The sequence below is a fragment of the Lepisma saccharinum genome, chromosome 28 (assembly GCF_977018435.1).
Source record: "Lepisma saccharinum chromosome 28, izLepSacc3.1, whole genome shotgun sequence".
Classification (NCBI taxonomy): domain Eukaryota; kingdom Metazoa; phylum Arthropoda; class Insecta; order Zygentoma; family Lepismatidae; genus Lepisma; species Lepisma saccharinum.
Genome location: NC_139256.1, coordinates 17,451,381 through 17,595,559, shown reverse-complemented (window position 1 = coordinate 17,595,559; position 144,179 = coordinate 17,451,381). Strand labels below are relative to the sequence as shown.

The window sequence follows — 144,179 nt, the reverse complement described above, 5'->3', positions numbered from 1 at the left end:
ATCCTTGCTTTTTGTAACCGACATCTTATTTCACTGTTTTATTGCCTCTTGAAAAAGATGTATCGTATGTACAATGCGTCGAAACATCGAGCATATAAAAGAATATCAGCCATTGAAAATACAATAGTTATTAAAATTAATAAAGAAAGTAATCGTACATTATTGTTGTTGTTTGAAGAAGGGTCACAATCAAGTTTCTTGCAATTGACAATGACCATCGGCGGCGCCAGAGAAGGGAAAGAAAAAACCTGAGAATTTTTATTGGAGAAGGGTCTCCATTTTGTACCCACGATGCCAGTTCCTTCCTAGTTTTCCCTGACGTAATTCCACACTTTCAGCCGAAAGGGTTTCAAATTACAGACAACTTGAGCTGGTCTGAAACACGTGAATGATTAAGTAAGCGACTTGCCTTAGTCCTTTATCAAGAGAGGAGAATGTCACAAGTTGAGTTCCTCCCCTTTCCTAGGATGATCTAATTCGAAGACGTATCCACACCTTTTTGCACGACGAACTTCCTGCCGTGTAATCTGAAATTTGATTTGGAGAATCTTGGAGAGAGACCAATCTACGAAGTGCGACTGAAACTAATTTCAAGGTTTCTCGTCAACTCCTCCTTTTGCGTTTGTCTTGCGGCGTCACTGCAGCCAGAAGTTGTCACCGAGCACATACACCTTACCTCCCGAGTGCAGTTTTCTACATATTTACAGCGCTATACTTTCGTCAGTGTATCAGGACTTCTTGAAATGTCCTTAACTTCAACAAATACAAGATTCGACATTTTCCAATCATTTTTCGTATTTAATTAAATTTCAAAAGACTTAATTCTGAATCGTGATTTGAGATGATTTTCGAATCATTAACGTTCCTTTTGCGGTATGACTATGGGCACAAACTTGGCACGGCCAAACCAATTCTGCCCTCGCAGATGTGTCCAATTATAATATTCACTATTAAAAATAATATTTGAATGGTCAGGGGGGAAAACTACGTAAGTTAATTTTCTTTCGTAAGTGTCATTTCCTGCCATGTTGATGTTGTGCTGAACTAATGCTTTCTTTCGTTTCATGAAATGTTATGATTTTTGTAGCTTTTTATTTACAAGTTGAGTAACGTTTTTCAAGCGTTTGACGAACATCGACTTACCTGTTTTCCCCCCGACCCTTCATTTAAAAACAACATGCGGATAGGAATAAATGTACATCACAGCACTTTGGTATAGTCATTTCTCTGAAGAATCTATTCTTTTAGAGAGGTTGATTGAAATGCAATATGGCACGAGACTTCAGTTTAGTCACTTCCACTGAACACCCTTGCATGTAGCAGTCCGGTTGTTCATGCAACCCAACCAACAACATTTTCTCAGCTGTGTACCTAAACCTAAGGTAATTTTCGCTTAGTGTTGTCTGGTGAACTTGGATTCTCAAGGGAGAGATTGGTCAAGTGATAACATGAGTTAATCCACCAACAGCCACGCCAAACATCCGTTGCGTATTGTGAATCTCAAGGTTAAAAATCTACTCTGAATGTCATATATAGGTTTCCTTTTATAACGGTGGTATAAAACAAATTTGACATCACAACTAATTGAGTGTCTACCGTACTATGCCCTTCCTATCCACGCCGTTCAATTACAATCTTTTCCCATTTGGAAAAGAAGGGTCGAATCTATTTATAATAGGATATCAACATTATGGAAACACACACCTGGATGTTTGTCTTCTACTTTCATATTTGCTTCCCCCGCTTGTAATAACGGACACAAATTTGTTCCTCAATTATTTATAAATTAAATGGGTTGATCCTCGCAACTTGCAAGCGATATGATTATGGAAGTTTTTTTTTTAATTCGGACGTCATTGTGAAATTTCAGGAAGGTTTGTGATGAAGATGGTCACATATACACTTGCCAGAAAGTTAGACAACAGTTTTGAAAAGAAAAATACAGAAGTCGTGGTGTGTCATAACCTGAAAGTATATCAAAATGAAGGGTGGTTAATGATGTGTCTCCTAATTGAAATTGTAACATTAATGTCAAAATGAATTGTCACAGACACAAGCAGCCATAAAATACTATGATTGATCGACAGATATTTTTCTTCCCTTTTCTGATATTTACGGCTGCCGGTAACAATGAGGGTGAATGATGATTATTAAATTTGATAACAAGACAATCACAAACAAACATGGAGAGGACACACTCTGCTCACCTCTTTCACACATACACAGAGGATGATATTGGCTGTGGGGTCTCGGCACCAGAGTCTCGTTTACCTGCAAGAATGCAGAAGAGCGAAGTTGACATTTGAGTGCTCTCCCTGCACCTGATAAAAGTAGCACCAATCCTCTTATTTGCTTACTATTCGAGCAATTAATGACCAGCAAACACATGTTAGCAACACTGTACTATTATAAAACGGTATGCACACAGTATAGATCGGTCCTGAAATGTGAATATATAAGACAACCTCATCTCAAGTAGTTATGTTTGCTATGTGAATATATCAAGTCATGTTTTCCTCTTGAAGAATGGGCAAAGTGCGAATGCAGGAGATGTGGACTTCACGTTGTTGGTGACAGGTTGGTTTGAAGTGACTCGTGACATGGCACCTTTCTGCTGGTCATCATGAGAACGGAGTTATGGTAGACAACATCCGGCTGCTCTTATGAGAGAACTTGACTCTGATGTTATTCTGTTAAGGAGTAGGTGAAGCTGACTGACGCCTGTCAAGAATGTCTTCTGTGAAAGATTACTCACCTTCTGAAAAACCACTATGATATTAAAAATTCTCAAAAATTACATTTGTTTAGAATTCCTTGTGGAGCATTCAAGTAAATATTCGTGTGGTTTGCGTTTGCTGCTTCCTCTATATCTCTGATGGGAAACAGACTTACGGGTTCACGAAACTATCACAAATACCTAAGCAACAATGATATCAAACCACACGAGCTATTCACTTGAATGCTCTGGAAGAAATTGTAAACCTTTTCAGAATTTGTAATATCAGACAGGTTTCTCGAAATGAGAAGGATTTTCGAAAATGACCTTGCTGCATGTCCAGCGCAGTGATAATGTGTAGTAAAGGTTTGAATATTCTGTATTTGGGTTTAGGAATATTAATTCTAATTCTCAATCTGAAATCCTAAATTGCAAACACTGTGTTAGTTAGACAGTTTATGTTCACTAAACTTCGCATTTCTTATGTCCTTGTCAACAATTATCGACGATTCTAATGTCAGTTACAACTGATTTAATAACTGAACTACTGTCAACAAAAATGCATCAATTAGCCTGTAATTTCAATGTAAATTGTATTTTGTCATTAGGTTTGATTACATTTAATTATTATTGATTTAGTTGGTGTTTTAAGTCCACTTTATGCACAGTAAGGCTGGACCTACAGTTTAAAGTGGGATGCGAACCACTATGGTCTCCACCGGATATCGAACCCCGGGCTCCTTGATTTCAAGACGGCGACTCTACCAATTTGATTACACTTGAGAAAGACGGATATGACTACATTAAAATGTAAGCGTTTTAGTTAGTCACACACTGATTACATATTTGGTTTAGTAGTAATACGCGTACTTGATAACCGTCGCTGCGCTTAAACTTGCAGAACAATTATCAATGCAAATAAAATTGCGTAATTAACGATAACCGTTATAATTAAAATAAATACAATACAGGCGCAGAAAATCTCACTACTTCCATCACCATTTTAGTACTTATTATTTCTCGTTGCTATGGTTACAGCAATTTGATTTCTTGTATTTTATACAGCGTGATAAGATGATTATAACAATATATATATAAAACAAACATGCATAAGTTAAAACAACATCAATAACATAAATAATATTAACTTTGAACATGACAATTTGAGAATAGGACAGTCTCAATCTCTCCCCTTCTCCTGGTAAAACAAAATGAAGATAACATTTTTTTTATATATATATAATATATAATATTTGGGTCCTGCTTTTAATATACACTCGTCAGGATAATGAAAGAGTTCACTTGACATAATGAACCAATTCACAAATTTACAATACTCTTTTTACTAAAGTTCTGAAAATGTCATCTTAGTTTTCGAAATTACAGCTACTTATGCATCACTTCATGACAATTACATTAGTTTAAGCAATTCTTCCTTTTTTTCATCAGAACAATTAAATTTCTTGATATTTGACAAGTTCTGCCTTGTTGTTATCTTCTTTCCGTCCATAGACATCAAAATTGTATAATTGTTTTTCACAGCATCAACTACATAGGGTCCAAGCCATAATTCCATAAACTTATGAATTTTCTTGTTAATTGCACTACTATGTTCATGATTTTTCACTAAAACAATATCACCTGGGACTATCTTCAATTTATTTGCATCACACTCAATAGGTTTGGACTTATATCTTTCCTTAATACGTGCTTTGGCGATAAAACACTTGTGTTTCCAGGGCACAAACTTTAAATCATCTGGCCAGTTAATTTGATTGAGAATTAAATCTTTTAATTCGTGATGAAGGAAAAGTTCACTAGGTGTGAAACCTGTTATTTCCGAAACTGAATTATTTAGAAGTCCTGTTACATGATTCAAATATTTTACCGTCCTGATAATTTTGCGAAGTATATAATCGTAACAATCGTATTAACTCTTTGTTGTACCTTTCCACAGGATTTGCGAAAGGCGAATAAACTGACGTGGTGATATGTTTTATGTTACAGTCATCCATATATAACTTCCACTCTTGTGATCTAAATTGGGAATCGTTATCTGATAATATTACCTTACATGCTGGATAGTGGTAAAAATACTGGAGCTTGAATTTATTAATTATTTCACGTGACGTTGCCTTCCTTAACGGATAAGCCATTAGAAATTTGGACATCGTGTCAACTATTGTTAATATGTAACTATATCCTTGTGATTTGGGTAACGGTCCAACAAGATCTATTGATAACATATCATGTGGAGTAGTAGAATATACATGCAATTCATCCTTACTAATTTTTGTGTGAGCTTGTTTAGTATTTGCGCATGTTAGACAGTCGTTCAAATACTGCTTGATACTAACTTTCATTTTAGGCCAATAATATAAACTTCTGAACTTATTAAATAGTTTATAGTATCCAAAATGACCTTGTAAGTCATGTAATTTATGAAGAATTTTGGGTACAACAATAATAGGTACTACAAGTTTCCACTTGTCTTCTTTCAAATGTTTCAGGAATAATATATTATCTTGAATCGAATATTGCCTTTTTATATTCTGTGACAAATTCCCATTTTGTAACTTTTGTAGAATGGCGCTGCAATAAGAATCCGAATTTTGACTTTCTTGCCAAAATGTTACACTATCTTCGTCAAGAAAATCAAGACTTATGTTATTTACATATAGTTCCGATAGAGTTGGAAAACCTGTACTTAAATCAGGATATCTGCTTAAAGCATCTGCAGCTTCATTAGATTTTCCCGGCACGTGATATACATTATAATCAAACATTTGTAATTTCAACTCCAACGATTTAATCCTGGATTCAAAGTTTTAGTAGATTCTAGCCAAGACAAAGATTGGTGATCGATAAACAATTTCACTTTAGTTCCAGCTATGTAAATGCAGAATTTTTCAAAAGCAAATAATATCGCTAAGCATTCAATCTCGTGAGTATTGTATGATAATTCATTGCCTTTAAGAGATCTGCTAACGTATTGAATTATACGTGGTCCTTCTTCAGAATTTTCAGTTGAGTCTTGCCATAGAACAGCTCCTATGCCTTTCTTCGAACCGTCTGTGTTGACATTGAAAGGCTTCGTGAAATCTGGTTGATACAAAGCCTTTGGAGATATCAGTAACTTGCGGAGGTTTTCAAAAACTGAAGCATGAACATCATTCCATTGCCATTTTGATTACTTTTTCAACAGATCATACAAAGGCTGTGCCACTTCAGCAAATCCTTCAATAAACTTTCGCCTCCAATTAGCCAATCCTAAGAACCTTCTCAAGGAGCGTTTGTTTGTTGGAATTGGAACATTAATAATTGCTGAATTCTTTGCAGGATCAACCATAATTTTATCACCGGACACTATGTGTCCAAGGAAGCAGATTTCCTTGTAAGCAAACTTACATTTGGAAAATTTAATAGACATATTGACACCCTTTATCTTTTGTAAAACTAGTTCTACATGTTGCATATGTTGAGACCAATCTTTGCTGAAAATTAGAATATCATCCAAATAACAAACAACAAAATTTCTGCAATTGGTGGAGAATATTTTATTCATCCTGTCCTGGAACACTGAGACTGCTGATCGAATTCCAAACGGAAGATAGCGGAAAAGCTATTGTCTGCCTCTATAAGAAAAAGCTGTGTAAGGATATGAATCTTCAGTCAACGGTATTTGAAAATAACTGCATGATAAATCAATTGAAGAAAAGTAAACACATCCTAGGAACCTCTGTAACATTTCGTTAATTGCTTCTACCCTCACTTGTGGAGAGATAACATGTTAATTAAGTTTCCTAAAATCGATCACAGGTCTCCAAAGACCTCCTTGCTTTGGCACTATATGTAGAGGGTTAAGATATGGTGAATAATCCTGGTAAATAATTCCCCATTTCTCCCACTTTGAAAGCTCTTCTTCTAAAGGTTGTCTCCTTGATATTGGTATGGGATAAGGTGTGCTTGTAATAGGTGTTACGGTATCTAATTGAATCTTGTAAGGTTCAACAGTTGCTTTTCTAGGTTTATCTGAAAATTGTACGTGATAATACGACAGAAGTTTGAATAAATCAGCTTTTTGCAAATTGTCTAAATTAGCATTTCTAAAAACAGACTCATAAATGGACTTCTTAGCTGGCATATATTCTACATCATCATTCAAAGTTGACGCATCACGTAACAATCTACATGGATAACTTTCATTATCATTTAATATAACTTCGGAACAAAAGTTAGACTTTGTACAATATTTCGAATCTTCTGTAGAAGAACATTGCCGAGTTAAAACAGAGGAAATTTCCTTTCCTTTATCATTTAGCAAACTTACATTCCCTTCTTTAAAATCAATTACAGCTTTATATTTCCTCAAAAATGGAACTCCTAAAATGACATCGGCATTCAACTCTTTAAGAACAAAAAATTCCATAGAAAAGTATTCCTGCTTTATCTGCAGATTAATAATTTTACTGCCAACAACTTTACACTTCTTGGATCCAGCGAAACCGGTGAGTTTTACATCTTCCACGTTATCCAGTTTAATGTTGCCAATCAAAGACGATAGTTTACACCAAACGTCAAAATTTAGAACATTTGCTTGACTTCCAGAATCTATAATACAAACTACAGGTATTTGACAAATAATTCCATGAATAACTGGAACTTCAGTTAATGGAACCGGAATATCATAATCACTAACAGTCCATTCAGGTTCTTCTTCAAACCATTCCAATAAAAAAATCACTTGTAGTGGTTCCGATATTAAGTCTTTATCATCACGTACATTCATAATTTCCTGTGTTTGAAATGAATTTCGTTTGTTCAAATTTGGCCTCTCTGAAAGAAAGCAGAGTGAACGAGGCACTTCCATCCGCTCCTTTAATTTAAATTTGTTGTTGATTGGTAAGATGTTCCAATACCAGATTGTCGTGTAAAGGTCCTTGATACATTTCCAGAAGGAGAATTTGATATTCCAGAAGTTGTAGATGCATCTTGTGGTTGTAATGAAGTCACATTAACAGGTTGACTGTAAGTAGGAGCGAGAGCAGGCTCACTTGAATACTGCGCTTGCCTATTGTAGAAAATTTTTCCATTCTGACTACTGTTAGGTAACTGAGAAGTTATAGCATCCTGATTACAATTCCTATTTGTAATGTCACCGGAAATACCAGAGTATGCATTATTTCTTTGGAATCTAAAATTATTTCTGTTATTATATGTAAATCCTGAATAGCCACGATTATTTCTACGTCCTCTAAAACTACCATTGCTACCTCTAAACTGTCCATATCTTGAATTAGCATTGCCAAATTCATTACTAAAAGGTACTTGAACATCCATCGACGAAGTCTGAGTAGAAGATGAGCAAGTGTTTTTGGTGTGTTTAACATTAATTTGCTTGACATTAAACTTTGATTTCATACTGTCAGGATTCTTGTTGGGTTTAACCTTACTACTATTATCGGTTACTTCCGGTAGGAAAATAAGTCCTCTTCTACTAGTTCGGACAACATCTAATTTCCTTAACATAGTTGTTAACTGGTCCATAGAACGTATCTCATGACAAGTTATGTTATTAGCTATATTATTTGGTAACTGGCTAATAACTAATTGAATAACATCCAATTCGTTTGGGTTCTCAACTAAATTGCAATAATTTGAATATGTTTTCAACGCAAAGCTTTCTAAATCACCATGTACTGTAGGATCATACTTCCTGTTCCTTAATACTGATAACTGAGACTGCATTATTTCCGGACTTGCAAATTGCTTCATGAATTCTCTTTGAAAATGATCATATGAAGAAAACATACGTTTGTGAGTTCTATACCAGTACGCAGCTCTGTTGGTGAAACACTGCTGAATACTCTGTAGCATTTTGTTAATTGGAATGCCCATAAGATCAAGCATTAAGATGTTCTAGATATTCTCGAGCCGATTGGTCTTCTATTTTCCCAGAAAATTTGGGTAAATGAGACAGTTCATTTATCTTTACATATCTGTTTCCTCTATCCCAAACAGTAATTACAGGTAAAGACGTTGGAGAAATACAACGATCAAACTGACTTTGTGGATTATCACAGTAATTGTTATTTGTATTTGACTCATTAACACCAATTTCAGCATTTGGACAACTTGTGCCAGTCATTAAATTTGCATTACGTCTTTCACCTTGAAACCATGGTCTGCAAGCTTCATTCTGCAAGGAAGAAATATGACGAAACCCACATGTTTCACCAGGGACATTACTATGATGAACGACAGGGAGGTTAGGTTCTTGCGAGTATGTAACTATTTTCACCATCAGCAGAACAACATTGTTGAACATTGGAATGTTTATCAATATTTGTAACGGTAGAATTCAATCTAGAAATTGTCTGCATATTGTTAATCGCATAATTACTTGTATCCTTAAACTGTACAGTATTAGGTGACATATTATTTCGATAATGTTCCTCATTGCAGGTTGGAATAAATCTTTTGTTTCGCTTCCAGCGAACACGATTTCGAACATGCGGTTCATCGAACGTTGTTTTCACATGGGTTGTTAAAGATTCATCAGATGAATAAGTAGATGAATTAGTCACCCCCGAGTCAACTGCATTTCTAGCCCTTTCACTTGATGTCTTAGTTTGAGAACTATTTTGTGCAAGGGGAGGTTTCAAATTTCCTTTTGTGTTGCGTTGAGAATTTGCATAATTAGTTTGCAAAACATCAATACGAGATTCTATATGTTGAAACCTGTTATTACAATCAATAAGATACGTTCCAAAATGTACATTTTCCTTACCAGCAACTTCCAACGATGATAATCTATTATTAATATCAGTTATTTTGGATGAACATACTGTAATAGATTTATCGTATTCACTAAGCAAATCTTTATTTATTAAAATTTGTTGTCCTTGAACGTCTTGTTCTGTTCGGATTTGAGAAATATTGCTATTTAAAATACTTCCCAAATGTTCATTTTTCTTGACACATTCAGAAGCTACTGAATCAAGTTGTATTTTAACATCGGAAGTCAAGTTGTCTAATCTTTGATTAACAGTATTAATTTCTTGATGAACCAATTCAAATTTTGAAGTTAGGTTACTATAAATATCCAATTCCAATTGTTCAAACTGAGACTTAATATTCTCTTTAAGCTCTGCAAATTCTTGATTACATTGCTGTAACTGTAATTTCATATCTTGGTTAGCAAGATCCATTCGTGTTTTTAGTTCTTCATTAGACTGTTCTAACTGTGATTTCATAGAATTTTCTAACTGAGATTTCATTTCAGCATTAGACTGTTCTAACTGTGTCTTCATAGAATTTTCTGAGATTTCATTTCAGCAGTAGACTGTTCTAACTGTGACTTCATAGAATTTTCTAACTGAGATTTCATTTCAGCATTAGACTGTTCTAGTTTCGTCTTGAGGTCTTCATTAGAAGTGACCATAAGCAATTGAATACTCTTAACAGTACTTAACAAATCACCAAAATTCGGGTTAAGAGTTTCTAGATAAGCTGGCAAACTAAAAGGATCATAATCTGGTTTGCAACCTTTACAATAATAATTTTCTAGTGTAGTCGAATAAATTGTCCAGTGAGTGACTGTAAGTTTGAGACAAGATATATATATGATGCCATGACGAACACTGTGTACACTGAACATACCTCAAATCATTGTCAGGATCATTACAACAAGATAATTTATCAGGTTTTGTAGAGCAAACATCATGTTCTGTAGTATTCGCATTACTGGCTACTACTACGGGATTCCCAGCATCAAAGTAAGTAGTCATTGTATTAGCCTGAATGTTTGTTTCTTTACGCGACGATTTAGATTTACTTTGTTTTAACTTATCAACCATTGTGATCTTTACACATATGACGATTCACGTAAGAAGTTACGTTATACAAGCACACTGAAGATTGTGACGTAAGTCTTACTTCAGCATATGACAAAAATTCTGTTCCATTACAACAGACATTCTTACCACTGTCAGAAGATTGCACACTTTTTGAACAATCCTGGCTTCTGGGTCGCCACTCTTGATAACCGTCGCTGCGCTTAAACTTGCAGAACAATTATCAATGCAAATAAAATTGCGTAATTAACGATAACCGTTATAATTAAAATAAATACAATACAGGCGCAGAAAATCTCACTACTTCCATCACCATTTTAGTACTTATTATTTCTCGTTGCTATGGTTACAGCAATTTGATTTCTTGTATTTTAAACAGCGTGATAAGATGATTATAACAATATATATATAAAACAAACATGCATAAGTTAAAACAACATCAATAACATAAATAATATTAACTTTGAACATGACAATTTGAGAATAGGACAGTCTCATACTGCAAAGATTCAAGTTATATGTAAATTATTTGATTACTAGGCATGATCGCTTGATTTCAAGGAACAAAATATGCCCTTTCTTGTAGTTTAATTTAGGACATATCCACGTTACTCTTGCGACCATCAGATATAGTTTTTCAGTTATATCAGAAAATTGAATACTACAAAACTTGAATAAATTCTGTATATTCGTCTGATTATTGAACGTATTGAATCTTAATAGTATTCTAGTAGTAAATTTCATGATGGGAACAAGAGTAACGTGGACATGCCCTTTTGGGCATATTCCTAATAGTTTAGAAATTATTAACAACACAACACAGCCTGTAAAGTGCCATTTACTTATGTTCAATAGCATATGTAGGTCTTCAAACATGACGAGAAAGCATCTTGAAGGGTTGAAAATGTCAAAGCACTATGTTCTGTTTGTTGAGGAGAACGGAAAACTTGTCTATCTGAACTTATTGAATTACCACGATGTCCTAATGGTTCTCTAGCTGATGGCAAAGTCCACATAAGCGAATCAATATTCCAGAAACATGATCCCGATGTTCCATTCGTGTTTCCGCACCGCATCTCGGGAAGGTCTTCAGCCGCTCTCGGATTCCCTTAGTCGCCGAGGACAACTGCCGGACAGCCTTAATCGATTAATGGTCCTCCTCCGTCCTCCCTTTAGGAGCCATTTCCTTGAACTCTCGCACAATTTATCACACGCCATTAGCGCTCTGGAATGCGTGCTAAGAGACCGGCAAGGCTGGACAAGGTATTTGCATTCGACGGTCTTGGGCTAGTAATTGAACTCGAGATTGTCTCACGGCTGCATGACTTGAATAAACTTTCTCGAACAAGTTGGAATATATTTTACGTTCATATTCGTATTTCTGTATTTGTTATTTTACTTTCCTACCTGTTGGGTTAATTGCGTCAATAAGGATGAATGATGAGACTGATGAAAACTTCGATAGGAGAAATACCATGATACATCCTGGCTTTGTGCATTACTTGTGAGTTGTGTCCATGACCGTTACCAGGATTTTTTAAAGATAACTGATCATGTTGTTTCATAAATAGCAGCATCAATATAATAGGATAATCAATAATAATTAATAATACATTTATTAATAGTAGGATCTATGTCCTGTCCAATGCACAGTGCCATGAGAGCACATAGTGGGGTTGTGACTGTAAGGTCCTACACATTCTCGATCTCGACTGTCAAACGGCCTTTACCCCCAGAGTGGTGACGAAACTAGTTTGTCTTAACAACGCTCCGTCTAATATAGTGGCTGCAAAAGCGTGCTTGGTGGAATAGCCCCGTTGTTTTCGTGATTTCTGCACTCCTCAAATATATCTTTAATAAGAAGAGTATGTATTACCTTTTACAGTCATTATGCATAGTAATCTGTTCAGTGGCGGTGATTGGGTTCCAAAACTAGGGGGGCAAGAACAATTTACATGCATAAAGTACATAAAGTTTAGCATAGTGCGGGGGCAAAAGTGGCAAAAAGTGAGGGACAACTGCCCCCTCACGCCCTCCCACTAATCACCCCACTGAATCTGTTCCTAATTAAGTATCATTATTAGGGCTCGGATTTTTAGGTGCTAAAAATCAGAAAAATATTTATTTTTTATGTGCTCAAAATATGGAAAATATTTACACTTTATGTACTTAAACATGGAAAATATGCATTTTTATGTGCTAAAAATGTTGAAAATTTCTGCTTAAAACAGCTCTACTCACCAGATGAAATTAGCATGTTTTGCTGAAAAATGGTGAATTACAATACACCACAACTGTCATCTTCAAATTGTCCATTACAAAGGACTGACGATTGTCTCGAAACAGTGCCTTATACTGCGAAAATGTTCGTTCTACATCACATGAAGTCAACCTCGCATACTTAAGGCATGATATTTCACTCACACTTAAATATCCAATATTGTCTTCCTGTTCACCGTCCAATACATTCGAAATGTTACACATCATTTTAAAGCCGGAATTTTTTGCCATGACATCTTGGAGTTTTCTGCGAAGCAATTGTGCCTTTGGTCCATTAAGTTTCTTGAGCTTGCTCTCCACTTCACGAACTTCTTTAACTGCTTCTGACAAAGGAATGTCCGTTGCTTCTAGTTTCTTGATCGTATTACATAGGAAACTCAAATTTGCAGAAATATAAGCCAGGTCATTTCTTAATGTAGAGTCACTCAACATACCTTGAAGAATTTCAATTGAAGAAGCATCATCTTTATTCAGTCCATTAACAACAGATGAAAATTCTTCAAAATTTTCTGCATAGTATGCAACAGCATTAAGCCATGTTCCCCACCGCGTAACTACAGGTGTGGGTGGCAACGGTGTTTGGGGATTTTCCTTTTTGAAGATTTCAATTCTTGTTGGCGATTTCACAAACACCTTTTTTCCATTCGAAACCAATTTATCTACATTAGGATATACATTTCTGATTTCTTCACATACCCTATGCAATCCATGAACAATGCACGTAACATGAGTCATTTTAGGATAACTGACTGCAAGACCTTCTGCTGCTTTCTTCATATATGCTGCAGCATCTGTGAGCAAAAGTAAAACATTGTCGAACTTCACCCCCACTTGGCCACAATATCTGCATGGCTTCATTGAACAATCTAGCAATTGTAACATGATTTGTGGCACACAGTTCTTGGCACGTTAAAAGAAAAGATTTACTTGAAATTGTTTCATCATTTTTCAATAACCCAACAACTACATTTCCCACTTTCCTACCACTTGAGTCCGTACTTTCATCTATGCTGACCCAGATTTTTTCATTCTCACAGATATCACGAATTTTCTGCATCGTATCTTCGTAACACTTTGGGAGGTAACATTTTCTTAAAGTAGACTCATCTGGGGTGTCGATGTTTGTGTATTTGCCTAAAAAATTTCGCAGCTGAGGATGATTCACCTTATAAAGCGGTATGTCAGCAGAAACAAAAGCCATACACAAATCCGCACAATAACGAGAAAACTTGGATGGTTCTTGGGACGAACTTGGGATGGGGTCACCAATAAGGGATTGTTTGCTTTTCACACGCGCAGCTGCAGCAATATGTTTACTGCCATTCACATGTTGGGTTACCTGAGATCGCTGTTCTGCTGTTATGGCTTTTCCACAGGGCTGACAAAAGAGTAGCTTCCCATCAGAGGTAAATGTGGTCTTGAATTCTGCAACATATTGCTGCAAACGATAGCTTGGTGCAGATTTCACTTTCGGCATTTTCAAACACGCACACACTTACAGAAAGCTCGCACCTTTCGAACGAAACACACTAGTGCTTCTCCCACGCAATACCACGCCAAGCAAATACTGTGGAACAATCTGTCCACTACTGAACGTTGAGCTTACGTTTTACCTCTCAGTATGGACAATTCGTTACATCCAGACTGGATACTGTTGCCAGGTCTTGCAGAAATTTTTCCCTCTCTAAGATCAGAAAATAAATACAGCGACTATAAAAAAAAACCTTTTGATTTTTTTCTGGGAAATCTTAAAAAGATAAGAAAATTTAAGTAGATACGAAATTTTATGTGAAATTTTGGGGACAAAACATTCATTTTATGCATTTATGAGCGAATATTAAGAAATATGTATTTACATAAAAAAAATTGGAAAATATATTTTTTTATGTGAAATACAATTTGATATATAGGCTCCAGTTACTATGATCGGAATTTGTAACTCACTTACGAGGTCATATCTACTCGCAGAAAAAATATTTATTTACCTAAAAATCCGAGCCCTAATCATTATTATATGACAACTATCGATTTCTTTACAAATGTTTCAATTCATCTTTTATAGGTTTAAAGTTGAATTGGGCGAAATAGCCCTGTTGTACCCTAGTATTTCTTGATAATAAGTTTAGTATACTGTCGGTTTCACAATAGTTCGATGTAATGCCCGTGATTGTTATATAGCCTAAAAACTTAATCTACGAACAAATTTACATATGGGAAATATTTGTTTACCAAATGTAACTATTATAGTATCAAGAAGGGGGGAAGATCGTCCTTGGCAGGGATGAAAATGTACGTTTGTTGCCAAGGATATGTGGGGGACATACTCCGTTAAATCACACTCAGTGATATACATGAACTGCTGTTCAGTATGATTCAAAGTCGTTTATTTTTACGGGGCTGGACGCCGTATAATGTGACGGGTGCAAAATAGCCTAAGTGCTAACGCACCCAAAATTACAAATTCAATCAATCGCCTCGTATATACCAATAGGCTAACCGCGACTGGAAAATGAGTGGAGGATGAAGGAAGTGAGGGAAGGTGTCCGATTCCTTATGGAATAAAAATATTCTAACATATCAGGGACAAAATATGGGATAGTAACTTTAATTTAATTTCCATTAAAGAAATAAATAGACAATTATGAATCAAATGGTCCAAATCTCATGGCATTGTGAATAAAGCTTGTGTTGATTGACCATTAAACGCCAATTCCTAAACACACATTCAGAACATATTTGTTCATATTCTTGCGTATGGCTCACAAATAGAAAACGCACAAATTATCACACGCATACTATTTCCTACGTACTCTAACCTTGGAAGTTGCTCCCGATAACAACTTCCCTGATCCACTCCACGTACGATTCTGTCCTGGTGTATACGCCGGGAAGGTTCCCGTCGCATAATACCGATCCGAAAGAGAGGACGCCGACGAGGACGTACTGGGGGCCCAAGGGGAGCATGAGGGGCCCCCCGCTGTCCCCGCTGCAAGAGTCGCGACCTGGTTCGGCGGCGCAGATGTAGGTATCCAGGATGGAAATGTTATGCTTCGTATATTCCTTCTGACAGGCGGAACGCTCCACTAATGGAATACTCACTTCTTGGAGCTGGGGGACAACACGTCGCACTCCTGAAAGAAAACAAAATTATATATATATATATACATACAGGTTTCCACCATAGCACACCCAAAAAAATTCAGAGAGTGCAGAATAACAACATTTCTTGATAACATTTTCATCGTTGAGGCCTTGTTTTTACGCTAGAAGCACTCGAGAAAAAAATGTATTTTTATCCTACATGTATGCAACAACGTGGGACATACTCATGGTTGCCAGTGGCATTTCTTTCTCTTTTTTTTGGAAAAAACTAAAATTCAGTACGCTACAATTAGACTATGAATCAATCAAGAAATATTAACTTCTGGGCAGGTACTGCGTCAGAAAAAAATGTTTGTGGGATGTCAAGAGAAGCTGGAGCATTTTAGAGAAGCAGATTCATTTAATGTACCACTAAATGCATATTTGGATAAAAAATTATGTATCTAGTATTTATTGATTCCTGGGGGGGGGCGATAGTAGTCGATTGGTACATCAGCCTCCTTTTCCCAATCTTATATCCGCTGAAGGCACAGTGCACATGCACCGTGGTTCTAATGCCAGTTTAAACGATAGGTTCAGTACGGATTAGCCTATCTGTGCATAAAGTGAACTCATAACAGCAATTCAAACAATTCATTTTTTTCCGATCTGGTGCAGTCACTGTCTCTCAGCTTATCTCTGGGCAAAGGTTATGAAGACTCTCATAAGCAGCCTAAAAATATGGGGTGTGTTAAATTTTTAAATTGAAGAGAAAGGTTAAGCTCGGCCATTTCATCCTTTCACCTTCTCCTGGCGTGATCGTGTATAAACAGTGTTTATTACGTTATCCAGACAGAAATAATAACCGTCAGCGACAACTGCGAGTCTGTTCCACGGGTTTGTATAAATAGAGGATAAAAGTTTCGTACCTAAAGCGCTTGTTTATTCTAAACGAAGCATCAGCATTGTCACTGAGAAAAGTTGCACGCCTGGATGTCGTTTATCTGCTGTGAAAGTTTGTAAGTGTTCTGCAGCTACACCCTTCATAAATGAAGAAGGAAACTCATCAGATGTGTTATTAAAACAATTTTTATTTACAAAGTGGGGCCTCTGATGTTTAGTAGTAAGAGCCTAGAACCTTCCAGCTCGAATAAAAGTTCCCTTTTATTCAATCAAAATGTATAACATAATCATATATAGTTTTAAATAGATATGATTAAAGTTATAATTTTTATTTCCAAAAGATTCGTATTTTTCTTGTTTAACGTATCTTTCCAATGTAATACAGCAAAAAACTTATAAAAATATTTCTTGGTAGCCATAAATGCAATAGAAAACAACGAAATGCGATAGAATATTCCTAGTTTAAGGAAATTGATTACTTTTGATGTAGCATCTTAGTCATTATTGTAGTATTTCCTGCCAATCCGTTGATATTTTCTCCTTTTTGTATGGTATGTAAAAGTAAATATACTCGTATAATTAAACTTTGATTGGCAGTTCACTGCGAACATAAAAACAGACAATATTACTTTAGTATATTTGATTTAGTAAATTTATCTAAGATGTTTGAATATAATTTATTAAATATTTACCATCACTACCCCATCCAGCAACAATGACTCTTTTTCCAGGCTCAAGGTTGACCTTGTGATTGTTGTCAGGCAGGCAAACTGGTCCGATCATATCTGAAAATTAAGTAAATGAATAAAGCTTCTGTATACATAGTTTAAATTTCAAGATATTAACTTTCTCTCCATTTTGAAATATTACTAATTATACAGTGTATTAATCAGAAAGTGGTGTTTAAAAGGTGTAGAATTATCTACAAATTTGGAGTTGTCTAAAAATCACCAGTCTGAAGAAAAGGGAAGTAGTTCTGTGTTACACGTCGGTAGGAAAGCTTCAAGTCTTCCTTAATATTATAATATGAATAACTTGCACAAATATGTAATTCTACGGCTGCAGACAACAAAAGAGAACTGTTATGTGCGTCGCCCACCATGACTCCTCGAAACACATTCCATGTGTTTTTCGGAGAAGGTCCGCACCTAACTCCCGTCTATTGTGATCATAGCATTTGCCTTTTGTTTACCTCTATACAAGGAAGACAGTTGGAATGACAAGAGAGCGCATTCGCTTCCACGCCGCGAACAAAAAAAATCGAACTTCTCGCATGGAAATTCCACAAGCCGCTTCCATGTGTTTCGGAGCGACACACTGTCATAATGATGTGGCAACCAATTGCTCAAATTTCCCGCGCATGAGAAACTCCAAAATGTGATTGGTAGAAAAGGAGGCACATGGTTTCTAACGTCGGTGATTGGTAGTAAACGCATACGTCACTCTTGAAATGAGTAACTAACTAATAAGAATTGAGAAATACACTTAGTTAAGAAGGTGCTATTAATTTTATTATGTAGCTGAATACCTTTGTCTCTTAAAATTAGCTTACTTTGGGTTAGAATTAGGAAATACATAACAAAAAAGCAGAGAACACTTGGAAATCAATCAAGCCTTTACGTCTCTTCCACAGAGCCAATTTATCAGTCGGCAATCCTGTTTATTTTTCTGTTGGTTTTCTATCGCTTCAAGTTAATGAATGAGGATAAGTGATGACTAGATAAAATTGACGAAGGGACTGACGCCAAAGGAACGCTCATGTCCGTGCCGAAACTCGAACCAGAAACCTTCGATGATGAGATCGAGACTCGAGAACACTAAGGTAAGCATGGGCGTCCGGAAGGGGGGGCAAGGGGGGGCCGTGGACCCCCTGGAAAACGAAAGTCAACCAAAAATTACTTATTTCACACATATAATTTAATTTCAGCCTCAATAATGTATGTTAACTATTGCACGAACATGATAAATTCAAATTTAAGCAATGTTTTTTGAGGGATGAACACTATTATTGGGGAAAATATGTCATGTTGGCCCCCCCTGGAAAAAAAATACCTTCCTTGCCCCTCCCTGGAAAAAATCCTGCGGACGTCCATGAAGGTAAGTGTACACATATGTACGCTGTGTGAGTGAGTGAGAGAGAAAGAGAGAGATGGGGGGGAGAGAGTTAAAACATGAAATGGGATGATTTAAAGTTAAATTATAAAAATCAACATATTCTAAATCTGCCGGTAGACATATAAGCCCTGGAGTATTCAAAGTTTTCTCTCAGGTTGACATTACCAGATTCTGCAAAAGTTCGCTCTTTTCTAGCGCAAGTTATCATATTCTGAACACAACAGTGCTCCAAGCGAATTTTCTAATTAGCTTTCATACGCAGAAACAAAAAAATGCACAACACCGTTGGTTTTGCAGCCCCTTTCATGAGCTAACAGTAGACCAGAATATACCAACTAATTTACAACTTCTACGGGGAAAAGAGGAAACAGAGAAGGCCGCGCAGTTCCACAAACGCAAGCACAACCAAATTCATTTCGTATTCTTCGCCGGAAATTATATGTGCATAACAGAAGCAGAGAAAAAAATCTAATTTTTCAACATTGTGCTTCTCCATACGTAGGATTTAATTTCACTTCACGAAATCCATTCCTCCTTTATGCTTTGCACGCTGAAGGCCTTTGTGCAGCCGTGAGCCGAGGTTCAAAGCTTCGTTACAAGGGTTGATTGCCAGCCATTATCTGCAAGCAACTACCTACACTCGCTGTTGACAACAACTAACTCATCAAGTGGGATTGTTGCAGCAAGCTGTAAGTGCCGTCCTCTGTGAACACTCATTACATCCTCTTGTCCTAGGTTACTAATTACATTAATCGTAGAGTCATTACACATATTGTATATGTGTGTGTGTATGTATGTATATATATATAAATAAACACGTACAGAACACACGCTCAAATAAATGTGAACCTCACTTCCACGTAGTAGCCCACACCCTGTACTGCATTTTGAAGACTAGCGAGGCTATGGTGTCTAGACCCATGGCCAGTATAATCCTCTATGGGACTTGTGTGATGTCCATTTTTTGTTTGTGGGTGTCCTTGCATCTATCACCATTCATCCTCATCTTCGCGATTAGCCAAAAGTGGCAGAAAAGCGAAGTGAAATAAACTAAAGCAATCAATCAAACGGGCCAACTTTCACAATGTTAGGGGACACCAATATTAAGCTCGTTTCGATAGTACGGGCCCTCGAAAAATAGCATTTTCTACCCATGTATGTATGCAACCACGCAGCACATATTCAAATGTTGCCACTAGCATTTATTTTTTTGTGTGTGTTGTAAAACACATTATAATCAATAGTGTGGTAAGAAAACATTATCATACCAACACAGACGCCGGTAAGGTGAAGTCTCGAGGTTGAAATCGTGCATGTATTCCCACCAGCGATACATATAGACATATTTTATGTTTTTACATAAAAGAAAGGCTTCTTAAGTCTTGTCCAGAGGTATTCACACTCCAAAGTGCGATCCTTTTTTGATTAGTCACGCGGTCAGTCCGTAGCATTATATCTTTTTTATATAGTTTTGGTCACAGATAATATAAATGCCAGTGGTAACCTTGAGTCTGTCCCTTATTTTTGCATACATTTAGGAGATGAAATATGGGCAAAATGAAAAACAGGCGCCCTGATCTTTCTGGAGGTGGCTACAATCAAAGTAAACCAATTGAAAAAAGGTTTATTTCGGTTACCTGTAAATGTTACTGGTTTCTGCAGATGAATTATCCCAATGTCGTTCACAATTTGGGGATTCCTTTCGTACAAATGATGCGGAGTCACTTCGACAACCCCAACATCCACGGGACTAGCTCCATCGTCGTCGCGGAACAGGTTGGACTCTCCCAGGCGAACGAAAACTCTGTAACAGAAGTAACGTAATTATTATAGTGCATAACAAAAGTTTATAATGGAATGGTTTATGACTCAAATTATGAAAAAGCACTATTAGTGTGGTGGCCAAGCAAGTTGGGTGCTCGACTCACCTTCCCACTGTCGCAGATTCAGTGTTCTAGTCCAAATCATCGTTCGTCCTAATCATCAATTAGTCAAAAGTGGCAGAAAGCAACATTAGATAACATATACAGGGTGGCTCAATAAGTCACTTAACACCCCCAGTACAAGGCCACTGCGGCATGGAACGTGAAAATGGCGATGACCAATCGTTATCAGGCCAATGAAGAACCACATTGACGTCACCCGCATGATTGGCAGCCATCTTGATGTCCGCCATCTTGAATTCAACTTCAGAAATTTAAATGGGAAGGGGGTCGTGCGACATATCAAAATGGGCTAGAATTTCACCAGGAAAACTAAAAGTTAGGTGAAAACAAATGTCACAGTTGTTTTCCTGGTGAAATTCTAGCCCATTTTGATATGTCGCACGACCCCCTTCCCATTTAAATTTCTGAAGTTGAATTCAAGATGGCGGACATCAAGATGGCTGCCGACCATGCGGGTGACGTCAGTGTGGTTCTCCTTGGCCAGGCAACGATTGGTCATCGCCATTTTCACGTTCCATGCCGCAGTGGCCTTGTACTGGGGGTGTTAAGTGACTTATTGAGCCATAACTTTGTGGTATTGTTAACTCTGCAACAATTAAAGTTAGGTGAAAACAAATGTCACAGTTGTTTTCCTGGTGAAATTCTAGCCCATTTTGATATGTCGCACGACCCCTTCCCATTTAAATTTCTGAAGTTGAATTCAAGATGGCGGACATCAAGATGGTTGCCGACCATGCGGATGACGTCAATGTGGTTCTTCCTTGGCCTGATAACGATTGGTCATCGCCATTTTCACGTTCCATGCCGCAGTGGCCTTGTACTGGGGGTGTTAAGTGACTTATTGAGCCATAACTTTGTGGTATTGTTAACTCTGCAACAATTAAAGTTAGGTGAAAACAAATGTCACAGTTGTTTTCCTGGTGAAATTCTAGCCCATTTTGATATGTCGCACGACCCCCTTCTTCTCATTTAAATTTCTGAAGTTGAATTCAAGATGGCGGACATCAAGATGGCTGCCGACCATGCGGGTGACGTCAATGTGGTTCTTCCTTGGCCTGATAACGATTGGTCATCGCCATTTTCACGTTCCATGCCGCAGTGGCCTTGTACTGGGGGTGTTAAGTGACTTATTGAGCCATAACTTTGTGGTATTGTTAACTCTGCAACAATTAAAGTTAGGTGAAAACAAATGTCACAGTTGTTTTCCTGGTGAAATTCTAGCCCATTTTGATATGTCGTACGACCCCCTTCCCATTTAAATTTCTGAAGTTGAATTCAAGATGGCGGACATCAAGATGGCTGCCGACCATGCGGGTGACGTCAATGTGGTTCTTCATTGGCCTGATAACGATTGGTCATCGCCATTTTCACGTTCCATGCCGCAGTGGCCTTGTACTGGGGGTGTTAAGTGACTTATTGAGCCATAACTTTGTGGTATTGTTAACTCTGCAACAATTAAAGTTAGGTGAAAACAAATGTCACAGTTGATTTTCTGGTGAAATTCTAGCCCATTTTGATATGTCGCACGACCCCCTTCCCATTTAAATTTCTGAAGTTAAATTCAAGATGGCGGACATCAAGATGGCTGCCGACCATGCGGGTGACGTCAATGTGGTTCTTCCTTGGCCTGATAACGATTGGTCATCGCCATTTTCACGTTCCATGCCGCAGTGGCGTTGTACTGGGGGTGTTAAGTGACTTATTGAGCCACCCTGTATATAAGTAGAAAAGAAAAAGCGAATTCGTTGTAAACTTTACAGACTATTCCTACACTGGAAAAAGTTGGCCTTAGATCGTCACTTTCCGCTGCCGTTCAACAACCATGGCCTTTTTTGAGTATTAACTCCAATTGCATAGTTATCCAAATTAATGTAATATTAAATATTCAATATTTTAAAAGCATGTTTATGGTGCACGCAATGTTTTTATGCATTATAAAATATTCAAATTTAAATCAATAACGGTTGCGTCCCGTATTTCTAAATTAACAGACATGCTCTTCAATTTTAACGATAGAATATTGAAAACTTTACTGTAACTTGTGTCAGTGTACAATGTTCTCGTGCACATTGGGCTCTTGAGATAATTTATGTAAAATTTATAAGTGCAAGCATGGGCTCCCTAAGATTTTCACATTATTAAAATGTATTAATTTAGGTTACTTTTGTTAACCTCTTTGAACTGAGGACCAAAGTAACAAAGTAATTTTTAGATGTCGCTTATTTACAAAGATAGTCCTGGATGGAAAACTTTTAGATTCTGTCCCCCTCTCCAAGTTAAGCCCAAACTTCGATTCTGCCTCCTCAAAGTTAGGCCCCAACTTACGCCCATGAGTGCAAGTTCTTAATTGTTACAAAATTCTTCTTAATTAACCCCTCTTACGTTTCCTTGTTATGAACAATAAAGTAACGAATTCCATTATTTCCCATCTGTCGTAGGAAACGGATATTTCGGTCATGTATTATATTAGGTTCATTTTTTAATGCCTCGAAGTCTATTCATCTCCTGTGAACAAGAAACTGTCAGAAAAGGACTAAAGTAAGTTATTTTCACTTTTACAGTCTTTAACATTATAATCAAAAAGTATGTCTGGGAATTACCCAAAACACTACTTACATAGGCCGAATATTCTTCTGGTCGTCCATCAAACAATGAGCTGCGGTAATAATGTGCTTCCTCGTAATGAGAGCCCCACCGCACAGGAAATGAACTAATGCAGGATTTCTCGGATCTGAAAAGTTATCAAAAATTAGACAACTCCAGGAAACGCAATTAATACGCCATGGAAAATAGCTTCTTAGCTATTTTGCTTGTTTGTCAATTCAGTTGAAATCAACAATTTCAATGTAATCCATAGGTACTTTCTGCCCCCCCTTCAAATTATCTTAAGTTGGCGTCTCTGACGTACTCCCTTACATATTACATGTAAAATTTCTGTTATGGATAATTACTTAAAATACATATATTTATACTTCTACATGAAGGCAAGAAACGTTGAAATATGCCACCTTAATATCTCACAGTACTTGTAAAAAAACCTTCCACAAACTTACTCCTTCACAACTGTTCACGGAAATATAAACCTGTGGAAAACTGCAATTACTAAAATAGTAACGACATACTTTCGAGTTTAGAACAGAAGCTGCGTATCTTGTTTTAATTTGTTTTATTTTACTTCACTTTTCTGCCACTTTCACGAAGATAGCTTCGTATGTGGGAGTCATTGAGGACATGATAGAACATGTCAATCGACAGGCAATGACTAATAGTTCTCAGGATGTACACTGGCGCTCCTGTCGATCCCACTAGCAGCGCCGCTCGTGCCAGTTCTCTCAATTAATTCACAAGTCTTTATTTACGATTCTCAGAAGACATTACAAAAACGTTTAAATTCTATTTTCTTACTCATAATCTGTTTTTATTAATTACCTTTCTTTATTTAAGTTGCATGGCCACATTAGTAACTGAATTAATCTATGGGATGTGAGGCCTAAATTATGTGCAACCCTAAATTATGCAATTTACCATCAGATTAATTGTTACCAGAAGTAAATTGAAATGCATCAATAAATTTAATTAAACTACAGAACTTGGAAAGTATTGTGGGGATTTAAAAATGAGGTAAAACCACACATTGCTTCATTGCTTACGAAATCATACTATATTTCCCAAATCCGCCTTACCATGATCTTTTCTCAACAATCGGCCCGATCCTGTGGCCGAGTGGTTACCACATCGTGCTGCGACGCCAAGGGTCCCGGGTTCGAATCCCGGTCGGGTATGGTTGTTTGTGAATGTCCATTTTCATACATTTCATCACTCATCTCCATCTTCGCAAATTAGCCAAGAGGCACAAAACGCGAAGTAAAATAAACTAAATCAATGTCTCAATTTCTCAACAATCGATATGAAATTGACCTACTCATACCTTAGAAACACTACAAAGACGAAATTTAGTGCATTGGAAGACAGATTAAATATCACATAGGTGTTTGTTTACATCAAAAGGTAAGGATTACTCAGAAACTTGGGACCTCCCCGATGGCGTAGCGGTAAAATAGTCGCCTTGTCATCAACGGATCTCGGTGAAATCACAAAGTGGTTTTTTACACTTTAAACTGTAAGTCCAATCCCGATTAGCCTTTCTGTGAATAAAGTGAACTTAAAGCCAAAAGCTCAACTCAGATCAACTGCTCAGAAACGTATCACATCAATTTCGCTATGGTCATATTTAAGGCTGTCAACAACCAATTTCCCCGATGTGTTCCACGCTGCGTGTGTACGTAGAAGAACCAACAAGTTCAGAACGGCACAATGCAATGGAAGAAGCTTATCAGAAAAAGTGCATTGTAATGGTTGCAGAGAGTGGTATATGTGTTACTGATCATTCAAGGCAAATAGATGACCGCTGAGAACGAATGCCCAAGATCGGTTTTAATTTTCGGGTAGGCACTACAGCCGTTCTATTCATTCCTGAACTGAAGCGAAGTATGAATATCCCTTTTAATTTCAGTTTGCCTATGCCCTCTTAGCCTTACTGCGCATAAAGTAGACTTAAAACACCAACTCAAACCAAACCAAGCCTATGCCCTCTGTGCTGTGCTTAACCGAGCCGCAGAGATTTATCCACACATTTCCGACACGCCCTAACCCCCCTCAAATATTCTCAACAGCCCTAAAATTCTTCACAAAGGTCCAATTCGTGGCCATTTTGGCTCTAAATTTACAATGACACCCCCAGCACTTCTAATGAACTTACAACCCCGCATGGAAAATTCTGGATTAACCGACCGTTCATGGTTTAATTGTTTACCAGCCCAATACTTGCCTTGATATGCAATTATGGACATCCACGGATATGCTCCCAGCAAGCTGTTAGTGCCTCCATGAATACGATTCAGCAAACGACCAAATCCACAATCCTCTGAGAATGGATTTATCTCTGCGTTGGTCGACAGCTGAACCGGCTTATCTTCGCCTGGAGTGACGGTTAGGTTCGGTTTAAGGTTCCCGCTTCCTCCCTCTGAACCAATCAGAGGTTTCGTGTCCGCATCCGAAGCACTAGATGAGGATGATGATCCATTGTTCGAAGGACGCCCAAAGGTTGGCAACCGTGGGCAACACACTTTGGGAGAGTTGTTCTCGAAGCCACACGCAGACTTCCTCAAGAATTCCACGGAAGATGGCGTTCTGGTTTTCAAGAGATCGAGGAGAGGAGAGCAAGAATAGATTATGATGCAACGGCCAGGAAGGTCAGATGGCGACCGGCAGTCGTCCACGTTCACTCTTTCCCTGACTTTGCCCGGAAACAATATGTCTGAAATATTCAAGCAAAAATTAACTCATCTTAGTACAGTATGTAATATTGTTATTCGTACACATAGAATTTCCGAGGAAAAAAATGTCATATATCTACTAGTAAATATAATCATTTTCATATGTAACTGGAAATTAATGTAAATGAAGGTTTCACCAACAAATGTCAATAAAAATATATGTTCAAAGTGTATAAACAGAGCATATAATTTATGTGAAAAGAGAAAACCACGCTGTTTCATGCAACATTGTTATTCGTACAGGCAAGAGTTTCAATCTTCCTCGCATACAGTGCCACCGCTATTCGGGCGATTTCGTGCAGTTTGCAACTTCGTAACAAGTTTGAACATGCAGGCGCGCTCCCCGTCAAGTGGAATGCTGTCGTAGGTATTATTGTAGGCCTATCGTCTATCTATCAGCGTGTTCGAAATGGGCAAGGTGAAGGAACGTAGTTCCGATCTGAAGGATGTTGTTATAAATTTGGCCCTTAGAGGTTATTCGTTAAGAAAAATTGGACAAACAGTCAATAAATCACACTCCACAGTTCAATACATAGTAAACAAATTTATAGAGGAAGGTTCAGCACAGAATGTGCCGAGAAAACCAAAAGAGAGACGGTTGAATAAACGTGGTGAACACTTTATTTTAAAAAGAGTGCGAGAAAACCCCCGACTAAGTGTTCCACAGTTACGACCGTTAGTAGAAAATGTTACTGGCAAGATGATGTCCGATCAAACTGTCCGATGTGCTTTGTGGAAGCATGGATATAATGGCAGAATACCACGAAAGAGGCCGCATGTAAATAAGGTGAATCGCAGGAATAGACTTTCATTCGCAATAGAGCACATCCACAAGGACCAGTAATTTTGGGATAGTGTCATATGGTCAAACGAGTCCAAGATTAATATATACGGGTCAGATAGGATAAATAGGGTCTGGAGAAAATGAAATAAAGACAATGATCACATTAACACAGTTCCAACAGTTAAACCAATGACAATAATAAAGCATTAATAAAGCAAAATAAAGCAAAAATAAAGCAAATAAAATAAAGCAAAAATAAAACATTATTGATTTGGGGCAGTATGTCGTCCAAAGGTGTTGGTACCATCCAGTTTATTGATGGTATCATGGAAGCATATGTCTATTTGGACATATTGAAGAACAATGTAAAGCAGAGTGCCCAAAAAATGGACATGCCGCCTATCAACAGATTCCAACAAGACAATGACAGTAAGCATAAGACGCGAGTTAACATGAATTGGCTAATATGGAATGTGCCCAAACTACTACAACACCAACTCAAAGTCAAGACTTAAATCCCATTGAGCATTTTATGGGCAACTTTGAAGAGGCGAGTCCATACAGCAGGCGTCAAGTCCAAACAAGAGTTGAAAACTGTTGTGCAAGCCGAGTGGAATAAAATAAGCTCTGAAACATGTCGGAAACTGGTTAATTCTATGAAGAACAGGTGTCAAGCAGTAATTAAAGCCAAAGGATACGCATCAAAGTATTAGAACTGTCAGTCAATTTGAACTGAATACACTTTTTTTCTTTTATATTATTAAGTGTACGAATAGAAAAGTTGTATAAAAAATGGCATGTTTCTCTTTCAGTTTCATTTACTTTATTATTGTCATTGGTTACACAGAATTTGGGTAAGATTTTATGTTCGTAATGATATTAGTTATTGAATTGTAAAGAAACAATTTCAAAAGAGTGTATTTCCTTTCAGATATTAAAGCATTTTCTTGGAAAATCCCTGTGTACGAATAAGAATGTTACATACTGAATATACGAGTACATTATACGTACATACTTAAAGTAATCTATATAATTTTCGCCTAGAAGAGTAATGTGTGGCTATGCGTAGATAGTCTACATATACGTGTATATAATGTAGACTGTAATTGATTAACTGATTTTTCTTACTTCGTATTTCTGCCACTTTTGGCTAATCGCAAAGATGGAGATGAATGGTGATATGATGAGATGGATGAAGGATAATCAGAAACCATATGGACGACACAACACAAGCGCTACAGAGGATTATGCTGGCCGCTGGTCCAGGCATCAGAGCCTCGTTAGTCTGCAAAATGGGGTAAATGATAATACGATGAAACTGATAAAGGGACACTCATAAAAAACACCCATGCCCAGGCCGAGACTCGAACCCGGGACTGTTACCACATCGTGTTCATTACTGGATTTGTTCGGACAAGGTATGTTCTCCCGTCTACATATGCCCATATACGTACATGATAGCATTAACATTTGTTGGAAAGATCTATTTCCCCGTGGCCTATCCAACGCTGTATGAATATTGTTATGTACATAAGCGCCCACTTTTAAGGGGCAGGACATTTTGATCCATCCAAAAGTACCTGAAGGAATACAGAGTACCAGATTGTGCTATCCATGGGCAAAGAACCGGCGGAAAAGCAACCACATCATCCGTATATGCAGCTGAATGACGGAAGCAGCGTCTCTCACTGGACAACGCGAGCTGCAAGAATAGATAGGCAAAACTTGTGTTCAATTTACCTTAACAAAAAACGATCCATATCCGACTTTCCGCCGTTCTACCTAGTCTTGAGCACGAGCAAACTTTACAAATGGAAGATTTTCCTCCTTTTGCAATGTGTCCAAATTTTGATAAATATTCAGGAAAATCCCAGCCCGTCAGGTCAATAACACAGCTTTGGTTTCTCTCTTCTCAGAAAACTCAAACAATCGCTGCCGGCCAAAAAAATTAGGAAAACACCAGGGTCATCTTCAAGGTTAACAAGAAACAATGCGTTCAAAAATACACATGTCACCTGTTCATTCCGAAAAGAAACAAAGCTTGGAGATAAATTGTGCTCGTCCATTGAAAAACTCCTGGAAGTTCGGGGAGAAGGTAAACGTGGACAGGAAAGAGAGAAGGGGAATATTATTTTTTAATGAGACGTTCTGGAAGTCCTGAGGTGGAGCTTAACGTCTGTTAATTGTGTGGTCCCATGGGGAGTCCCGTTGACATTTCCACGCGCTGACATTCAAAATAGAGAAGCAGTGGGGGAGGGAGGCTGTGTTAGCACATTAACCCTCAGGGGGTTCGTGGACGTTAAAGGAGAAAGGCTACTCCTCAAGCATAATGTGGAAATTGCATAAGCTCGATTTCCAAAGATGTTGCAAGCAGTGGCGAACCGAGGCCAAAGGGTTTGGGTCGCCATAAATTTCATGCCTGGGTTGACACTAGGAGCGTTGGCTTCTGTTTCAGTAGTCAATGTGTTATATTAACCATGCCTCTTCTTTCGAGAACAATCAGATAATAGTATCACCTACACCAACACCCCTGGCCTGTGGCCTGTACTATCCAAAACACCAGAAAGTGCGTCAACGCTTAAAAATATGCGAGTACAGCTTGACCAAGATAAGAATGTCCCTGTGGTGCTGTAGTCGCACAAGAGAAGAGGAAACGAGAGGAGAAAAACAATTGACCGTGCTCTTTAGTTCGCGAGTTTGCCGGGGGCATTCTTATCTAAATAACCTAAGTTGTACATTCCTGGTGGCGTAGCGAAAATGTCGACCTTTTGTGATCAATGGGTCCCGGGTTCGATACCGGATGGAAGCACATTGCGCAGTGCACTTTAAACTGTAGGTGCACTCCCGTTTCACCTATATGTGATTAAAGTGGACGGGTCATTCTATATCAGGAAAAAAGACATTTGCCACCACATCGTCCGATTTCAACCAAATTTGTAGCATTCGTACTCTCGGCATGCATGTAAAATTTCTTGCTAGTTAACATTTTGAAACTTTCAGGTTTTTATAAAGCGACTTAGACATTTTATTAATTATATCGGCTTCTAAATGGTAAAGGGAACATTCAATTGGATCAGCGTACATTATCCAGGGACAAAAATATAAACTTTCGATTAGCATAGCAGTAATGGATGATTGTTTTCTCTCCAGGAAGAAAGTCGCGAAATGTCACAGTGTTTATTTCTAAGGTTTTTTGGATTAAAAAGCTTTTCAAAAAATCCTCAAACTTTTTGTTCTAGAAGACAATGGTAGTGTCAGGAAATGAGCAATGATTGTTCGTTCACTGGTAAGGGTTGGAGGAAACATTTCAATAGGTCCAGGGAACAGGCTAGCACAATTAACACCGTTTCCGTCAAATGTTGCGAGCTGAGAAAGAAGTTAAATGTAGAAGAGAGCAGTATAATTAATTTACTTTCCCCATTCAAAAGATGAAATTAATTTTCCGTGAGTTTTGAACCGTATCACCCCTACTTGGGTTCTTTCCGAGGGAAATTCATAGAAGAGGGAGCTGTTTATGTTCGGGCACGACACCGTACACATTTGTTGCCAGAATGAGAACGCACGCACCTTTGAAATAACGCTCCAGAAGCTTGGGCGTCGGAAGAGAGGGGGGATCGAACAGGTCTGTCGACCCCCTGGAAATTGGCACCGTTCATTTTAAGTTACAACAATGCAGAAAGCTTGCTACTTTATAGTTAATAACGGAAATATACTGTAATTCAGTTAGTTCGTATTCGAACAGAATAACCTAAGTAAAGACGGTGTTAGATCGAAGAATTGAGCGCACGTACAGTCACGGACACTGCCGGCTTGTAATGAATACACTGACTTTCAATGGAATCGTTACAAGCCGGCACTGTCCGTGACTGTACAATACAGTAACCAGGTTAAGTTTTCATATCTTATCATTTGAACCAAATAATAAATGGTTCCACATTTTTTTTTAAAAAAATCCAAACATTATGTGGGAGGTTACACAACATAAACCCTATTGAGATAATAAATAATAATAATAATAATAAACTTTATGAGGACTTCCCAAAAGCTTTTCCTGGAACTAGCTGTGTAAAGTTAATATAACAAAATACAGAATAACTATGCCTCTCAGTACACGAACTGCATTAAATTTTTTAAAAATGAAGAAAGATCAGCAGAGCATCCATTCATCGAACTCGGCAGAACACGGCAGTTCAAAAGTTTGGCAGAAACCGGATCCAGTGTGACAATGAGGTAAGGCGCTTAAATATGTCGAACTTATAATCTACAGTAATACAACTTTGGAAAATACACTTGAAGAGCGTAGATGTATTTCAATATCATACCAAGGTTTCGAACGAGACCCAGAATCTCGTCCTCGGTCTCGTGTCGTCGAAGGATTGGGACTTGACTGAGTTTGAGAAAGGCAACAAGGTTAATACAGGCATGGTCGTGTGAGCCAGAGTTCGTGACCCGACTCTAAAAATCCTTTCTGAATTCCTCCCACACGTGATATGCGAACCAAGAGGGCGCTGCCGTCAGCTTTCCTTGGACCTTACGAAACTTCGAAACTGCGATAAGGAAACTTCGACACTGACGGTTTCCCCCATCCGCAGGTACGAAACATATTTGCGGAGGAGGAGGGAGTCTATCGCTGGAAGGGGTCGACGAAACCTTTCAGACGATTACGACAGTCGACGTGATCTTGATGAGAAACATGAAAACATTCCAGACACGGGTTCCCACAGGGGTATAGCTGATCGGCTGTTATCTGTTTCTGCTTTTGTTGCAAAGTTACATGTAAGATCGAAGTTTTGTACCATTTTGTACTGACTCTCTCATCGCCTTGGTGATCGAGAGCGTCGAGTGGTCGACTCACGATCTCGTCACAAAAGTTTCCAGGTTCGAGTCCTGGCTTGGGCATGAGTGTCCATCCTTATCATCTCGATTAATCTAACGAGGCACACAAGGGATATAAAAATTTAAAAAAGAACAATACAAATAGGATGTAGCTAACAGGCTACGACGAACACCCAAGTACAGTAGTCCCTCGATAATTCGATGTTCCGTATAATTCAAGGTCAAAAAAAATCTGCAACGTGCTGGAGCAGAAGACACTTGACCATTTAGTGTAAGTTCAATATTATTTCACTATTTTCTTAACATCATTGTATTACTGTACTGAACAGTGCACACAATAATACTGTATAAGAACCCCAGATTTTCACAAACTGCAGTATATAAAACAAATCAATCAATCCATCACATATGGTAGGTTTCTTTCACATCCCCTATCATGGCATGTTGCAATGCGCAGGGGCAGTACGTTCAATTGTACTGTATTTACACGTAACTGGTATTCTCTTCTGGGCAAATCCTTCTACACAATCTACCTCAGAGTTTTCGGAAGTTCATACCATCCTTCCTACGCAGTCTTTCTTCGTAGGACGGCGACAAGAAACATGCAAAGAAGGAAGGCACGAATCAGCCAAACCTATAATTAGGAAAGGTTAAGTCTTTTTATTTTCTGAAAGGTTATGGTGGGGAAACCCGCACTGGAATTCCAGAAGTGACGAAGGTATTCCTTGCAGACTACCGGCGGGAAAATGGATAAGGAAATGTCCTGCAGAGTTTGTACATCCGACATTAAGTTTCAGATGAAATAAGCATAAAATAATAGTAACTACTGTTAAGAAGGGAATCAGAATTACCATTGTTTAGAAATCGTTTCTTACTGTGAGATGTCTACATGCTACAAATAAACTAGATTATAGCCTCAAATGTAAAATTGAAAAATAATATAATATTGAGAAAATACAGACAACCTTTTTATTTGAAAATAAACATGGGAAGTTAAGACACAAAATTTTGAAATTCTACATATTAATTACTCTGTACAAGATTGACTTAAAATAATGGAAATTTAAAATGAACGAAATAACACATATAAAAACAGCAAATTAAACATTAATTTCAGGTACTCGCATATGTAGTGCTTCTTTCAAAATTCCTGTGTTTGAGAATATAATGTAAATTGTGAAATTAGCAGCCATAAACATTCACTAACACTGAATATAACGAACATAGAAGTACAATCCTTCTTGTATATCCGAATTAACATTTTTGGTATTATAATTTAATATCTTATTTTTTAGGGGGAGGGCCAGTGGCTCTAACCCTTTACCACTGGCGTACGCAGGATTTATTTTCGGGAGATGGCTGGAATTGTAAAAGTGGATGGTACTTAGCTGCTTTCCAAGGGAGACTGAATACACAATAAGTTATTTCGTATATTAAAAATTTTCACTCTCTAGCATGGCAATTGGGAGTCATTTAAGCGTTTGCCTTTTTACATGACGGGTTTTACCACTGTGGTTATTCCCGAGTTCTTCACTGTTTTATTTGCAAATGTTGGATTTCTCAAAATATCAGTGAAAGGATGTAGCCCAATCAGCCCCACTCTGCGTACGCCAGTGACCTTCACGTGAGTTTATTTCCAAATTGGAATAAACGAATGGTAGTAGACCAGTGTGCAATATGTATCATACTCAGGGACGGCGCCAGGGGTGGGCACGGGTGGGCAAGCGCCCACCCAAAAAGTCCTGTGCCCACCCGATTGCCAACCCAATCAAATTCAATAAGTACATATACTTGGAGATAGCTATATGAATGATTCGATAAATAAGTGTATTCTGGTGTTCATAACATGTATATTTTACTTGTGAATATTATCTATGCTAGATTTATTCACATATTATCAACCCATAAAAAGCCAATTTTGTCATTAGAAAGTGAAAGTAAATACTAGAGCTATTGAAACAAAAACTGTGATCAAATGAATACTTCCATGATTAAAAGCAGTTAGTAGGCTTAGGAGGTTCAAAATTATGTAGGGTATGATCAAGATTAGATCAGAATTTAGGTCGAACTTGAGGACTGCAGCTCCGAGCCTCCACATACGTATATAAATCCCGGTCTGGGTATGGTTAAAATAATCTCCAAATAAACAAATAAAATCATCATCTTAGCGTTACTTCCACCGGCAACACAATACATTCTTTTGACTTTTTAGTTATTATTATTAGAATAATTTAATCAAGAAGACTTAGATGGGCAGGCCATGTGACACGAATGGCAGAGGAAAAACAATAGTTTACAGGATTCTTGTTGGGAAACCTGATGGTAAGAGACCAGTAGGAAGTCCAAGACGAGGATGGAGGGATAACGTTGAGATGGACCTAAAAGAAATCGGCAAGAATCGAAAAGATTGGATTGATCTTGTCCCGAATAGGGACAGATGGAAGGCTTCTGTTGCTGAAGCCATAAACCTTCGGGTTTAATTATGCTAGAGAGTATATTATAGTTTTAATTAGCTCTGCATTAAAATTCCAGAAGTGTCCCTTTTTTATTTCATTACAATTTTTATATACTTCAGTGAATAAATTTTAATAAACCAGTTATGTATGGAAAAAGCTACAGAATTATTCAATTGCTAATGAGTGGCTTATCCTATTTAGAAATCCTCGTTCCATACATAAATTTTGCCACATGAATCAGCCGAAAATGTCAACAGAATCTGTAGATGCAGCTGAAGTATCCAGAAGACTATTTTATTAGTTTGTTTTTAAATCCACTTTTATGCTCAGATAAGCTAATCGGGACTAAACCTACAGTTTAACGTGGAAACAGTGTGCATTGTGCTTCCACCAGAGGAGGGTAGAGTCGTACACAGGACGTCTTCATTATAATGCGACAGCGTTATGCCTTTGGGGAAAAATATACAGAAAGAACTCGCACCAAACGTGGCATTTTATCACCACAGAAGATGCGTCCATTTCAGGAGGGTGATTGCCTGAGACAAATATTTGAGACTTTCGGAAAACAACATCATTGTTCACGGAATTAGCTGCCTTGATCTACTAATGAAACGCTGTGCAATTGAAACTACCATCTCAACTTTCTAAGAGGTATGAACTAATGCAACTCCATTTTTGGAAGAGTAAGTTGTGGTTGATTTGTTATATTTAACCTTTAAACAGCCGAGCCGGTTTTCGAAAGTAACCCCTCTATCGCCGCGGCCTTTGCGCGTGATTTTTAAATTTTTACACTTATTTCAGAAAAACGTTATATCTCGGAGACTATTTGAGCAATCTACTTCGGATAACTTTTGTTTGAAAACAAAAACATCGGAGCACGCGACCGTGTACAATTTAGAAAGCTTAATTGAGAAAAACGGGGTTGGGAGGGGCCAAGTCCCCAAATTTCAATGAAAAACAATCTGGCGTTCGCCCCCTCTTCTCCCGTTATTTTGGAAAAAGGGTGCAAACTTTTGCATTGTTTTCAAAGATTAGACCTTTTGCAACAAAGTGAAACTTGTTTCAAGTTCTAGTTCTCATACAAGCTGAAATATGACGCAATATGTACAATTTGCATTTTGGCTAAAAATAGCTAATTTGCATATTAGAGGAAGGGGGAGGGGGTGGGTTCTCTTCCACATGACATTTGAATGTCTTGTCTCAACATCTGTCAGAGTTTACAACCTCACATACAAGTATGAAGGTCCTAAAAGCACGTGAATGGTGTAATCGGCACCATGGGTCATATGTGACCCATTGGCTGTTTAAATGTTAAAGTCATTTTTCTGCTAATTTTGATAATGACGACGATAAGATTCAATGGTGATTAGATTAAAGTTACGAAGGGGCGAAAACAAACACAAGCTGACACTCAAAATACAAACCCAAATAAATTATTACTTTGACAGTGATTCCAAGCACCAGGGACTCGTTGCCTGAAAGAATCAAGTTTCCAGGGTGTGCTGCACAGGATAGAGGTTGACATTCTAGTGTTTTCGAAATGGTCACGCCATGTAACCCAAGTCATTATGAAAAATAGTTGAATTATTACTGGCACGGTGATCAACTTCGATGAATTCCTTGTGTCCTAAATCATTTTGTTACCTCAAAAAATATGTTCATGTAATCAACCATACGTGTATTGCTTCTCCCGCATTAGTAACATAACAGTTCAGAAAATGAAGCAACTTAGCTAATACTCTCTTCAATTCTGGACAGATTTTTCGATCTTACCTGTTTGTGAGTGATATTCTGTCAAAATGGCCTTTCATTAGCCTAGGAATACTTCATGGACAATGAACAAAGAATTTGATTTCCTTGTGTGTTTTAAATCATTCGTAATAAGACGTTCATTTTAATTCAAACATTCAGTGGCGGCGATTAGGAGGACTGGGAAATGGGGGATGCAGTTCCCTCGCCAAATGTTGCCACTTTTTGCCCCCGCACTATGGCCTTTTTATGCTAAGCCTTTTCTACCAAGAAAAAGTATATTGTCCTTGCCCCTCAAATGTTGGCACCCAATCGCCGCTACTACAAACATTCAGATAGATTTCTCAGTTGTACAAACCTTGTAAGCTAAGAAAAGTGACCCCCAAGGAGTAAGAAAACTCTATCAGTCAAAAACTTATACGATGAAAATACTATGCGCAGGAACATGCATTTAAATTACGAGAGACTTCACGATTGTCTACCATCGCCCTTTCTATCATTTTCGCCGAATACAAAATCAAGTATGTGCCTTGTATTTGCAACACAAGCTTAAACCTAATTCACATTTATTTCACTGTATTAACATGCATGAAAGAATGTGATTAGAATGTATGGCTGGGGTATGGCTGCGCATGTCTAAACACTTCCTTGAAATAATTGTGTCCATCAGAGACAAAGCGAAAGGAAATGGAACAAGATGCGAGAAGATTAGAAAAGAATAAAGAGGAAAACAAGAAAAGGAAAGGAAAAAGAAGTAAGAGGAAAATCGGGAGTGTAAGAGAGAGGGGGGATGCATACGTCTTACATACACGTATATACTATATATGGTCTTACATTTATACTGCCCACCCTAATCTATCAATAAGGACATTCTGCCCACCCTGTCGAAAAATTCTGGCGCCGCCCCTGATGATACTGCAGAACTGATTAGCATTCAAAAATATGTCAAGTTTCAAATCCATGATTGTTCTTAACAAGTTATTCGTCTTCGTCTCATCTTGGCGGTTTGAATGTCAGTCCTTTCAGACGCACATGAGTTATGCTTGGTTATCCGCAACAATGGACAGTGAAGGTATGAACCGGGATTTTTTCATGTTGACGTCAATCTAACGATGGGGCCAACTCAGCAATTTGACAGATGACTGACGAATCTAAGTTTGTGTTTGAGTATATAATTCAAATGGCGGAACCATTTTTCCTGTTCCTTGTTGGTTCTTGAGACATTACAAGGGATTTTAACAATGCAGAGCTTGTGTGATTTTTCCTCGTTTCATATGAATGTCACTGAATAGAAAATTCAGACATCAGTATCCTTCTAGAACCTTTTATTAAATACAAACTGGAAAGATTTGTTGGATGCGGTGGGCAAAACAATGGTAATTATTGACTATAATATAAATATTTGCAGGACACTAAATCTATAATAGAGTAATAAATTCCTCAGGGGACAGCTTCCTCGTGGTTTTCTGTTTCTGTAATGCAAATTATAAAAAATGAGGTTCTCAAAGTGTAGGACACTTACAATTTATTGTTGCAGTTTTCTCCCGGGCTCTGGACAAAAGACACTCTGTGACAATGAAAATTTAATGAGTTGTCTAACCAACATGACACTTTATTTAATGCGAAAATTTAAATAACTTTAAAAAGTGTCAATTTTAAATTAGCACCAAATTTAGATACGAAAAAATAAAACTAAAACTTCACGGCCCTACTTACTGCTTCTGATTCAAAGGGCAAATTATTATAATTTTAAGTTATACAAAACGTTCACACAAGAGTTACTTTCAATCACAGTGGAGTATTATTATTTTGTGAACATATCACTGACTGGGAGGGACAAAAAATAAAGCACTCTGGGTAATAAAGCATGACGTAATCATCTTATCGGCTTGTTGCTCCCAGCAGTTTTTGAACCTGTACGTTCGTCACGCTCTGCTAGTCAGCGTGTGTAATTTGCGTGAGAATTTGTTGCTAGGGACGAGAACCGGTGCGATTAGAACCTCCCACACGACGCTTCCCTCTGTTTGTGGGAGATAATAAAGTTTTCCTTCCCTTTGAGCGTATTGTGTGGACAGGGGATCGCGTTTCGACGCTTGGATAATGCATGTTGGCCACTTGCATTTAAACTAGTGCACATCCTAAAGCTAATGCTCTTCGTGTGTCGTTTACAGTGCGGTGCAGAAATTGAGGGGAGAGTAGAAGTGGAAATTGATCTATTTGTACTTTTCTAATTGTATTTGCTTTGATTTATCGCAACGATGAGGATGAATGATTACATTGCCTTTATCACTTTAGTTTTTCTAGAGGGAGGGAATATAGCTCCATCAGCCCCACTGCGTACGACAGTGCCTAGACTCGAACCTAGAGCCTTCGTCGCGAAATCACGAGTAAAACATTCAACAAGATCTTTCAGTGAGGCGGCTTGTTAATCTACAGCAGTGCTCCAAGTGAGGGGGAGGATAATTTGCATATTGATAATAGGCATCCCTCCACCTATTTCATTGTCTCCATGTTGATCCGTACAAGCATCCCCCGACCCAGTGGCGGCGATTGGGTTCAAAAACCGGGAGGAAGGTGCCAAAACTGGGGGGAGGGGCACAGACAGTAAATAAGGTTTAGCATAGTGCGGGGGCAAAGTGGTGAAAAGTGGGAGGCAACTGGTCCCCTCGTCCCCTCCTAATCGCCGCCACTGCCCGACCTATCCCCAAACTCGACAAAGTATCCCACCCAGGTAGGAATTTCCACTTCGAGCACTGATGATCCATAGAATATCGAAATGGAAGAAAATGTATGAGTATCGCATAACAAGTGAGTTGAAGTTGACTAATAACTAGGGAGACAAATTTATGGTAAATAAAAACTGAGGAGAGCGGTAAAAAAAAAAGTTAGTTCAGCGGTATATACCAGCGGTGGAAAAAAAAATTAGCACACACTTTTTCATCATGAGAGGAAACAACATACAAAAGAGCTATAAATTGATAAACTACTTCATTTTTATATACTGTACACATACACAAGTACTTAGCTGTCCAACCAAAAAGAAAACATCAACACAAAATCGCTTCATTTCTAAATTGCATATCTCAAGTGATTTATTCATTGTATGTATTTAAAGGATATCCTTGCTGTCCAACAAATAAAATAATCACTACTGCACATACACAAACACATGATGAAAATCACATGATGATAAACAAAATTGATTCATGACTGAACACAAATGCCACCATTGTTTCTCTTGATGTGCGGGAACAGACTAATCTTATCGCTGCTACAGCTAGCAAGTTCAATGAAACTGGAAGTTGAGTAGACATTCGGGGGAAGAAAGGAATGCAGCTTGACAGGGAGCGAAGTTTTCGAACTGAGATTATGTGCATGGGAAATCCCAATTTGCAGCGTCTTCCTGATGTGATCGAAGATAAAACGTTCTTCAGCTGCAAGTGGTAGGAAACTTTAGGCAAACGTTTCGTTACAAATCGACAGTTTGCGCACACAACCTCGATTGCCGGTTTTTGCGTGTTTTCTACTTAATTTGATGATATTTCACGGTTATTTCGCGAGAAAGCGTCCATTTCGTGGAAAAGCACACATTTCGCATTACTTCGCGAATAAAATGCATGCATATTTCATCATTGGGGGCGTAGTTACGTGCAGAATGTTCAAAATTGCATCTTTTTTTACATTTCGCGATTTCGCGAATCGCGAAAATTCAATGTCCCTACTAATAACTCTACACGCTTTGTATTAAACGTAGAATTTGGCTTCATGCAATTTTGATGTCAGCAGTCAAGCATGAACATGACGAGAAAGCTTCCGAAAAGACAGTATTCAAAATTGGACCTTGACACTCAGACATCGTTTGGTTTCTAATTATTTATACTAGAGTTTGGACTACAATTACAAATTAACCAGTAGACCTACAGGCCGCAGTTTCCACGGTTCAAAGGACATGTCTGTAGATACAGCACGTGCGGTATTGCCATCTTCAGCACACATATTTACTCCGTTGAATGAAAGTCTGCATAAAATCAATTTCGCAATGTGAATTAACTTAGTTGCAGCATGCATAAAAATAAATGCACGCAAATCGTGCTTGTTTTCTGGCGGTACACCGTAGCTACCGGCACCTTTTTATAGCGCAGGGTGCGAAATCACTGCAGATTGGTGGGGGGAAGGAGCAGACACTCATACACACACACAATTGTATTATTAAATAATTAAATCAATTATTAAATAATCAAATTATATTATAATTCATAGATTGATTGAGTTGGAGTTTTAAGTCCACTTTGTGCACAGAAAGACTAATCGGGACTGGACCTACAGTTTAAATTGGGATCCGTACCACTATATGCCTCCACCGGGTATTGAAAATTATATTATAAAATACACAATATATCGACTGTCCATTTACAATTAAATTCTAAATTGAAGATTTGAGTTTACTACTATGAACATGAACAATGATTTGCGTGGCAAAGGAGGGTGGGGCAAAAATTAAGAGACATTAAGAAGATAATAGTTTCTTACACAACATTCACATCTAAATGCTATTACGTGTTTTATTAATACATTTATATACTTTGGGATAGCTGACGAAAGGTGATGAGAAATGGAGAAGAAATAACAAGGACGAATTTCCGAGTTCTGGGGATTGCTGGGTTCAGTGTCCTTAGAGGCTCTTTGTTGTCCGTTCTTTGTGTATGTTTTCGAAATTATTCCAGTGAAGTATAACAGACTCCCGAACTACAAGTTGTTTATGTTTGTTATTAGAACAAAAACTCTCCCCCCCGGAAAAGTTTGGTGGGGGGATTCCCTCCTGTCCCCCGGGATTTCGAACACTGAATGAGAATAAAAAACATTTTATTTTAATGAAATAAATGCACACGTGGGCGTTGTGTAACCACATGGATACACGACCACTTATGAACATATTCTCCATGCCCTTGATGTTATTTGTATTTGTTTATTTCAAGTCGCGTTCTTCCACTTTTGGCTAATTGTGACGATGAAGATGCATGGTGGAAAGATGAAAGTGATGGAGGGATGACAAACACATGGACAGAACAGAGAACACAATAACCTCCTCACGCTTGGTTATAGCTACTTTGTATTGGTATGACAGGTTGGTAAGCAAGCTATTATTCCGTGCGACTGGTGATTTTAAATTCAGTACGGGGAGGCCCTTTTTTCCGGCTTGTTGTGAACTTACACACTACTATTTCCAGGGTATAGTAGGGCTACTGACCCATATCACACGTTTCTGGCATCCAGAGAAACAGGTAGCAAGTTGTCATTTATCAACACTGAATCAGCGTACTCTCTTCCAGACACCATCTGGATTCTCACTTGCACCTGCCTGGTACGGAAAACAAGTGAAATTAATGCATCAAAAACACGTTTGCCAGTGCAGCGATTTTCACCCCTGGAATATTACAAGGCAGTAACGAAAGAAGGAAATAACCAAGAGAAAGCACAGTTCAGGGTTAAGTGAATTACGCAAATTCTTACCTTGCCCTGCGGCCTCGGAAGGAATTCCGTAGAAAACAGCAATCGCACTGAACCACACAACAAATGAAGTCCTTGAATGTCTCAGGATCATCTTGATCGATAACACCTTAACCTGTCCTGCCTCATTGGCGAAATATTGCTTATATTCCGTCAGCTGGTCCTGTGTTTTCGTTCTTGGCCACGGCATGTCTCTAGCGGCGGACTCAACTTTGCCTTCGGCAAGGTTACGATGGTTTTGAATGAAACTCGTGTGCGAGTGATCTCTATGGGCGAGTTCCTCAACGAATCACCTTCAGGCAAGAGTGAAATCGTATGTACAAACAGAAAGCGCAGGAAATGAGAATTGAAGTGGCGCTGGTACATCGATAAAAAGAAGTGAGATGTAAGATGTCAACACAGTGGCGAAGCGTGACATTTTTACATAGTCATCGCAAGACTTGCCAAACGTCAGGGTCAATCTTTCAACCCGGGAAGGGGAAGGGGGAGGGAGCATTCCTACATTGATAATGATGATAACAGTGTTCGTACATGACGTGTGAAGTAGAAATGGCTAAATCCATTCTTTAAAAAAAAAATGGAAAAATTGTTAAACTTCTCTCTCCGGAATACGGATTGCTTCCGAAATCCGGGTAGTAGAATTTTTGAATCGAGATTTTTAGATTTTCCGGAATCCTGATATTTTTGGCCATCCCTGGTGTGAAAGTAAGATATGTTAGGGAAAAGGTTCTGTTTGAGTAAGTATGTCTATCACCTCGAGAACAAAAATCTTGATCAATCTTGTCATTTGTAAGCATAGTAAACACAAAACATCAGGAAGTACTTTCTTGTTTTGTAAACCAAGAACATTTTCTCCCCAAAAAATCTATATTTGAACCGCAGGATCCAAAAAAATTAAAGAAGAAATACTATGAAGAAAATAGAATGGATCCAGAACTGCTTTTTTCAGTTCTTTCTAGCACTAACCGTGGGGAAATTTATGCTTTTTCTTACTTATATATTTTTTCTATGCACCATTACTTTCATCATGTATTCTGTGTAAGTTGCGTTGGGATGCTCTTCAATACGTTTTTTTCTCTTAAAAAACAAGAGCGTTGCATTCTGAGAAGTTTCATCTTGATGTCACAGAAACCCTGCTGTGTTTGTAAACAAGGAGGCTGAAAAAAAGGTATCTCATGACCAGACCTTCAAAAGCGGGGGAAAAGCGGTCGAAGGACCTTGGATTCGCAGACCTGCTGCGATGAGCTGGCCTGCCTGACACCATTGCACTCAACGGAAACGCAGCGGGACGGTTGGGCACGGGGGGAGGGGGTGTACAACTGGGCTCTCCTTTCGATGCGCTAAACTTAGCGAATCTCTTGCGTATTTCTAGCTGTTTAATGGTGTTACTTGACTAATTTCGCTCAAATTTGCGAATATTCTGATTTATTTTTCTTCTTCCCTAAAATATTTAAAAAGCAATATTTTTATTATTTTGCTTTGTCATCGCCGCATCTCCCTATGACACACTTGGTAAGGTCGGCCGCAGGATTTTCTCTCAAAGGGCAGAGTAAAATTTTATATCTTGCCCTTCAGTCATAGGAACTTTTATTATTATTATTACTTTACAAATCAAAAAATTCAAATTGAATTGAAAATACCTTGAAAACATCAATCACAGTTCTATGATTTTTTGTACTGAGTCATCCCATGCCAAATCAACACAGATATGTGCAATTTTCAACCTGACCATCTCCGATTTTCATGAAATTTGGGGAGTTGAAACTATGCATGGAACTTAGTAACTATGAAAATTTTTAGTCTCGTGAGTCTTGTAATTGTTAAATTATTCAAGGTCAAAGTTCGCATCAATTGCTCTTTTTGAGCCCGCTTAGCTGTACTAAATGTGCTGTAACTCCGTCCCTATTTCGCCTAGGAAGCTCAAATAAAGCTTATTGTACAGGGAATTCAACAAGCTTTCCAGTGATATATAACAAGCCTACCTTTGGATAAAAATATAATTTTGTCACGTGCGAATAACATGGGTACCTGGGGGAAACCCTGGGGGGGTAAAGGCGGTCAGGGGCGTGATGCTGATCACATCGCCCCCACTCACGACCGCATCAAGAAAGTGTGGGGTGTTACCCCCACACCCCCTATACGCCTTCATGGCGTGGTGCTATGCACAGGGGAGCACTTTTCCTTTTTTTTACCTAAGCCTTTGACCTTGAATATCTCAAAACATGTCATCACCAAAAATCATGAAAAAAAATATATTTGGTCCCTCATGCCACACTCTAAAACATAAAAAAAATATGATTCTGGGACTGCAATGGGATCAGAAGATACAAAATAATATGTGTAACTATGTGACTGATAAAAACCTCATTATATGAACTATGACGAATCAAATTTCCCTTAACACCCCCGTGCAAAATGTAAAGGAGTTATCCTGGGTATAATTGGTCATGAAAGAAATAGGTTAGGCACTAGTCGTGTGTGTCAAGCGCAGGTCCGGCATATTGTTGACCGCCATATTGAATTCAATGAAAAAATTCAAAGGAAAGGGGTGATGTGATACATCAAATCAGGCTAGAATTTCACGAGAAATGAAGTGACGAAGATTTTTCCAACGAATCTTTAGCCAGCAAAAAGTTATACGCATATCTTTGACTTACGATATATGTGCATTATAATGTTGTCAATGTTCCTGTGAGCACAGTCGTTGACGTCTCTCACACTCACATAAAACATCTGGCAATGTAGCAGGTGCAACATCATCGCAAGCAGCAACTATGCCTTCTCTCAGATGGTCTATATCACGGACCTTTAGTGCATGAACCATTCTCTTCAAATGTTTCTGAAGGTAAATGTCCTCCTAAGATCTGGGGAATGTGCAGGCCTTTTAATAGATCCCCGTCTACCCATCAATCTACCTAGAAATTTACAGTGAAGAAATTGCCACAATGTCCACATAGTTTGGTCACACTCTGCCCTGTTTCAACACACTGGAAAAGTGCCATATTCCGTAAGCAAAGATGAAAAACCTGTTCACTTAACAAATCCAAGAAGCCCTCACCATTTAAGGTTCCGTTATTGGATATGGACCAACCATTCCCGTTTTCCATACACTACACCACATCATTAGCTTACCAGCAACAACCATTCGGCTGGGATCTGTCTACTGTAACTTATCAAATCACAGGTATTGCATATTCTTTTTATTAACTTCACCGTGAACATAAAAATTAGCCTCGTCACTGAAGATTTTTTTCATTCCAAAGGAAGTGAGATACTTTTCCCAATATTCTTCACTATTCAACTATTTGGTGAATGTCGCTGATTAACCCTTAACAGGAAGTATGATTTTTTATTACATAATTGGAAGTATGTGTCTGACAGACACGGAACGCCGAAACTTTTGTTTCCTTGCAAAGTATTACATAGATTTATTCTTATAATCTAATATTATAAAATTTATTTCAAAATACATACACAACGCAAGTGCTACGTAAGAAAAAATAACTATTATTGGAAAAACTTTTCTTTTTTATGAAAATGCAACTTTGTTTGTCTCCTTCCGTGTTTCTCTTGTTTCAGAGTCGTCAAATCAGAGGCAGAGTAACAAAATTTAGAAACGCTTCACTGACATAGCTGATCTAAATACGGGTCTACCCATAGAATCAGTAGAAAATAGGAAAACCATATCCTCATGTCCAGACTTACAAATTGATTTAAGCATAAAAAGAGCTAAAAGTGCCTTTATTTCACACTTATGAGTTGGTCTGTAATTGCTCTTTTGATGCTCTTTGACTTTAATTCTTGTTTTCTCTAATTTTACATTTGTCCACAACAGAATATGATCAATAATGTCGTCATCAAAAATTAGAGACCAAATATCTTCCATTTGAGGATTTTCACCTAAATTTCTAACAATCTTTGTCAAGCTTCGAATTCCTCGTATTATATTTTGACGAGGAACACGTCTGGTCTTTGTTGGTTCTTTAGATTCCCAAGAATATCCTTTCTTACCTTGAAAGAAAGCTGGAACGTCATTCTCTTTATTTGACCTGCAACTTACAGACGAAATACTAGCTTTGAAATTACGACAATCTTCATCATCAGTGGAAGAACCATATGTCACAAGAATGAACATGGAGTCCACATCGGAATCATCATCAGAAAATAGATCTTCCATCTCCTCTTCTAGCCCGTCTTCTTCTTCCATTTCTTCCCACATTTTTGAAACCTTGGTGCAAAAATTGGGTTCACCCACTTTCGCTACATCGCTTATTTCCTTTTCCTAGATGTAGAAGGTCCTTCCTCCATTATAACTAAGTTCTAATCATCAACATCAATAATACTTGTGTGCAATAAAACTCCACTACTGGAAGTATGTGTCCAAGGGACACGCAAAAAAATTTACGTTATTGGAAGTATGTGCCTCTCAGACACGGTAGGTTACAAAAAAGCTCTTATCAGCTAACATACAAGCGCGACCGACAACAATGAATCACACCACCAAACTAAGAAAAAAAAATTATGAAGGTATTGAGGAGCTCGCTTCACAGAAACATACAGGGATGCCAGCACAACGAGAAAAAAAACCATGCGTGTCTGTCAGACACATACTTCCAGTAAAGGGTTAAAATCATATGCAATGGTGCGTACCTAGTACTTCTTTCTCTCCCGAGATGTCAGCGTGATCTCGATAAGTTCCTAACACGTTAGGAGCATTTGATGCTTTGTTTTTAACACCTCGAAAAGGAGAAAATGGTTACAAGCATGCAGTAATAACTTTTTGCTGGTTAAATATATGTTGGAAAAATCTTATGAAAAAATCTTCGTCACTTCATTTCTCGTGAAATTCTAGCCTGATTTGATATATCACATCACACCCTTTCCTTTGAATTTTTTCGTTGAATTCAATATGGCGGTCAATAATATGCCGGATCTGCGCTTGACACACACGACTAGGGATCTCCCTGTGCCTAACCTATTTCTTTCATGACCAATTATACCCAGGGTAACTCCTTTACATATTGTAGGGAGGTGTTAAGGGAAATTTGACTCGTCATAGTTCATGTAATGAGGCTTTTATCAGTCACATAGTTACACATATTATTTTGTATCTTCTGATCCCATTGCAGTCCTAGAATCATATTTTGATATGTTTTAGAGTATGGCATGAGGGCCCAAATACATATTTTTTTCATGATTTTTGGTGACATGTTTTGAGATATTCAAGGTCAAAGGCCAAGGTCACGTGATGAAATTATATTTTTATCCAAAGGTAGCTTGTTATATATCACTGGAAAGCTTGTTGAATTCCCTGTACAATAAGCTTTATTTGATCTTTCTAGGCGAAATAGGGCCGGAGTTACAGCACATTTAGTACAGCTAAGCGGGCTCAAAAAGAGCAATTTATGCGAACTTTGACCTTGAATAATTTAACAATTACAAGACAAGCGAGACTCAAAATTTCCGTAGTTACTAAGTTCCATGCATAGTTTCAACTCCCCAAATTTCATGAAAATCGGTGATGGTCAGGTTGGGGACTGTGTTGATTTCGCATGGAATGACTACTTTCTCACAATGCACAGACTTCATGGTACGTACCTCTGATCCATGTTTTTACATGCCGAAGAGTACTGTCGAAGAGTACTGTAATAAAATAAAGTAGTAGTAATTCAATACGACGGCGTGTGAATCAAGGTCAGATCCCGACTTTGGAAAATGCTTTCTCGACTTTTTGTATTCTCAAATAGCAGAGAAATTCCAGCGGATCTTAGGTTAATTCTTGATATTCTCTGCACTATAGGTGTCTGAAATTTCTTGAAATTAACAGTTCTTATTCCAGAAGTGCAAAAACAGACACTTGAAGGGGAAAGAGTGGGTACAATTTGAGATTTTCACAGCATCGGGAAACGGATAATTTTGTCAGTCCGGAACGTCAGAATTATTAATATTTCCTTCCCAACCCCATCCTGAAAAAAATGCTTCTGTCCCGCTATCGGATTAAAAATTATAGATACTCGAGTTTGGACTCCAATTAAAAATTGACCAGTAAACCTACAAAAAAACGAGTTACATAAAAATTTAGCTTATTCAATTCAGGGTTAATCTATGATAACCAAATTATTTTTTCGAGTATGCCTTATATTTTTTAAAGTCGTGAGAACAAAAAAGGGCCGGTTTTTTTAGTTTTGCAAACGATCGCTCTTTTTGAAATTCTATAAATCAAAAACGGGTTTTCCGATCGTGATGAAATTTTAGTATGGTGAAGGCAAAATGGTTTTAAACATAAATCTTAATTTTCAGATTTAAAAAATAATGTAAAATAAAAACCACATCAATTTTGCGGAACAACTTTTTCTTAGTAATGGGTAATCCTACAAATACAAAATTGGTCTTGTTTTGAAGCTCTTTGCATCTGTTTTTAAAATCCATTATCACTGTTAATTCACATTGAGAAACCGATTTTATACAGATTTTTATTCAGGGGAGTAAAGATGAGCGCGGAATGTTGCAACACAGCAAGCACCGACTCACAGTGCAAGCCCCGCAATTTCCACGATTTAACGGATATCGCTGAGAGCCGTGTTGCTACGTTCAGCTTTACTCCGCTGAATAAAAATCTGTATAAAATCTAGGTTCCTGCAGTCTTGTATCAATCCTTGCTTTCGTTTTGAAGCCAGTGGGCGGAGCTTAAGTTCGTCTGCGTAAGATGGCTGCATCTACAACAGACAGAAGAACATCGCATCGGCTACTGCAAGCATATTCGCGGATCCCACTCAGTTCAGCATAGGAGGAACAATTTTTGCTTCTGATTGGTCGACTTGGCGGAAGTGACCTAACACTTGTCTTCTGCTGGTATTTTGAAAGGAACACACGTATTCTGCAGCCACACGATGTATTTGTTGAAAATGTAGCCTAATGAGAATTGTAAAATGTACACTATTTTCTAAAAATTTAATGAAAGTGCGTATTTTTATTCTGATGGTACGTTCATCGGAAGGTAACTGTAGCTAGTAGAAAATAAAATCCATTCATTTAAATCGTAAAATGTATCTTTAAATATTCCAACTTAGTGAAGCTTTGTAAGCAAAATAATTCTTGTACTTCCTTTGGTTTGCGTTTCATTTTTCTATCTGCTAGAAAGCAACATAAATATACTTGGAATATTTTATCAATGAGTAGTACTGTAAATTACTGGAATAATGCCTGCTTCTGGCAAATTTGAATATTTTGCAATTCCCATGCCAAGACACCTGCAATGTAAATGAAATCAATTGATTACAAGTTTCAATGTAAATCGTGAGATGGTACATTTTTAAAAATCAGCGACTTCAAAATATTTATAGGAACCTTGTATAAAAATGTTCCTAAAATTTAATGAAGTTTATTTAGTGAATTCTTATTCAGAATTTGTACACAATGGATAAAAACTATCAAATGCAAATGTGAGCATAGCTCATAAGTTGTATGTTTCATTTGTAGGAGAAATCTTACACATGCATCTGACTGCTTATATTTCTCCTTGAAAGTGATAGCTATATGTAAAACAACAAATTCAAAATGAATAAAAAATGAGCATGTCAAAGATGCTAGTAAATTAAAAATCTTTTCTTGGTAATATATGAGAAAGATCAGCCTGTTAGACATATGACCTGAACGCTAATAAATAAATAAATAAATACGAAAATTCAGCGTGAATGTTTTCAAAATTTCACTTTCCATTTTGTTTTTTTCACTACTTTGTATTAATTAAAAACTTCCATCAGCCGTAAGAGCTCTCGAGTGTCTTTTTCAAACGTTGATTTTATGCTCAGACAGGCAAATCGGCACTGAAATTGCTGTTCCTTTTTGGATCTTTAAGTCCACTTTATGCACAGTAAGGCTAATCAGATCGGGACTGGACCTACAGTTTAAAGTGGAATCCGAACCACTATGTGCCTCCACCGGGTATCGAAATCAGGACCCCTTTAGGTGGCGATGCTACCACTGCACCATCAGGGAGGCCCTGTACTTAGCAGGAATCTTACCTGAGACCATTTGATTACTACACGTATCTATTGATTTATTTGATTTGGTGTTTTAATTCCACTTTATGCACAGTAAGGCTAATCGGGTCTGGACCTACAGTTTAAAGTGGGATCCGAACCACTTGTGCCTCCACCGGGTATCGAACCTGGGACCCCTTGATTATAAGGCGACGACGCTAAAACTGCGCCATCGGGGTGGCCACACATATCTATTATTTGTCCTAAGTATGACATAGCATAATATTTTTGCAAACACAAACATTATTTATTTCATGTCATCAGTTGTTTGAAGATGTAAACAAAAATAATTATGGTTTCCAACATAGCCTGCCAAAATATCAAGTAATGAAATCCCTATCCACTGAGATATTATTGTTCATTATCCAAATCAGAATATCAATAATAATTAATCATGATAGGGCTTGTACACTTCATAGAAGACAAAATTTAAAGAAGAAAATGTGTTTTAAAACAAACATATGTGGAAGAATTTTTGTATTACAGCCATTCCGGGTAAAGAGGGAATTATACCAAAAAAAATTAATAATCAAAAATATGTTCTATTTGCATGCACTGAGTAGATAAAACTTGTCATTTAAGCATTCTGCTGAGATATTTTGAAAAATAATATGATTGATATGTTTTATTGTTACAAGAAATTGCTGCTGTTAGTTGGCAATACATGGCCAGTTTCATTCACTAAAGTTGGCAGCTCCCTTGACATTCAGTTCAACTGTTAACTCCATTCTCAGGAAGTTTACTGCTGAGTTTATGTTTTGAGAGTCTACACACTGAATTTCAGAGACCAAGGTGAGTAAATTTATGAATTAATTGTAAAACAGTAATCAGATGTACATGGTGTTACATCTGTGACAAAAAAGAAGATACTTTTTAAAAATACAGAATTGAACTAAATTTGTTTTTGTCAAAAGTAGATAATGTTGACATTCTAGTAAAATACTTGCACCCTACCATCTTAAAGATATTATCTGAGTTTAAATAAGAATAAAATAGATGTCACGGATGTTACATTTCTATCACCACTGATACTTCATTTAATTTACTTTTAGGTTTGGGTTGTCTAACTTTATGAACTATAGTCCATGTTACATAACCTATTACTGGTATAATTCAGAGAGATTTAAAATATATTATTGATGTGTAGAACTTGATTATATTAAGTCATAGAGTAAAATGAAATTATTTTTCGTCGTTCCATCTAGAATTTATTTTTTATGTTATAATGAAATGTCCTTAAAATCAGTGGTAGGTAAACAGAAACATAAAATAACCTATAATTTGCTCCAAGCTTATGTTTTCTCTTGTTGCAGATAATGCCACCTGTAAAGTCTGCTCCTACAATGGCAAAAATGAGAGCTAAAATGAAATCTGAAAATCCAGAGAAATGGGCTGCATATTTGGAAAAGGATAGAGAAAGAAATAGGTTAAAAAGGCAAGAAGAAAAGGAAAAGTGTGCAAAAGACAAAAACCTTTTAAATTTGAGGAGAGAAAAGACTAGGTTGAGGGTACAGGAGTGGAGGAGGAAAAAAGCAGAAGCGATGAAGCCCAATATGTGGTTGTAAGTGATGATGTAAGTCACTCTAGACATTCAGCTTGGACTTTCATTAAGACAATAGTATCTCATTTTCAGAGTAGATACCCTGATGCCCCTTTACGTAATCTGATGATATTTTCAGATAATTGTTCTTCCCAATTTAAGAGCAAGTATACAGCTTTCAATATGTGCCACTTGCCTGATGATCTCAGTGTGGAAACTGTAGAGTGGAACTATTTTGCAGCTGGCTATGGTAAAGGAGCAGTTGATGCCATTGGCGGGCAAGTTAAACGAATGGTCTGGACAGCAGTAAAATCTCGACATTGTACTGTTCAAAATGCTGAAGAATTCTTCAAAGTCGCTGAAGCTCAATGTAAGTCAACTGAGGTTCTTTTTGTAACCAAGAAAGAGACAGAAGAAACTTCAGTATTTTTGAACAAACGATGGGAGTACGTGCGAACGGCACCAGGAATACGAGAAATACATCACATCAAGAAAATTGATGATGTACATGTAGCTGTTGGATTGACTTCAAAATCTGTCAAACAGAAAGTACAAGTTGCCTTTCCAGAAATAGTGCCACACAGTATGAACAGTAAATTGCGATGGCGTGATGTGTATTCATCTGATTCTGGCAGTGGATCTGAATCATATTCTGATGATGATGATGCATCTGTTGAAAACAACATAAATGAACTTGGACATACCTCGAAAACAGAAGAATTAGACCTATCTAAACTCAATGTGAATATTGTACCTGGAGTATACATTGAAGTCTGCATCACTGGTCATGGAAAGACTCAGGTTAGCCATAACTATGTTGCAATGTGTCAGACAAGTGTTTTGCGAAACAGTGGTGATTTACGTGTGATCTTCTTGAAGCAGTATGGAAAAACTGGCAATTTATTCGTATCTAATGAAGAGGATGAAAAAGAAATAAACATTAAGCAGGTGGTCCACATTCTACCTAATCCAACTATAACGGAAATTGGAAGTAGAGTTATCTATGATTTCAAAAACAAAATCTGCTTGTAGGAGTTTTATTTTTAAGAAAAGTCTTTAAAATCCTATTTATGTTATAATAATTACAAATTGGATAATGACCACACAGACTTTTCTTCAATCCATGGTTTCTTCCAAATAAAATTATTTGCTCTGATTTCTAATTAAGAGACCTAATTATGTATCAGTGCATAATTGTGTTAATTATACCATGTAATCTTATTAATTTAAGAAAGGTAGAACAGTACAAATCTACTGTTTGTCATGCATCATGTCAGATGTAACATCCGTGACAAATTCCATGTAACATCTGTGACATGAATAAAGCAATTATAAAATAAATTCCTTTTTGTTTTTGTGAATTAATAGATCAGAACTAGAACCTGTAAAGCATGCAGATCAACACAATGAGTATAAAATGAAATTTGTCTCAGGCAGTAACCTGAATTTTTAAATTTTAGTTCACAGCCTGTAATGTGAGTTCACAAATTCTGTGACATCCGTGACTGAACATTTTTTTCAGTTTCCGGAATAGTATTACATTTTACTCAACATAGTTTCTTCTGTAGGGAGGTCATCACCATTTACTCTGTTTCATGTTAAAAAAGTTTACAAAATACATTTAAATTTTAATGTTAAGAGCTTTAAATTAGTAAAACTGTAACGTCCGTGACAACTGGAATGGCTCATTAATACTTTGTAGGCTAATTACTTGTAGAGCGTTTTTAAGCAAACTAATTTGTTCATATATGGACAAGCACATTGAACAGTGCTCTTAGAATGAATAATTTTTGTTACACCTTTGCTTCATGTGCAATGACGATCATGTCAGGCATCTTCCTCCAAATATGTAATGATGATACGTTAACATCTCAGCATCATGTGCTACCGAGTAGTAGTGGAAAGAAAAGTCTTATGGAAGTAAACGCAACCTTTTGAATCGATTCACTTTTATGTAGCTATAGTTCGTTACAGGGTTCCCTCATTACACAATCTTTCAACACTGCATCTCTTCTTGTGTTTAAACTTAGAGACTCCCTATCAGCACCATTTGCAGAATGACATCAAATATCTATACAAAATTGTCAATGGCAAAAATTCCTTGCAACACACACCTTCAGGAATTCCACTTTCGAGTGCCTATGCACATAGGACGTATCACAAATATATTTTACACAGAAAAACCTACACTAGGTATACCTTTCAGTCTTCCATCACATGACATGCTTGTAAATAATCAAGTAGTGTTACTTATTTTTTGATAATTTGTCAATCATTTTTGTGATATTCTTAATTTTGCTCTTTAAATTGTTGACAATTTCAGTGTAAAATGGCTATCCATGCTGTATCGAAAATTTTCTCAGTAAATAAATAAATATGTATTAAATAGCATTTCCCGCATAATTGTAAACAAATTTAACATTTGAACTAGATTAAAACAGGGTCTCCACAATGGCACAGTGGTTGCATCGTTGCCTTGTAATCAAAGGATCCCTGGTTTGATACCTGATGGAGGCACATAGTGGTTCGGATCCCACTTTAAACTGTAGGTCCAGTACAAATTAGCCGTACTGTGCATAAATGGACTTAAAACACAAAATCATAGATTAAAACAGAACAGTCATATTTCAACAACTTGAATATTATCTCTGCCTCTTTAGGTTGAATATTGTTATGTGAGGACTCAGTCTGCTTTTCCTTTAAAAGTAGACCATGTCCCGGTATAAAAGTACAGTTCAATTTTTCTTTATATATTTATGCATATGTAAAATTGCAAGTTCAGAAGTGGCAGAGGTTACAGACAGAACTTGATATATATATAAGCTCACTTTATGTATTAAATCAGGGTGGCTACTCTCCGTGAATTCCGGGAATTATGCATGAATTCTGCTTGAATTTTTCACCGCAGACGTGAAAAATTGTAATTTGTATTAATCCAAATCCCATTCAATTTATACTAATTTATAAATGCCCTGAGGCAAGTTTCACCATTTATCTTTATCGAGGAAGGGGGGAAAAATATGCATGACAAATAGAACAGAATTCTCTCAATCCATTTACTTTGTTAGTGTCCTTTGCAGAATGACCTATGTGACAGACGAAAGATTATTGCAAGATATCTTTAAGTTTATTAGGTAATTCGAGTTTGAAATTCTCATACAACTAACAATTTCTGATAGGTTACTATATCTTGTAACATTTGTGACTTGTGTTTGTAGATGTATTTCAAGTCTGAATATGTGAAATAGCAAATGTAAATTATTTTAAATGTATATAAACCATTTAATTGAATTAGACTTTTTGGATAAGTTTGAATCACACGGACTCTTTGTATTGTTAATATATTTGTGTGGATGGTGAGAGGCGGTAATACGTAACGTTGAAATAGAGAAAACATCTTCTTGTATACCCCTGAATTTTATGAAAGTTCGTCTTGAAAACTGGCAATTAGAATTGAATTTTATCATGTTCCTAGAGTAGCCACCCTGTAAATGTATCCATGTTATAGCTTGTTAATTATTTATTTTTATTACTTGTTCAACATACCAGTGACCATTACCTTGCATACAAAGATTTGAGAATGGTTTCTCCAAAGTGTCTGACATGCCACTGTTGATTTCTATTCTGCAACTGCAACTACATAATTTCAGAATGTCCACAAGTACTGGAGGTTTATTACCTTCGCATTTCATAAATTTTTGTTTGTGAATAAAAAACTGATCTGGAGTCTTCTACAGAATCTATTTGGTGAACAAATAATACCATGGAAAGAAGCATGCTAAAGGTAACAAATGTTAATATTCAAATATCCTGCTTCATCGATTTGAACTTAGAAATGATTCTTATCTTGGATAAAAATAATTGATTTTAATGTGATACTTTAAGTGGTTCTGCTGTCTTCACTTTATTTTATTTTTTACACTTGTTCATTAACTGAAAAACTCCCACCTAAAGTTTAAAAGAGATAACAAAAGATAACAAACTCTACAGACCAATAAACTTCGTTATACATTCTTCATATATTTACATATGACTTAATTTAGCCTCTTCATGAAGCTAATGACTCATGATCTCACCACCAATCGTTCCAGTCAAGTGGTCAGGAGTGGCATGTTGAATTGTTTCTACATGTAACCACTGACTTTAGTGTTTGCATGTGCCTATGTTTCAGAGACTGGTTCTGTCTCACTCTTACATGGGACAAGATGGAAGCAAATACAGTACACTACCCAGAAAACGGGAGCAGAACCAGTTTCTGAAACATTGGTACATATGGAAACTAAAGAGAGACTTCACACTAAAATGATGTTTCACTTGGAACGAATAGCAACAATTCACACTGATCCACTGCACAAGCTACCATTGAATTGTCTCATCCTCAATTGACACATGTTGCTTCAGTGTAAAAAATATCCCTAAAAAAACAAGCAATGTAAAGTCCCAACCAACTTTCACTTGGTTGTTTTTATGGTGTTAATATGTGATGTACAACCTTTTTGAAATAAATTCCCCATGCCCGTCCGTAGCTTCCATCACAAGGAACAATGCCTTGCCATCCTGAATGCCCTTTTCCACAGGGCAGTAACCTAAAAGCCAATAGTGCCCATCTCAAAGCACATCATCTCCCAGTCGTGATTATTCTTGCCCGCAAGGTTGACACACACAGAAAGTTGGTATCTATATTAATTTTCTACATCTCCTGCAAACCAGAAGAAACATGCATGCCTTGTCCAGGTTTGAAAGTCAGCATCCCTGGTTTCACAGTGCAGAATAGAAGAAACAGCATGCCAAATACAATTTGCTGGTATTACAAACCTATGTATTGTTTAATTGCTTGCTCTTTTAATGCACTGATTTCTAGTGCTGCTTGTAGACATACCTTCATGACCAGTGCTTTAAGTGGTTTCAGACAATAGCCAGAATGTCAACCACAAATGAATCAACATGAGTACTACTACTAATGATGACAATAATAATGGTGATTTGTATTGTTATTATTATTGCATACAAAGTAAATATAAACACAAACTATCACATCTGTTATTTCAGAAAATTTAAGTTGTCATTTGGATTATAAAAGACAGCACTTGCTATTTATAATATTTTTTCCAAAATTTCCACACTGCTTACTGACGAGAGACAAATTTAGTACAAGAACTTTATCCATCTATTGTTTGCAAAATATAATGTAACAATAGACAGACTTTTGTAGTGTAGTAAATAAAAAAAATGGATGACCGGCAGGAACTGAGTTCTGGCACAAAAGTGATTTACCAGAACAGAGTTCCAGTTCACTTTAAGCCCTGTTCATGACACGGCATTGTAAAGGACGTTCTAGATTTGTATGCATCCATCATTGGTTTCAAATTTGAAGCATTATGCTTAAGTAAGAAAAACACATGTTTCTGTAACTCAATACAAAAGAGGAGCATTTGCACTACTTTCATTTACAACCTAACAAGACTGTTGCATGGGTGTATTTAATCCAGGATCACTTGTGTCTATAATTGTTACAAGTGCTCAAAGTGGCGGGTAACATGGAAAAATTTCCATAAGGCATCCCTCAGTTTGGATTATTTGCACAGGCATCTTTCCACCTACTGCATTGTTTCCATGTTGGTTCATACAAGCACCCTCCTATCCCCAAGCATTCCACCAGCCCAGCTATTAATTTCCACTTCAAGCACTGATGATAGGGAGACTCAGGAGGACCACTAGTGGCAAGATATTTTCTATCTTATTTTCCATCAATCTTTGTTTCTATGATTACAATTATTATGAATGGGAATGAACGGCAATTTATAGTAGATTCGATTGCTGAATATATTAGGTGATCACATTTCAAAAGTGTCACTGAAATTCCCAGGTTTGAGTCCCAACCTGTTCATAGATGTTCTTCGTGGGTGTGTCTTCGTCAATTTCATCCAATAATCACTTATCCTCATCATCATTAGCCAAAATGACACAAGAAAAGAAATTAAATAATAATACAACAATAATTTGAAGGTAACAAAGGGTGTTCCGTATAGGATGCCGAATTTGAATCGAGTGCTATTGTTTTGTTTTGAGGTTGGCTGACCAGTTCTTACCAATGTTGGTATCTGTTGTTATGCAGATTAATGTAGCCTCAATTGTTTTGACTCGTTTGTTGTGGTTACGATATGGAACTTCATGAAAAATTCCCGCAACAAGTGATCTCTTTGCACGGTGACGAGGAATGGCCGGCAAGGTCATGTGATCTTACACCCTGTGATTTCTTCTTATGAGGGTTTGTGAAATCACAGGTGTACGCCAACAAACCACAAACCCTTTTGGAACTGAAGGTGGAAATCATACGGGTAATTGGAGGCATCTGGATGTGGATGTACATTTTATGCATAAGTTCAGGTTGCACTTATTTTTGGTTGTTTTTTTATTTTTGTTAGTAGTGTGAATTGGAATAGGGGTATGGGTAAAAAGGTAAAGTGCTCCCCTGTGCATAGCACCATGCCATGAAGGCGTATAGGGGGTAACGCCTCACACTTTCTTGATCTGGTCGTGAGTGGGGGTGATGTGATCAGCATCATGCCCCTGACCACCTTACCCCCCAGGGTTTCCCCCAGGTACCCATGTTATTCGATGCTGGGTGGGCGCCGAGGCTGCTTCCATCGTTAGAAAAGTTCCCGGATTTGAACCGGCCGGAGATCGAACCCGGGACCTTTAGCATGGTAGTCAGATGCGTTACCGACTGAGCCACCGTGGCCACAGTCTACAGTAATAGGGGTATGGGGAATTAATTATTTTATTGGGTTATATTTATCAACGTGCGAACGTAAGACATTTCAAGGTGACAAAAATTAGCATTTTAAGTTAGATATACACTTATACTAAAATTCTAAGACACATAGACACAATCACCAAAGCAGCTGAAATGTTAAGATTTTATCCACCCTTGACAAATAACCATCCTAATTAACACACCAAAAGAACATGAGACAGAACCCTTTAACTGGTTTATTAGACTTCGCATACATGACCCCCTGTAGTTTATCTTTATTTCTTGATTTGGTTTCACTTTGTTTATTTTACGTCACTTTTATCTGCAACTTTGGCTAATCACGAAGGTGGAGATAAAGCGATCATCACAAACACATATGGATGACACACAAACAAACTCCTGGAAACACATACCTGTTATCACATATTCTGAAGTGTAATTGTTTGGTTTGCAATAGCAAATTTCTTCACTCGACAAATGCATACCAAATGAAATTAAAAAGATGATAATGAATATATAATAAAAAATATAATACTACATCTCCTCATTTTAAGAGATAACAAATTTTGTCAAGGAGACCAGGAGAGACTCCCAGCTGTTCCGGGAGCAAGCCTATTCATCTCATGACACATTATCATTGTTTTCACACTCAATGTGTTAAACACCAAACCATTACACCAGGATATCATACACTAACCCTGGGTATATGGAGTGTTCACCACTGCTGTTTAAAGTTTATTGAAAATCAAAGTTCTTGTCTTTGTTAATTTAAAAATATTGACTGGATTTAATGAGATCTGTCAAATGTAGTTCTTTTATATATATATTTGGAAATAGATTAGTTTTTCCAATGGTAACACTTATAATAATCTTTTAACTAGCTAAAAATAAATTGTATGACTGCTTTTTTATTTGCACAATTTATGACATTGTTTGTAAACAAAATACCATTCTTGTTCTAATGTTAGTTTGGTATGATATATTTAACCATAATATTCCAAATTAATAGCATGCCTAATTTAGAAATTGAAACCAGACTTGAATACCTGAATATCACACTGTTAAAACAGATAACGAATAGAACTGGTATGTGTGTAATAAATATATCCTTTGCGGCAGTTTATCTGGCAATGGCTATGGTAACATGAATGGAATGCTGTTTAAACCTTCATCCTATTTTATACTTTGTACTTTATATTTCCTACCACGTAGGTAGCTATGCATGGTGAGCAGTCAAATCACAGCCTCGCTACCAAACTTCCCTTGCTCAAGATCTAGCCTGCAGATGGAAGTTACTTTGTATTCCTTAATCTATTTCATGTGATCACCATTTCATCTTCATCACCACTATTAGCCAAAAGCGACAGAAAACCATTATCAAGTGAGAAAAATAAAACTACAATGCATTTATGTTCCCTATCTGTATTGTGACTGTGACCAATAAATGTTAAATACTGAAATACGCAACGAACCCACATTAAGAAACAATCGTGTCTTATATTTGTTGAGAATTGTAAGGAAGAATTCCTGGCTTCACAGACCACAGTGGCAGAAACAACTCTCCTAATGGGATTTGGTAGTGCACCATTAAACTTAAAACTCTTATTTTGCACCATTTCATGGTGTTTCACATTGTAGACATGCACACAACATGAATAGGCATTGTCTATGCATAATAATATAACAACATTTTTTAGTGGTTTTCATTTTTCCTGCAATGTTTCGTCTGGTTTCCCAGAACATTTTCAAGCTTACATAAAAATTAAACAAACACACACACATGGCTAGCCATTCTACACTTCTACGTAGTGTGCTACACTGTGTATCAGAAGAACTTTCCATGTACAATGTTTTCACATCAAAACACAACAGTGATGTTTATTTTTTTTTTACTTAGAATTAAATTTTTTAGTGTTTTTTATTTTTCCTGCAATGTTTCGTCTGGTTTCCCAGAACATTTTCAAGCTTACATCAAAATTAGATAAACAACACACACACATGGCTAGCCATTGCACTTCTACATAGTGTGCTACACTGTGTATCAGAAGAACTTACCATGTACAATTTTTTCACATCAAAACCAACATTGATGTTTATTTTTTTTACTTAGAATTAAATAACAAAGCTCCCCACACGCATGCATGAACTGAAGCTAAAACCACGGTACTAATCTGATATTCCCCGGACAGATTTCATCATTTTTACACAAGAAACTACTTACAATAATAAGTTCCTGTAGCATTGTCTAACATGTGGAAGGTGTTTTGTGTGATGTAACGGATTTCTTCAAATTTAAAAGTTTTGGGTCTCATTTGGGGGCAGGTGACTCCGGCCAATGTGCCCGACCCTGTGGCCGAGTAGTTAGCAAATTGCGCTGCGACGCCAAGGGTCCCGGGTTCGAATCCCGGTCGGGCTTGGTTGTTTGTGAATGTCCATTCATCAATTTCATCACTCATCCCCATCTTCGCAAATTAGCCAAGAGGCACAAAACGCGGAGTATAATAAACTAAATCAATCAATCAGACTCCGGCCAATGTCTAACATGCCTTTAACAGGGACTCTAGATAAAGCCGGGGAGCCGGAGCGGAGGCGGGGCTGCGGTAGGTCAACTACCCCAGGGGCGGAGCTCAGAATCGGTGAGAAATTTGGACTCAAAAATTTCAAACAAAAATATTTTTTTAGTTTAAATTTCCCACCGATTCCGGGACGAAAAATTTTAATACACCTTAAAGAATGTTCTGCGAAGCAGATAGGTAAGTACAAATGTCAAAAATTGACAAAACGAAGAAGTTATAGGTGTCCGGGGAATATCAGATTTTACCAAAACTGCCTATCAGTTAAACAGGCATATACTGAACAAATTAGCAAATTTCTTTTTCCAAACTTGAAGCTTACTTCTGCACACATTTCCAATATTCTAAATGAAGTGACCAGGTTTCTAAACTCCACATGTGCATAATCTACCTAACCTGGCCTGTTATATGCATACGTGCACTCTCTAGTTGTTAGCATGTATCAAGCTTACATCAGTTTGGGTCACAAGTACTTCTACTTCTGCACACCATGGGTTTGGAAAAATTACCACAAGGTGTTCCGACATTCACTGCTACTGCTAATATGTCACTTGACGTAGGTACGAACGTGTACTTAACACATTCCCAAATGCTTTTGTTGTTAGGTTTGACAGGTCAGGTTTAGAGTTATTAGCATTAAAAATACTTCTGTAAATACTTCCAATACCTGATAATCATAATGTGATTTGTGGTATTCAGCACTTTCCACTGTCCCATATGTTATTCTCAGAAACTGGTGAAAATAGTTCCACATGCTATCCTCACACCCTGGTGACAGTAGCCTCATATACTATTCTCACCACCTGGTGAAAATAGTCGCGACCTATCTAAATGCATTTTCCACCCTTCTATACAAATTGTTAAAATGATTACACAGTCAAAACTTGGACGCATTTTAGTGTAAAAATAGCAAGAAAGAAATATTTAAAGGATAAAATTAAAGTTATCAAGAATACTGCTTCGTACTTAACGTGTTTTTATTTTCTGCACATTACACCATTACAATATTTCTCTGCTGTATGAAACTAAAATTTTCCAAACAATCGACAAACACCTTTCGTCATTATTGTAAACTATTATGTTAAAAATACATACAGATATCCTTCTTGCTTTGATTTGCTCTTAACTCAACTAGCACTATAGTTTGTTATATCTCCTGTTTACAGTACGAAAGTGGCTTTTTTTGTACACACTACACACAATTTCCACCGTTGTTACATTAATATATAAATTTTTAATGCACACACGCATGTTTGTTGGTTATCCATTCAATTGTTTTTGTGTTGGTGTGACGTCACATCCGCAAAATCAGCCAATCGGAGAGGAGAATCAAATCGCCTATGCTGAACTGAGTGGGATTGGCATATATGCCTACTGCAAGCGCACACGGCTGGAAGGAGCATGGAAGCAGGCTCCAACTCAGGGACGTTGTTAGGGGGAGCACGCGGGGGCACTGGCCCCGGCAAACGTCCACGTGGCCCCAGGAAACAGTTCTGTATTTGCTGGAAATTTTACAAATATTGCAAAATAATTCTTCAGTAAATTTTGCTTGCAGTTTGAAACACTTCATTTTTCAGTAGCACGAACCCAAGAAAGGCATTTCTTTCTTATTTCCCTGTTTCTTGCTTGTTGAACATCCCTGTTTCTTGCTTGTTGAACACAAACAGATGTATTGGGAGGGTATGCAGTTAATGGTTTTGTTGTCCGCCCCGGTCAGGGAAGTCTGAGACGTATTAAAAATGCACTTTTCCTCCCTGCTGCACACCAGATCCAGGATCCCCCCAAAACCCGCACTTTCTCTTCATCTGGCCCTGCACTGGCACAATGGGCGCCGAAAGGAAGACACAAACAGGAAGATTGTGTTACGGGTGGCTAGAACTTTCTGCGTTAATTATTGTATGGTTCAGAAAAGATATCCCCATGCGTTTATACTCATGAAGATGAAAATGGGATCAAAACGACTGGGAATGTGTGTCCACCAGGGCTCGAAACCAGTACCAGTTGCAAATACCGCACATACCCAGGCGTAGCATGTTCTAACCCATGGGTGGTCAACTGATATTTAATATTCTGACACCATAGAGTTAAGGGCATGTGATACAGTTTCCACGGGACTCCTCCCAAGCTCTTTCGTCCGTGGCAGTGTGCCAACTTAGCTATCTTGTAACCAGATCTGGCTCTTTCGTGCACTCGTTCGGCTGTGAACTGGGATGCCCAACCCCGTGCCCCACTATGATGCCATCACTGGTTCCGGCCTACATAGACCAACGTTTGTCATAATTATACATTTTGCACGTGACGTGATATTGTTATATTGGCTGCGTCGCCCCACTCCCTCTTATCTCCCCAGCTACTTCTTTGTAGCTCCCTGTTTGACGTGAAATTGACATAATATTGTTATCAGGGAATTCTTTACTTTTGATTTCACATGACCGGTGGATTATTGAGATGTGCGATGCTGCCAGATCTAGATGTTTTTGACGTCAATTTAGAGATAATGATCATAGCATTGCCCCCACCGCTTTGACAACTAACATTATCCTAGGAGGCACTTTATCCAGCCTTCATAAATCTAGCTCCTTGAAGTCAGTCTTAACTCCATTTAAGGTGAAATTTAGTTCTTTTATGAGCATCAGGTTTGGCAACACTGAAAGGAGGTAAGGAGAAAAACATTGATCTTATGGGAGTATCATTTCATTCGTTCTCCTGGGAATATGAAACTTCCGATGGAATAGGAAAATATATCAACGGGAAAAGGCAGTTTGAAGATGAATTTCACCAGGGGAAAAGTCAAAACTTCTATTTGATTAGTCGTAATTTGATGTTGAAGTTGATTCCCCATAAGGAATACATGGGATTCCGAAAATTCTTATTCATCATATTTTTCAAACATTGTGTCTAGCGTTATAATCAACATGAAAAGACGCTTCCACTTGCAACATGGAGAGAAATTCATACTCTTGGATACACCCAGGTTTTTTTTTTAGTAGCAGTGCCCATTCGGGCAATATTGAAATAAATGCACAATTGGTGCGTAACTGTATATCCTCCCCTTAAAAGAAATATAAAGTATCATACATACATACTTGAAATATGAACGGGGTGGGTTGGTGGGTGGGCTCCCGCTACCATCTTTTCTAAGAGAGTTGATCACCCAAGATTCCTTGACAACACCGACCATTGCACCATCAGGGACGGATGAAGAATAGATGGCCGGCCAGTGGCGTATGCTGACAATTCTGTAGTGTCAGAATTACAAAAAAAGGTGGGGCAGCTTCCTCCTTCATGTTATGGGATTTTTGAAGTGAAGTGACATTGTGTCCAATTATTCTCTTCCTTTTAAAAAATGAAATCAGCCACTGATATTGTCACTTTTAAATTTATTTTCTTGGATTCTTCACACACACTTTCATTGTTAAATCAACTGTTAGAACAAGGCCACTGTTACTCGGTGTCTTGACAGGCAGCCATAAAAATTGAAAGTGCTAAGTTGGTGCAAACTAGGATAGACACGTGGTTAAAAACAGGATCTCTAAAATGGCCACGCGAAGACAAAAATGGCTTTTCTTTTCTGCTCCAAGACAACACTTTGACTTCTAGTACTTGTCTGGAGGGCATCTTTCAATCTCAGGTTTTTGCATTATCATGACATTGAATAGGATGCCAATAGGTTAAAAAGTATGTATGGAAGTATCCCTTTAAGATATGGATTTGTGTATACTGGAGAAGAAAGTGTCATTTGTAAGCAGACACTCTCTCCCATCATGCCATGAAATAGTGCCTCCTTATGAGCCATTTTGCAGCTAAGCAAAGGGATTTAATGGATTTTTTTTCATATAAAATTGTCAGTTTTCTGCAAGCAAGGGGTAAAATAGCTTCATTTTTTAGGGGTTTAATATGAAGGTGTTTGATGTGTCTTACAAGTAAGCTTAAAAATATCCAAAGCAGACGAAGTCTACAAAAGTAGAGTATCTCACTTGTCTGGTTATTTCTACTTAGCACAACTTGCATACGCAAGAGTGCATTTTCTTCTCCAGCATACATAAAATAAAACGCTTGCAACAAAAAATATTACCATAAGGTTCCTGCAATACCTCATTTTAGAATGGCTCATATCACACCAACATGTCATAAGTTGCAGTCTTCTCCCAAATAATTGTGTTAGCTGTTGTACACAATTGTATAGTTACTTCTTATTTTGTCAACAAAAGAATGTAATCTAAGTAACAATTAATTACTAGCATTTGGCATGTTATAATCATTCAATTTTAAATATGAACATGCCTGTGGTATAGGGAAAATAGGAATTTTAGTTTGCTGGTATGTACGCCAGTCTAGAAGTTTGAGAACCCCTGAACTAGAACTATGTAATTATAGATAAATTCTATTTTGATCAAGTTTTTTTCTAGTTTGAAATGTGTTACTTCTATTGCCACACTGTTACATAAATAAGCAATATCTGAAGGTGAACAGTTATTTATTGCTGCTTCAAAACTCATAAATAAGTTACACATATAAAATGCTCATATTTTTGCTGCAATGGAGTGATCTGTTCCATATGTTAGAAGTCCCCCCCCTACCAACTCCTGCCTATTTTTGTTTTATTCTCTCTGGAGGCCCCCGCTAATGAAGTAATCTAACGTGAATCTTTTGTGTGCAAAAAATTTAGCTCCAAATTTCCATTTGTTCCCTCTACAAGTTCTTTTCCTCAGATATTGCAATTTAAATTTTAAGAAAAATTGAGATTTTTCTTTATTGGTGGAATGGTTTTATGACACAAGGAGATGCACATTTTCTCTTCGCAGGAAAAGTTGAAGAATCAAGATGCACAAATCAGAAATAGTAATTGGTTAAGGAGAGCACAGGAAGCACTGCATTTTCAAAATAGGAGGTTATTTTAACTTCTTCCTAATGGATTTTTTCACTTGCTTGACCTTATATTTGTCAAGCAAATCAGTATTGAATAGATGCATCTAAGAAAAGTATTTCTGTGTGTTGGTGAGTGAAAATGTAAGATGTACAGAAAACTGTGGGGGAATGCATGCCACTCTCGACCTCTTGCAGCAAAGGTGTCAGCATGAGGATGTATCAGATGGAATGTCTGTTAGTACATGTACAAGTGATGTACTTGCTCAAGTTTTACAAAATTAAAGGTCAAATAGAGCACAGATTACATACAATTAAAAAAAAATCACCCTTCTCCTCACCGACAAAATTCCTGGATGTCCCACTGACCTCTCAACTCACTTTCCAAAATCGTCTAGAAAAGCGTCTCTAAATAACAATCTCCATTGAAGTGTTCAGTTTTCTACACATTTGTTGCTTTTCTGGAGGACATCTTTAAAATGTTAAACATACACAAAAGTTAAACTAATATACAGAATGTGGCAAAAAAAATGGGTATTTTTGTTTTCGCTAGGAGAGTTTCTGTAATGGTGTTGGCAACACTTATTGATTGTCATTTGCATATACGCCATTTACAGACATGGATCGCTGGAGTGTAGCTCAACATGCTGTAGCTCTGATGGTTTTATAGAAAATGGTGACATTGTTGCCTCTGCGAAACAAGAATATCGATGTTATTTTAATCTAAGCAGACATGATCTTATTCCATCAGCTACTGAAATCAGGATGTGGGCGAAGAACTTTGAATCTATGGGAAGTACATTGAAGCAGAAGCAGACAGTTTTCAGATGTTGGAACGTACCATGTACGATTTCTGTTGCAGATTGTCAGAGTGTCAATGACAAAATGGTGGTCACCTGTAGTATGAAAGTCTCAAAAAATATCAACCTGACTGCATATTTCGCAAATGGCAATGTTTAACCACTTGCCTGATTAACCCAAGTTAACTCGGAATTTGATTTTGATTTACATATTATTTACCCAAGTTATATAGTTAAAATCGTACAATTGCAGTGCACTTTTCTCCCTACCCGGACAGTCTCCTTTCAGCTTTAATAGGTGTTAAGTCTTATTTTGGCCACTAGGTGGAAGGTGTAGATAGCTTGTTGAGGTACTGCTGCCATCTACCGGATTCCCGTGACACTACGTAGTTGTCGCCTTTAAAGTGATGCAAGATGAAAGCAGATTCATCACGAGGCAAGATACTATTGCCCAGATTGCGATGTTGCACTCTGTGTTAGCCGATGCTTTCGGGTTTATAACACTGTGGGTAACAAATTGATGTGAGACAGTATGTGTGATAGTCTGTAAACATGGACAGCATTAAAATGTGAAGACATTTTATTTTCGACAGTTTATGTTATTTTCAAACATTTGTAGTACTTTCCATATATGTACGAGTTTACTCGGGTTAATAATTATGGAGGTTTTTTGAATAGTTTTGTGACCTTATTTGACCCCAAAAATAGAATTTCGTTACTGTTCCTCAATTGCCAATATTGGTACATTACAAACGCACAATAAAAAAATGTGTAAAATATGGCCCATTTTTGGGAGAATAATGTGTCAGGCAAGTGGTTAACGATGTAGTTGATGTGGTTGTATTTTTTAAAAATAAAACTTAGTATTAGTTTTGTCGCATTTAAAAAAAAACAATTTTTATGCCACACCCACAATAGAAAAGTTACTAACCTGATCTTATCAGTTGCAATGTGAAAATACTTACCAACTGTATCCACTTCAGATGAAGACAAACACCATTGCAAAGTGATATGGGTAACAAAATACTGGAAAGCATGGATCACTTTCAAGAATCCACCGGTGTGCTAACAGATAGTTGTTTCAACATTCCAGAATTCACCCGAGATTTCACCACATCATGATGCCATCCTTACACGAGCCTCCAGTGCTGGTGGAAGCAATGCATCGAAATAGCATTGTCTGATCTGAAACTTATGGTTCCTTATGTCCAATAATAGGGAATGCTGCATCAATTGCATTACATTATGGGGAAATAAACTGAAAGCGGACATACACTGTCCATATCTTCAATAGTACGTACTATCCTTTCACTTGCATGTAAAATATACTGCTGCAGTGAGCACAAAAGGCTCCATATACCTGCCATCTTTGATGTTTTTTTACAAATGCCAATTGTACAGTAAGTCTCACAATCAACTTGTCCGTGGAGCGGTAGCTAGCATGCCGGGCAGCAAGAGAGCATCTGCCGACAAACTGGATGCAACATCCACATAACTGAATCGCTAGCTATCTAATGAAATAAGCTCGTACAATTAAATGGACAGTTACAATTAAAATGGGAACATACCTTGTTACAAGAGTTGTTGGAAATGCTCCTGCTTTCACACATTTACAGCCTTGTATGTTAGTGAAAATATCCTTAAAACATCAGTTTCTCTTCCAAAATTGCTTAACATCTCTGCTGATGTTTTCTATCATGTTTTAATGTATGACTTCAGGTTTAAAAGCTTGGTAGCTCGCCACACAGACGACTTGAAATGTCTGTTTCTTGGGCAAGGCACCAGAGGGATTTTTGAGGAGTATGTTCCAATCGTCCTGTAATTTCTCCTCAGTAAGCACCCACTGTTTTACCCTTCCCTTCTTGTCAAGAACAGACTCTGTTTCTCTAAATTTGTTCAGAGGTTTCCGAACACTATCTCTGTCTAAAAGAAAATAATTAGAAACTTACAAACACATGCAAACTGGACACCGGCTATCTGGATAATGAAGCACTGACGTGTCCAGTGGCAAGTCAGCACACAGCTGTAGGTCTAAATGCCGGCAGATGTACACTCACCGCCCAGCATGCAGACAGATGCTCTGTGGACATGTCAACCATGAGACTCACTGTATTTGTAGGGAACATATGTGATTGAATATTAACATGGTAGAACTATGATTTGCATGAAGTATACAAAAATTTCATCACTAGCACTGACATTTTCTAACATATTAAAATACATATTCCTTGGAAATCCATTCAGCCATGCTCCAGTTTTTAGCATTTTTTGATTGATTTGGTGTTTTAAGTCCACTTTATGTGCAGTAAGGCTAATCGGGACTGGACCTACAGTTTAAAGTGGGATCCGAACCACTTGTGCCTCCACCTGGTATCGAACCCGGGACCCCTTGATTACAAGGCAACGACGCTACCACTGCGCCATCGGGGAGGCACTAGCATTTTTTGACATTTCCCATATTTGTCCCATCATTTTTATCATTCACTGTCACAAATAAACCAATAGGTAGAAAGCAACGTAAAAAAAAATAGAAAGGAAAAAAGAGAAGACCCAAAATTTATTTCTTTTATACAGTAACCAGTAACTATTCTACTTCATGAACTATAGTAAACAGTCTACAGCTCAAAATGTGAATTGTTCCTAAATGTACCAATGAAAGTCACATTTCAATACCCACATGCACAAAAGTTGGGAGGAAGTATATGCTAGCATAATCCTGGTAGTAGTGGGGTAGAGGAGGAGGACTGATTAGACTTTAATCTGTATCACAAATAGCCTGGCACAGCCGATGGCAAAGATATTACTAGGCAAATTGTCCATCACCATCTTCATTAACTCAGTTTTCTGCAATGTGAAGTTCCAGATTTGGGACAAAGAAAACTTTTGCTCCAGCATCAACACAATATGATTACTGAAAATTCAGAAGCAGAAGCAAAAAATAACAAATTTGCCCTAGCTGCAGAGATACATGAGTGAAAACAGATTGCAATCCATCTAAAATCACTACGCAATTGATAAAAGCTGAGCCTGTAAAGGGGCACTCAACACACAGGTTGCAGAAGACAAGTAACATCAGGGTGGCCACTCCAGACCATAATAAAATTCAAGTATAATTCCCAGTTTTCAAGGCAAACTTTCCAAAAAGTCAAGGCTACAAGCAGATGTTCTTTCTACTTCAACATTACGTATTACCACATCACACAAATATATTAACAATATAAATTCTAATTCAATTCAATTAAATGGTATATATATTGTAAATATTTAATCTAAGGTGCAATTTTCCATACTGAGACTCAAAATACATCTACGTACAAACAGGTCACAAATGTTATGGGATATTCTAACCTATGAAAAATTGTTTACTGTATATGAATTTCAAACTCCAATTTAAATTAAGCACCTTTGAGATATCTTATCTTGCAATAATCCTTTGTCTCTCAGACAGATTGTTCTGCAAACTACACTAACAAAGTAAATGGATTGAGAAAATTTTGTTTTATTTTGCATGCAGCTTTCTTTTCCTTCCTCAATAAAAATAAAAGCTGAACTGTGTAAAACTTGCCTCTGAGCATTTATTAATTGTATAAATTCAATGGGATTTGGATTAATAAAAGTTAGAATTTTTCACATCTATGGAGAAAAAATCATGCATAATTCCTGGAATTCAAATTCCCTGAGAATTACACTGGCTGTGGGTACAGGTAACAGAACCTCGTTATCTGTGAGAATGGAATTCCAGAGTGTACTACATGAAATAGAGATCATTTGGGTCCTTCCCAGAGGATACCCAAACATTTGGTTCTTTAATCCTAATGTTATGTATGGAAGTGAAGGAAAAAATACACATTTTGTATGAACAATATCCGATTTATTTTGTTATATTTTATACATCATATGCAACTGGGTCAGGGGTGACTTTACTCAATAACTTAAGAACCACATAGTGCTATGAAGACATGGAGAACAACACAAGTGTCACAGTTCCCATATTGTCTATGAACAACCATACATTCATTATTCTCTGTTAATCTATTTTACACATTCTTAAAACATTCTTCCGATTAATTAACATTTTCACAGCGTTTGTTCACAGAAATTTCCATTTGAAAAATAGAAACTGTACATATGCCTTTGCCATAAGCTGTCTCATTTGGTTATGTGATTTAATAATGACACTACTATGCAAGAAACAAAGATACCAACACGCTTGAGGTACTTTCACGAATATACTCTCTAGAATATTAAGAAACACAAACTGAAAGAGTAACAATATCGTAAGAATGCAAGTCGATTTGCATAAATGTTACGTTACTCAGTACCACTTTAAAAGAAAAAGTTTACTTAAATGAACCAAGACAACCATTAAATGCAGATTCAACAAGTAGAGTGGCACGATGGTAGCACAGTTTCAACACAGGCAACGTCCTGTTATAATTTCTTTTATTTTTTTCCAACTAGGAACATTGCACATACTACACATATACACAGAATATTTAGCTCAGAGGATTATTCCTCATCTGGTGTAGTACACCCGGTAGTAGAGGGTCTTAGATCTCCACAGGCTATACGAATTGTCGAACTTGAGAAGGTACACACCTTGTCCTGGATAAATATGGCTTCCAGCGTACACCTCCTCCTGGCAGTCTCTTCGGTAAACAGGTATAATGACAGACATTGGTGTTTTGTTTATTTCTGGCTTTGATCCTCTTTCTACATCATCTGCATTGCCTTCTGGAAGATGGAAAAGAAATATCATTTAATCAACTTAATTTTACAAGGGTCATCCAGAAAAAAAGGAACATTTGACACGTCCTTTCCCATTTCACTAATATTTATTTTTATTAATTATCTTTTCTCTTGTACAAATGTTTATTGTTCTTTAATCTTAATATCTGTAATTTACCTATCACTAATAATGTCAGGATAGTGACTAACCTGCATATACTTATCTTGTAAGGGCTGTTACCATGGCAATTATGAGTGTCTTTTGTCTGCTTGGAAGTTCGGGCTCGGTTTTTTTAATAGAGTGATCGAGTTGAATTACAAGAAGTTTAATTTGTTTGAGTGACATGGATTATATGTTAGGCATATAAGTATTTAGTTTGCAAAGAAGTAAAATAGACTTCCTCTTTCTTAGTGCAAACTTAACTTTGATTTTTATTTGGTTTTAACAACAAAGAGAGATATTACCCCATACCCTGAGAGGCATCACGTGTTTGCTTTTCCACATATTCGCCATACCAGGCTGGCCACTCTAGGGCCATGATTCAATTCAAGTATAATTCCAGGTTTTCAAGGAAAATTTTCCAAAAATGCAAGGCTACAAGCAAATGTTTTCTCTATTTCAATCTTATGTATTAATGCCTCTCACCACCCACCCACAAACACACACACGTATATTAGCAATGTAAAGGGTCGTGTGATTCCAATGTATCCAAAAATGCTAATTCAATTCAATTAAACGGTACATACGTAAATATTTAATTTAAGGTGCGGAGTTTGAATTTGCCATTTCACATACTCAGACTTGAAATACACCTACAAACGCAAGTCACAAATGTTACAGGATACTCTAGTCTATGAAAAATTGTTAACTGTATGAGAATTTCAAACTCGAAATTTACCACATCAATGTCAAGTTATCTTATCTTGCAATAATCTTCAGTCTGTTCTACAAAGGACACTAACGAAGTAAGTGGATTGAAAGATTTCTGTTTCATTTTCAAACCAGCTTTCTTTTCCTTCCTCGATAAAAATCTAAACTGTGAAAAACTTGTGTCAGGGCTTTTATAATTAAAGTTGCAATTTTTCACATCTACAGAGAAAAACTTATGCAGAATTCACACAGAATTCCCGGAGCCAATAATTCACACATAATTCCTGGAATTCAAGGAATTCCAGGTGAGTAGCCACCCTCCATACGCATTCAAGAACTTATCATAGCGGGCTACCAGTTTGTTGATACTGACATTGTACTCGGTTGCTGCCAACACATGCCCCCCACCAACTTGTTCACGCTCCAGTATATCCCCTGGGTTGATGTGTGGTTGAATTGTCAGAGACTCTGCAATAGTTGCAAGTACACATCACTGCTGCAGTTAAGTCCATCTCAGTGTTTGAAATTAGCAATTGCAAGATTCGAAATGCAACTAGATTTTTTTTAAATTTGTGCCTAAATTTAACAAGTTCATATTTTCAGTGACGACAGGACAACAGATGCATGGAGAGAGTGATTTTCAGAGTGGATCATTAATTTCTTATTCATTGCCTAAGAAGATATTAGCATGTCGTCACATTGTTGTTTTGTCTGCAGTCATAAACAACACTTAAATCAAGAATAGCAGCAGTATCCAAGAAATTTACTTCCAGTTGGTCAAGTACTTCTGTAAATCTAACAATATAGTGGAAAACAAGAATTCTTTACCATGGAAAAGTACCTTACCTGGTTAGTTCACTGGTCAGCATCCCCACTTGATACGTGCCTAAAGTTCTAAAGTAAGAGCAAGCGTTCTGTATTGCTTTGAGCCCTTACGAAACACAATCACTGAAGCAAGCCTTCTATGTGCCGTTAACCACTTCAACCAAATAAAATCTGCTTACCAAAATCGCCTGGCCAAAATGATGTGTCTAGTGGACGTGTTTCCGACTTTCAGTAGTATCTGTGTGGTTGGTCAGTTTATTATTTAAATTATTGCACTGTATCACTTTACATATTTTATTTTCAGTGCTGATTAGCAATTTGTCAGATCTTCGTGCAAAATAGTTGCATTTGTAAACAAACAGAACTTGTAATGAACTGCAAACGATACAAGGGCTGATTTTTTAGTAGTGGCAACTATGCTATAGTGCAACTGAGCCAGGCAATATTGTTTATACAAAAGGTTAGCCCATGAGCAGTGACAACAAGAACATAGCAGTTGTGAGGGAGCGGTCGCGGAGTGCAATCACGGTGTTTACAAAGCAGGAGCAACGGAGCTGGTTAAAAATTGAATGTGCTAGGTCGCACAGCATGACAGTGTCACCATGGACTACTACTTCGACCTAATCCCTAAGATGAAGGAACCACATCGTGGGATTCGCTTCCGAACAGTTAGAGTCATTCTTCTGGCAGTAGATCGCACTCTTCACACTATCAACAGATTAGGCAGTTCCCACGGCATCCGACGGCTTCCACATTGCTGTCAACATGTTGTATGCAATGCTGGGGACTACGTTGAAGGCCTGTAAAACTTAAGAGCCATGTATGCTGTGTGTCTAGAAAATAAATAGTTGCCACTACTAAAAAATCAGCCTATGTACTAATTTTGTTTTATAGTTTATTAATCATAGTTTACTGAAAAGTTACTAAAGTAAAAAATTGTATTATTTTCCTGTAGTTTACGGTTATTACAAGCATAAGAAAACAGTTTTTCTTTGTGACGTTTCAGGAGAACACATGCTCCTTTCATCAGACATTTATTTTCATTTTGACTAAAGATACAGTTATAACAATGGTTAGTAATTTTTTAAACAAAAAGAATCCATTATATAATGGATGTTGTCAATGTTTACATTGTTGTAATATAGCAACTTAACAGTGAAAAAAGCAGTCTGTTTTATTTTTATTTCAGATTTTTTTTAAATTATGAATCCCAAATATCATCAGGTAATTCAAATTCATCATTGTTTTCACAAAGTCTCTTGATGTTTTCTGTTACATTAAATTTTAAAGAGGTGGCTTACTCCATTTGTGAAAAAGAAAACGCCATACTGGATCTATGTTACCATTTTCATTATTTAATTTATTCCAGTGTTCTTCTGCAATGAACGAAGCTTCCCAGACATTCAACTCTGTGTTTCCCGTTAATCTTTTTAAAACCCTTCTCTTTTTAATCAAATGCTTCTCTTCGATGATATGACTTGACAAAACTGTTCTTGGGTTTAGATTTATAATGTCCAAATCGTGTTCGTGCCATCTTATTGCCATTTTCCTTGCTGTTTGTCCCACATAATCCTTTGAACATGAACAACTTATATTATATATTCCTGTGGTTTCCACATCTGGTAGAGAGTTTCTCATTCTGAATTCATTAAATGTACATTCCAAACTTCTTGGTGATTTAAAAACAATTTTGAAATTAAAACTTCTAAAAAATTTTGCAATTTTATGTGAGAATCCCTTGTGGAATGGAATGCACACAAATTTCTTCAGTTTTATAACTGTATCTTTAGTCAAAATGAAAATAAATGTCTGATGAAAGGAGCGTGTGTTCTCCTGAAACGTCACAAAGAAAAACTGTTTTCTTATGCTTGTAATAACCGTAAACTACAGGAAAATAATTCTATAATGCAAGCAATGCGTACATACAAGAAAAACTAAAAAATTGTAGTTCAACCATTACTCAAACCTGGGTCCTTGGCAATCTGTGTCAATGCTCTATTGTTCACATATCAATGGACATCCAATAGCAACAAGTATGCCTGGAATGGAGTCAACAGACTTGCACAGTGATCTAAGTTATAGAAATTGTGGGGAGGTCAGAGGATGGCATGGTAGCTCAGTGGTAGAGCATTGGCACGGACTTTCAAATACCCAGTTTTAATCTCTGGTTGAGCTACAACTTTCACATAAATTTTCAGTAAGTTATTACAGATGTATGAGTACTAAGCTATTTCAGTTCAATTATTACTACTAAATTGTGGTGAGCAGCTATGTAAATTATGTGACCTTACATACTTCTGAACATTATTATTTGATATGTATTACGGATGACATACCTTCATCATCTTCCTCATCCTCCTCTTCATCTTCGCTCTCCGATATATGTACCGACACTTGATTTGTTGTTGACTTTGTCCATTCAAAGTACACGCCAAATCCTATGTCATAGCTATCTGTGGCAAATTCCCAGAAGAGGCAGGTTCCATCTTCATGCGTTGGAACTCTCACCTATCCACGTAAAAACAAGAAAAAACATTATGGACAATGAATTAGTTTCACTCTACAGAATTTGTCAAACATTGTGGGGAAGTATAATGGTTGCATTTCCAGCTGGTGGTTGGCAAACAGCGAATCAGCAATCAGTCGAATTTTCTTCAACTTCATTTTTTAGTCACAAGGCACCAAACGCTGTTAGCGAGATGAAACTGTTAAAAGAGAGTTATCCGACAACGTAATCGCCAGCATCAGAAATCAATGGAGGTTTATGGTATGACTGCACACGTGGTCCTGCACAATGAAGCTTCCTGAATGACCACCCACAGGTCAGAACGAAACTGGTAAAAGCAGAAGTACGCCTGACAACATTGCTTCGGGAGAGTGATGTTACCCCTACAACTTTAACTTCACAACTGAGTGTGTTAACACCCATCAAGCTAAACCCCTCTCCTCCCAAAGATTGAGGGACAGAAACATCCAGAAATCACCATGAAGATCACCCACCAACTGGAAATGCAACCATATTCTATAAGTTTTCTAAAGTTTCTGAAGGACATGATTCCTACAATGAATCAACAAAATTCGCTGATACTGGTAACCAATATTCTAATCCAAAATAATATTGTAAATGCCCCATGACGCACATGAATGGTCCATTAACTCCTTGATGTAACCATGTACCGTATTTGTGCGTATATAATGCACGTGAGTGTATAATGTGCACCCTGATTTTTGAAGTGGAAAATTGACAAAAAATTGTATCTCGTATATAATATGCAGTATAACCTAGGTTCAAGAAATGGAACACCATTAAGTCTTGTTTCCATATGAAAAACTCAATATGCTGACCAAGGCAGAAATTTATTTTATTTTAAAACATAAACTAAATGTAACGTTTCAACCTTCTAGCAAGGTCTTCATCAGACTCTGCATACAAATGTAACAAGGTACAAAACAGGATGATACATATACACAAAAATCACTCCCCTCCAGACACAAGATTATTAGAAAGTTGTTTTTTTCTGGAACATTCCAGCAGGTGGCCTTCTCAGAAACTTCTCTTGTTCCTCTTTGTGTATTTCTTTCCTCTTCAAGTCCTTCCAGTTGTTAATTTTCCTTCAGAATTGGTAAATGTCCAATTATAAAACCATTAAACCTGGTTTGTTTCCATGATATGAAAGAGTTTTTCTTAGTTGTAGGACATAAAACTGTTGCTTTGCAGATCAAAAGTGAATGATATCATGCCTATTCAACAAGTCACCTGTTGCTATGTGGACCAAGAGGAGAAGATTCCTTCATTTTGTGACGAGCTTATTTCAATTGCATTGCACATTAGTGTCGCCATCTTGAACAGAATACTGTTGCCATATTCAGAAACTGCAGAATTTAAGCTTTACAACGATATATAACATGATAGGGTTCTGTTAAACAAAACAAAAATCAATGCAAGTGTTGCAAAATCATGGAATGACCCTGTAAGGTTTCATCTTCGCTCTCCGAATTATTCACACATAATACGCACCATAGTTTTTGGGGGCAAAAATTTTAGAAAAAAGTGTGCATTATACACGAGTAAATACGGTAACTGGAATAGCCTTAGGAGAGGAACTATTGAATACAGACACAGTCCTGTAGATAGATATTTTGGCACCTTAGGCAGACAGTAAACCAACACCCCATGATCTACCTCAGCGAACTAGGCACATCATCTCAAAATGTGCATCTCTCACGTGGTGAGCAATAACCAGGAAGGAATTTTATATTAAATTGTTACCAGTGATGAAAAGTGAAATGTTACAACGATTGTACCATCAGCAAACCAATGCAGCCCCCAAAGCCATGTCTTCATCCTCAAAAAGTAAGATGTAATCTCGGGATCACAGCCAGAATCCTAATTCCTTTCTATCCCAAAATTCCCGAATATTAGAAATTATTTGCATTATACATTACAAACATGTTTCCCAACTACCTTCCTGGTGTTACTTTAGTCAGTAATATGCATTTTACCTTACTCTCTTCTCTCGTCGAAACATGACTTAGTACTGCTACTATAGCAGCATTAACCTTGAAAATACATGACAAGAATATCAGATAAAATAATCTCAATGAAATTAGATTAGCCTTCTTTTTTTTAATGTCGTCAGAAAAAAATGTAATACAATTATTTTCATTAGTCAGTTATTGTTCCCTGCAATTCGTTTTGTAATTCCAATGAAAGAAAGACTGCACAATGATGTACAGGGTTGGGCACAAAAACCCAGCCTACTTTATCTCACTAGGTCTGAAACTAAACTTTCTCCTAAATTAATGTGATATACAGTAATAAACTATACAGAGAGAAGTGGAATGGCTGAGTGTATAACAAAAAAATATACGTAGAAATTTTCAGCGAAAAATGCAGGCTCAACCAGGACTCTAACCCGGGTGTCTGGCATACCGTGCCATTGTTCTAACCACTGAGCTACCGAGCTAGCCTGGCCTCGCCTGATTTTTCACTGTTGCTGTTTTACCTGCATGGAATCGTCTCTGCCAGTGCTACTGCACTGGATCTGTTGCTTTTGAAACACACTTTTGAAACACAGTAGACTCGGTAGCTCAGTGGTTAGAGCAATGGCATGGTATGCCAGACACCTGGGTTAAAGTCCTGGTCAAGCCTGCATTTTTCGCTGGAATTTCTACGTAGTACATCTCCTGTGTGTGCCTAATCTACAATAAAAATAATATAGTTTCAGACCCAGTAAGATGAGGCTCACTGGATTTTCATGCCCAAACCTGTATTTGTAGTAAGAATATTATTCATATTGAGTAGTGTCGAGATTGGAATGATCAAAAGTGATGGAGAGAAGAGAGGATACATGATTTGTCAAGCATCAAGGATCAGGCTCCCAACATTAGAGCGCCCAGTCTCCAAAACCTTGGTTTATTCAATACATTTGGGAATGAATTTCCTATTAAAAGGTCTGCAGCCGACATGCATCATGTCTTCTCAGAGAAGGTAAAACCATGAAGTTAGAATGTTATTGTGCTGCACTGAGGAATGAACAAAGAAGTTCACTCGAAGCTGTCTTTCTCTTGCATGATAGCCCTTGCCCCCCACATGCCGTAAAGAGTGTAGCTTCAGAACAGCGGAGATATGTATTATGTAGGGGATGAGTTTTTGACATCACTGCTTTCAGAATGGGATTCACACCGTTGACAGCAGTACCTGGATGCTGAGGAGGACACTTTCACTATGTGTGTACTATTTCTCCTAATGTTGCACACATGTGAACATGTCCATCACCTCCTGGACGTTTCATCTGCACTAACCATATACATATATAATTAAGATTTTATAAACGTGGTAACAACCCCATGCCTCAAAATTGTATTCTATACAGTATTTGTGTGTCCTACAGCAGGTACTTACAGTTACGGTTTCTCCATGCCCGACTTTGATAATGGCATCACCACCTTCCTTCCGGATTGAATCCTTGAACTCTTTTATGTCTTTCCTCGTCCACATAGAAGCTGGGGATATAGGGGGAAAATCACCTGCAAGTGATTATACTTTGTGATTTATTACCGATAGATACACACTCAATATGCATAACACATACTAAGATACACAGATGGTACATATGCAAACACCTGGAGTTATGGACACTTGTGATTATAATCATCCTAATTGTCGCAATTAGCAAAAAGTGACAGAAAAGTGATGTACAATAAATTAGATCAAATACCTGGAATGGACTTGAAAACTTACAGAGGTCTAAGTTTCACCTAATCATCATTCATTCTCAATGTTGCAGATGATCTAAACGAGGCAGATAATCACCATTAAATAATAGGCCTAGTTCTAACACCAGAAGAAAGTACACAAAACCTGAAATGTTTCTTTATAAAGGGCTTGACATGTCTACTTCGGAGATTATTAAGAAATGTTCTCTCTCCTCTTCATGCACTATCTACCACACAATTCATTACTCAGTATTATCTTACACAGGCGTTTCTCAAAGCGACACAATTAGTTACGTAGTGTACAAAATGAGTCAATTAAATTTTTCATGCAAAATCAGTTTTGTTGTCCCTTGTTACTCTAGTGAAGAGACCTACATTTCTTTCTATCAACCAACTCTAACTTTCGGTTAATGGAAGGTTCAATCTTCTAAAATCATTGTGCTTCATTATAATTATTAAAATAACTACATTTATCAAAGAAAAACTTAAGTATGTTTTAAATATCAGAAAACTTCTAAAAATAATAAACTTTCACCAACAATATACTATTGAACAATCAACTACTGAAACTTGTGAGAAATCCAATCAAATATTGATTCTCATACTAGTATTGCATGCATGAACACACATGCACATAAAATGTGGATTTAAGAGTTCAAATTGTACAATGTAGCAAAAGTGTACAATTCTGTTATAATAATTAAGATTATAAGGAATACTGTTACAGATAAATCAACTGTTGCTGTGTAGAAGAGCATATGTTTTTTACTTAATGCTACTTGTGGTATGACAATTTATTTTATATACACATATAAAATAGACCTTACTTAAACATCATCATTTTTTTCATTCAAGCACAAACATTTATTTATTTATTTATTTATGGTTAAAATACAGTTATTAAATTACAATCTTGTTTGTGCTAAGAATACAAATTCTTTGTAAAAATATATAATAATAATAATAATAATAATAATTCAATTGCTAAAAATATCTGAATACCCTATCAATATGTGTTTGCAATATTTTTCACCAAAAATGCAGAATTATCGTAATTATTTATAAATAACTGAATCAGCTATTGTTAGCAAGAAGAAAAATAAAGTATGCCTCATTCAGGAAGTAAAAATAACAGGATAAAGAGACTTTCTAATGATACGTATCTACCACATGAATTCTGGAAAAAAATTCAAAAACTTCTGTCGATTAATTAAAAAGTTCCATCAATTTAACTTCAATCCCTGAGGATAGGTGACATCAGCTATCGAGATTCGATTACTTTTCCAAAACTCACCTGGTCCCAAGAAATCCTTATCATCATTCATCGCAGGAAAGATTCAAGTATCTTAATAATGCAATCTCTCTTCCCCTTTAACACACTACGTTGTAAACCAAAGAAACATGTTACCTTTTGCAAGACAAGACTGATTCTTACGGCTTATGTTGGAATATATCTTTTGAAGTTACGAAGGCCACACAGAACATGCATAAAACTCTGGTGATTTTCAGAAACAGCTCACTGGTATTCTAAGACATACTGATATGAAACCTAGGAACAGATATGTCAATCTACAACTTGAGGATACAATCAAAATGCGCTGCTTGTTGTTCAATAATAATGCAAATGAATCTGCTTTTCCATTATGAGTATGCTGTGCAACTTATATATTTCCAAAAAATAGAGCTTACCATTTGAACATTCATCTTCACTGTCTTCACCTCCCTCAAGATTCTCATGGTTTCCGTTTGTTAGTAGTCTTGTCTCCTCATTGGCATCTGTCATGTCAGTCTGCTGCTGCCGCAACTGCTGCTGGTACAACTGCTGCATATACTGATGGTAGTGTTGCTCTTGAAGTTGCCGTATCAAAACGGCTTGCTGGAAATTAACGAGAAATAGAAATCAGTGAAAAAAAATGTTAATTTCTGATCAAAGTTTCAATGACATGATAACTAATCAGTATGGATTAAAATATTCTGAAATTTCCAGGTTTTCCAGATTTACAATAAAATATGCAACTCTTCATTTAGAATTTAGATGTCATTATTATTCCACTAGCTAGTAACCAGGCAACAAGTAGAATAGTTCAACCATGCAGATCTCAATAATTAACTTCGAGCATATTTGTATAGCAAATGAATATCTTATGATTTAGCAATAGACCTCCCTGAATATGTCCAATGTTTTATTGTTTAAAAACACCAAACAATATAAAAACAGTACTTACAGTCGATTACATGCATGCAAGAAACGGAACAGTGAGTTTTTTTTAATCTAACTTTTATCAGTTTAATATGAGGTACCCCATCCACTTGAACAGACATCTGAGGACTGTTATATCCACACCAACTACAAAAATTGTGTCTTCAGAAATAAAATGTGAGTATTTTTGAAACACTGTCAACATGGCTTGGAAGCTCCATACTTTTAACTACTGTATTTATATTTTTTCAGTGTTCTTGTGATTTAATTCCAATGTCCACTGAGCAAGTTAATACAGTAAAAACTGCATATCCTGGAACCTCTATAAGAAGGAAACCTGTAAATACGGAAAAAAAAGTCCCCAGAACGTACCGATTTTATACCTGAAAATGACCTGCTTAAGGCGGAAACGGAACACTATTTAAAGACCAACGAGATGTTTTTATTCTCAGTAAGACGGAAATTTCTTCCATTATTTTTTTCGCTCGCAAGAAAACAATGCAATACTGTAAGTGGAACACACCTCCGTTGCCACTCCCTTATCGGTAACATTGTCGCTATGAAAGAATGCGCTACAATACTCATAGCTGTTACGATTCAGTTTCTTTCTTTCATCTCTTACCCTCTTTCTCCACCTTTCTTTGTCTATTTCTCCTCTGTTCTTTTGTCATCTTTCTATTTTTCTTGTTATCTCTCTTTGTTCTTTCTTTTTCTTCACTTTTATCTCAATCTTTCTTCACCTCTCTCATTCCACCTTTCAATCTTTCTCTTTCCCTCTATGCACATCACGCTACGACGCCAGGGGTCCCGGGTTCGAAAAGATACATAAGTATGTACTGTACATTCTTACAATACTGTAAAAAGTGTACCAACATGTTGTGTAGTTACATAATTGTAACCTATGCTATGCTTATTGCGACTGTATCGCATTTTTATTCATGTACGTACATAAAAGTTAGGAGTTCAATATTTTTAATATCCTTTCAAGGGTTTGGAAACATAAGTGTGCATGTAAATTTCATAAAAACTTTACAGAAATTAAAGAATAAAATCTCATACGATACATTACTTAATAACAATACATAATTAATGCAACATTAGGATGTTAAATTTCTTCATGTGCATGAAATTTCTTATTAACATACATTGTATGCTATTACAAATAATAATTAAGGTAGTAGTGCCACGTGCATCCATACATTTGCATATAAAAATAAGCATAGAAGACAGAAAAATTACAAAAATTCATACATATGTGAGAGACTCATTTTCATAGACACGCAAAATGCAAACCCACCTGTTCTGGATTCCCTGGGTACTGTTGTTCAGCATACGCTTTGAACTGATGGTAAGTCTGCTGATTCAACGCTTCCTGAATTTGCCTCCTATAAAAAGCAAATAAATATTCCCATCAGGTAACTTGTACGTTTCGCAACACAGATTCTCTTTATTAAACTACAAAACAGTTTCAGTTTAATATATATGCATACAAAATGCGAATTCAATATTTCTTAAATATTATCTATAATAGTACATGCAACGAAAGTATAATTAATGACAAGATAAATAACCACACACACAACACAGCTAAAAAAATGGTCATTCTTAAATTGAATCATGAATCCGTGACAGACTATTTTTTAAATTATCAACAGGTCAAGGTTAAACTAGCCCTGAACTTTGCACTGACTTCCATGACAGAGTGTTAGCACAGTGTGCTACAACTCCAGCTGTCCCAGGTTCCAATTCTAATGTGGGTGTTCTTTGTGAGTGTCCTTTCATCACATCATTACTCATCTTCGTGATTAACCAAAAGTGGCAGAAAAGCAATGCTAAATTACAAAAATCAAATCAAATCAAACCCCTGCAACTAGCAACATGTAATTCAGGCATACAGTGGATATGGAGGTAGGGCCCTACACATTTACAATCTCAACCATTTCTGAAGATGAAGTGATCAGCACCATGCTCTGAATGCTTTTATCCCCCAAGGTTGCCACCAGGCACACATTTATTAGGCATTAGAGAGCTGCTGCTTGCAGAGGTAATGCTGGAATTATTCCCATCCTGAGAATTGAAACCAGGTCTCCCACATGACAGTCAGATGACCATCCGACTGGACCACCAAAGCTCTTAAGTATGAAACAAACACTCAACTGATTGATTGATTTGGTGTTTTAAGTCCACTTTATGCACAGAAAGACTAATCGGGACTGGACCTACAGTTTTAAGTGGGATCCGAACCAATATGTGCTTCCATGGGTATCAAACCTGGGACCCCTTGATTATAAGGCGACGACGCTACTACTGCGCCATCGGGGAGACCAAACACTCAATTAAAAAGGGGGATTATTAATATAGTCAAATCTGTGTCAAGTCAACTGTGGTCAAATTAAACAAGAGTAAATCATAATGAATCAGATTAAGAGACAACATAGTGGGAACATGTGGAGAGTTTGGCAAAAGTTTGTTGTAAGTCCACTTTCATAGTCAGATGAGTTTGATCAGTACAGTCTGAAGTGTACACGAAACCACTGCACTCTGCTCAGACTGGGAATCGAAAGTGGAGCTTATAAAAAGTTTGGGGGAGAATAGTAGTATGTATATGATTCTGATGTACATTATATATTTCGCCAAGTTTGTATTATTAAATATTCAATTACCATAATTAAATTATCAATTCAAACTCAGGAAAAGAAAAATGTATGTGTTGTGTATCTCACTATTGTGAGGGCCGAGTCATCGACTTATGGGTATTCAAGCTTTTTTCCCCTTCTCTTATAGCTTTGCTGGTTGTATTCCGAAAACCAAAGCTTTTAGTTTGCAACTTAAAACTAATTTAATATGCATTTCATTATCAATGTCAGAAATAGTTGCAAACTTTTTATGATAGCATTCTTCATTTCTCTCCCCTCATAGCATTTGCTTGTCTGATATTAAATAACTTTATTTCTATCACAGAGAAGGAAAGAGAGTGTGACTGTCAGATGAAAGGGTTAACAAGGTTTTCAGGTTTAATTAATAAAGATTTCAAACTCGAAAAAATGAAACTACAAAAACAGGTCAACTGTAATGACAAAATGTTGCTTTGGGAATTCAAGTTTCAGAATTTTAATATGGATATATTTTATAAATCATTCATGGCACAACCAGAAAGGGGACATGGAGGCTACATCCCCCAAGTGATTAGAAGAATGTTGTGTACACAAAAGTCTGGAAAATTATAACACTCACATGAATAAAAAAAGAATTTGACTAGATTGTATTTTCATCCATGAATCACATGTGTGATATCAGACATGCCAATTGAACATTACAATGGAATATTTTAATGCAATGGAAATTATATCTTAACCTTATTATCCTCTCATTCAAATCCTGGGCACACTATTTATTTCAATAGATAAAAAGTCTTATTGAATAGCTACACTAAATTTCATTTTGTAGTCAATGCTGGGAGTACAGAGGTATCATTGAGAGTTTGTCAGTTATAAATAATTGTGTCCACATCAGATGGAGTTGTATAAGGTCCTAATCATTTCTAAAATAAAATTCCATGAACTTAGACGTTTTCCAGGAATTTTTAAATACATTTCCAGTGAAAATACGAAAGCACTGGTTCCAGCTTCAGAAGCACAGTTTTATACATATATTTATTTTCAAGTAGAACATACATGTTGTGGAAATTTATTTTTGAAGTTTAAATTTTGTTCTAAGTTCATTTTATACACAGTTAGGCTAATTGGGATTGGATCTATAGTTTAAAGTGGGATCCAAACCACTATGTGTCTCTAGCAGGTATCAGACCCACATGGAAATTTAATGTGTACTTGTATAAAAATCCATGTTCACCAAGTGTACAACAATATTATATGTTCCCAGACTATTAGTTTGTTTTTTTAATTTTGCTAAATTTTCCTGACTTCTTTTCTCACTTCAGGTTGTATTCCCTGAGATGTTAGAGATTTCCATGTCAGTGGCCACTCCCCCTTAAAAGCAGCTGCCCCCTTGGCCACCCAGTTTTAGAAAAAATACACTAACTACCAATATATGTGATGCAGGCACGTATATTCTAGGCTAGTTAGGCTATCTAGGAAGCCCAGATTAATACAGGAAATAATTGACTAGTAAATGTGACTGATGCTTCACTCTCAAATAACAACCGTGGGGGTAAACGATAGTTTACTTTAGACCATCACCAGGCTTCATCCTGAAGATTCTTTTTTCCAACCACCGCCTGACCTGAGGCAGCAGGGCTTACATTCGCTGAAGACTCCTGTCTTCATTCTTCTCAGCGGCAGAGCCTGACAGCGATGACAATTGCACAAAACTCACTAACCAGCATGGGATTTTTCAGATTAAAGGGAAATTTTGAAACGAAACTACTGTTACAGGAATGGGAAAAAAGACATGTGATAGGGAATTTTTCCTCTGGGCCAAAACAACATTGTCCCATTGAGCACATGCAGAAGCAAGAAGCCAATGGGTGACGTCGTTTAGAACCCCTCGGCTGCTTTGTTTATGGCCGGGGATGGCGGGCAGGTCATTTCGTGAGTGGAAATCACGTTGAAGGAAGTTTTATGAAAATTAGGTTTTCTTACTGCGCGGATTTTATTTAGTATATTGAGTGAGTGAATTATGTGTGTTTTCAATCATCTGTGCTGCATCGTGTAGTCAACGAAAATGAGTGACATAATTAACGAATTATTGACAAAACAATTTACTCGGCTTTTGCATGAGAATAAGATTCAAATCGCGAAAATATGCAGGCTTTTGGCATCCCAAAGAAGAGAAGAATAGATTTGATTTGTTATTTAGCGTTGCTTTTCTGCAACTTTAGCTAATCACGACGATGAGGATGAGTGATTATACGATGAAATCGATGAAGGAACATTCACAAAGAATACCCATGTCCATGCCTGGATTTGAACCCGGGACCCCTGGCATCGTAGTATGCTGTGCTAATAACCATTTTACCACAGAGAAGAATGGAGTTCCTGTTCAAATTAAATATTCAAGGTAAGAATTTTATTATATATTTTATTCTTGCACGTAGGCCTACATAAATATTTCACAATGTGGGCATCTATACCAGGCATCCAAAAAAGTTCATGCCGTATATTGCAGTGAGAAATAAAGACTCTGTAATTTCTGGTAAATGTGTTTTATTCAGCAAAATAAGCTCCTTCAGCTTCAATTACATGTTCCCAACGAGATACAAGCTTATAAATACCGCGTTTGTAAAAGTTCTGGTCCCTAGAAACAAAAAATTGTCCTATGACCTGCGTGACATCATCTCAGTTTCGGAACTGTTGCTCACGCAAATGGTTATCCATGACCAAAAACATGTGAAAGTCGGATGAGGCAATATCCGGGGAGTAAGGAGTATGAGGTAAAATTTCCCAACCAAGTGTGTTGATTACCTCCTTGGTCGCTTTCGCCGTATGAGGTCTAGCGTTGTCTTGAAGAAGGATCACTACTTTCCTGTAGACTAGTGCTGGCTGCTTCGGATGCAGTGCAGCTGCAACCCTTTGCAACTGGGACGAGTACACCTCGGATGTGATGGTTTTGCCATGCTCTAGCAATTCAAAGTGCACAACACCAGCGCTGGTCCACCAAACACAGAGCAGTACCTTCTGTTGATGAATGTTTTCTTTGGGGGTCAATGCAACAGAACCAGGGGATGACCAATGATGTTTTCTTTTACGGTTACTGTATAACACCCATTTCTAGTCACATGTCAATATCTGGTCCAGGAATGGGACTTTCTTGTGAAGTGACAGCAATGATGTGCAAATGGTGAGCCGCTGGCGCTTGTTTTCCTCAGACAAAACGTGAGGAACCCACTTACTGAGCTTCCAAGTCTTCCCAAGGTTGTGCAGATGCAAACGAATGGTTTCCTCCGACACTCCAAACCCTTGTGCAAGTTCTTTACACGTTTGCTGTGGATCACGCTCAATGGTCTCCTTCAGCAGGGCTTCGTCGATAGTGGCGGGGCATCCAGCTCGAGACTTGTCCTGGAGGCTCTCATTGCCCAATGCAAATCGACTGAACCACTTTCGTGCTGTGCGCTCACTCACTGATGCCTCTCCAAATGCAGAGCATATCTTTCGAGCAGCGGCTGCAGCATTAATGCCCAATTTGAACTCATACAGTAAACACGGCCGTAAAACGTCCTTTGACACTGGCATGTTCCCTTCATGATTGTAGTTCCTACAGACCTGCTGTCTATGCGACCGACACGCCTCCCAACTCTGCACTGACTGATGGTTGCCGGGAATGTAAACTTTTGATGTCATCCAGACAGGGTTGCCGACACATGCCGTTTGACTTTCACTTTTCATTCCAGCAGCACGAACTTTTTGGATACCTGGTATTTTATAAATAAGCATGAAATATTTTAAATCCTTTCTTTACTGTTTCTATATTAATGAAACAGTGACATTTTTATAATTATTTGTAAATTGTAATGTATGTATTTTTAATCACGATGTCACATCACTTCAAAATCCAAGAAATTGAACAAAAAAGAGCCTCCCATTTGAACATTATGATATAAAGAGATAACCCATGTCTCGAATCTAGCATACGCCACTGATGTGATGATATAATTATTACCATTTGCAACACACTGTATTAACATTTTAAGTTCTGCGATGTTTTGTATATAACCAATCTGCCCTCCCTTCATTTTGTATGGCATCTCTATTGAGTGGGAACCCTGTGTATGTATAAATAACAGTGGCGTCTCGTGGCCTTAAATTTGGCCGGGGCTTATTTTTTAAAGAATTTAAAATATAATGACAATTCACATGAATTACAAAAAAATAGGTATTTTTTTCTTCTAGACTACAAAACTGGACTTACTTTTTTGAAAGAATTTAAAATGTAATGACAATTCACATGATTACAAAAGAAACAGGTATTGTTGTGAAACATACCTTTCTACGAACGTTGACTCCTGTTCTTCTGCTCTATGTTTGAAATGTATTCTTTCTCTATTGTAAGCAAGTGCCAAGGCATTTAGTCTGTCTTGTCCCATTGCATTTCTTAAGCAGGTTTTAATACGCTTCAATGTGCTGAAACATCGTTCAGATTCAGCTGTTGCCACTGGAGTTATTAAAACTATGTTTGTCATTTTTACTGTTTCTGAAAAGGTAGCCTCTAAATCATTTTAAATAAAAAATGAATGCAATATACTGACAGAGTTTATGTTTTTCAACTCTTCACTACAATAAAGAACACGAAGTTCCCTCTTTAGTTTTCCCTCTTCTATGAAGGGACAATAAATCTGGCAAGAGGCCTCTGTTTAAAGATTGTTCTCTTTCATTATGTCCTCATAGAGCAAGTTCATGTCGACTACAGAATTTTAAGCAATCGATAATTCTATTTAATATATGCCTATTTTTCCGGACAAATTCATTGTGTCTTGTAATTGACAGCCTATGTCCTTCATCAATTTGTGTTCGAACATCAACCCTGCCAAACTCACTCAAACATAGCGAATGAAAGCCACCACAACACTACAGAACAACACGCGAGATCGAACACGACGCGAAGGAATTAGCCCCGAATCAGCACTCAAATCCATTGCACTCTCTGCTAGCACGTGACCTTCACTGTAGCGTAGGTGGGTGTAGGCCACGCCTTCCTTTGCGACGTGCCCCCGAAAACGATAATTGACATCAATGCCACTAGGAGCGCTATCGTATCCATTGCAACAGACGATGAACTTACGTGGGTAAAAATCGCCTTTTAAAAGACTGTGTGATAGTTATGCGTTATGGTGATTGATAATCACGTCAATACGTCAGTTTTTCTTTAGGGGCTAAGCCCCAGAAGCCCCAAGGGACGAGACGCCACTGATAAATAATATATTTATAATCTTATCTACACAATTATTTCAGCATAAAATAAAAGTGAATTAGCACATCGAAACCATAAAAAAAAAACTTTTTGATTTGGGCAAAACCTGACAAACAGGGCCATATCCAGATTTATTTTTAATGGGAGGGGGGCAGATACGAAAATGGGGACAAAAAGATAAAATCCTAAATGCTGTTGAAGTAATTAGATATAACCAAACACTATGGTAGTATTGTAGATAGGGCTAGACGCATAGGTGCTGACTCCATGGGGCTTGGGGGGGCTTGAGCCCCTCAATGTTAACGATGTGGGGACAGAGACCCCCAAATTATTTTGCTTAAGAGGATTTAATGTATTATTTTGATTCTCTTGTAAAGTTTACTCTGAATTGTGCCACATGAACTTACCTTTATATACACATTTGAAATGTTCTAGACCATCAACTTTGGGGGGCTGAGACCGCTAAACCATCAACTTTGGGGGGAGGGGGAGGGTATGACCGGAGACAGCAAAACACATGACTTATTACTACATACTAAGTATATAATTATGAGTATTGTTAGCATTATTACTAAAAAGAGTTTCAAAATAACGAAGTGATATGACAATTATATCAGCATGTTGTTTAGTGAATTCTGAGCAATTTGAGGTCGTAGACACGACTTTCAGGCAATATTGATACGTAGGATATTTAGTTATCCTCAAAATCTCTTCCTTTAGTCCTAGGGCCTCCCCGATGGTGCAGTGGTAGCATCTTTGCCTTGTAATCTAGGTGTCCCGGGTTCGATACCCGGTGAAGGCACAAGTGGTTCGGATCCCACTTTAGACTGTAGGTCCAGTCCCGATTAACCTTACTGTGTATAAAGTTGACTTAAACACCAACTCAACAACAACTCTTCCTCTAGTCCAAAGAATAAGCTCATAGCTTGAACTTGGTAGTTGAGAACAGCTTGCGTCACCTGCCCTGTATCAGACATAATGAATTTAGCCAACGACTTGTTAAAGACTGTTAGGGAATCCCCTAAAAGAATGCAAATATTTAGGAATATTATTGATGTGAACGAGAGGACTGGCCATACTGGACTGCGATCACTTTGCCCTCATCGGTGGACGTCGTTGAGAGCCTCCAGTATCCAACAGATCTATGAAACCTTCTGAATTTTTTTCAGAAATTTTCTGAAGCAGATTCTACTGACACAGCATAAAAATGTGCTGGATACCTGGAGACAATGCTTCACTTCAATAATTTTTCTTTCTCTAATGCCATGTGATGAGTCCAATAGAAAAGGTAAACTGTAAGATTCGGTCCACATGCATTGGTGCTACACAAGTGGAATCAAAACTAAAATACTTGACTGACATCTTTCAAGAAAAGCAAATGGGTTTTGAGCAGTTCTGACAGAAATGCACAGAGGGCAAACCCAACCTCGTTGATGAGCCAGAATTGCCCCGACAACGTCACGTCCATAAGAGACTTGAAAATCCTAATGCTGCCAAACCTCACAAGTTCTACACTCCAAAAGAGTATTATAAATCAACATACATTGACGTGTGTGACACATCAAAATCATGTGTTAAGCAAAGACATGAATCTACAGGACTACAAAAAGTAACAGCCATAGAAAAAGAATGCATCTCAGCTGTGAACAGCTGCTACCGAGGCCGGCATAAAACTGTTAGGTTGGCCTCTTAATGTAAATATATACTTTTCAATAAAAAATGTTAATTGCTATCTAAGAAACAAATGAGCACACACAGAAGACATAAGGAGACAAACATTATCTAAACGTTTTTCATGTTACATTTCATTTGCTTAAAAACTGTTATAGGAAGACGTAATTTTTATTTTTAAGAAAGGGAGGGAGTGAGTCATTCATTTATTTCAGGGATCAGAACCCCCCCCCCCCAATAATTTTGACAAGTCGGCGCCCTTGGCTAGACATACAGCCGACCTCCGTAGCGGAGTGGTTATCACAGTGCACTACAACACCAAGGGTCCCGGGTACGAATCCTGTGCATGGGTTCTTTGTGAGTGTCCCTTCATCAATTCATCAAATCGCTCATCCTTAGCATCGCGATTAGTCGAGAATGGAAGAAAAGCGATGTAAAATAACTCATTTCAATCAATTAGAGTACAATCGTAGAGTTGCAATATTACGATCCAAAGTAACGGGAAATGTTAAACTCGCCGATAACGTCCCCCACCTGACAATCAGCAACACAGTCGCTTACGAACAAATTGTTTACTTTCAATTCTCGGAAGTTTTCGAATATTCCGCAAATTAACGATGTTCTCAAATTTCCTTTAATTTTCTTGTACCACATTGAACAACTAAGATAGTTCTGTGTTTAGAAAATAATACATTTATAAATTAAATGATACGTATTAGCAATGATTATTTCAATGAAGAAAAGGTCTGAATGTGAGTCGACGAAAAAAAAACGGGTCATTTTCGCATCACGACTGCAGTTCAAAAGTTTCGACGAGGATTAATAAAATGGGCTGACCCGACTAAAATGGGACGCCTTGATTCAATAACTAAAACTACATTTACGAAATATTGCAGACTGCAGACTTTATGGAGCCTGCCTCTCTCATCAAACAATCCATCCATTTATGCAAGGACAAATCAAAATTCTTTCTTAGTCTGGAAAATCATCACTGTTATTTTTCGTAGGTTTTTATAGTTGAACATTAAATAATATCACAGTTCGAGAGGGACATGGCTCCCGTTGCGTACTGGTCTGGATAGAAAGTGTCCGTATCCTCCTTCAAAGATAGCATCGCATCACTCGCCTGGAGTGACTGATGATAGTCACACGGGTAAACCTCAGCAAGCTGGGATTTGAACAGCTGTGTTGCGAAATACAGTAAAAAGCATTCACGTAAACAAACGTAAGTTTAGAATGTATTAAATTCAATCGACACTCACCTCAGACGGGTATGAAATTGGTACACTGTTGACCAGAAATTGGAACGAAACACTTCTGCAGACTTCGCCACTCTCAAATAAATGCACAAACACACACTTTACGCGTCCTTTCTGGCCCCCAACCTTGACTCGCTACAAGAGATTCTCGGTTTGAATGTAAGAGCCGGGTCACGCTATCATTTTTGCCGTCACGTGACAAAACATTTTTCACACGGAAACTTTGCCTTTCAACACCAAACAACCTCTCCGACAAAGAGTGTGGATTACAGTTTGCCAGCACCGGACGATTTTTCGTGTTTCTCTAGCATTCCTACGGACTTCCATTTGCCAGCAATGCAAGGGAGGGGAAAAGACAACGCCGTATCTGTTATCGCAGGTGGCGCATAATTATTATTCGACACCGCATGCAACACGGACTGAAGGAATGATAATTTCTCGATTGTGTCCAGTTCCCAGTGAAAGGGTCACGCTCGTTTCTGATTGCCTCCAGCCCATACCATCAGCACGCAATCGCTTCTGCTTCTCTACGCATCCCTACAACAAAGAAAATGGCGAACCGTACTGTAGCACAAGTTCTCACCGCTTATCTTCTAGAAGCAAATCTTCCGAAACAAACAACCTGAAAGCTACCGAACACATCGTGCTTTGAAGCTTTAAGTCATCTACGACCTTGCTTTGCCAAAAGAAGTCGTCGAAGGGGAAAAATACATGCATACAAATGCCACCGGTTGGGTAAGCTGTCCGTTTTTCCAAACAACTTCTGCATGCAAAACCCGTACGGGAAACATTGGCAGAATCAATTGTCTCGTTTGTTTAGTTCCATTGCTATCAGACTTTCCTTGATGTAAACATATTTTCTTCCAACTTGGGTAACGAATTATAATGCTAAATGTAAACACGACTGGCATTGACAAACAAGGAAACCAAACTTTCACGAGGACACACAAACGTACTATTGAATTCTTGACGCAATAGTCGAGCTTCATATAGCAAGAGAAAATAACCTGTATTCCCAAGATGTAGCCGAACGTGTAGTTGGGCCCGTTCCCAGGATTTTTTAAGGGGAAGACCAGATCCGAAAATGTGAAACCAGATCAGAAATGCTGTGGGATTGATTGAGTTAGGTTATTTTACGTCGCTTTTCTTCCAAGTTTGTCTAATCGCGACGATGAGGATGAATGATGGCATTGATGAAGGAACACACATGCACAGGCCGGGATTCGAACTCGGGACCCCTGCCGCCGTAGAATGCTGTGCTAACCACTCCGCCACGGTGGTCGGCGAAATGCTATTGGAGTGTTACATGCGACAACAAATGCTATGGTAATGTTACAGCTAGAGCTAAACTTACACTTGCAATACTAAGATTCAAAGTAAAGGGAAAAAATCAACTCACCGATACCCCCCCCCCCACCACCAAACCCAACAATCATCAACATAGTCGCTTACAGACAAAGGCTGTCAGTTTAGTGCTCATTGTTTACATTCAATTCGATGTATATTTTTTTAAAATGGCTAATATCACTCCGATTTATTTTTTGATCCAGCTGGCCTAAAATGTATAATTTACTCAAAATATACACTTTAGAACTCAAGGTATCTGATAAGTCCAGCAAATTTATCTAAGAGTACTAATTCCACCAATTTGGAAAATGATACAGATGTTAAAAAACTCGAATGTAGGAGCAAAATATAGGTTTTCGGCGCACATAAATTTGAAAAAGACATCTTAATTTTGGTTCCCGCTGGTTTATGCACCATTAAATACACCATACAATAGGAAAATAACGGATCCATGAAAAAAGTACGTATTTTATCAAGTTGGTTTAAAAATTCCAATCTGGAATCAAATTGAGCTTTTCGAAGTCAATAAATCTTGAAAAGTCGTAAAAAACTTTCATTTTAAAGAGTCTTGCAGTCATCCTGAAAATACGTATAACCACAGATAAACGTACCATAATACATTTATCTGTTGTATAACCTACATATTCATCCAGCTGGTCAAAAAAAGAAAAAAATGAGCCGAGAGAGAAAAATACACGTATTTCCGGATAGGGCCGTCTGAAAAAAGCATCCAATTTGCAGTTAAGGTAGCGACTCCCTGTCTGGATAATATATAGTTGTAAATTGACAATGTTAAAATAAAATAAGTCAAAATTAACTTTCATCCAGCTGGTCAAAAACTCGCATTACTGTCAACATCTACTTTCACGCTTGAGATATAAGAAAAACAGACCATTCTGGAATCAGAGTTGAATGTCTTCCCCCCTCCTCATTTTCAATACCTTCTCTACTTTACGCACAAGTATCTGCATTACTTTAGACAAAATATTTCAGGAGCTGACTGCTGAAAATTATTTCATTCAGTTAATCGATATAAAGCCAGTTTCACCACACGAAAACGATCACGAAATTAACTCGTGACTAATAGCAAAATACAGAGATCTTTGACGCGCTCTTTTCAAGTCTTGCGGCGGGCGTTCTATATGCTGACAAGGGAAGTGGGGAGCGGTGAAGCGACCAATCCAGCGTGGTAAGAAACTCGGCAGCCTGTAGAACGAGGCGGGCGTAGTAGTTCCTCCCCTCGACGTCGTACCTCTCGGCGCCCCCCCTGTTGTCTGCTGCGTATTCCCCGCTCCCATTGCCAACATATAGAGCGCCCGCCGTAAGAGTAGAAAAGACCTATAGGGGGAAAAGGTTTGAGGGGAGGATATACTGGACTCCACGTGGACTTGATATATGCTTCGAGGGAAACTGATCTTTCGGAAGTTCCTTTGAAGTAAAGTGGCGTTCGAATCAGGACTTCAACTATACACGAGAAGAGTAGCTCGCTTTACCTTACTCGGGTCAGTTACTCGACCCATGTGAACAAGCCCTTACATTGTGCGCAACGTTAATTTCCTTGTTTCGGGGTAAACATTTAATTTGATTCGATTTTTACTTATTATTTCTCATTCTCAAGACAAATAAGACTGGAAAAGAGCTTATAATAGCGTCGGTTTTAGTAACTGACATCGAGTACTCGTTCCAGCAATTGGGATAGGCGAGTGGCTGGCTGTTCAAGACGGCAGTCACTCCGCCCCGGGTCTCCCTTATTTCACAACACTTCTGCAACCTTATGGTCTGACGTCAGATGCTACGTTGTTAGGTTTGATTCTATTAGCATGAATACACTGCATTTATGCTAAGAGATCTAAACCTAGCTAGCCTAACAACTTCGGCATTTAGCCTAAATATAAAATAAGTTTCTAGTGACGTCAAAACGCAAGGTTGCAAAAGTGTTGTGCGATAAGGGAGACTCCTTCGGCCCCACGCCCTCCGCCATCACTTTCTCACCGTGCCCATTCGACCGTGGAAAACTGCTTGGTGACAGCAGACTCGATAACGGGTATAGACACCTGTTAATCTACATCGTCAAATTTGTAGATACCTAAAGGATATGAGCGTGACTGGAAAACATATTACAGAAATAAATTAACTGAATTTCATTCCATTCACTTAGAACCTTTCCAAGTATTTTTTACACGCTCTCGACGTCAATAACCACAAAACGAGTTTTTCTATTCCCCGTTTTATTGGAACCGAGTAAAATGTGTGTAAACAATCACTCGCCGAAAGAAAAGGGTGAGTCTAGCAAACAAGCGCTCGGGTACCGAATTGATTTTTGATATTTACTGTTGCTTACTGCCACTTTTTGCTAATCGCGGCGATGAGGATAAGTGATGAAATTGGTGAAGGGACACACAAAGAAGACACATGCCCAGGCAGGGATTGGAACCCGAAACCCCTGGCATCACAGCGCGCTGTGTCACTCCTCCACAGAGGTCGGCAAACTCCTCGCCATTGTGAATGTCCAGTCTACTGGCAAGGATGAATCATATGGCGGAAGTGCTTCTACTTCAAGAGTAAATTAACTCATCCTCACTCACACGCATTTATGACTTTCCTAATACGGGTCACAAAACAATCAACAATGCTCAATTTAAACAGTAAAGCAATTACGTGACCGATTACTTCAGAGCTCGTTCATTATTCTACCTATTGCCTGCTGTTGCTAATAAACATTTCCAGCTGTTTCTACCCAAATAAGCGATCCTACGCTTATACAGCGTGTACATAAAATAATATAGCAGTTTCAACAATTATTTCTCGTAGCGACGGGGTATGAGAACAAATGTTACATTGGATGAAAGAACAACTGTTCAAGTTTGTGTAATTTCCAATACAAGCGTTCAATGTGCGATCCTTTGCAGACACGGCATACATTAGCATGACTGATGTGATGTACTGAGTGGCTGAAACAATCGGGTTTCTCAATTAAGGCAAATCTGTCGGTAGTGGTGGCACAAATTCCCAAAGGAATAAATCACATGGGGTGCGGTCGGGAGAATGGGGCAATCACGGTAGATAAGCAGAATGTTTTCTCTTGGGGTCGACAGTGGCGTCGCCCGTGGCAGTGAGCGAAAGTACAAGTTCGCTGATATGTTTTAAAAAAATCACAGATGTAACGTTTGTCCTCATATCCCGTCGCCACGAGAAATAAAAAAAAAATGTTGAAACTGCTATATTCTTTTATGTACACCCTGTATATGTGTTCGGGAAGTTACTTTTTAGAAGTAAATCAGTTACTGGTAATTGAAAACTAACTACGAGTTACTTTTACAGTTACTTTCTCATGGAAATTTTATTGTAAACAATTTACACACTGAATTATTGTTAATTGTAATGAAATAAATAGAGCCCGGAAGTTCAGGCATTTATTTTCGTTAAAATAGGCAGGCAAAAAGGCATTTATAATGTGGTAAATAGACACTAAAAATGAAAAAAAAGGCAAAATAAACCAAAAAAAAGGCACATTTAGAAGTCGCTTACTTTTATCTAAAATTTCTGACAAAATGTTAAAATCTAAACTGGGAAGAGCATTTCAATTTTCTCCGTCTGGATTGCACATAACTACAAGGTGCTTTTTAAGTTCTCAACATTCATTGATAGTCGTCTGTCAGAGAGAATGTTTTTCATAATAGAAACTGATCTTTCTACTTCGACAGAAGTTATTGGAGCATACATATAACAAGCTAATGTAGCTGAACTCATTTTGGTAACAGCATTTTCACCTTTTAGAATATCACAAATTGTTTTCAATTGTTTCAAGTGATCATTTGCACTCACTACCCGTTAGCACTTTTCCGCAACAGCTGACCCCTTTTCTCCTGGCACTTCCATATCTGCTGCATAGATTCCTCGAACATTTTCATGGATGCTATAATTGTAATTGTCTCTGGCAATGCACCATAATGTGCAAAAGTAAACTTGAATAGCACAGGAGTTTTTTCACTTCACGAATTGAAGCCGCTTCATTTTCTGGAAGAGCATCGATCACCTCACTGATTTTTTGAAGGTTGTTAGCATAATATATAGCTGCTGATATCCAGGTTCCCTATCTCGTCAAGACTGGTTGCTGAGGTAAACTAAGCTCAATCGCAACTTCCTGAAATTTTCGGGTTCGAGAGGGAGATTTCAGAAATATTTTCTTTGTGTTTGAAATCAACCTGTCCACTTCAGCAGTCAATCGTGCACAAGAAATGTTAACCGAAAGGCAATATCCTGACTAAGCATGAAATACTTTTTCTCACACTTTTCTCCTTCAGCAATGTTGAAACATGCGTGAGTTCAATATTACTTAAATAAGGCGAAAATTATTCACATAATAAACGGAAGAAAAATAAATGCCAACAACATTTTTTGGGATAAAAATAATTTATATACACAATTTTTTATTAAAAAAATGTCAAATTTCATTGAAAAGGGCAAAAAAAAGGCATTATAATTAAAAATAGGCAGTGGGGTCCCAAATAGGCAAAATGAAAAGGCTTCCAAAACATTCGAAACAACATAAGAAACGTATATCCAGAAAAAAATTATCAATATATGCAGTAGATAAAAAGAGGCATTTTGCCAAACTTCTGGGCTCTAGAAATAAATATAGATATGAACACCTATAGGTGTTTCATTTATGTTTCTGGTACATAACATAAAATCTTCATACATTTATACATACAACAAATAATTACGGAACGAGTAGTCACTTTTGTTTAAATGATCATTCATTTTATTTTACTCTACATACGAATACACCTTAAACACTTTCTCTTATAAAACAATTGCTTCTTTCTAGCTCGACTACCACGTTCCAAATTTATGCAGCAACTGAAGGGTTTGCGTGCAATTAGAAATGATAAATTGCAATAAAGCCTGGATGTTCTAAATTTGCCATGCAACTAAGCATAGCTTTCTTGCCCTAGCAAATTTCATTAGAATACTTTCATCTTAGCATCCAGAGAAGACAGGACATGTAGCTAGAAACAGAGTTGATAAATTTAGCATTTCTCCCACTTCACAGTTTCAACATTTTAAGTGTGGCAAAGTAACTGCTAATAACGTTATTTCTACTACAAACAAGTAACTCTGTTACAGTTACTTACTTTTAAACTCGTTACAGTTACAATTTCTCAAAAAAGTAACTTACTTGTAGAAACACACTGTTAAGTAGACTGATTTTTTACAGACTGTGCTCTTCTGTTGCATGACTACGCTCCCACGCACTGTCTGTGAAGCAGTTTTTAGCTTCTGAAGCCGATCTGTGTTCAAACATCCACCATATTTGCCAGATTTGGCTCCCCTAGACATTTTCCTTTTCCCCAAGATAAAGGGGAACGTTTCAGTGCGATTGAGGATATTCAATGCATTCTGTGATGGAGCGACTGAAGGAGGTGTCCATTCAAGACTTCCATCCTGCCTTTGAACATCTCTATGACAGATGTAAACGTTGTGTGCGAGTTCCAGGGAGATCATTTTGAGCATTAGTAATTGCAAAATCTAAATACAGTTCTCTTGTTATGGAATAATCATTACTTAATGGGCACATATATATATATACAGTGCATTCATATTAAAACCGGCCCGAGGTACATTTTTAATTATTTGCCCATTTGCCTCTTTTGTTGTTGTATCAGTCTTGTATGTATGTATACTTGCATTGAAGAACAAGGACATCACTTCCTGCATTTGATGTAGTAGTTCCAGTATCTGTTACACTACTCATATATCTGTACCTCGGGGCTGGTTTTAAATTGAATGCACTGTATATAGACACACATGTATATGCCAGACCTCAAAATATGGCAGTGTAAGGAACACAAATTGATTGGTCATTCTAAGCTAGAGTTCCTGGATGTGAATCCAAGTTAGGTTAATACTTCTGATCGTTCTCTGCTGAATTTCAGAAAGCATCCAATTACACTTACATCTGAGATTAAATGCTGTATTAAAAAAAATGATTGGGAAAATTTATGAGAAAAGAATTACCTGGTTCAATTATCTGAAAATATAAAATATCCCATCCTCATGCTTTAAAAATTTCATGATTGCAACCAATAACACAGATGATTCTCCTGGTTAGATTTAGCCTGAAGTGAGGTTGAAATTTGAGTACCTTCTGGAAAGTTCACCCTTTACACACCTTTCAATATTCCACATAAACTTAAGCACAGATGCATGAATATAATTTTTACCACTGATTGATTGATTTAAAATGTGTGGGTGCGTCAGCATGTATGGCCATTCTTGAACCTTTCAGGGCCTATGGGGAAACGAGTCCCTTTATCTACAATGCTTACCTAAAAGTTAAAAAAAGATGTAAAAAGCCCCTTGGGAAAAGTTAAAAGTGCAAGGTTGTAAAGAACCTGCACAGGACAAACACAACACAAAAAAGATAAGAAGAAAACACCAAACAATTCCTCACAGACAGTGGAAGAGTCCAGCCCTTCTCAAAAAGCTAAAATGTACACAAAGTAAGGTTCAAGGAACATTAAACCGATTACAAAAATACTCACCAATCTTCAGAAAATGATTCCTGCATTGTGCACCTAAGAGTGAGTATGTTTCACAAGCAACTTTTGTCAATACCGACAGTTACGACAATCCTTAATGTCAATTTTCTTGCAGAGCAGCAGTTGTGCAATAAGAAGTAGGATTATTGATTGCAGTAACATAGGTTGCACAATGAAGGAAGGGAAGAGCAGATGTCAAAACAAGTTGCAATGAAAATAACTCTTCACAAAGCAATGTAGGCTAAATTTGTGTACATTAAAAAAGTTTACAGTGGGGCAAAATTGTTTTCGTTATTTAATCTCACTTTTCTACCTGTGCACTGTGCAAATTAAGTTTTTAGCTTTGGTGGGGAACCCACTCAGTGGTGTATTTGTGATTTCATTTTTGGAGCTATTTTTTTTTTGGGGGGGGGGGTATGGAAATTTGTATACCGGTATATGTTACCAGTCTTTACCAGTTACTAACTAACCTATTGCCTTGTGGTTCTAAGTAGCTGAACATTGGTTCTGCCTTACATCATTATATCTTATAACTAGGCCTCAGAAGTTGAAGACCTTAAAATAGCCAAAAAAAAGACCTATACAAAGACCTACAAATATATAAAAAAAGGACCTAAAAACGGAAAAAGGGATGTATAAATGTGATCCAAATTAATTAATAACTTCAGTTTTAATTACATATTTAAAGAATAAAAGAATAAAAAATTCTGGTGGTATGGAACACACAGTGCGAAAAACTGAAAGCTTCAAGACAAGACAAAGTTGCCACTTACAGCACGACCTTCCAGACAAGTTACGGTTAAAGGACCTTGTACCATACCTGCTTCAGTCGTCCAAAAATATATTTATTTATTGAATTTCTTTACTACACAAAGGATATTTAAGAGGTGATGAATTGTTGATGATTCGAATTGAGAATGGGCAGTAAAAACGTAGTCGAAAGAAGGTGAAGTTGCAAAAAAAAAGTCTTTAAGACCAAAAAAAGGCTAAAAAAGGACCAATAAGCCCAAAAAACGCCAAAAAAGGCCAAATAAAACCCACTATTTTCTGGCCTACAACGACCCAAAATTAACATATATTAGGATGGGCCTCGTCTTCGGACACTAGGGGAAAAAAAGGATTTTTCCTCAACTTCCAAGCCCTACTTATAACATTTACACGTAATTTAGATTGATTAATTGATTTGGTGTTTAAAGTCCACTTTATGCACAGTAAGGCTAATTGGGACTGGACCTACAGTTTAAAGTGGGATCTGAACCACTTTGTGCCTCCACTGGGTATCAAACCTGGGACCCCTTGATTACAAGGCAACGACACTACCACTGCGCCAACACGTAATTTAGAAACACTTACTACATTTAGGAAAATATTTGATGACTGGACCATTGATTGATACAAATGATTCTTCAGCTGTGTTTGTTACATAGTGAAGAAATGGTATAAAACATCCCTGGTGGGGATAAAAATAATTTTCTTTTGCCAGAGGTAAAAAGTTTTGTGAGGGGGAAAACCCTGCTCCCCCCCCCCCCCCACTGATGGTCTGGGTTGCCACTAACTTGGATAAAACAAGGAACCTAACTTTTCCATGTATTTTCAAATAAGTTTCCAGACAATTTTGTAATGTTAACTCTGTTTACAGTATATTACTTAATCATGATAAGAAGCTGAAAAATCAACCTGTTGGTACAGAAAAAGTTGGTTCGCCAGGCTTGTCGAAAACTGTGAGTGATAGGGTGTGGTAAGGGGGTAGGGGCAATGTAAAAAGGAAGGGTTGGGAATTGGGATGAGGTGATGGAGGCTGCTTGGGAACGTTACTGAGTGGCCAGCCATGAACTCGCCACTGCAGAAATGATTTTCTAATCCAAAGGCCTCAACTTCTCCCCTCCCCCAAATAAATTGCATCTCCTCTTTGACATTCACAAATTTGACCATGACCTCCAATGGAAAAAAAAAAATCCCTTCAGACCACAATCCCAGGATGGCCACTCTAGGGTCATGATAAAATTCACGTATAATTCCTGGAGCAAATAATTCCAGAATTTCAAGGAATTCCTGGTGAGTAGCCAACCTGAATCTACAAAACCTGCCCAAGTCTCCTCCAATTTTACCCTCCTTACTCTCAAGATCTTTCACCCTGTCTACCAACCAAGGCACATCGCTGCTGTTATTACCACCACCTCTGACAGCTTATTCCCAGATGTCCTCCACAACAAATTAAATCTCACCCTCATCCTAACAAAAAGCTCCTCTAGCCCTCCACAACAATCAGACATCAAAATCCTCTCAGCTGACAAGGAGGCCCACCATGTGGTTTGAACTCTCATAATGACCTGGCCGAGGCCACTCACCAGATGGCTAACTCCTACGCCTACAAAAAAACACAACCACAACACTAATTTCCTAACCCACCTTGCCCTCGCATGTAATAACTTTACTTTTGAGGACAAGGGTGCCTGTAGGATATTTTCTCTAAGGGGGGCAGAGTAAGATTTCATATCTTGCCCATCAGTCTTGGAACTTATATTTTACTTTATATTATTGTTGTCATTATTATATTTTATTAAAATTCAAATTGAATTTAAACTACTTTGGTGTTGTAAACAAGTTCAGATTTGAGTCCACTATTTAAATAGAAACTGCCTGAATTTGCCTTGCTTCCTTTCCATAAGCATCTATCACTCAGGCATGTCACCCGATAATGATCACGTGAGCAAATGAACAGACATGTACGAAGGGGTATCGTAAAGTTTTAATTATCATCCAGAAGTTATCGAGCTATGTGAATGAAATTTTGCCATTGTAATCATTGGTCCTTGTGGGCATGATGGTGTAAAAATGTTCTTAGTATGTTGTTTACTTTTTTGATAGGTGGTGGTAGATTTCAGTAACCTGCAAGATGGAGAAGACAGGCTCGCTGCGTGATTAAGTCCCTGAATTTGAAGGGTTACAGTGCACGGCAGATTCCTCATGAAATGAAGGCTGTTAATGGTGATGATTGTCCGTCATATGACACTGTTGTGAGGTGGAAGAGGAATTTCCAGTGGTTACATGTCCCTCACAGACGACCCAAGAAGTGGACGACCATCACTCACAGATGATGCAGCTACAGTGAAGAAAGTAGATGATCTCATCCTGGAAGATTGACAAGTAACCCGCCACATGATCATGCATGCAACTGGTTTTAGTTGTTGCAGTGTGTGGAAAATTATTCACAACAAACTCCACATGTCTAAGGTGTTAGCATGCTGGGTTCCGCGGTCCGTATCCTTTCTGACAATGCACCTGTTCACTCATCCCATGCTGCTGTTATGGAAACAAAGCAATGCAGCTATGAAATCTTGCTGCATCTGCCTTATTCTTCAGATCTCGTCCCAGTGAAAATCCACTGGGGGGTCAGCAATTCGACAACACGAATGATGTCATGAAAGAGATGGAACTTGGTTTTCAATGCAATCTGAGGACTTCTACAACGACTGCCTGAACAAGGTCATTAAACACAGAGAAATGTGTGCATCTGCACAGTGACTATGTACAGAAGTCTTAAGGACCACAACTTAAACTAAACTAAAGTTTCTGTTTCATTTAGTTCATGGTGATAATTAAAACTTTACGAAACCCCCCATACATATTTTATAAATTACGTATACATAAAATGCACACATGTATTATTTGAAAAAATACTTTGTTTGATGTTCGCGTGTACACACACAATTTACTGTGACAACAATTTTCACATTTGATAACACTGACTAAAGTGAGGCAAAGCATTGCTGTGCATCTTGCATAAAATGATCAGTAGAATATCTACACATCTATACTTTATCAATATCAGCCAAAATATCATATTGGCCCATCCCTATTCATATTCATAAAATAACAGAATGTAGAATTTTGCATCCTCCTCCGTGGCCGTGTGGCTAAAGGCACTGTGCTTTGGACTCCGATTGTGGGACGGCATGGGTTCGAGTCTGCCTGTGTGCAGGACCGGTAGCAACCCACCATCGTGACGAAAGTGGGGAGCTACGAGCGAGTAGCATAATCCAGTCTCGGAAATCTCCTATAATGGCTAGGGGTTCGACTTGCTGACCCTAAGTCACACCATTACCGGTTAAGATCTCCACACCTCTAAACTGGGTGTAAGCGTAGGATCCGAGCACTTCGATGTTTCTCGGAATTTTGAGGGAGAGGCCTTTCCACCCCTCGCAGGTCATCAACCGGGAGGGTTGGGTATCGCCGTTGCACCCAAACAATGTTTCCAGCTCGAGTAGTTTGTGACCAGATTGAAGAATGATCGCTTGTACGGAGGTAAATCGCATATATGCAAACAGTTACAAGTGGTCTCGGATCAGAGGGCAACACACGCTAAAATAAGTATAATGGTGGCAGGAAGCCTATGTAGATTATCATAGTAGTAGTAATAGTAGTAGTAGTATTCGCACCAAATAACTATTCTACTATTGAAACAGCCTAAAACACGGAACGTGTTAAAAATCTTCACAAACTGTGCGATTTCTTGAGTAGCACATTATTTCTCTCGATTTCATGAAGACCGATTTTGAGAATCCTCCTAAGCAAACGATGTCTCCACGATGGCGAGTTCGATACCGGTGAAGGCACATTGTGATTCGGATCCCACTTTAAACCGTAGATCAAGTCCCGATTAGTATTACTGTGCATAAAGTGGACTTAAATCCTGTCTCAGCTCCTTAACAAACCTTTCGAAAAATTAAAAAGTTAAACAGGTAAATACATTTTTGTCATTTTGAGGAAAATTATCATTTTTGGCTATTTTTGATTCATGTGAATCTGCCTCGTCCTCCTCCGTGGCAGTGCGCGGTCTAAGGCGCTGTGCTATGGGCTCCGACTGCGGGACGGCATGGGTTCGAGTCCACCTGGGTTGTCTCTGGGTTCTCGGCCTCAGGCACGTGTCTAGAAATATGTTTCGGGGGGGGTTCGAACCAAGGATCTCAGGAATAATAATAATTAAAATAAAATAATTACACTAAATCAAATTCATACTAATTAAAATACATAAATTAATATTATGTTGTTATACGAATAGATAAAAAGACTGTATAAGAATAGAGATATAACAAAGCATATTCATTACGTAGCTTACGTGTAGTTAATATCGGAATAATTTACATAAAAACAAATGCCGTGGCAATGAAATTAATGTCAAATAAATGAATAATTGAATATTTATAGAATAACAAAAATGATGTTACATGTAGTTGGAGAAAAGTAATTTCTATTTAATACTCCCTCTGTCCCATAATTATAGTCCGGTATGCCAAAATGGTAGTGCAGAAATGACAGACGAAGAGGCAGATGGAAAGCACAATTTGTACTGATCCTTGCATAGTAAAGTTGTATGACTCATTCCCTTGTTTCATTTTCTTCTTCTGTATACACCAATGTCACAGTTTGAATATGAGGCAATTATTATGAGACAACAAACAAAGGTGTACCGGACAATAATTATGGGACAGAGGGAGTATTATGTATATTATTTTGAGTAGCAGTGTACATAAATCTTCTTTGTAATGTCATTCAAAGCCGTATGATCCCAACATAATCCTTGCCTTCTAAAAAATTCAGAGGAAATTAATAGCCCTAGAATATGCAACATATGCTAATATTTTCATTACTTAATTTTAGTACTTTGATCAGTCTTTCGGCGGGTCCGGACTCCTGCCCCCACTAAATACGTCCTTCCTGTCCTTCAAAACTGTATGATCCTAATATAATCCTTGTCTTCCAATAAGTTCAGAGGAAATTATCCAACAAATGCTAAATAGTATATTTTCATTATTTAATTTTCGTACTTAATAAATGTTTTAGGTGGGGAGGGGGGGTCCAGACCCCCTAAATACGTCCTTCCTGTCCTTCAAAGTCATATGATCCCAATATAACCCTTGTCTTCTAATAAGTTCAGAGGAAATTATACAACAAAGGCTAAACGAATACATTTATTATTATTTAATTTTAGTATTTGATGAGTCTTTCAGGGGGGTCTGAACACCCTGGACCCCCCCTAAATACATCCTTGCTCGGCCTCTATACAGACTGATCCACGATCTTGAGGAAATTGGGGAGCTACAATTGAGTAACGTTAACTGGTCATAAAAATATCCTATAATGACGGGGGGGGGGGGGGGATTCGACATGCTGACCCCACGTCACCCCATTACCGGTTGAATATCTCCACACCTCTGGGTAGAATTGTAGTAGGTAGACTAACAGTCGGGAGATAGGCCAAGGACCTTACGGGCTTACGGCCTCAAGGGCTGTCGAGCCACGGCTTATTATTATTATTATCATTATTATTTATTATTATTATGAATCTGCCTCGCTCAATAACTTTATTTAATTGAATCAAGAGCAGTAGCCAACTCTTGCAATGAGTCACTGGAAAGACATGTGTGTGGTTGTACATATATTTAAGCATCTAAAGAATAATTATATTCTTGTGGTAAGGAGTCATTGTCATTTAACAAACTTTATTGATTTATTCTACCCGCATTATTGAAAAAATTGTGCCATGCTGAACTTAACCACTTAACAATGGCACATTGATTGCTTAATAAGGCATTTTTCTTGTGTTGCAGAACAGGTTCAGTTTCTAGAGTATTATAATGCTTTGCACAATTTGTTCGAAGAATTTTGAGAATATTGGATGTTTTATCAGAGGGACCACACCCGATAAAATATCTGTCGATGTTTTACAGGTTTCATCGCATTTAAGATGGTAATTTTCCGGTGCAACATGTCAGTTGCCACTCGGACTGAAGAGCCTGATGACGTGGACAAAGTTCCGATTCATAGGTTGCAACACTTACAGGCAGGAATGAGCTCTGATTAGCACCCTGTTCACAGCTGACTCAAGAAGCCCCGCGACCGACAGAACTCGAAGTGCTCAGATCCTACCTTGACACAAACTTTAGGTAGGATTGTGGGAGGGAGACTGGCAGTCGAGAGATCCACCTAGGCCCATCAAGAGATGTCGAGCCACGGGTTAATTATTTTTATAGAATTTTGCAGCATATACAAAGGTGGTCTGCCATTTGCAATACACAGTTGCCAACATTAGCGACAAATTACTGAACATGGTGGATTTTAAATTCCAGTTGGTGCTGAAATATATGGAATAGTGACAAGCAACTTTTCTGGTAAATTTACATGTTCTTTAGAAACTAGTCTGCAGGAGTTACATAATATCTTTCCATGTATATATGATTTGCACATACACAACTCTTTTTGAATGTACTTCAGATAGTAATCGACATCTTTCAAGAAAATAGCTCTCACCAACTTAAATTGCAAAGTAAAAGGCTGACCATGTATGCATCAATTAAATGTGAATTTCCCTTGTAACGGTGAAATATGGGTATACACTATACCCAGTATAGTAAGGGACAATATCTTCTAATTAGCCAATAGCAAAAAAATATCAACTGATATTAATCAATTATTTTTACTATCCTCTATGATAATAGAATATGCTTATTGTAAAGAACAATACATAATTGTCAGAAAACGAGACATATATCTTTTACTACATACAACCTTTGTCAGAAAAGTTCCAGTACTGATTTTTTAAATCTTTACCTGTGATTTTCAAACACAAGAAATGGGTATGGTCTTGGAAGTGTTTTCATATAAACTTAGTAGGTGGCAGGGCTGTGCTTAGCAACCCACTGTTTGGCTTGTTGGCACATTTAGTTGGATGTTACATGAGTGACGTGGATTCTGAGCAAAGAGTAAACATTAAGTTCTGCGTTAAGCTAGGGAAAACTCTTAGTGAAACATGGAATATGATACAGCAAGCATATGGTGACGAGGCATTATTGAGAAGCCATGTCTTTGAATAGCACAAAGGGTTTCGGGAGGGCAGAGATTCAGTGCACTTGAGTCGGCTGCCCATCAACAAGGACAATGTTGATCGGATTTTTGATGCTAAAGGTTTGGTGCACCATGAATATCTGCTTGAAGGACAAACGATAAACGAAAATTTTTGACGTCCTGAAACGTTTGCGTCAAGCAATTCGGTAGTGCTGTCCTGTCGGCATCTGGGCAGTGGTTCTTATTGCACAACAATGCAAGGCCCCATGCTGCTTTATCAGTCCAGGGAATATCTGGCCAAGCATCATATCCCTACTCTACCTCATCCCCCATAGTCACCCGACCTGTCGCCATGTGATTTTTTTTTTTTTGTTTGCCCGTGTGAAAATGCCGCTGAAAGGGAAGCATCATGAAGATCTATTGTAGCGATCCAAATGTGCTGAGAAGCATTCCAGACGAAGCTTTCTCTGCTTTCTTCCAGGACCTCCAGAAATGGAGGCAGCTGTGCATAGATAGCCGAGGGGACTGTTTTCACAAGACCTAGGGTCATTAGATGGTAAGTTGAATAAATTATTCTTTACGAGCTCAGTCCTGGAACATTTCAGACAAAGGTTGCATATAATATTTTCTTTCATGAAGTTAGAACTTTGAAATAAACTATGCATTAAATTTATCTGAATTGAAATACAACTAAGTTGTCTTTTAATGTGCATATAAATGCACATGCATTGAAATTTAATTTATTGGTTGGAATCAATCTGGTGTAAGTTGTTCTTCACAGTTTTGTAACAAATTACCTAATTATCAGAGCAAATTCACATCCTCACATGGTTTATAACTTACAGATTTTGAAGAAATCCATAAAAAATCTGGAATTATATTTGAACTTAAATTACATTTTGCATTTTTCACCAGTATGTTTGATTCAGGAAATTTTTAGCAGATACTGAAGATCATCAACTTCTGTGTTTCAATTGTTTGCAGCAACTACCATTCATTCTTGTGGCAAAGTGACATCCTGTTGGCAAGTGGTTGGTTCTTAGTTTGAAGTGGATGAATTTTACATGCACAGACTTTCTGGTGTGCGTATGTTTTACTGAATAATCAAAAAGTTCTGTTTGTAGTATTGTGTTTTTCTACTTATACGAGGGTCACTATTTATATTTTGAGCCTAACAATGAAAAAAACAGGAATTTGGCATTGAAAACTGCTTTATTGTTTTTCGAAGTATTCTCCTTTATGGTCAATATACTTTTGCATTCGTTCGAACCATTTGTCAAAGCAGTTTTTCCAATCTTCTTGAGACACCTCCATAATATGGTTTTTGAACGCATCAACGACATCTTCCGCCGACGAAAATCGTTGTCCACGCAATTTATTCTTGACATTCGGGAACAAGAAGAAGTCATTGGGTGCCAAATCAGGACTGTATGGCAGATGACCCATCAATTCGATTTTTTTACTGTTCATAAAGTCGGTTGTTAGACGAGATGTGTGACAGCTGGCATTGTCTTGATGAAGAATGATCCGACGGCATTTGTTTGTTTTCCGTATTTGACCGAAGACCTCTGGCAAACAAATTGTTGTGTACCATTCAGAGTTGATCGTTCTACGTTCCTCTAAAGGCACAGTTGCCAAATGACCAGTTTTCCCAAAAAAACAGGCGACCATTTGTTTCGATGTGCTTCGAGCGCGAACAACTTTTGTTGGATTGGGTTCATCTTGAAACACCCATACAGTCGACTGCTGTTTACGTTCCGGCTCATATGCATATATCCATGATTCGTCACCTGTTACAATCTTATATACGTCTTTTGAAGCACCACGATTGTATTTATTGAGCATTTATTTGCACCAACTGACGCGAGCGTCTTTTTGAGTTTTTGTCAAATTGTGTGGGATCCAACGAGAACATACCTTTCTCACAGCTAAATGATCATGTAATATTTTATATATGTTGGTCGAACTAATGCCTATGGTTGCCTCAATCTCACAGTATGTCACATGACGATCTTGCAGTATTAGGTTTTGCACAGCATCAATGTTTTCTTGAACAACAACTGATTTTGGACGACCTTCGCGAATCTCGTCGGTGAGTGAATGGCGGCCACAATTAAATTCGTTATACCAGCGTTTCACAGTGGCAAAGGATGGGGCTTCATCGCCAAATGTGGAAGTAAGTTGATCGATGCACTCTTGTCTTGATAATCCACGTCGAAAATCGTAAAAAATCATCGCACGAAAATGTTCACGAGTTAATTCCATTTTATTGTTGTCGCGCAATCTCCAAGGCAACATAAACAATACAAATGAAGCTGTTGACAAAACATTTGAAGTACGTTATGGTCAATAATGCCAGACGATTCCGTGCAAACGTCAAATCGCACCTAACTTCAATCAGTGTTGCCAAGGCTCAAAATATAAATAGTGACCCTCGTATCCAGTGGTGTAGCAAGGTGTGGACAAAGTGTGTGACCATCCTGGGCCTAATACCTGAAGGGGCCTCATGTCCCATGGGGATGACACAAAAAATGTAAAAAAACAGAAGTGAGAAAAAAGATGGAAAAGGCAAATTTTTGTGGGGATAAAATTAAAACATCCTGTTCTTATCTGGCTTTAAATTCTAGTTAAACGTTATAATTTGAATGAATATGTTAAATCAGGGACATAACGTACCGGCAGGTGGGCCGAAATAAAAATTCTTCTTGTATTTCTCATGTGAAATATTTACATAAAAATTCACGATAACTTGCTTGGACATTTTTACCCATTTATTCCTTTCTTGAATAAAAAGCGATACAGATTTAAATTTGTTAACAATACAGTACCTCCAAATGGCACGAAGCAAATGTGAGGCATTTAAATGTTTGCATTGTTTTCAACACGGAAGGATTGGATTAGCAGTTCTTCCTTCCATTCTACAGCTTCAGGTTTCAGCTCCAGGAAAAAATATAAATGTTTTTAGGGTAAGTGAAATTATCAAATAACATTTTCATCAGTAATTTATTATTATTATTTACATGTGATAATTTGATGACGTATCCCTGAGGATTTAGTATAGACTCAAATTGAGATTTCAAACTTAACCCCTACATGGTAACGGGGGTGGTGCACCACCCCAAAGTCATTTTCTTTTTGTTGCCATTCCTACGAAAATTTTCAAGCACAATTGTGTAATCTTCCTCTCTACACTTATGTAAAATGGCATTCAAGAAGGTAACCAACCGACCATGAATTCGCTACTCTTGTGGGTCACTCCATGTGAAAGCACCCAGAGCAGGTTGCTTCATAAGTCATGGATTTGCTTCCAATTTTTTTACTGATAGATACTTGATCCAATATGACAAATATGTAATAATAGACTTGTCCAACAAATATGTTGAAAGTTACAATTTTTTTAAAATTTGAAGATTTTCAAAAATTGGGTGGACGAATGCATGATGCACCATGCGACACAAAAAGTGTCATATCTCTGAAACTATTTGGAGTTTTGTGATGATTTAGGTATTGTTGGAGAGAAGGAGGACAGTCCTAACAGAAAATAACTGTGTTACCACTCTTACCTGCAGTGGTGCAGTATGAAGCAGTGGTACACTGCCACAAACATGCAAAGTTTCATTGAAAACAGAATGATACTTCTTGTGAAAAAAAACAACAATGTACAGTGCAGTGTTGCCAGTTTACGGAAACAATTTCTGAATTTTCAATAGTAACGATGGATATATTGTTTAGTACTTCAAGTATGTAATATCTTTAGAGGCATACAAATGAACAAAAAAGACAGAACTGAAATATGTGTAGTTTTCAAAAAAATGGTGAGCTAATTGATGTCACGAGGTCAGGGCAAATTTCTAAAATCGGTCCTTTCCCCCCACATCCACCTTGGACCCTTGATTCTCGCGCATTGCCCAAAGTGTTGCTTTTTACACATTATTCATGAAAAATTTATATTTTTAAAAAACAGCAGTGGTTTATAAGTGATATAAATATCTCTCATAATATAACAAGGGGTAACAAAGGACTTTTCAATCTCCACTTGTTAATAACAGTTACAATAGATGTATTGTTTTGTAATTTGAGTACGTCATACCTTCACACATATACTGTTCCAAAACACTTCGCCCTTAGCGGGCTGCTTCTGCCAGGAAAAACCCAAATAAACAACTATATAGGCTCTTTAGTCCTGGGTTCCCATCATGTTCCTCAGCAGAGCGCTCGAAACCAAAGAATCAATCACAGGCAAGAACTTACTGACTTAATGTTGCAGGGTGATGGCTGAAAACTCGCAGAAATGGGCTTCATACATTTATTTACAATTCAACAAAACAAGGCTCGGATTTTTCCAATAATTCTCTAATTTACATTACTTATATTTCTCTAACTTGAGCCCCACGGCAGAACCACCTCGAAATGCTCTTTCTCATGGGAGGCCACTGGACACCGAAGATCACTCTCCCTTCTGCTATCCATTTCACACACACTCTCCTGTCCTCTGTCAGAGGCCATGTTTATACTTCCTCCCTCGTCGCATGGGGGAGGGCTGAAAGTTTAAATCTTATTGGCTCTTTTAAACTATACTGAACCATGGAAGAAACCCAAGTATACAGAGTTATACACAAAACACAAAAAAAGGAACAAAAAAACAAATACTGTTTGTAGCAATACTAATAAACAAAAAAGACAGAACTGAAATATTGTGTGATGTTTTCAAGATATGACGTGTCAATTTCCATCAGCGTGGGGAGGTGGTATCCATCATAACTAGCCATCTTGAATGTCATAATTTGGGTAGAATGCCATAATTTAGGTAGTATTTCAAAATGCCTGTGTGTGAACTGTCCAGGTCAGATCCAGACGATGGGATGAAACCACTTCTCAGACTCCATCATATACATGACATTTTCATGCTCTGGACACAAGAGAATTATCCAGATCCACTTCTGGACTTAAGCTCCATCAAGTTCACACTCAACCAATCAAACGACCTTGCTAGATGTGGATGTACACACTGAGGAAGGTCATTTGAAAATGTCCATCCACATCAAAACAACCAAGAAAGCAACCCCATTCTCTCTGGACCTCAGAGTACAATGCCTCAAACTCACCTCCTGGCAGAACTAGAACCTCTGCCTAGACCTCTGTACTTGTCACCCATACATCAACAAAATCAGGAACACCCTACATTTCCTCCCCTCCACAGCGATCCTCACACGAGAAACATCTTTCCTGCCCAGCCCAGAGTCGTTTTCAAACATTACCCCAACCTCCAAAACATCTTGGTTTACAATACCTCTTCACCCCACAACCAATACCCCCCACTCACAAATGCAACCCTCCAAGGTGCAAACCCTGCCCCATTTTCATCACTTCCCACACCTTCCAGATTCACACTGCAACTGGCAAATTTACCCACCATCTCAGACACCTGCCACACCTCAAACTTCATCTACATCCTTACCTGCAACATCCGTTGTGGCTTTTGCCTGTGGGAAACATGCACAGCCTTCAACCTCAGGATCTAACAATCACTGCGCCTCCAGCCAAAACCTGAACTTCAATCACAATATCCACTTCAATGACTGCTTCCACCCCTTACCCCACTCCAGAAGAGAGAGGGCCTATAAATCAGTCATGAATGAACCCACACCCCCTGGCCTGAAGAAGGCCACTCGGAAACTTCCCAACCAAACCGATCTCCAGCCCCCATCCCAACAAGCCTGGTGAGAGAACCAAGTTTCTCTGTACCAACTACATCTTCGATCTGCATCTGGCAACTCTGCAGATTGAATACTCACTTGCTTTAATTTTATTCATGATTATCTTTTGTTGCATTCACATCCTACGTGTTTCCGAGAAACTGTGAGAGGTTCATTCCATGTCAGTTCAACCAGACCATGGTACCCATGATCTCAGATTTTGATCAAACTTGGCACATTTATTCCTTCCATGGAGGTGAGTAACCACATTCATTTTTTGGTCTCTAACTTGTCCGGTTTCATTTTTATAGCCCCTCAAACTTTCAGTGATTCCTCTTTTCTTCCATTCCCAAAGCCTCCAGTGTGAGCCTGCACTGACGTGGAAAAAGTTCTGTCTCCCTTACAAAGCATTCAGTCTTTTTGAAATTTCACAACAATGTTAAAAAACAATAAGGATTTCAAAAATAAATATGACAACATACCCCATTCACACTTTATTACACCAATAAATTAATAAAATATTATTTTCTGATCTTCTTTGCCCAAAAACATGGTTTACTAAAATTTGAATTATCACTGAAAGGGAAAGGTGTAACATCCAACACAGGTAATTTTAAAATTAACTTGTACATATGATCTAACATATCCATCAATAAAATCGATGGCATTTTCATCCCTTGTGAAAATATGACAACTTACTTCTGATTTTTTCAAAATGGCTGTTGGATTTTGTATTCTCCAAATTAACTCAAAATCTAAGAATCTATGTTCAGAATAACATTGAAGCAAATTTTTTGAGCATATAATTCTTCACAATGTTTTCGTGGAAGGGGGAGAGGGGCACTATACCCTATTCCCCAGAAAATCAATGTCAACCTGAAAGTAAATACTTCACATATATAATTTTATTTCAGTCACAATCATTTACATTTATGTTAATTAGTAGAAGACATTTCGGGAATCTAACTCCCAAGTGACAAGAGTGTTTGTACTGTATTATGGGTGGAAAATGCCTGGTCCCTCCCCCACCTGAAGGAAAAAAAATACCTTGCTTACTACTCCCTGGAGAAAAACTTGCGCACGTCCATGAAATGTTCCATTTTTATTGATTACTTGAATGAACACATCCCTTTATAATTACTTATGTTAGTTTATTTACATTTATTAGCACAAAGTTACATTTTTAAAATGTAGATGAATACTCGGCAACTTTTTAATACGTAGATTGAAATAAATGCGGAAAGTACATTGTTTGCATTGCTGACCTTGAAGCTAACAATTCTTAGTTCCACATTCATGAATTTTTCCTGCACTGTCTTCATGCACATTTCATAGAAGTGTTATGTCCTTCCAGATATTGTGTGGTGGATCAACTACAGCAAGCACATGAGGAATTGGTACTGCACATGAATCTTCATGTCTTGGCCAATAGAATGATGGTGAAGGTTCATGAGGATGAAGGAACTTTACAACAGCATCCGTCTCATCTTGGTTCACTGCAGAAACTATTCCGAAATACCATAAGTGATCAAATTTTCAAGCAATGTAACATCCGGGGTACAGTTCGTCTGCTTCAACAAGAAATGAATAGCAGCTTCTCAGGTTGAATTTGAGGGCAGGTTTCTAGTCAGTGCTGATTCTTCTAGCCACAATGGTACATGCAGAATCCAGAGGTGCAAAGTTGTGAAAACTTCTAGTACCAGGAAGTGTCTGTACATCTTTGAACCTGATTTGAAGAGATGAACGGGTTGAATGAACATTATCTTTGTCAATAAAGTGGAAATATATATGTTTAATGTTTTCTGTACAAAAATTATAAAATCTGCTGCTGAAGTAATTTGCCTCTCACATGGTCTCTGTAGACTTTCCTTTTGAGCCAGTCGCTTCACTGTTCCACCAATACCATCACATTCTGACTTTCCATGGCTCGTTGCAAAAAAATGACCATTGCGCCTTCAGCTGAAAGTCATCTTAATGCAAACACAGATTAATTAAGTTGTATTTGTTTTTATATTGTGCTGCATCCCATCACTAAAATAGTGTACTTGCTTGGCATGTGACAAATTTTCTTTCAGAAACTTCACAATTGCTTTCTGAATTCTATAAACCATGTTTATATCATGCTTGAGGTCATCAGATATGATACAGTGTGATTAAACAATCTTCTCACCTTCAGAGTTCTTGCAGTGATAACAACTGAATGTACGGTGCAAGACTCAGATGTCCAGTGATACCCCTGAGCCTCATACTGGATTGTAAATGAGTAGTTCTCACTAAAGTCCATCAAAACCACTGCTACATCTGGTGGTGCATTTTCTTTTAGATTCTTAAAGAATGAAGTCTGCAACTTGGCTATGAAAGAATGTGGAATTTGTTTTGATATCTTTTCAGATAGATCATCAAAAAATCATCAAGCTTTGATGCACATTTTATCATCTGCGTCCTGTCTGTTGACACCCATTGAGAGAATGCAATAGTATCACTTGCTTCATAATCTTCAAATCTAGATTTCAAATAGTATAATAAATTTTGTTTGGGAAGGCATTCACTACAGTGCCTGAGCATGCATTCTCTCCCAGCCTTTTCACACAACAACTTCATTACATCCTTAAAGCTTTCTTGGATTTGTGCAGCATGGAGGAGAAGGATAACATTTTGGTGAATTGAACATACACCCACTGGCACCTGCTAAAACACACCATTTTGGCCGCATACCACAAAAATTAGAAAAACCCACCTTAACATTGGCATATTCCTGCTTGAAATTGAATACAATTCATGAAGATTACCCATAATCAATCATTTTCTCTTGTATTCCTTTTTTCCGATGCTTACTACATCCTTCATTCCAGGCATAACTATAGATTGCTCATCACTTTCATAAAAGTTTATCACCAAATATACAATTTCACGTCTCAAGTCTTTTCTACATCTAGGATCAGGTTCAGCTAAAAATCCCTTTCTTTAACAAGTTCTGAGCTTGGCGAACAGTGTAGTCACATACATCAAATGTTTCCTATATTTGTTTGTGGGTGCAGGCTAGTGAAGCAGGAATAGTAGCTGAATTTGCTTTGCCCTGGAAGTGGATTTCACTTTGTCCGTCATAATATCTACAAGCTTGTCAATATCACCAGCTTTCTTCTCAAGGTCCACTATTTTGTTTTCTTTTATTGGAATATCTAATTCTAATACATTTTTAATTTTGCACCCACATTTCTTTCAAATTCTTTTAACTTTTGTCTATCATAAGACTTCTTTTTGTGCTCACCAAGAGCATGGAATTTTAATGGCGAACATCCTACTCCAACCAAAGATGTATTCAGTTTTTCCATTGTTTCTTTCTTTTCTAAATTAGTCATTTCTTCTGAACTTACATCAATGTCCTCAGTGTCTGATAAACTGTCAAAACCTTCACCAGTACCCACTACATCATCCTTAAACAAAATCATTCAGCACTGACTACACAGTTTTTGACCTCGTTTCACTTTCAATCTTCTTGTTAATATCTTTTTAAATTGAGGTACAGTCACTTCACGCAGTGACTTCTTAACAGATTTCTTGTGTTCTTTGAGGGGATCACAACATATTTTTTGAAGAAACTCAAACTTCTTAAGGAAAACATTCTTATGGTGCAGACAAACATTTTGCAATTCTTCAATGGCTTCTGTTCTACATTTTGAAAGAAATCTACTGTCCTCAGTTAGATCCTCAACACTTTCAATACCATTCTTTGAAACATAACTTAAATTGTGACACACTGTCAAAGTTACGTTGGGAGCTGAGAAGACTGCGAGGCTGAGGAATGCGAAACTGACTTGCCTGTTGTCGCCGTGTCAGCCAGCTAGTCTTCCTTTCAGGGTGGCTGCGGCATAAATAAAAAAGGCATGGTACAAAAACGCATTGCAAATGAATGGAACATATTATGTAGTAACAAGTGAAAGCAATACTAATAATGGAATAAAACTTCACAAATCAAAGCCATCTGCTTCCAACGTGACTAAGAAAGTAGGGTGTGTGCGTGCATTTTGTGTATTTCCTAGCATCTTGTTAATTCTTCTTTCCTGGACATGGATCAATTAATTTTAACTTATGCAGGGTAGTACATTTTCTCACTCGTTTGTATTTACATTTTGGTATGTAGCATCGCTTTTCTGCAACTTTCGGATTATGGAACATGAAGTTGTAATGTCTCGGCCCCAGTGATTTATCCACCAACTACGCCCTAACAACCCACACAATTTTTATAAAAGGACAAATTTGTGGTCATTTTGGCTCTAAGTATACCTTTTCACACCCATGAACACAAACTTACACCCCTCAAATAAAAAATTCTGAATAAACCTTTGCTCAACCCCCGAGCCCGCTTTCCCATTTTTCGTTGCATGTTAATTCTATTGATAGTTAACCTTCAGTGACCCAGTTTACTAGATATAGTCTGCTCTATACACATACATTTACTTATACACACACACCAGAACATTCATTCGATTTTTAAAAACAATTTATTTCCGAAAAACGTAAGAAGTGTGAATTCCTATGCCGTTGCTGGTCTTTGAGATGTTCCGTGGCTGACGTCATCCGTGGAGGTTCACGAATGGTTCCGAACTTTTCCGAACGCCAGACTGCACCTCACACTGTAAGTCCCGATTCCATTATCAGATTCTCACCCTTTCCTACAGGGACTTCTGCATGTCTGGCAACACTGAAACATTGAACACCATATCGAAGCTCCCCTCCCCACACTTCCTCCTCCTTCACCCCGAACCTCACCCTGCACTCGCAGTCTTCTCAGCTCCCAACTGTACTTCCCCAACACTTAATATCTTCCATTGTCTAGGAATTTACAGAACAAACTAATAAATAGGAACTAACATGCTTCAAATACCAGGAATCACAAACATACACTGCAATGAACTAAACAACTGTCAATACACGAATTATCAGCCTAAGTTTATCATGAAAATATGAATGCATTAACCAAGAGCATGTACTAAATTAGCTATAAAAATGGAAAATCACAAAATGTTCTGCCTATCTGTATTCTGTTCTGAAGCTCACACTGCCTATATTGCAGTTTCTGCCCAGTGATACTCATATTTTTGCGGTGCACTAAATACCAGTATTAATATTTCGTAGCTAATGTTAGAACAAAACAACAACTTATCACCAATTGTTTGTTTTTACCATATATTTGTTCATTGTTGTTGATTGCTAATTCAAATACATAATTGTAAGAGGATGCTTTCAATCAAGTAATCACTAACCACAGGTTTTTCTCCAGGGAGTGGTAAGCAAGTTATATTCTTTCCTTCAGGTGGAGGGACCAGGCATCCATAATACTGTACAAACATTTGCTTCAATGTTATTTTGAACCTAGATTCTTAGATTTTGAGTAAATTTGAAAAATACAAAATCTGGCAGCCATTTTGAAAAAAAAATAGAAATAAGTTGTCATATTTTCAGAAGGAATGAAAAAGCAATCAATTTTAATGATGGGTGTGTTAGATAATATGTACAAGTTAATTTTAAAATTACCTGTTTTTAATGTTACACCTTTCCCTTTCAGTGATAATTCAAATTTTAGTAAACCATGTTTTTGGGCAAAGAAAATCAGAAAATAATATTTTATTAATTTATTGAAAGTGTGAATGTGGTATGTTGTCATATTTTTTTTTTTTTGAAATCCTTATTGTTTGGTTAACATTGTTGTGAAATTTCAAAAAGACTGAATGCTCTGTATGGGTGACAGAACTTTTTCCATGACAGTGCAGACTCACACTGGAGGATTTGGGAATGGAAGAAAAGAGGAATCACTGTAAGTTTGATAGGCTATAAAAATGAAACCAGACAAGTTAGAGACAAAAAGATGTATGTGGTTACTCACCTCCATGGAAGGATTAAATGTGCCAAGTTTTATCAAAATCCGAGATCATGGGTACCATGGTCTGGTTGAACTGACATGGAATAACCCGAGAAGCACTTCATATCATATGGTCTTTGTACTCAACGGAGCTACAACTTTCTAAAAACCAGGAAATGAACAATAACCTTTGACAAATTCCATGGATTACTTTGTTCGACCACTCTGTCATGCCGAAAACAAGAAGCAATTACTAGTCAGTGAACATCGGCTAAACACAAAAAAGTAAACAATGGAACGCACGAAGGTTACGCAAGTCTCTGGAACGGAGAGACAGTTACATGTGCATGTAACTGCTGCAGTGTTCACGTAATATGCACATGCCTACAACTTGTACAAGACGTTCCACGTGTGAACGCACCACTACAACAGTGCTGGAGCAAAGGAACTACAATACAGGCAGTGGTCCTCCAAAATTAATAGTTTGTTGAGAAATACATGTTAGTCAGGTGCTCTACAACTGAGCTGCCACGGCTCATTAACAATAGCCTTTACACATGTTAATTATTTCTTATTCCATTGTTTCAAAATTTGTTTAAAATGAGTCTGAAACGATGGAATAATAAATAATTAACGTGTAAAAACTATCCTCTCCTCTCTGTGTACTGAAACTTACATTATCCAGTCTAACACATCATTCTTTTGTGCAAACTAAAATACTTCTCCCACACTGTACCTCAATTAAACAGACAAACAAAAGGGTTTAAATTTATAAAAAAAATCTGACTTACTTTTGTAGCTCCTGTTTACATCTCTCCTCCTCTTCTCTGAGTTTTGCTTCTTCCTCTAGCCTCAATTTCTCCTCTTCCTCTCTTCTTTTCTCCTCCTCCTCTCTCCTGAAATAATGAAAGTTGCATGTTTAGCATCCAGGAAGAATCACAAAATCACATAAAATCAACTTGATGGTCAATAGTAATCCATCAAATTGACCACACTTTTACACAAAAAAAATTCTATAACAATCGTGAAGTGAAAGATGCAATGAAATTGAAACTTACGTGATGAAATTGAAACTTACGTGAACATAGTCATCATCTCCATGTTAAAATATAGTTTAGTTTATCTTACCAACACATAGGGATATATGAAAATGAAATATATTATTATGGGTTGAACTACCAGGCCGGATTTTTACACATATATTTCTAAGACTCGAACAAGTATGATCAAGCAAAAGTGGTCCTATGCAGTACTCTAGTCTCCACACATGTCTTGTGGCATTGTGACACGAACATTGATTGCATGGCATTTGCCATCCCCGAATTAAAGTTTTCGGAGAAAACTTGGAAACCATCAAGATGCTGTTACTTAGTCTGGTTGACTTCAAAATTTTCAAGAGGGGCACGTTGAACAGAAGCTACAGTATCCCGACAAACTGCCATCCATTGCACCTGTCCCACACAGTTAGGCCCTGCCTATTCCCTCGTGACACAGATAGTTCAGATGACTGTGTTGTTGAGAGGGGTAGAAATTAATCCAGATACAATTACCAAACACCAAGTGTAAACTAATTCACAACTGAATGACTGAAACTTGCATACACTGTATGTAGAGAACAAACACTGAATGATCCCACGTTGGAATGGGTTTTGGTTAGCACACCGGATTTGTAGTAGATTCGATGCCCACCGCAGCAAAAACAAATTTATTTACCTTGAAGATGAGACAAGAGTAGCTCTCTCAAAACGTAGTGTTAGAATAAGTATAGTTAAAAGCACTACAAGGTTATACAAAAGTCCCGTAACACTCCTGATACAATGTACATTCACAGAGTGGCCACTCTAGGAAAATGATAAAATTCAAGTATAATTCCCGGTTTTCAAGAACTTTCCACAAATTCAAGGGTCCAACCAGATGATTTCTCTATTTCAACCTTACATATTACCGCCTCTCATCACTCACACACACACACAAACAAATATATTAATATATAAAGGGCCTGTGCGATTCTAATGTGTCAAAAAATTCTAATTCAATTCCATTAAACGGTATACATATCTAATTTAAGGTGCAGAGTTTGCATTTCCCATTTCAAATACTCAAACTAGAAATACATCGATAAACACAAGTCAAAAATTTTACGGGATATAGTAATCTACGAGAAATTGCAAATTGTATAAGAATTTCAAATTTACCTAACTAACTTCAAGATATCTTATCTTGCAATACTCTTCCGTATGTCAGATAGATTGTTCTGCAAAGGACACTAACAAACCAAACAGACTGAGAGAATTTTGTTTTATTTTCCATGCAACTTTCTTTTATTTTCTTTTCTCGATAAAAAAAGCTAAACTGTGAAAAAACTTGCCTTAGAGCATTAATAAATATGTACTAATTCAATGAGATTTGAACTAATGAATATTGCAATTTGTTACGTCTACGAAGAAAAATTCAAGCAGAAATCACGCATAATTCCCGGTGCCAATAATTCATGCATAATTCCTGGAATTCCTGTTGAAGAGCCACCGTGATTCATCACTGCCAAGGATTTTTCATTCCAATGGAAGCATCACACTGTAATTGTTCGAGACAACTATTAATAATGCTCAACTCTTCGGGGATGTATCAGATTAAAATCATGTGCAAGAGCACATGAACTTCCCACCCTAGATGCCAATATGATCTCGATGTGATACTGATGCGTGAAGAGGCTCTTTAATGCATTTTTTCTGACACCTGAAAAAGGAGGAAATGGGTCCAAGCATTTAATAATAACTTTTTTCTGATTAAAGATTAAAACACCATGGCGTAACAGCCAGTGCCTGCCAGAGCAGCTTTTCATTGGGTGCCGACACATGGTCAGTGCATCAGGTCCCTTCGCTGCTGTTTTCTGGCTTTCGTGACCGGAGTCTTCTTTTCAAGTGGCTTCCCAATTGTCCTCACGACGCTGGGTCAACGCCGAATTTTTGGGGGCTCCCACCAGGAATTGAACCCGGAACCGCTCGCACTAACCACTTGGCTACACTGGAGACCTGCTGATTAAATATAGGTTGAAAAATCCTTCACCATTGCATTTCACATGAAATTCTAGCTTGATTTGATGTATCACATCACCCCCTTCCCGTTTAAAAAGTTTGAGTTGAATTAAATATGACGGACATCCACTTCGAACACACCAATATGGTTCTCCCTAGGCATAACCTGCTTTCATCATGACCAATTCTACCCAGCCTAACTGCTTCACATTTTATAAGGGGTGTTACGGGACTTTTGAATCACCCTGTAGAAAATGTATAAAGTCCAATTAACATTACATGCTAATGAAGAACAATTGTCACTAACATTCAGAGAATTAAGATAAAAAACAACTACAATACTCATTACTTCTCTTGAACATTTGCATTTACGTAGATGTGAAACAAATTCATATGAATTACATTGATGAGATTGGCAATCAGCACTCTAAAGTTGGAACAGGTTTGGTTCTGATGGATAAGTTTAGTTAATATAAAGATGTAGGATTTTTAACACAACATTAATGTAACATGCTGAACAGGCTGAGTTTAAGTAATTGGTTGACTTGCTTCTGTTAGTTCATCTGGTTTATATGGAATGTGGAAAACTGATCCAAACACAAGGTTGCTACGAATTTTTGATTATGAAATTCCATGACATTTCCAGGTTTTCCAGTCCAAAAATGAATTTTTTCCAGACATGCTTATCATCATGATTTTTGCTATTGAAACTTGTGTTTTCAATTAAATATAAAATCTGTTAATTATTATGAATATTCACTTTCACAACTTTTTTTTAGAAATATTTCATTCTACACACACAAGAACAGTGAAAATTCGAAGAGTAAAATGTAAAAAAATTACAATCAGCATAAAATATATTGGGTGCTACGCTACGATCACGTGTATCTAGCCTTCAGGTTAAGGTAACAGAGGTACATTATTTCACCATAACAGATCTCCACAATATAAAAACAACAGAAAAAAGTGCATAAACCATACACAATTTTTCATTTTCTGGCAGATTTATAGTGTCATAGAACATGCTGCATTCTTGCTTACATTTATAAGTACACAGCATCTGAAGAAATTTTTGTTGCAAATAGGAATTCTATAGAAAATGCTAACAAGATCTATAAAATAATAGACCTTCACCAACCTTTCCGAAAATTGTGATTATATTACCATGTAATGTCAATGTAATTAAGTTATCAATCAGATATCCGGACTGCAAGTTTTACTTTGATATTCTGTCCAATATCTAGGATGAAGGAATCATAATTTTGCACAAGACTGAGAATCGTAAGAACGAAAGAAACAAGTTTCTAAACTGAATTTTTTTTGGGAGTGGAATCCAGTCTGCAACTTTTTCTCTTGCAGACTGCAAAATGCACGTAAATTCCAGATGATCTGCAAAATTCCCTGACATTTTCCCAGTTTTCCAGATGCATAGCAACCCTGAAACAGCTAAAAAATTATTGTTACATGACAAAATTCACTAGCAAAGAATACTTACGCAAGTCTTTCCTTCTCTTCTAAATCCCTTTTGTGCGCTTCTACAAACGGTTTAAATAAAGGGCATAATTTATCTAGAAGCTCTACAAAGTTCATCATGCATTCTTCTGGAGATTTTTCTCCTAAAGACTGCCATGCCAATCTGAAACAAATAAGTGTTTTGTTATTTGGTATACGAGAAATCATAAAACAAGAAATCAAGACCAACTGAGTGAATCTTGCATCTAAATTAAGGAGTTTCCACGAGTAATTGATACTTATCAAATTCACCTTCAAAAAATATGAAAATAAAAAAAGGATGATTCCAACCTCTTTGTTAAATTCTTCACCTGTATTCAAATATTGGTCACAAGCTTAAGAATAAAGAAACTGATAATATTCTGACACATAAAATATGCACACCAAAGCATACAAATGAAAGAACACAAAACATTAGCAAACAGACTTTCAAAAATCTCAAGTATGTAATGAACGTCAAGTTGTTGATATATGCAGCAAATTTCACAACCTTCCATTGACAGATTCTATAGGTTTTTACAAACTTGAAAATGGTTTTCCTTCAATTATACAGTGGAATGTAATTGTGTTCAATAATGGTCTCTATTACTGTAATAGAACATGAAACGAATCCTCACTATTTTAACAACTTCGATATGAATGTATACACTTTTTTATAATAATATATATAAAACATTTTCATTAGTCCACTTATGCACATCTTGCAACAAACTAAAAATATATGCAGGTTCCAAATTTGTGAGTGGACCTTATCCATCAAAACCTGGTCAGTATTATATAAATTGAACATATGCATAATACATGCATGATGTGGTGAATATTTAACCTTTGCAGGTGGAATTACGTTTCTACCATACTTTTGAGTTCAGTAAGTGGCTGTTTCATTACCGCTACTTAGAATACAAATGTTGTCGACACTGTTGGATGTAAAGGCACCTACTTTTCATTGTAATGTGTTACTTTGATTATTTGTGTAGGTTAGGCAAGTTTACTTTAGTTCCCTTAGTATGTTTGCATCATCTTCTCCTCATGTACGTGTATACTAGTGTGCTGCATCGATCGTCTAATAGTTTGAACGGATGACACTAGATGGCTTACGAAATCGATAGATTCTTCGCTTGAACAGGAAAACGATCAGTATACGCTCGAAGCCCAGTAGTTCACGAACAACTGTGATTTGTCTGTGGTACTGGGACTTCAAATACGCTTCGTGAAGTGAAAGATGCAGTGAAATTGAAACTAAAGTGAACACAGTCATCATCTTCAAGTTAAAATGTAATTTAGTCTATCTTACCAATACATAGTAATACTGAAACTACCAGCACGAATTTTACACATATATTTGTACGATTATTGTCACATTGAAATGATATTTGATATTCTACATATTCAAGCAAATCACGCTCGAGCGTGAGAGATTCAATCGAGTTTAAGCGAGAGAAAGTGGTCCAATGCAGTACTCTAGTGTATACAGTGTTATTTAATGTCAATTATAAGAATGTAATATTTGTTATAGAATAGTGTATTTGTTACAGAGCCAGGTTCAGCCTCATACTGCTCTACCACCTAATTAAAAGTACAATACACATATTTATAAAACAAAAATTAAATATAATCATAAATATTTGGTTGTTGATTAGTTGTACAGTCACTGACACTGCTGGATTGTAATGAATACATTGACTTTCAACGGAATCATTACAACCCAGCTGTGTCCGTGACTGTACTAACTAATGGGTCCTTCCATGTCAGTTCAACCAGATCATGGTACCCATGATCTTAGATTTTGATGAAACTTTGCACATTTAATCCTTCCATGGTGGTGAGGAACCACATATTTTCTTTTTTGTCTCAAATTTAACTGGTCTCATTTATATAGCCCCTCGAACTTTGAGAGATCACTTATTTCTTCCAATCCAAGAGCCTCCAAGTGGAGGCTGCACTACCTTGGAAAAATAATTTTATCTCCCTTATAAATTATTCAATCTCTGAAACTTCACAACAATGTTAACCAAATAATAAGGATTCCAGAAAAAAATATCAACATATCACATTTATATTTTAGTACACTAATAAATTAATAAAATATTATTATCTGATTTTTTTTGGACCGAAAACATGGTTTACTAAAATTTGAATTATTGTTAAAAGGGAAAGGTGCAACACCAACAAAAGTATTCTTAAAATGAGCTTAGATATATGATCTAACTTACCCATAAATAAAATTGATGGCTTTCTCATTCCTTCTGAAAATATGACCACTTATTTCTGAAAATTTTTAAAAATGGTACCGGATTTTATATTTTTCAAATTAACCCAAAATCTAAGAATTTAACTTCAAAACATCATTGAAGCAAATTTTTAGAGCATAAAATTTTAAATAATGGTTACATAGATGCGTGGAAAGTGGGGTAAGGGCAGGAAGGGATGTCCCCTTCCCTGGAAAATGAATGTCAAGCTAAAAATATAAATTTCACACACACAATTTTATTTCAGTCACAGTCACTTGTGTTTATAATTAAAAGGATATTGCAGGAATGTGATAACTTCATATTGATGGAGTGTTTCTTTCACGAGGTGACACTATTATGGGGGGAATATGCCCATTTTAAACCCTACCCCCCACCAAAAAAAATGCTGCAAATGTCCGTGAATGTTTTGTTCTTCATTATTTGATTGAAAACACACCCTTATAATTTCTTATATTAGTTTATTTACATTTATTAGGAAAATGGCACATCTTAAAAAGTAGATGATTCACTTTTAGCATATGGAATGAAATTAATGAGGAATGTACTTTGTATTATAAGTTGTAGATTTGATCGCTTTGGTGACTTGGGATGTCAAAAATACTTAGTTACCTCTTATATCCACATTCATTTCTTTGCATACGAATATTTCAAAAATCTATACAGTGACAGTTTGTGAATATTATTAGGTGAATTTTGCTTGTTGCTGTATTCTCAGATGGGATAATAGGAATAATGTTAATACTAAGCTAATGGTGGAGGGTTGTGTGATTATTTTTATTTTCTTCTGTTTGTATTCATATATTTGTTTAAATTGCAGCATATGTTCCTTATTATATGAAATTACACATATTGTTAATGTAATTCATTCAATGGCACCGATTTTTAACCCATGCTAGTTGATAGCTAAGGGGGAAGAACTAGCTCCCCTAACACCCATCTGTCCACAGAGATATAAAGAAAGAGGAAATTGGTTAACAACATTGTGAGGGTTCTCTTATATACAATTTCAGTTACAACTCTTGAACCAAGTTGTTTCAGATAGTCATATGTTTTTAACACATTTCAAATATTTTCATTTTGTGACCAATCCCTTGCAAAAGAAATTCTGGTCCTGTACAGCAAAAGTGCTATGAGATAGGTTTTCTTTAACTTACATGCACCATATTTTTGGGGTCAAATATCACCGTTATTTGTGATATCCACACTCGGAAACACATTTTATATTACATCAAAGTCTAAATCTATTGATATAAAAATTGACTTAATTCTCAAGGAGTACTGTCGATCACGGAACCCAGACATGCGACTACAAAACCACCCACTCACATACTAATATAAGTAATTATATGTGTATGCTTTCAATCAGGGTGGATAAAAATAATGATTTTTATTTAAAAAATCATTTTTGATTATTTTTATTTAAATTGTTTTTTTTTTAATGTACTCAAAATTGCTTATATGGTTTTTGACACCACACACACACATATATTTTTTCGTAAAAAGGCTTTCTTTATAAATGGCCCTGAAAAACATAACAGTTTGATTAAAGCAAATAAAAAATATAAGTAAATATAAATTTTTCGGTTTCTGATACTGTATATATGAACCTACTATGTATATGTTTGATGAGGGTGAAAATAAAACATTCTGGATGTACTATATAATTGAAACTTAAATAATTTTTCATAGACTTTGTAGCTGAATTATGTAAATTTTTTTAAATAATAGTTCGTAAAATATCATCTGCCATGTTTATTTACAGTGTAATGATAATACTATTTACAGTTTTACATGATTAATATTTTGTATATTATTTACACGAAATGTTCGCTACTTTTGCCTATAAAAATTATTGAGTTTTAAATCAAGATAAATTTAAGTGTGTCTACAGTTTACAAATTACATTTTATTTCGCATGACCTTCACCCCATCAGTGCATATATTTTGTTTGCTTTCTTTTCTTTTGTAGAGCCTGATAAACACTATTAAAAGATCACGATATTAATGTACTTTCACCAAAAGTTATTCCGATACCTACAAAATCCTTATGTACATTATTGTATAAATTATTTTTATTTCTTTAACAATCCAACTTGCTTTCAATCAAATAATCAATAACATTCATGGATATCTGCAGGTTTTTTTTGTTGTTTTTTTTGGTGAGGGGGGGGCATGGTGTGAAATAGCAATATTCTCCCCATAATAGTGTCACCTCCTGAAAGAAACACTCCATCAATATGTAGTTATCACATTCCTGCAATATCCTTTTAATAATAAACACAAATGACTGTGACTGAAATAAAATTGTGTGTGTGAAATTTATATTTTTAGCTTGGCATTCATTTTCCAGGGAAGGGGACATGCCCTCCCTCCCTTACCCCACTTTCTGTTCATCTATGTAACCATAATTTTGAGTTAATTTAAATCCGGTAGCCATTTTTAAAAATTTTCAGAAATAAGTGGTCATATTTATTGGTAAGTTAGATCATATATCTAAAATCATTTTAAAAATACTTTTGTTGGTGTTGCACCTTTCTCTTTTAACAATAATTCAAATTTTAGTAAACCATGTTTTTTCGGAGCTAAAAATCAGATAATAATATATTATTAATTTATTAGTGTACTAAAATACAGTAAAAACTCATATCCCGGAACCTCTATAACAAGAAAACCTGTAAATACGGGAAAAATAGTCCCCAGAACGGACCGATTTTATACCTGAAAATGACCTGCTTAACGTGGAAACAGAACACCATTTAAAGACCAACGAGATGTTTTTATTCTCAGTAAGACAGAAATTTCTTCCTTTATTTTTTTTGCTCGCAAGAAAACAATGCAATACTGTAAGTGTAACATGCCTCTGTTGCCACTCGCTTATGGGTAACATTGTCGATATGAAAGACTGCACTACAATACTCATAGCTGTTACGATTCAGTTTCTTTCTTTCATCTCTTACCCTCTTTCTCCACCTTTCTTTGTCTATTTCTCCTCTGTTCTTTCGTCATCTCTCTATTTAGCTTGTTATCTCTCATTGTTTCTTTTTTTCTTCACTTTTATCTCAATCTTTCTTCACCTCTCTTATTCCATCTTTCAATCTTTATCTTTCCCTCTATGCACATCACGCTACGATGCCAGGGGTCTCTGGTTCGGAAAGACACATAAGTACGTACTGTACGTTCTTACAATACTGTAAAAAGTGTACTAACATGCCTGCTATGCTTATTGCAACTGTATCGCATATTTATTTATGTACGTACATGCATTAGTACTCTACATTATAAGTAATGCGAAATGTAAATCTGTCTTTCCATTATTTCCTGCAGTGCTCTATACTGTTTTTAACGTCAACCCTGTATATGAAGGAAAACTGTTAAGACGGAAAATTTTGCTCAGAACCAACATGTTCCGAGATAGACAGGTTTTACTGTATAAATGTGATATGTTGACATATTTTTTTCTGGACTCCTTTTTATATGGTTAACATTGTTGTGAAGTTTCAGAAAGATTGAATAATTTATAAGGGAGATAAAATTATTTTCCAAGACAGTGCAGCTCCCTCCCACTTGGAGGCTCTGGGAATGGAAGAAATAAGTGATCACTCAAAATTTGAGGGGCTATATATACACCAGTCAAGTTAGTCAAGTTTGAGATTTAAAAAAAAGTATGTGGTTCCTCACCACCATGGAAGGATTAAATGTGCAAGTTTCATCAAAATCTGAGCATGGGTTCCAAAACCTATTTTTTTTTTTTTTTTGTTGAATTGACGTGGAATTTGAATTTGAATTTAAAATTTTGGGTGCATCCGCACTTAGGCTATTTTGCACTCGTCACTTTATATGCGGTCCTGCCCCTTACCATAACAAATAACATCAATGTAACGTCGTGTTGTAACTAAAATCTTAAAATATTCTGACTTTGGTTAAAAGCTGAGGCTGTAAACTGGAACTTAGCACACACAAGGACGAAACACAGGACAACACACACAAAATTATACTGGCCATAGTGCCAGTCGCCAGAGCCTCGTTTGTCTGCAAAATGCAGTCCAGGGTGTACTATGTGAAAGTGAGGTTGACAATTAGGTGTACTACCTGGAAGGATTGCCCCTTACACCCCAAATTGACATGGAATGACCCTAATGCTCAGTTGTTGTTTTTGCAATAAAAATAAGAGAACTCGTTCTTTAAATTATTTTGGGTGATGTAACAGATGAAATGTAATCGGGAAGAGCAGACCAGAGGGAGAAGGACCCATCAAAACTGACAGCAGAATGGTGCAGAATGTCAATTTTTCGCTGACCTGTCATATTGTATGAATGTACTGAATATCTAAATGTCAGTTTCTCGTGGAGATAGCTAGTACTTGTAATTTCAATATTTTATAGACAAAACAACATTGATGCAGAAGACGTCGCCAAGACATGTTAAGAATTTTGTATGCAATGAGCAAGGGTAAGATATGTCCGTGTCTTCTGATCGAGAGAATGTAAGAAATGCAGGAATTCTGATATTTTTTTGCATTGTGTTCGATATCTTACGTTGTAAGTTTGTGCCATATACAACATCATAATCATCAAAAATAGAATATATTACAGTTTCGATAAGATATAATTCCGTTACTCTAGTAAAAAAGTCTCCTATAGATTGATCTCATTATTGGATCGAAATAAAGACCTAGGTTTGCAACCGTTGATGCATAAATTATATTTGGTATTTTATTTTGATATTAATTGTGTCATAATTTACTTGTTCAAGATAATAATTAGAGCCTAGAATTGGGTATACGCATGGAATGAGTGGTGATCAGATGAAATTGATGAAGACACTCATAAACAATACCCAGGCATGAGAGTGAAACCTGGGAACTTTGGTGGCACCATGGAAGATCAACCATTTAACATGCTCAACCACCAAGTCAGCACTCCTATATTCTTACACACAAGTGGATTTGGTGTTTCTAGCATTAGGTGTCCCTACATGGTTACTATGTACATGTTTTGAATAAGCAACGATTGTTAAATTTTGAAGCATGCAAATAGTTCAGTACCAGTTTCATAGAGCGGAGACACATTAAAATCGGATATTTTGTGTTTCGCATGGTTCGTACTTACCAATTGTGTATTGCGGAACATAGTTCAACGTGCCCTTATGCTTTTTACATGAAAACAAATGCAATATTTCACACTCTGAGCACTTTTTTTATTCCTTTCTTCGCTTCCGGAAGCAAGCACATCTTGACTCATGTTGTGGGTTTGCAGTGTTTCATCCTTCAACGAAAAATACCTATCGTGTTCGTCACCGGTGGAAATTATACATTATGCACGGGTAGCTGATGGATAGCCCCACGAGCCATACACAGATAGCCTCACAAACCATTCACTGATAGCCCCACGAACCATTATGCATGGTAGCCAACCGATAGCCCATGAACCATTTCTGATAAGGTTAAGTTAGGTTATGCAAGCATAGTAAAAAAAGGGGGGTTTGAAACACTGACAGGGGCTTACGTCATCAAATGTATGCAGCATCCGGTTGTCGTAGGGCAAGCAAATGAAAGCAATGGCAATTGTGCTCGGTGAGATATTTCTCTTGAAAAATACATCATTTCGCAGTCAAATATATTCCACGATGAAAGAAAATACGTACCTCGATGAACATTGTAAACCTTGGAGAAACTCATTTCCATAAGTAGTTTCTTGTGTAAAATTGAAGAAATGTGTCTCCGATGTATGAAACTGTTACCAATAGTTCATTTCAAGTCTACTTCAACATTTACTACCAGTATTGTAGTTGAATTCCTAATAACTTGTAAAAATTATTACATAATCAGAACATAAACCATTAGCTAAAATAAAGTAATTAATAAATTTACCTTCGATCTCTACCAATGACATCTAGCACTCCTAGTGGTGGAAGACTGTCAGGGTTAAACCTCCCATGGATGACCTGCTGAGTGAATGCAACCAGTTTCAATTTATCTTCATAGGATAAATGAACTGCTTTTCCTTCTTTCTCTAAAATAAAGAGAAAAACTTTTCTAAATATGGTACTAAAATTAACAGCTTTAGTACAGACAAGTACGTTAGATAATAAGTTTCTATTTCATTACAGATAATTGAAATAACAGATGAAATATATTGGTTCAAAAATTTCAACCTGTGTATTAGTTATCTAAATGAATAGACTGTCATTCATGATTCTTTGAATAGATTTTTAGACCTTGCTGTTTTACCTGTGTGGAATCTCTCTGCCCTGATGGGTAGCTCAGTTGGTAGAGCAATGTCATTATATGCCAGAGACTCAGGTTCAAGTTCTGGTCAAACCTGAATTTCTGACTGAATATATCTACGCATGTATTAAAAAATAAAATAAATTAATGAAATATGTTATACAGCAAAACGTCGTTAATCCGGACTAATGGCGGGGATAAGTTGACCGGTTTAACGAAAGTTCAGATTAACTGAAATAACCTAAAAGAACAGTAGAAAGTGCATTAAAACTCCGTTTACAGCAACAAAACATGTTTATTATGGTGTATTTCAAGGGCATATGACTAAATACACTATACAGTACAGTAACGAGGTTTTGCTGTAAATTAGATAACAGAGGCGTTATGGTATTGTTTTCAATCCATGATTGTTAAACTGCACAATTTCAATATATTCACATATCTTACGCTCTTTTAGTACATATAAATCCATTCCCTGCTTATTGGGGTTTATTTTAAGCCCTCTTTAATGCACAGTAAGTCTAATTAGGACTGGACGTATGGTATAAAGAGGAATCTGGACCATTGTGTGCCTCCACCAGACCATATAAAAAGCAGTTCCCCATCATTACAAGGGGAAAACTTTGACACTATACCATCGGAGAGACCCATTTCCTGCTTATTAAGAAACCTCATATTGCCCAGTTTTCATGGTAGTGGTAAGTGTGCTGAATGTACATTTGTTAATTTGGCTAGAATGAAGAATACAAAGAATGTCTCCAATTTCGTTAATTTTTTGTACACTAACTAAATTTGGCCTTCTAATTACGAATCTGGTGTTAAGTGAAAAAATTGTACACTTACCTCTATATATGTTGCCACGAACAATGCATGGGTAGCCCCACAAACCATTCATGAACCATTTCCGGTAAGGTTAGGTTAGGCAAACTTAGTTAAAATTTTGTTAATAAAACAATGTGATACAGCAGTAAAAAAAATCCACTAACATTCGGCTTTTTTCCCTTTTTCCACATTTTAACAACAGATTCATGATTAGAAGGCCAAATTTAGTTGGTATACCAAAAATTAACAAAATTGGAGACATTCTCTCTGTTAATTTTTTCTTGTACCCATAATGTGGCTTTCCTAAAATTTGGAATTGATAATAGACAGGGACAATACCATTTCTTTTTTCTGCTAGAAAGGTCAACATTTCGCAAGTGAATAAAAAGTAACAGCTTAGACCGAATGAAGTTCAAGCTCTGAAGTGTTGTTCTTCTTCAATTCTGAAACAAACTTAGCTTAAAGAACCTGCTTATGATGCTTTGATAGCCCTTACTTCATTCCATAATCCTGGAAAGAAAACAATGTGCATATGTCATCAATCACAGGCAAAAACTTGTTCTTTTAAATATGTAATTTTTTTAGCTGATAAAAATAAATGGAAAATATATGTTTTTGCCTTACTACAATGATAAATAACACATTAGAAGTATAATTGTTTGTCATACATTTTTATATTGCATCCGTGTGTGACAAGTAACAACAAACTGAAAAAAATTCCATTAATTCGTTCATTTCAACTTCTTGTTTATGTTGTTCAAGGGAAGGACAGTAAAACTAATAATTGTATCAGAAAACAAAATCAATGTTTCATGGCAAAGAAATGGTTATTATCAGCGACGTAGCATTATAAAATGTCCATATGCCTGGTGTTTTCTGATAAAAAATATATGCATTTTGTAAATACAAAAATTAGCATGTTGTAAATACAAATTAAAACATTATTAACTTGTACATGTTTGAGCTACATGTCATTATAGTAGCTATTTATCACGGTCCACCTACAACGCTTCACTAATATCTCTCCTAGCATTATTCCAATGTCTTTGCTGACCAAAATCCAGGAAGGTTTGACATATGTACAGAACCTCTACCAAAAAGTTAGGAATGTATATCAGCACACATGCAATTGTAGTATAAGGGGGATTGGTTTCTGCTGGATTGGGTGCTTGCTTATATTACGTTGCTTTAAAGTTGGTTTTACAAGAGGTTAACTTTAAATATATAATATATCAAAAACAGCAAAAACAAAAGAGAACCACGCTTTACGCGGCCACACGCAGACCCTATTCCACGTGTGGTGTTCCGTATAGTAACAGATATCCCCTGAGATATCTGTTAAGCAACAGACGAACTTTAGCCTAACTTTAATAATCGGTAACTAGAGGAGGGCTTAATAGGCTTATGATTCACTAAAATGATAGAAGGTCAGACACCTTTAAACGACATATTTATTCATTGAAAAGAACACCGCTTGTGGCATAGCTGCCACCAAACATGAGCATTTCACTGTACATGACACAAAAAAGATATACAAAAGATTTTGTACTTACATATCAGCCGTTTTCACACTATATCACTCATACTTTGGGGCTTTACACACGCTATTTCACTCTTTATCGCCACATCCCGACACATGGACAAATTTGTGGTATACCACACTAAAAAATTACTATTATGTGCTTCCTTGGTGTAACAAAGGCTTTGGGGGGTGATAAATGAATTTTCCTGGCTTTTCTTGGAAGGATGGCTAAGAACAACTTGGATATTCTTTGATATCCTATGGATGCTTCTATGGCGTCAGTTCTGCCGACCATGTGGTCTGGATTTCCACATGGGATGAGGGACACAAAACTCGCTATTTTGCTGAATTTTCACTGGGATCCTTAAATGCACTTGTGGACACAATATCCCACTTGGTCACACACACTTAGGCCTGTGTATACTGTAACAGGACCTTAGATCCTTTTTCCCTTTATGTATCCTTTGTTGTTGGCACAGGTGGCCATTCACACACTGGATTTTACCAGCAACTTCCAAGCTGACCTGCTCTCAGGTGGGTCTGTAATACAAGTGAGCTTGACTAGCAAGCTCAGACCACAATAGGCCATCTGAAAGTCTTATCTGTGACGTCACAGCCTTGGCGGCTTCTCATTGGCCAGCTGGAGTCCTTTGAGATCTTTCCTTGTCTTTGGGAGAATTGCCACTTTCTCCCACCAGATGGCAGAGTTATCAATTGCTTAAAAAGCATAAACAAAAGTGTTTTTTCAGCTTTTCTGGCTTAGTTATGCCAGATAATTACAAATGAGTTTACTTTTAATAAATTAGGCATGATTTTACCTATGGGTGAGTGTTATCTCTGATTTTCAGTAAAGAATAAAAGATTTAGTAAACATGTGATTTGGAGCACATGGTTTTTGTTCTCCAAAATGGCTACTGTTAGCCTAACAATGGTTGGTTCTTTATAAATAAAGCATTTCTACCCCTCCCATGAGTGACAACTGGTTGGTAAACATGACCCATGATTCTAATTGGGGGTGGGGGGTATAAGTTTCTGGGAAAATAGCTCTCACAAGCTTTCCCTGGTGCCAACCTAATGGCCCTTGTACTTAGGTTGGCCTGTGGTTATTTGTGTGTGGGCATGTATGCCCAATGCTGATTGGTCATACATATCCCGGCCCCTCGGGAAAAAGAAAAAGGATTCGAGAAGCGATTCGTTTTTCTTTACCCTCACTAACCTTAAACACTATTATGCAAACACACACAAAAATAAATATTCACGACTATATAAAATTAAATTACACATATGCTGTTAAAAGAAACACTTGAAATAGTCTTGCATATTGACATTAATATAACCCTGTAATAGACATGTTGAAAATTACCATACTTGAAATATACATCTACATTGATGCACTCTTGGAAATATACATATTAAAAATATTTGTAATACATTGAGGACAGAGTTTCTGCCTCCTACTCCATTCCTATCCCTATTAAAGTTCTTGGGTGTCTTGAGTCATGACTACCCATTATGATAAAGAATTTATATAGATGTACATATATATATATATAAGATACTTTGATCACCGTACGTAATTTGTAAGACTGTTTGTTCTCTTTGCCTTGAAGGGAATGGATTACTCTACCCTTTCAGCACTTAGTCCAAAGAGACACATTTATAAAAAGAAGCCCTTGAACACTGTCCTTGTGTACCTAAGTCTGCATACACACATTGGACTTTATACGTAGGTTCGGATATCACTTGTCTATGCGCACTATGGGTATGTCCTGGTTTTCATGGTTGTTAATTTCCGCTCGGTAATCTTGGGGGGTGACAACCACTATTCGGACACTCCCCATGCTTCCTGTGCCTCAGGGGGCATGGTGGATAGTTCCCAACATCTTGCTTGCGATGTATCGCTCTTCACCCCTAAGCCTGTGTGTTTTGGGATGGTGGCACACTTGTGATGGGTCACTGCACACTATCACTTGCCCCATTACCTACACAATTTGGCTGTGTTGGTGGTGAATTCCCATGTTTGGCTTTGGCTGTACCTTGGTTGTGTCGACATTTACCTTTGGCCTACTCAAACATGGTGGTAGTGGAGATCTTTAATAATTTCGTTTTGGCATTTTTTAGCTCTGAGATATATTTCTTACCATACCCTCAAATAGGACAACATAAATGTGAAATACTCTAAATATAGGATATATTAGAACATTGACAGTATATAAAATGCACAAAAATGAAATATAGGTCCCATATACTATTTACAACTGTTGTTCTGTATTCAGACAGAGCTGAACCCCATCCACAACTTTGCTTAGCATTTTTGAGGCACTTTGGATGCTAAATCAGGATGTAATAGTTTGAGCTTGTCGATGTACAGGTTGTATACTTTGGGACTACATCTCCATATCTTCATGTTATTTACATGTTGATTACTTATAATTCTACCATTGACACAATGTATAACATTAAAAATATTACATGTTACTTGACTAATACAAATAAATGGACCAAAGAATGTATGAAAGAGTTTATGAGTTTGTCCCTCTAGGGCCTTACTCTGCAAATGTGACTTGAGGAATACTAGGCCATGCAATTGAATTTCCCTCCTGTGTTGTTGCAGATCATTTAACTTCTTATTATTCTTAGCCCTTTTGTCAGCTGTCCGGGACACAGCCATGAAGAGTTGCTGGTCCCATTCAGTCTGTTCTCCGACCGGTATATGGAAATGTTCCATAACCGGATTTCTCAGGGATGTATGCAACCGTAGTTCTGCTGGCGCATACCCTGTAGTGTCATTTATCGAATGATTGATAATGTTGACAACAGCTGGCAACTTATCAGACCAAGTCTTGTGGTTTTCGTGACACATGAGTTTGAGGAGTTTACCCATTTCTAGGTGAGTCCTCTCTACCAGGTTGGCCGAAGGAAGGTACGTTGGTATGAAAAGAACCTGGGTCCCCATGCTCTCAAATGCTTGGGTGAAGTTCTTTGCCCTGAACTGTGGACCATTGTCAACTATTATTCTTTCGGGGGGTGAAAAGTGCATGAAATACACTTCCTTTATTTTCTTTACTATTGACGCTGTGGTGGCATTCCTGAGGGGATATGCAGTGATGTACCTTGAACATCCTTCGAGTACAGTTAAGATGTATCTCTCTTTCCGTTTGCTGGGAGGCAGCGGGCCTACGAGGTCACAGAAGAGAGTTGCCCCCAACCTTTGTATGTGGTGGGTTTGCAGGATTTGGCAAGGAGGATGGAGATTTGGCTTGACCTGCTGGCATTGTACACAGTCATTGACCCAGGCTTTAATTGTCCGTCTCATTCCTGGCCAAAAATAGCTGCGGAAAACCTTGTTGTGTGTCTTATCGACACCAGGGTGCCCATCATCATTGTGGTAGGCGGTAATAACTTGGGGTATTAATGTCTGGGGGATATAAATTCTAAAATTATCCCTGAAATGGAAATCCCTGACTACCAAGATGTTGTTTTGGATCTGGTACTGATTGTCCCAGTTCCTACTTCTGGGGTCATTGCTCTGACTTCCTTTAGTCAGATGGTCAATGATGGCCTTACTCTTTGGATCAGCCTGCTGTTCCCGCTGGAGCTGGTCATTGGATAGATTACCCACTGATACGGGCAACAGATGTATAGAGTTTAGGTGTTTCACCTGCTGCTGCTGTTTGTCTGGTGCTCGTGACAGCATGTCCGCGAGGCCATTATCCCTCCCAGCCACATACTCTACGTGAAAGCTGTAGTTCTGCAGCTTCAAGAACCACCTGGTTAGCCGTACATTCCAGGTGTAGGCAGAGTTGAGCCATGAGAGACTCTTGTGGTCGCATAATATGGTAAAAACCTGGCCTTGGAGAAGGAAGGAAAATTTCTCGATGCACCACACAATGCTGAGAAGCTCGAGCTCCGTTGAAGTGTATCCTAATTCATAGTTTTTGAGGGAGCGGCTGACGTATCCTAGGGGTCGCTTTTCCCCGTCTGAATACTGAAAACAGAATCCACCTACCCCGGATCCGGATGCATCCGTTTGAAGATAGAACTTCTGAGAGAAGTCTGGGTGGAAGATCTTACAGTCCCGTTGGACAGCTACTTTCAGCCCCTCGAAAGCATGTTGTGCCTTCGCATCCCATTGCCATTTAGAACCCTTCTTCAACAGATCATAAAGTGGTTGAGTATGTGTATTGTACTGAGGGATAAACTTTCTTATCCAACCAAACAAACCGAGGACCTTTTGCAATTGTTTAATGTTGGTTGGAGCTTGGAGGTTCGCAATCGATTCTACATACTCGGGGCACATGGATATGTGTTGTGAGTTGACGTTATGTCCGAGGAACCTGATTTGGTCCCTAGCAAAGGAACATTTGGATAACTTGAGGGTCATGCCTGCATTTTGGAAGATCTCAAGTATCCTGTCAATGTGCTCTAGATGTTCTTCTAGAGTCTCCGAAAAGATTGTCACGTCATCGACATAAGCTAACGCAAAGGATTCTGTCCCACTTAGTAGCTTGTTCATTACCTCGATGAACACCTGCATACTGTTGACATGTCCGAAAATCAACCTCTTGAACTGGTACATTTTCCCATTGAACGTGAACGCCGTATATCTCCTGGACCCTTCTTCTAAGCCAATTTGCCAGAATCCTGAGGATATGTCCAGGGAGGAGAAATACTTCTTGCCTTGAAATTGTGAGAAGATCTCCTCCATATTGAGGGGCTTCATTTTCAGCGGTAGGATCAGTTTGTTGATCTCGCGCTGGTCTAGTGTAAGTCGCAGAGACCCATTTGGTTTCTGGACTACTAAGACAGGGGAGACGAACTCAGAATTGGAGGGTTCAATAATGTCCCACCTGACGAGTTGGTCAATCTCCCTCGCTACCCCTTCTTTATACTTGATCGGTATGGGATAGTTCTTACGAGCTATATATTCGGTTTTGTTGAGGACTATTTTATGTTCATGCATGTTACATTTGCCAGGGCGGTCGCTGAAAACTTTTCTCCTTCGGGAGAGGGTTTGAAACAATGACTCTTGCTGTTCTATTGTTAGGGTTGCTGCTTCGGTGGCAGCTTTCCTTATATCCGCAGGGGACGCAAAATCTGTCTCCTGGAATATATCCAGGGGGAAAATATCAATTTTGTGGATAGGAGATGGCCCGTCTGGTTCCGTCGCCAAGTGAACCGGTAAGAACTTGGTGACTGCAGAGCAAGAGCTGCTGTGGAATAGCAATTGGTGTGATGCAAAATCTACTTGGGCGTTGACCCCATATAACCAATCGAGACCAAGAATGCAGTCGATGCTTAGCTCATTTACGACTAAGAACTCTACCATTAGCGTGACATTTTCAATCGTGACACCTACGGATGTGATTCCCATGATTTTCTGCTTTTTGGACCCTGAATAGTCTATCAACTTGATGTTGTCACACTTGATTAACCTTGGGCGTGACGCTTTTTGATTGATCTTTCTCCACATTCTGGAATGGAGTACAGAGATCTCCGCACCCGAGTCTACAAGAGCTCTGGTGGGCATGTCTACTTGGGTTACATTTATAAGGGCACCATATCTGCTAACACCTGTTTTATTAATGGGTACTACACTGTTACAATTATCCCTTACCAGTTCCTTTTCTATAGACTCGTAGTCGTCTAAGTTAAGGAATGATACATTTACTAATCTGGAGGGTTTTACTTCACCTTCGCCACCATCACCCCCTACGAGAGCAGCGTTGGCTAGTTTCCCGTGGATGGGGTGTATGGCATTATGGCGTCTACATCCTCCCATTGTCGAGGTGACTGACATTTGTTGGTCTCTGGCTGTTGCTGGGTAAACCACCGTACCTCATCTAACGCCTTGAGAATCACGTCCATGCCCCTGGGACTGAGGTGAACCAGGTCGGGCCTTTTGTAACTGCCATACCCCATGGTTTCCTCAAATAAGGACATATTTAATTCTTGACCCTGGTGAGTAAACTTGGAAGAAACATCAAGCACTCTTATATTACCTTTGTTCTCCAGTGAAGTAATTTTACCTATGAGAGAATCATACCCTGCCCAGAACTTAGCTCTATTTTCCTTAGCTAGTCTGGGAATTGGTGGAGGTGTAAGAATTATTATCTTCTTGGCACCTTTCCTCTTAAGAACCCCTACTATGCACTCGAGGTTCCGCAGCACTCGGTCGCTGTCTTCCCCTCGGAGCATGTCGTTTGTTGCAATCATCAACACTACTTTATCGTGCACACTTTTAGTACGACGGAGTTCACTGAGCAGCTGGCTAGAGGATTGTCCCGACTTACATAGCCCTACATGGTATCTACCGTCATAGTCCCTTTGGACTGGGTAACCAAACTTGTTTTGAGCTAGCCTAGACAACATTGAATCTCCAATGGCTTGATGAGCCTTAATGATTGGATGATGATTACACTGGGTTGAACATGGTGGGCTAAATCTAGGTTCGGCATCGCCCCTCCCCACTTCAGGACGTTGCCTATCTAGTTTCCCTGACTGTGGCTTTCGGAATGCACCTCAGCTATATGCTCTGTGGACCCGAGAGGTCTTAACGAACTCCTACCCTGGGGTTCTATACCCTTTCTTGGTCCTTTACCTTTTTTCCCGCTGATGGGTTCCTTAAACCTATTCTTATCCCTACGCCTGTACTGGTTACTGTATGCTTTATCGGGATCTGATGGACCACTTGTGTCATCCTTCCCACGACTCACGTACGTCTGGTTGACGTGAGGAGTGGTTCTCCCATATGGAGGTCGTGCATGCCTTGTGCTATCCCTCTCAGGGTTTTGTGGCGCCTGTACACTTTCATACCTGAGTATGGAATTGGCCCCTGCCTGTAAAGAGGTAAAGGGGGCTAGGACCAGCTGATCCCTTAAGCTACGTGGCAGCTGTTGGATGACATGTGTAAAAATCTGGTGATCTGCAATTTCTGGTAAGGCCAGTCTAAACATCTTCACCTGTTTCCAAAAATATTTATGCATTGATCTATGTAGGTTAGGGTTATATTTGCCATTAAGGGCTTTTGATAATGAGGAAGCCCTCCACCCATCACCTTGAAAATACTTCAGGAACTGTTTCTTAAAGTTCACATACGATCGGAACTTGTGTTCGTTCCTTTCGAACCACTGGCGTGCCTCGTCCCGCAGACTATACGACACTATTTTAAGGGCATCTTCTAGATCTATTTCTAGAAGATCAAGATCCCTCTCAAATTCTTGTAGGAAATCAGAGGCCAGATTATTTCCATGACCTCTAAACGTGGGCAGTTGTTTTAGGTCTGAGAACCTAACCCTGGGTGCACTTTTACCCCTTCTTCGGTTTTTCCTTTTCCGTTGGCTTCGGAATTCTGTGTCCGAACCTCCGGATGAGGATTCCGAGAAGTTTTGTGAAGCATGGTACCTTTGGGGGGAGGAATACCCACTACTATGATCTGACATTGGACCTCTGCTAGTGGCTTCGGGAACCTTGTGCAAGTGGTTGGTGGCTCCGACGGCAGACTCTTTACTTGGGTGAGGACTTGGCTTGGTGCATGGGTTTACCGGAGCAGGTGATTTAGTAATGTACCTCTCCAACCCCTCTAGGCACGCCAAAATTTTCGTGAGGGCTGCACTATCTTTAGCCTGTTCGGTTGCCCGATCCTCCTCACTATTGTCTGATAGCGGAAAGGCGGGCTGCGGAACACTCTGACCCTCGGAGATGCTATTGTGCGAACTAGGTTCTTTAACCATACAGTTCTGCATCTCCCTCCTCAATCGCTCAAGAATTCTATCTTCTATGGCGATGGCACTATCACTGCGGGCAATTTCCCTGCAAGTGTCCTCCAGGGCATCTAACCTGCCTAGGAGTTGTGCTACGGTGGCCTGGTTGTCTGTGCCATTTACCCCTTGCACTATTTCCCTCAATTCACTAACTTGTTCAGATAGCTGGACATAGTCCCTATTGACCTGTTTTTCTAGCTCGTTACATCTGATTTCTACGTTACTGATCCTGTCGGTATTTGACGATACCGACCTAACCAGTGCTTCGGAAGTTTTTGTCGTTACGTTGTGGATGGAGTCCAGTCTAGCCTGGAACTCCATACGAACAGCCTCCAGTTTCCTATGCATCTCTGCTGATGCCTGGACGACTTCCCTTCCTTGACTATCAATCTTTTGCCCCTGGCTATCAATCTTTTGCCCCTGACTATCAATTTTTTGTCCCTGATTGTCAATCTTTTGCCCTTGACTATCAATTTTTTGTCCCTGATTGTCAATCTTTTGCCCTTGGTCTTTGAGCATGGCTATAATTAAGGCTAGTTGGGAGTCTCCACTACCACTGGGGGATGACATATGGCCGGCTGGCCATTCTAGTGACTTTGACCTTGTATCCATTGTAGTGAATCTGCTACCTCTGAGTAAGAGGGGATGGTTTTGTGGGGGTGCTTGTTTATATTATGTTGATTTAAAGTTGGTTTTACAAAAGGTTAACTTTAAATATATAATATATCAAAAACAGCAAAAACAAAAGAGAACCACGCTTTACGCGGCCACACGCAGACCCTATTCCACGTGTGGTGTTCCGTATAGTAACAGATACTATAGATATCTGAGATATCTGTTAAGCAACAGACGAACTTTAGCCTAACTTTAATAATCGGTAACTAGAGGAGGGCTTAATAGGCTTATGATTCACTAAAATGATAGAAGGTCAGACACCTTTAAACGACATATTTATTCATTGAAAAGAACACCGCTTGTGGCATAGCTGCCACCAAACATGAGCACTTCACTGTACAAGACACAAAAAAGATATACAAAAGATTTTGTACTTACATATCAGCCGTTTTCACACTATATCAATCATACCTGGGGCCGTACACACACTATTTCACTCTTTATCGCCACATCCCGACACATGGACAATTTTGGGGTACACCACACTAAAAATTTAATATTATGCGCTTCCTTGGTGTAACAAAGGCTTTGGGGGAGTGATAAATGAGTTTTCCTGGCTTTTCTTGGATGGATGGCTAAGAACAACTTGGATATTCTCTGATATCCTATGGATGCTTCTATGGCGTCAGTTCTGCCGACCATGTGGTCTGGATTTCCACATGGGATGAGGGACACAAAACTCGCTATTTTGCTGAATTTTCACTGGGATCCTTAAATGCACTTGTGGACACAATATCCCACTTGGTCACACACACTTAGGCCTGTGTTTACTGTAACAGGACCTTAGATCCCTTTTCCCTTTATGTATCCTTTGTTGCTGGCACAGGTGGCCATTCACACACTGGATTTTACCAACAACTTCCAGGAGACCTGCTCTCAGGTGGGTCTGTAATACAAGTGAGCTTGAATAGCAAGCTCAGAACACAATAGGCCATCTGAAAGTCTCCTCTGTGACGTCACAGCCTTGACGGCTTCTCATTGGCCAGCTGGAGTCCTTTGAGATCTTTCCTTGTCTGTAGGAGAAGTGCCACTTTCTCCCACCAGATGGCAGAGTTATCAATTGCTTAAAAAGTGTACACAAAAGTGTTTTTTCAGCTTTTCTGGCTTAATTATGCCAGATAATTGCAAATGAGTTTACTTTTAATAAATTAGGCATTATTTTACCTATGGGTGAGTGTTATCTCTGATTTTCAGTAAAGAATAAAAGATTTAGTAAACATGTGATTTGGAGCACATGGTTTTTGTTCTCCAAAATGGCTACTGTTAGCCTAACAATGGTTGGTTCTTTACAAATAA

At 37.6% G+C, this 144,179-nt stretch overlaps 2 protein-coding genes across 2 annotated transcripts; both read right to left on the bottom strand.

The window, feature by feature from the left end:
* Window positions 1-15,429: 15,429 nt before the first annotated feature.
* LOC145980565 (venom serine protease Bi-VSP-like) lies at window positions 15,430-41,855 on the bottom strand. Its single transcript, XM_083113597.1, has 6 exons — window positions 41,570-41,855; window positions 25,726-26,214; window positions 23,514-23,628; window positions 20,589-20,755; window positions 17,529-17,621; window positions 15,430-15,983 (listed from the first exon to the last, which is right to left on the bottom strand). The coding sequence occupies exons 1-6, from the start codon at window positions 41,754-41,756 to the stop codon at window positions 15,664-15,666; spliced, it is 1,371 nt and encodes a 456-aa protein (XP_082969723.1). The 5' UTR covers window positions 41,757-41,855; the 3' UTR covers window positions 15,430-15,663.
* Window positions 41,856-69,999: 28,144 nt separating this feature from the next.
* Window positions 70,000-136,424, bottom strand: LOC145980829 (Golgi resident protein GCP60). Its single transcript, XM_083113917.1, has 9 exons — window positions 136,355-136,424; window positions 131,745-131,886; window positions 123,607-123,747; window positions 119,868-119,972; window positions 82,285-82,372; window positions 80,477-80,663; window positions 78,474-78,598; window positions 74,905-75,076; window positions 70,000-70,878 (listed from the first exon to the last, which is right to left on the bottom strand). Exons 1-9 carry the CDS (start codon window positions 136,422-136,424, stop codon window positions 70,661-70,663), a joined length of 1,248 nt encoding a protein of 415 aa, XP_082970043.1. The 3' UTR covers window positions 70,000-70,660.
* Between the last annotated feature and the right edge of the window lie 7,755 nt (window positions 136,425-144,179).

What these genes read in the sequence shown, in the direction of transcription:
- LOC145980565 (XM_083113597.1), bottom strand. Translation starts at nt 41,756, where the DNA reads ATGCCGTGGCCAAGAACGAAAACACAGGACCAGCTGACGGAATATAAG. An exon ending in GTCCATAATTGCATATCAAG is followed by an intron (nt 23,629 to 25,725) that starts GCAAGTATTGGG and finishes ATAACTTTTCAG; the next exon opens with ATCCGAGAAATCCTGCATTA. An exon ending in TGCTGGATGGGGTAGTGATG is followed by an intron (nt 15,984 to 17,528) that starts GTAAATATTTAA and finishes GTTTTCTTTCAG; the next exon opens with GAGTGCGACGTGTTGTCCCC.
- LOC145980829 (XM_083113917.1), bottom strand. Translation starts at nt 136,424, where the DNA reads ATGGGGCAAGTGATAGTGTGCAGTGACCCATCACAAGTGTGCCACCAT. An exon ending in CAAAACACACAGGCTTAGGG is followed by an intron (nt 131,887 to 136,354) that starts GTGAAGAGCGAT and finishes TCTTTATTTTAG; the next exon opens with AGAAAGAAGGAAAAGCAGTT. An exon ending in TGAAGATGAATGTTCAAATG is followed by an intron (nt 78,599 to 80,476) that starts GTAAGCTCTATT and finishes AATCACTTGCAG; the next exon opens with GTGATTTTCCCCCTATATCC.